A 144,179-nucleotide genomic window follows, 5' to 3' on the forward strand; every position below is an offset into this window, starting at 1 on the left:
CTATCTGTCTGGTAAAAACGTGTACATGTTATTTCTCCGACACCTAATCTCAGATAAAGCTGAATTTTGCACAATTATTTCTTTTATCTGACAAAACAAGAATCAATTTTTAAAAATGTCAATTAAATAATTAAATATGGGTAATTTTTTGTTTGTTTGACATCTCGAACAAAGGAAAGAAACTGTAGATGACAGAAGCTGAATTAGTCCCCTTTATAAGTCGCCGCTCTAAATTGAAACAAACAATATATAAGCATACATTCTCTTGTCATAAGTACTTAACTAGCAGAATCATTAGTACGAAGGCCCGAGCAGGCGGTTGCCACGAGTTCAAGTTCAGGTCGTAACCCCCCCCCCCCAGACACACACACACACAAACGTTTTTTTTTTGTTTGTTTTTTAAGCGCTTTCAAAATTCAAATTCTTTATCGTTTAAAAAAAGAAAAAAAACGGACTTGAAATTGGAGGACAATTTTGAAAACGGTTCAAGCTATAGAATAAGAATAAGACGCCAACTTTAATCTTACGCATTCAGAACAATTTAAAACCTAGACTTTTAGCTCAATATTAGCGTAGTCCTAAAATCACTTTAGAATCCTAAAACATTTGTAATGTTATAAAATCCTTTTCTTTCCAGGCTGTCAAGTTGATGTGTACACACCTGGCTGTAACGGTTGTTCGCCCAACTGCCTTAATCAATGTAGCCCTACGGATTTAATCTGTGAATGCAGTCCTTGATATACAGGACGTAATTGTGAACTGGGTATGAAAGTAGTCAAGCGATGAGAGGTGGGGAGCGATGATAGGTGGGGAGCGATGGTAGGTGGGGACGGGACATGGGCGTATCGCTAAAAGGTGTCTATCTAACGCAGGATAAAAAGATCACAATAAATGCATACATCTCAATCTCAATCTTAGATGTGCATTGGGCGCTCGGTATCCTATAACTATCAAAGATTGCTAAAAACAACATTTCTAAATGCAAATCGTAATATATTTATTGAATTCTAATGATGCTGATGTAAGTGTTTGAAATATTTCTACAGATGTGCATAGAAAGACTGGGTGGGGTTCTGATTCATTAAGTATTCATTTAGCCCTGCAGGGTTTCCTCCGTCAGTGTGAAGACTTTTTCATAAATACGGTAATTTTTTTTTATTAAAACAAGATTAAAAAGAGTTTGTGTTATCACACAAACTCAAAGGCGGCCCTAATGAAAATTCACCAAAGTTTTGATCGTTTAAAGAAATTGGCGTTATTTTTCACATAAAAGCAAACAGTGCAACACGTCGTTTTTAATAAGACTCTTCTAACTCTTCTGGAATAAGCAGAGTAGCGCTAAGTGATCACCTAAGATCAGCATGGAAACCTCCCGATACAGCGTGAGCTGATTACCTACTTTTACTGATTTTCACTCAAATGTAAAATCCCAATGTTAATTACATTTATTCAATTGTTATTGCACATTTTACAATAATACTTAATTAAAATTATAAACAGACTTAACATCTTATGAACAGGTTTATTTTGTTATATTTTTAATGACATAACGTTTTGCTGTGTCATTTACACTTAAACTACCATCTAGATGTGTCAAGGCATATTAGGGCATATATCTTGAGATTTTATTATTATATTTTCCCATGTGTCTGCTTTTACCAAGTTATAGTTTTTCCAACTTGGTTGTCACCCCCAAAATTGTGTCGACTGGTGCGGGCAGCACCCCTTACACCCCTCCCCTAGTGACGCCACTGCACCAAGATATATCACGAGATTTTATTATCTTTTTCAATGTGTCTGTATTTGTTAAGTTATACTTTTCAAACTTGGTTGTCACCCCCAAAATGGTGTAGACCGCACCCTTGCACCCCCAATGACGCCACTGCTCCAAGATACCTACTTCTTCCCAACAATGTCGATGAATATATTGGAGTAGACGCAGTAGGACCTGCACAACTTAACAGGTTTCCATGCGAACAGTATAGGCTAATATACTATTAACCACTAGTTGGCCTACTAATCCTGATCATAATCGCTCTAGACTAGTGGTCTTCAACATTTTTTTGGCCTACCGCACCTTTTTCGTATTTTTTTCTTTTAAAATATCCGCCAGCACCCCTCTCTGAGAAAAACATTGATAAAGAAGGTTGAAAAAGCAAAGTTGAACCAAATATCAACTATTTATTATTTTTTATGCTGTCAATAACGCTTATCCCGCATAGGAAACGACCTTATGCCAAAGTCGATCTTCTTTGGCCAGCTTAGAGTAGGACGGAGTTACAGAGGTGCCCCCCGTAAGCGCTATAAAGATCCACTAAGGTGTCATTTCGCCCTCACTGGCATACAGGAAAGTACCTGGCAACAAATTGCCCCTGATAGAGACAATTGGAGAGCTCTCACAAAAGCTACGGGACAAAGATTTGAGACTCAAAGAAAAGCCATTATTGAAGACAGGCGCAAAAGACAAAAAGAAAACTTAAATAGACAACCAGCAGACAATGGCTTTGTCTGCATAAATTTCGGGAAAATATGCAGGTCGCAACTGGGTTTGCTTAGTTATGTGAAACACTGCACTCAGCCGTAATCTTCGGAATCGAAGGCAAAAAAACAGCCAATATTATTATTATACTAACATTATGTCAAATAATTTACAGGGATTACACAAAAAAATTAATCTCATTCTTTCAAATCCTAAGAATAGTCCCCTTTTAAATAATTGATTATTAGGGCCTACTATTTTTAGGTTTTAATTGTAAATTTAGTTTTATTTTTTAATATAAACATTATTATTTCTGAATTCACTACAAAAAGAAATTAAGCTAATGGGAACCTTGTGCCTCCTGCAGTCTGACAATATTAGAAATTTCAAGCTTTAAATTAGCCAAAGCAAGGCGAAGGTCTCCTCTAGTGGCTACATCCAGTCTACTTCTTTGCTTATTTGTTAAGTTTGTTACGCACTAAATCTAGGTTAACCATGTATGTTGATGGAAACGCTAAAATATAATTCCATTTTCGACCACAGTTTTGGAATTTTACTGAAACATTTTTTTCAGCCACATCTCTGTTGTGCCTTCAGGGGCGCAGCTAGGAATTTTGATCGTTTGGGGGCCATTGGGACTTGACCTCTTTGGGGGCCCCTGCATTTTGCGTAATTTAATTAAAATTGTAAATAATTCAAATTCTCCCCCTCCCCCTAGCTACGCCACTGTGTGCCTCCTATGTTTACATTCTTTTTTAGCGAAGACATAATTTTGTATTTTTTTTTAATAGTTGTTCTTAATATATATACAGAGATTTTCAGTTTACAACAATAGTCTAACATCTTTTTCATCATTTCTTTCACAAAACTGTTGAAAGATGAGATTATTTTCGCATGGGTTTGTATTTTATTTACAATTTTAATTAAATTCAAATAGAAATGAAATTGCGAGCTAAGCTTTTCTTCATAACTCACAAAAAGATTAGTGGATAGATCTGTTCTTTATTCCATATTACTTATGAAGCCATTGTAGCGTCCAACCACTGATGGTTCCCTATATGTTGTCATAAACTACATAAGAAGACACTTTTGAAGTAATATTTGATCACTAACACACAAAAAAAAGTCTTTTTGTATTACATATGTTGTTATTTTTTTTTTATTTTAGTTTTAATCAATTTTCAAACAATATTATAAGACTAGGGGCCACTAAAACATATCCTGCTTTGCCGTTTTCTGTTTTTAATATTCTTTCAATAGTAGATTTGTATAATTGTTCTTGAATATTCCTAAATTATTTTTGGATATTGCTATATGTTCCTGAAGCCGACTTGGTTTCATAATCTCATCTGAAAATGCTGTCATTCAAAGTAGAACATACTTTTTATCTAGTGGCAATTCACTAAAACTCTTAGTAATATCCCGTTACATACCAGTGAGTTTTCGTATCAACACTTTATCAAAGTTTTTTTGTTTAAAAAAATATATATTCTTATCTTATCTTATATGATACAGACGTTACTTCAAAAAAGAAGATGATTAAGTCCTACGCGTCATGCATTTAGTCATGCATATTAACCAATGACCTAAACTCCGCCAAGTCACTGGTTTTCCTGGCTAGCTCAGGCAACCCATTCCATGCTCTAATAGTGCTGGGGAAGAAGGAGCTTTTGTACAAATTTGTCCTAGCATATTTGAATGTTAGCTGTGACTTTTTTTTTCAAGTAACATTTACATATAATATATTAACATATGTAGATAAAGAAAACTATGACCTACTTTGTTTATCAAATCTTAAACGTTCATGCTCGCAAGATCTAAGGACACTAAATACTCTCCGATTACAGCAAACGAATAAGAATCTAAAAATAGAAAATGGGATTCCCGAACTCAATTTCTATCACTGTTTCTGTTCTTAAATTAGAAGCAAGGTAACTATAATTTGTCTACATTTAGTTTGCCAGCTTTAATTTTGAAGAACTTCTAGATTTGTTTTGTCCCAGTGCAACTTTAGTTTCTTCATTCCCCCTTTATACCCAGCGCTCCCTTACCGCCCCCTTTTGTGTCCAGCACCCCCTTACCGCCCCCTTATGTGTCCAGCACCCCCTACCACCCATTTGGCTCCCAGCGCCAAACAGTGGGCGATAGCGCCCCCTTTGAAGACCACTGCTCTAGACTCTTTTTACTTAATAGGTCTAGACTACATCCAGAATATAGAATATATATAGAACTAGTTTTAGATATGATATAGATCAAGTTTAGATCTGGATCTAGACTCTTGAAGATGTAGATCTATCTAGATCTTTTGACCCCGGACCATCGATAAATCCAAACGACAGTTCATGGCGCAAACCGCGCAACCATTCTAGACTAGGTCTAGACTAAATATACTCTTGATAAAGATCCAGAACTAAATCTTTAGCGTAATCTAGACTAGAATATCGACTAGATCTATAAATCTATACATAGAATCTAGATCTAGGTCAATTCTATGATCAGGATTAGCAGGCCTACTACTGGGTTACAGATTCACTTCTTGATGTGATACTACTGCTTACATAATAAATAAATCTGCACCCCTAAGCTGTTAGAAGATAAACTAGTTTCTTAATTGATTATAAATGTAAGTTTTGTTCAAACTGTTTAATAAATTAAATCTAAATCTATGCCTGGCCTCCATTTATTGTAGTTTAGATTTTTGTCAATTGTATAGCCTAATAACGATGTGTGAAAACTAAGCGGTATAAAAGTAGTTCGTTTTTTTTTTAAACTTACAATTGAAATGACGTTCGTATTAAAATTCGTTTTCAAAAACAACATTTGAATCAGTATTCTATTTCATGAGTTAGTTAATAAATAGAAAATCTATTTTAAAATGATCCATTGATACTTTTTGAATAGTGACCTTTGATGCAATTTTTTTGTACCAATGCGCGAATCTATGAATGAAGCTTGATTTATTAATAAAGAAGCTTGTGAACTTTTTAAAAAGAGTTACTTCCCCGAAGTTTTTAATTGAAAAGTGGTGTATTTTTTTAAAATATCTGCTTGCATATATAATTTAAAAAAATAGATGGTTTACTTTCGGAAAAGAAAAAAGTAGCCGTTGCATCAGAACTTCGAATGATCTAAAATATCACGATGTCCGATTTTTATTTTCTCTTCTAGTTTCTGAGACCTAAACGGGACGGACAGACAGGCCACACAAAACTAATAGCGTCTTTTCCCCTTTTCGGGGGCCGCAAAAAAATGATGTTAACCGTATTAGTATCTGACTGACTATACTGTTAAAATTAGACCTTAAGAACAATGTAACATATGTCTGCAGGGTTTAGATACCAACTAACTAACTTTTTTTACAGAGTGCACATCAGGAACCTACGGCAAAAATCTTATTGTGCTAACGTATGCAACTATGTGGACGGTAGTTGTGCGTGTATGTCTGGCTTTACTGGACCTAGGTGTAAGAGAAATAACTACACTTTTTGTTTAATAATATTTACATAATGGTTAATAAGACAATAAGAAAAATATCTGTATGTAATGATTTCTTTTAGGCTAGCTTCTTTTTTCTAGGCTACCTATAGTAGCCACGACGCTACAAAGAACGCATACATCTTTAAGTCCTTGTTTAGGCAATACATTTGCATGTCAGTGCATTATATTAAGAAATTAAAATGTAAAAAAAAATATTGATGACACTAAAACACAAAAACTGTTCGATAATTTTAACAACATTCTTTTTTTTTTAGTTCCACAAACAAACCAAGAATGTCCACAGGGATATTATGGCTCAAATTGCGACATGGAATGTTCCAGTCATTGTACTTCAACGTGTGACGATGTTGATGGACACTGTACATGTCAAGCTGGTTACGCTGGAAGTAACTGCGATCACAGTAAAATACCAAACTTTAATCTACACATTCTTTGTTCCAATTGTTTTGATCTACTAGTTTTTTATTGACATATTTGTAATGTCCCCTTAAAATAGTGTTTATTTATAATAATAATAATATTAATATTAATAATAATAATAATAATCTGTAAGAGTGCTCTTACGATTATTCTAGAAATTATACAGTTTATGCTTATTATTGAAAAAAAGAATTGCCCACACTGGAAAAACCCTTGTTAGATCTTTATGGATCTTCACAATATCATCTTGAAAAATTTAATTTCGTCTTAAAGTCTATCTTTATCTTGAAAAAGCCAGTAACATTTTGCGCATCGTCTTCCAGGTCTGAATCTGTAAGTGTATATTCAATATAGAATCTAGACCAAACATATATATTTAGTATTTTAGTCTAGACTTTTGTCTTTAAAGTTGTCTGGATCTATAACATTTATTATGAGTAAATTCATACATGCGATTAACCAAGGTTTTTGTTTTGTTTATTATTAAGAGAAAAATGATCGCATTATAATAGTAAACAGCTTCATAACCAGTGAATGGTCCTTTTAAAAAGTATTTTTTTTATTATACTTGTTTCTTTTAAATTCTCTCCCCATTTTAACTCTTTATTTTTTTTTCACATTCAGACGGAATTCTTCATTTGGCTCATTAATTAATATTTCACTACCATATTATGATTAAGCTTCAATAGCTTTGTCTCGTTGTGATCAGAAAATGTTTTATTTGGTACAGGATTAAAGGGGAATGCATGCTCCTTCTATAGAACATAAAGACATTTTTTAAATTAAATATACATTTAATTTAATGAGGTCAAATCAACGATGGTTTCGTCGATTAGGAAAGAAAGAGTTAATAAATAGACTAAGCCCATTTTAGAAGTACCGAAAATTAACTACAAATTTTAAAAGAAAGCTTCGCCAATATGTGTTCTTACTCGAAGTAAATCAAAACCGTTTCTTAGCTAGCTTCTAAGGGGTAAAAGGAAACTTCACAAAATACAAAATGTTAAGATAATCCGTATGGCGATTCGAGAGAAAACTTGATAGTTCAATCAGTGAGTAGTAATTGGCGGCATAAGACAAGATGTTAACAAATAATATGATGTAATTACACCTTATCTTATAACATACAGACGTCCTATGCGTGTCCCTAGGTCAATATAGTCATGCAAATCAACCAATGAATTAAACTCTACCAAGTCATTGGATTTCCATGCTAACTAAGGCAAGCTAATCCACGCTCTGGTATTAGGGAAGAAGGAGTATCTGTACAAATATGTCCTAGCATATGGAACAAAGAATGGCCCTTTATATTTATGTGTTTCTGAGTATTTTATTAGATTTTGTTTTTTGTATTTGTAGATTATGGTTCATTGTTTGTGTATAATTGCTACTTTACTTTTGAGTATTCTACTCTGAAGGGTCTCTAAATTTAATGATTTTACTAAAGGTTTTACTCTAATCAAATATGAATATTTGATCAACTATGAATCTCAATGTCCTAGTTTCTCAATGATTTCTTGAGTTGTGGGGGTCCCAAATAGATGATGCATATTCTACTATTGGCCTAACCAAGGTTAAATAACATTTTAGTTTTATGTTCTTTTTTGATTTGTAAAAATTTCTTTTAATAAACCCTAATGCTTTGTTTGATTTTTTAATTCATAGATATGGGGTTTCTATGATAGTATAATCTTTTTTTAACACCAGATATTTTGACTTTCTAGTCAGTGTAACTGGTTTACCATGAATTAAGTGATATTTTTTTTTACTCTTTACAAATTGACATTTTTCTGGGTAAAAATCCATGCTTCAATTTAATTTCCATTTCTGTAATTTATCTTTTCTCTTTGTAAAATGTTTGTATCTTGTTTTGTTTTTATTATTCTATATATTATGCAATAGTCTGCAAATAATCTGACGTTTGTTCCTGAACTAATGTAATTTGGTAAATCATTTATGTAAATAGGAAATAGAAGTGGACCTAAGACTGTTTCTTGAGGTATAACTAAGTTTACTGGTGTTGATTCAGAGCCATTCAATATTTTAGTTTATTCTCTCCCTATCAGAAAATCATAAATTCATTGATGTTATAAACTAGCAATGGCAAACTGTGGTGATATTTTTTGTCAAATGCCCTTGAAAAAAATCTAATGAAATAGCATCTATTTGCTCATTATTATCTACACCTTTAGAAAAATCATAATTAGTCCTATTAGTTGTGTTTAACATGATCTAAATTTCCTAATGCCATGTTGGTATGGAGTAATGACTTAAAATTGTCTAAGTGGTTTATGAATTACTTGCTAAGTAAACAATTTAAAATTGCTCCGTTACTTTGTTTCATAGTGTGTCAAGCGGGATCATACGGAAACTATTGCAACACTCAGTGCTCAGTACACTGTAATAACACGTGTAGTTTTAAAGACGGAAGTTGTCTTTGTAAACCTGGCTACAGAGGAACCTTGTGCAACGATGTTGAGAACAAAATATGTAGAAAATGTATATTTGATGTCATTAGAAATGTATTATTTTCTCTTATATTCGTACGTCTTATTAAGTTACTGTTTTAAAGAAAAATTACATTTTAAATAGTTATACTTTAGAAAATATCTTGGCAAAAAAAAATTAGCTGCTTGGTAATGTGGTACCCACTCTGGACTGTCGTCTCAAGGGACCTTGGTTCAAACCCTGCCCATCGCCATCCTCATCCTTTGAGAGCTTTGAGAATGGATGTAATAATCTTCTGTTTATAAAGGACATTTGAAACATGTTAAGCAAAATCTACGATTGGACTCAGTTCAGACTTCGTTATTACACTGGATTAATACAGTAACATTGTATGTATTTATTTACATAAATAAATTAAAGAATGTGCTTAAGGCTATTATGGATTGAATTGTTCTACCGAATGTTCCAGCCATTGTAATACAACATGTGACAAAGTAGACGGACTCTGTTCTTGTCAACCTGGCTACACTGGAAGTAAATGTGATCAAAGTAATACTTAAAATTACACATTTTTATTGTAACAATTCCAATTTTATACTTATATTCGTATTTTTTTTCTTTCTGTTTGATGATGGGTTTCGGGAAACATCGTAGAAACAGTTTTATAGTTTAAATTATTATAATGCAATCTGTGATGGTCAAAGGGGTTCTTATAGAAAGGGTTCTATAGAGAAAAGTGTACCGTAACTTGCGTGTTCCGACAAAAGATCATTGTAACAAAATGTACTTATTTTCTAATTTGAGCTAAATAGTTAACGCAAACACACTTCTGCAAACATTTTTAACACACACTCACACGTAACATTGCATACTTGTATAAATACCTACAAAATAAAAAAATGAACGCACATAGTGGGAAGCGTGATCGAGAGGCTAAATAAACTTGTCTTGGCTACCTATGAAGGGGACTCGAGGTTCGACACTATACTCGAGCAGAGCTCTATGGTCCAATCTCATATGTGGACCAGCGGGAAAGGGAGAAGGTTTTCCGTGCAGCGTTTAGGCGTTCAGTAAACACAACTCTGCTCGAGCTGGATGTCGAACATCAAGCCCTCTTAATAGGTAGCCAAGCCAAGCCTAATTCAAGCGTACTTGACCTCTCGACCACGCTTCCCACAACTAGTACTCTTCGTTCCAAATAAATAAAATTATTTACATACACTCGCACATCCATGACAACCTATAATTATTATATAGATATAGATATAGAAGCCGTGAGAGCGACTCAAAGCTATAAGAGGGACTATAAAAGAATATGTATAGTAAGACCTGCTGTTTCGTGAAAGCTTCATGCTTTTAGCATGGTCGATACGCTGTGGTCAATCGCTTTTGTTAAAAATAATGTGGGGTGGGATGTGGGGGCAGAAGGTTCAGGTATCTGAGAGAAGATTTCCGTGATGACCTTTTAAAAGCTATTGAAAATCAACTTGTTTTACTTGCACTGGAGTGTTCAAGTCTTTTCAAGCCAACAAACTATCCACTCAGCCAGCTAAGCGCTTTTGAAATAGAAGTTTTTATAGTGATCTAAATTGTTAGTTTCAAATTTTTCATTCTCTACACACGTGTAGTGTAATTAGTGTATAGATATAGATCTAGAAGCCGTGAGAGTGACTCATAACTATAAGAGGGACTATAAAAGAATATGTATCGTAAGACCTGCTGTTTAGTGAAACTATTTTGATTTGCTAAATAGTTTTAGAAATGAAGTGATAGGCTACTAAGTAGTAGAAACATTGGCAATAGAGTCGTGAGAACCATGTAATAGATATGTGGAAACAGTGATATTGTTATGACTTTGCCATGCGCACCGCCATCCAAGATAGTGCAGAAAGAAGGTGCGCACTATCAGTGACCAGACAAGTCGGATGTTGACATAAGAGACTAACGATTTCCGCCCAAGTCTAGAGCCAATATGGAGATGCTGTGCTCAAGGCAGATGCCCTTTGTGTTTGTCATGTCTCCATGTAAATAAACGTCTATGTCCTCGTTGAGTTGCCTCACTTAAGTTATTACATTGATCTCAGAAGTGGGATTATAGGCGACTCAACGAGAGGAGGTAGGATTCTAGCACAATGGCATCTTCGAAACAACTAGACCAACTCTTAGTTAAAGAGCTAAGGCAGGAACTTCGTTACAGACGCCTGAAGCTTGGTGGTAGCAAGGAGTTGCTTACAGCTCGTCTCCGGCAAGCCCTAATTGATGAAGACGAAGATCCGGAAACCTACCTATTTGAAATTGAACCGGAGATTTATGAGCTAGGTTATTGGCAAGATAAATGAAGGTATTGATGCAATGTGTGAACAAATGAACAGTATGGGGAACAAGGTAGATAAAATGGTGTCTCAGCTGAAAGAAGGAGTAGACTCGTTGGTAAAGGAGCAGTTGCATGTAGACTCGTTGGTAAAGAAGTTGCGTGCTCAAGACTGTGGTTGCACAAACAGTGGTGACGGAGACGCTGGTGATTTGAGCGCCATCTGTGTCTGTGTTATAGGCAAGTCTTGTGGTTGTGACTTTCAAGATGAGAAACGTGACAACGATTGCTGTGATGATCTCAACGAGATGTACCGAATCGAACGGAAAGAGACAAATGAAGAAACTAAAGACTGTTACGTGCCTGAAGCGTTTGTTCCTGTTGTACCTGTTACCAGTACCTTAACTGAAGTCTGTTATGTGCCTGAAGCGTTTGTTCCTGTTGTACCTTTTACCAGTACCTCAATGAGCCGGACGGAGCAAGACAACGTTGGGTCTGCGTTCAAGCCTGTTGCTATGGACCTTAAAGACCTCTGCCTATCTGTCGGTGCTCACGAGGGAAATTCGAAGCTTGACAACTGTATCCAGAGGTTTAGCTTGAAATGTACGTGCGGCGCATCAGACAAAGAATTTAAATGCCAAGAAAACCACCAACAGGGCATATGTACTTCTACCATCATCATCGACATTGGCAAAGATGAATGTCAATCAAACCACTCTAAATATGAGCTGTCAAGAGGAAGACATTTTTCACTTGAACCTGAAGAGACCTATATTCTGGACGTAAGACTGTTATCTAAGGATGACTGCGGTGCATTGGACTTTGTTTGCAACGTGGCTGCATGTGAACCTGCAGCTCCCTTGAGAGGCGTCTGTCGGAAAGGTCTGCTGAGACAGCGTGTCCGATCAACGGCCGTGCTGAAGAAAACAGTGCTCGACACTATCTCTTTGTGTGTAAAAGGGCCACGTCATCGTCGCAACAACAGCCTGGTCAACTGGAGAAAGAGAAAGCGGCACTGGAGGAAAACAATGCGGATGGCTTCGTGGGGAACACGCTCTCTGCCGCCTGTGGCTCCCACTGATCGACCTCCACCTGAACTGTCAAACCTCAGCTGCAGTGTTTCTTTTTGGGACGAAAAGTGCTAAGACGGAGCAATGTTATGACTTTGCCGAGCGCACCGCCATCCAAGATAGTGCAGAAAGAAGTTGCGCACTATCTGTGACTAAACAATTCGGATGTTGACATTAGGAGAGAAACGGATTTCCACCCAAGTAGAGAGCCAATATGGAGTTGCTGTGCTCAAGGCAGATGCCCTTTGTGTTTGTCATGTCTCAGTGTAAATAAACGACCATGTCTCGTTGAGTTGCCTCACTTCAGTTATTACAATATAATGATTTTCGGCCTATTTTTATAGTTCTATTTTTTTTTTTTGTTTACATTTTCAATTCGTCTTCGTAGAATGTCCTACTGGAAGTTGGGGAGCTGGTTGTCTAGAAAAGTGTAGTCCACATTGTCTTATAGATGAATGTGATACTCAAACTGGTATATGCATCCATGGATGAAGGTTTCTCAACATCCGACTGTACCATGTGCCTCGGGTATGACACAGTCAACATTGAACATATCAAAACTGACATTCATAACTATGAAAAGGTATCTTGTGAACAGAACATATACACTGGCCAATAGGAAACTATTACAGTGGTTATGTCAAAGGGATAACCTTAAATTTGTGTTAATAAAAATTAGTTTTTCTTCAATGTTCTTTATGAAATGTACATGTGTGTATAATTTCTATAAACAATTAACATATATATTTTCGAGAAATGTGGGAAGCGGTGTCTGAGTGTTTAAGCGCTTGACTTTCGAACCTGTGGTCCTTGTTCGAATCGCAGTGATGACTAGGATTTGAATTTCGGGAGTCCACCCAACTTTATTGGGTTCCTGACTTGAGTTGGGGAAAGTAAAGGTCGTTAGTTGTTCTACTGGCCTGTCAGGACTTTAATTATGTATTATTAAGATATTTTAAATGTTTAGGTAGAAAAACCACAGCTCACCTCGTGTCGTTTTACATTACATCTTTTGCGTAAACTATTGGCCTATTATTAGATAGTAATAAAGTCTTTGCAGTATAACTTCTCAAAAGCTTACGCTCAGAAATTTAATATTGAAATTGGCATATTCATTAAAGATTTAGTACGAAACATCAAGTGATGCAAAGTCTCGGGTATCTGGGATATATGCCTTTTGTAACACAGTCAGATGGCTCATTTTTAGCGGCTCCCGTAAGGGGAAAAAGCCGCTATTAGGTTTGTGCAAAATGTCCGTCTGTCCGTCTGTCACACTCAGATCTCGAAAACTAGAAGAGATATGAAAAATATTATTTCACCATTAAATCCGGCTTGAAAGGTTTAGGTGCAACAACTACTTTTGGTTTTCTAAAAGCAAACCGTTTAATTTATAAAATTAATTATGCAAGCGATTTTTTCATAAAAATACACCAATTATAAAACAATTACGTAAATGTAAGGTAGGCAATGTTACAATATGCTAACAACGATAGCTAATACTTGTGTATTTTCAGTATCACTAAGTCAAATATATTTATAAAATGTAAAAGTAATGTTTACAACAAATATAAATACTAGTTAAAGGTGTTTTTTCTGGTGAACTAGCTGCTAAAATTAAAAGAAAACATTTCTGTTTGTTTATAAAGGCTAATAATGCACTTAGTATGTAAATATCATGCACATTTTTTAAAATGGACTTTTTATGCAGCGGCTTTCGTGCAGTAGCGTAACGTCGTAAAATATCGAAGTGCTCAACCAATTTCTTAAACTTTAAAAAAAAAAAAACAGATTTTATTTATTTTTTGATAGCTGCCGCCATCCAAAAAAAAGAAGCTTATTTTTTTGCGTTTTGTCTGTTGGTCGGTCTGTCCGTCACGATTAGATTAACAAATAACACTAAAGGCTATTGTAAATCTGATTTAACCTTTAGTTTTTCATTCAGGAATTTGCAATAGTTTTAAGTATCTATAATAGATGGTTCCGGATGTTTTGTGAAAAACAAATCAATGTCAACGAATATTTGTTTGCTCTTCCAACTTATATTAGATTTTATTTCCATGTTTAAACGTTGCAATAAACACATGATCTTTAATACATTGTTCCGGTTTTCTAATGTGAATAGCATATAAATGCTAAATAAAAATATCTATACTGATTTATATTTCATTAACTATAAAGTTGTTCCGGATATTGTTTTATAAAAATAAATTATTTCAAATGATTATTTGAAATCGGATAGTTGACTAATATTACACTTACATTCTTTAACACTACGTCACTATAGTTTATTTATCAATATCAATTTTTCCTAATTTTTAACTTAAAACAAATTTATGTCAAATGACTTTATTTTTTTCATAAATATCGACCATAGGTTGTTCAGGATTTTAAAATAAGAAAGTAATTTACTAGAAAAGATTATTGAAAATCACTTTTTAGACATACTTTACAAGTAATTTTTTTGCCGAAACATAATAAAAGTTGTTTAATCGGTAAAGAATGTGCCGGATTTTGTTTCCAAAAAGAATCGACCTATATTACCTTAATTTTCTATTAAATCGTTGCCAAAAATGATCCGAATTTTATATGAAAAATCTAATAACGCTAATAAATGTTTGAAATCCCTCTTCTAATAAATAAAACAAATAATTTTCTCATTTACGAAAATTGGTTGTTCCGGATTTTTTAATGAAAAATATTTTAACTCTATTTATGTAAAATCGCACTTCACTCTTACACTACATTTAACTTTCTAGCTAACACGTTAGAAAATCTAATTATCGCTAATATTATGTTCCGATTTTTAAGGAAAACAACTACCTAACACCAAAGTATGGTTTGAAAATCTCTCCTTAAGGCTATGGTACATCTAATTTTCATAACAGACCATCCCACGAATTTATTTAACGGTATTATATTTATCTGGAATTCTTATTTTCTCTCACTATAAATATATGGCCTATAAACATCGGAACAATCTATTATAAAAATAATAACTAATGACGGACAGACAGACTGACAGACATAACAAAATAAAATCGTCTTTAATTCTTTTATATATATACATATACTTAAATATACATATTTAGTCTAACTAGACCATCAAATGAAATGCTAAAAGAACTCACTTGGTGCACCAATGTCTATGAACCCTCGAGAATCTGCTCGTAGTCTAACTAGGACGTGTGACGTAATGGATTTTTTTTCCTTTCACGTCATATGGAGTTAATTCTTTAAATGAAAATGCTTAAAGATCTCACTCGGTGCACCAATGTCTATGAACACTCGATAAGCTGCTCGTATAGATGATATTTTGTAGTTTAATTAGGACGTGTGACGTAGTGGATTTTTTTCCTTTGACGTCATATGGAATAAATTCTTTAAATGAAATGCTAAAACAACTCTATATAGTAATATTTATTCAACCTCGTAATGTGACTCGCATTTTAAAAAGACATAATAGCTAGATTTAGATCTAATCTAAATTTTTTACACTAGACCTAGAATTTTTTTTTTACACTAGAGCAAGATTTTTACAGTAGATCTAGATTTTTTTTTACACTAGAGCTAGATTTTTAAAACTAGATTTAGATTTAAGTTCTAATTAAAATCATTGTAGAATCTAGATCTAGAATTTCTTGGTCTAGTCTAGAATGTTTGTTGTTTTACATGTTTCGGATGTTCCTTCAGAGTTGTAATCCAAACATCCCGCAGGACGACGGGGGATGGGAGCGGGCAGGGTTTGAACCTCGGATCAAACGACAGTCCAGCGCGCAAACCGCAATACCAGACAGCTATGATTTAGACTAGATCAAGATCTAGACGTAAAGTGTAGATTTTTATTTCTAAAGTCTAAATTGTCAGTTTGTCAATATTGCAATGTTATAAAATACTAAAACTAATCTACTATTTTAAAATTTAATATTGCAATTAGTCTATTAATTGATTATCTAGTGTTGTTGTTTTTTTACATAAATCTTATCTAAATTACATCTACATTATCCCAAGTATATATTTTAGATCTAGATCTAGTAGATATAGATATTGAGAGTGCTAAATTAGTAGTTTAATTTAGGTAGATCTAAAATCGCTCTTCTGACATATTGTACATATTCGGTAGTTGTCATTCCGTGTAGGCATATTATCAAAAGTAGGCTATTAGTTTGTAACCAGTTTGTCGTTAGATTAAGAGCAATGCCTGGTCGTGCGGTTAGCGCGCTGGACTGATTATCTCTACTGTCTCGGTTTCATACCCTGCTCGATGCCATCCTCTGTCGACCAGCGAATATGCGGATCCGACAGGGATCCTTCTCCGACGGGGGCCGCCTCTGTAATCTTGCTTACACTAGGATTAATAAATACAACGAAAGTAAAACAATTTTTTCTCCGACCCATTCATTTGTTGGTGGTCGGTGGTTGGCTAGTAACTCTAAATAGCTAGTACAACTGAACCGATGTAGGCGTTTTATATTTTTAATTAGTGAACGTTTCAAAACTTGAACAAAATTCACTACTTAAAAAAAAACAACCTCTTATGTACGAATATCATATCATTCTTTTTTAAACTTTTCAAAGATTAATGGATTTTTATTAAACAACAAAAAAAAAATAAAAAAGGTAACCTTGGAAATTTGGAATTATGATTTGTCCGCCCCCTACATTCGGCCGCATGTTAGCAATGCACACATTGCACAATAGCTAGCGACGGCCCTGTATATATATGATTTATTTATATAAACATGTAAAAAAAAAAGATTATGAATATTTGATGAATACATATTTCGATCTATAATACGTCAAATTTATACCTAATATCAAGATTATGAAACGCTCTACTCTTTCCTTATATATTATAGCCGAATTGTGCAAACGCACATGATAACATCCATAAGCTCTTATTACTATTGTTAACATTAATATCTAGTTGGGGATATCATAAACGTAAATCAATCATTATTTGTGCTGACAAAAATTTCCACCAAGTCCAAATTCTCTAACATTTTGATCTTTCTTCTACCCGTACTTGAGGTGATAAATAACTAGTATTAACAATTCATACTTTCACGCTTTGTTTTTTGTTTTAAATTAACCTATATAAAACAAGGTACACTAAGTTTAACATTTTACATGTGACACCCTTTTACTTTTTAATTGTGTAATATGATTAAATACTTAATCTTTTAACCAAAGTCATTCTTCTTTTATAATTGTATCTGTATGTCATCTGTGTGACTGTTTTCCAACCTTGATTGTGGGCTATTCAATGGTCGCATTAGAAACCCATACACCTAATAGCGTCATTACTAATTTTGTAACTAAATAATTGAATTTAATTCAGCGTGACTATTTCAAAAATTCATCAAATAGAAAATATATTGTATATGACGTCACTAGCATATATTCCGGACTACCAATACGAAAGCTCCAGTCTATCAGACCTGTGTGATGTGAAAAAAAATTATCCTAAACTTGGCAGGGAAAAAAGCTGAACATCCACCAATTTCAATGATTACGGGAATTTTTAAAATAAGCTAGCAAGATTAAATAACCAACAATGAAGTGCAGAGTGGCTGGACATCCGCGCTGTTGTCTGTAGTAAACGATTCGGATGGCATTTACATGTTCACAGAAGGCTACAAGGTCGAATCACAAAGACATTCTGGTGATCTAACAGAAAGCAGGAGATACGCAGGACGCCAACTTAGGGTATACTGATGTATGCAAGCGTGACATGAAGCTCTTCAAAATCTACACTAACAGAAGAAAGAGGAACTAGATAGATAGATAGATAGATAGATAGATAGATAGATAGATAGATAGATAGATAGATAGATAGATAGATAGATAGATAGATAGATAGATAGATAGATAGATAGATAGATAGGCCTAGAGATAAAGATAAATTAAGATATAGTTGTAATGATATCTTAAATGGTATTTTAAAAACAGAAAATGTAGCGTCACAACTATTGAGAAGACTTTATTTAACTTTTTAGGGCTAGACAGACAAATGTCCCAAATAAATAGAGAACAATATCATGTTGATTTTTTAAAATATTAATCTTATCCCAGAAAAAAAAGTAAGAAAAAGAAATACACGCAATAAGTATCGAAAATTTAACCTTTATCATAATGATGTGATCAACTATTGGCAGCAACAAGAATGACAAAAAATGAGGTGACAAAGAGAATTTAAAAATTATGTAGCAATGGCCAAATTATCTTATCGTGTTAGAAAAAATACTAAATTGATAAAGGCTTCTAAAATGCCTGCATTATGAGCATTCTACTTCATGGTAGTGAAAATCAGTCGACAAACATGATTCAAGAGCATGGATTAAACAGTCTTCAGTTGCCCTGCATAAAACGCATAATGTGTATACCAGAGCAGCGGTTCTATATCTCCTTATCTCGGCGACCCCAATACGATTCTCCACTAGGCGGCGACCCCCAATACGATTCTCCACTAGGCGGCGACCCCCAACCATAAAATTTATATTGGCCTTAGGCCTAAGTAGGTCCCAAATGTGATTTTGCTAACGTTATCAAATCATAATCAAAATTTTAATTTATGATATATTTAAGCTTTATATCATTGTACAAAAAAGTGTGCTTAAAGTACTAAAAATATTATTGTTTCATTTATTTACTTTGGTATTGCAATGTTTATTATATCCATGCTGCATAATTAGGTGACTATTTGAAATGTATAACTAAGCATAGAAAACGCTTACAGTCTTTGATATAGTAAACAATATTGCTACAAAAATATTGTTGCAACAGTATTTTAAAACAAGAAAAAGTCATAACGAATGATGAGAGTGTTTTTGTTTCATCAGTTCAGGAATTCTAGAGACAGACTTTGCAAAATCACAACGAATCTTCAGCATAAAGTATTTTTCTGGATTAAATCTATAACGTGCTGTAGAGATTGTTTCAATAGGTTTGTAAAATAGAAACATCTTGAAAATCACGTAATTGGTAACAATTTGCAAAGTCTGTGAATTCACCAAGCTGGATTGTAAATATTGGAAGTGGAGAAGATATCATTTCCTGATCGATAATATCAGCAGAACCCATCTTAATGGAAAATTGTCATTAGATAAGAAAATCGTACACAATTTAGTAACGAATTTGGCTCCATTCCTAACTGGCAATTTTAAATCCTCGGAAATGGTGTGAGATTTCATAGATCTGTCAATTCTAAGAGCATCCAAATAGGAAGCGGCTGCTGTGTTGATTTTAAATTAAGATTTTAAATTAAGAGCTCTGGATGTCCTTAGACGTTTCTGCTTGCTCTGACTTCATAAAGCCATGCCTCAAATAATCGTCAATATATTTACTTTTCTAACATTCTTTTGTTCAACATCCATGTTCATGGAATGTTTCGTAATAAATTTATTACCTTAATAACATGGACTAGAAAACGATTACGTATTAATAGTTTCCATTTATAGTTTTAAGACTAGCTAAACTTTTCATCATTAAAATCTTTATATTTAGACATTTTTATTAGGATGAATAGTCCATTCTGAAAGAAAACACTTTAATATTAGCCTTTTAAAAAATCTTCTCTTCTTACTAAGAGAAAAAGGCCAGAATACGCTTAGCGCCGAGTCCAACCAGGATTCAAACCCCTTGCCGACTTGAGCGAGAACCTGCTGCATTTTCAATTCTATCTCCAGGAAAAAACTTTTACAACGCTCAAAATTTATAAAGACAGCACTATTTCGGGAAAAAAACTGTCCATAGAACTATATAAGTTGGTCTGTGAATCATTTTAGTGAAACTTCAATACGTAAATTTGGATTCCATACAGAGTCTTAAAAATATAAATGAAACAAAACTTGTGTTCTATTTAAGACTAAAAAGTTTCTTTTCTTTTTTATTAAATTCTTTTTAAAAAAACGCAAATTTAAATTTAAAGTAAAACAGGGCATGGAGATACGGCAACGATGCGAATATGAAAGGGAAAAAGGAATGGAACAAAAATGGATTTAAATCGAAGAGCGTTTTAGGTACAGTGTTCAGCTCAGTCTTAATGCATTATTTTTCTCGAAAAAAACAAAACAAAAGGGGGGAGGCCGTATTTTTTAAAATTTCGCATGCAGGAGGCCACAACCCTCGCGGCGGCCCTGGTCCTAATATGAGTAATATCGTACTGTGGCAAACTTTGTCGCTCAAGAAACGTATTGTTTAGCAACGACAGGGTCTCAAGGAATCAATAAAAAAATACACTGATTCAAATGCTCACATTCACTGTCTTCTGTGACATAAAGAGATAAGTCACTTGAGGGTTTATATTTTAAAACATTTTAGCCCCAACTTAATTAACAACACTCATCTGACTACAATGCATAGCTGATTGTATCGTAGGTCACAACATAAGAATGTTCTTACTCCTACTTGTACTATATTGATAGACGTCTGGATATAAATTCTTACAGAGACCTTTACCATTACTTTGTTTATAGAACTTACATCTTCAAACATAATACTCCTAACAGTTCTACATTTTCTCCCCTTTAATTCATTAAAATTACTGCGAGACAGAAGACGTAGAATTTTCGCTGTTTTGTTTGGTTATGCATCTCGTTTGCTTTAATTGTTGACAGTGTCTTTTGTCATCTTAAACCGCTTGTTCGGTGGAAAAAATCTTTTGAATCCAGTACCTTTATAAAAAAAAAATTGTCATCTTTTAATCCAATGTAATTTGTTTTTTTCATATTTTTTTTTTAAATTTTAAAAATTGTGTATGGCAAGCTGATCGGTTTTTCATTTTAAAATGAAATGCAAGTTACAGTTATGGCAGGGGCATAATAAATGTTTTTATTGTACAGAAAAAAAACATTAGTTATCTTTCTTCCAATAAAGTCACTTGTCACCATTAAAGGAAAAAAAAAATGAAATGTAGTGTATGTTCGTTGCGTAAGCTGAATAGATTCTGATAAAATCAATAGGTAATCTCTTGTCTTACTTTAAATTATTAAATGCTGTAGAAGGTGGCCAATTTGATATACTACGATAAGAAACTAATCACAAACATTTATATTAACCCTAACCCTAATCGTAACCCTAACCCTAACCCTATACGCTAATACATATATATATATATATGTGGGAAGTGTGGTCGAGAGGCTAAGTGGCTTGTCTTGGCTACCTACTAGGGGGCTCGAGCGCCTAAAGGCAGCACAGAAAACCAACTCCTAGATACCCCCTCCCCCCACTGGTCCACAAATGAGATTGGACCAAAGCGCTCTGAGCATGCTATAAGCATGAAAGTAGCTCTATATAAAAGCTATAATAATAATTGTATATAGTATAGTCATCTGATGTTACCACATTCGGCACAATGTTTTAACATAGACCCTGCTATTATTTGTTTGCGCACTGTCTCGCTACTCTTAGGGCATTGTTTCTTGTAGATCTGAACGCTTGTAAGTCGTATGTGTGTTTGTGTGTGTGACTGTGAGTCAAGGAGAGAGAAAATCAGGCAATACTGTTTCTTCCTCCAATGGCAAAAAAAAAGAAGGACTAAGTTGTTCAGAAAGACAATACAATAGTATTGTCAAAAGAAAACATTGATGTATTGAGACCCCAATTTTTTTAAGATATTGAAAGTAATTAACTCATATGTAAGGGTCTTGCTAAGACTTAACCATACTAATAATAATTTTACTTCCTAACCATTCAGAGTAATACTGACAACTATTGAACGATCGCAAAAAATATTAATAATCTACATGCATAATATAATATCTATTATATCATTTGGGTTGTATGGAGTATCTAGGATGGGTAGCACCTCTTGAGGACAAGCAGTAGTACCTCAAGTTATGGCTCACTTTTGGTACGATTTCGATACCTGTTTTTTTTTTCAATTACAAAACAATGCCAAAAGATTTTCTAAAATTTCTCTTCTGACATTTTGTACATTTACTGTAGTTATCAGACTGAAAAGTCTAAAAATCTTTTTATCAATAATATGTTATTAGTTTGTTATTAAGGTATTAGCAACGTCCAATGAATCTTTTAAATTTTATTACTTTGGACAATCAAAACAAATGTCTTAAATATTCTTTGCAAATAGGTGGATCCGCCTCTGTGTTAATGACATAAAATCTTTTGTAATACTTTTTTAAAAAATTAGTGTTGTTTTTCTTTTCATATATATGGGATGATCGAGCACAAAAAGAGCAAATTTATTACTATTTCTACAAGTAAAATAATTGTTTCCATAAAGCGTAGCTCTTTACTATTGAAACATAAATTTAATATGTATTGAATGTGAATTTTTAAAAGAACTTTATGCACTTCATGTTAATAAAAATAATGTAAGATAACTACATAGAAATTCGAAAAAGTTTATAATAATGCTTTATCAACTTTTGCCAGTCTCAGTAGCTTTCAGACTTCCAACTTACGAAACTATATGCCATTATTTTTTGCCTTCTAAATCTTTTTTTTTTTAGTCAGTTATACAGATTAGGTCTCACACAAGAAAATCAAGGTTGTGAAAAGTGTCGCATAAGGTTTGCGGGACATGTTCTCCGACAAAATGAACTACGCATACCAAGAGTTGTGATGACATCGAAGCCATTAAGAGGAAAGCGCTAACAGGACGTCCTCGTATACCTTGGCGCCACACTTTCGCGCAGAGCCGTGGACACCAGTTGGGAGGCTTCAGACAGTGCCAGTTCCAATTTTTGAGGAGACAGACACGGGAGGATCTAAGTCCTAAGTAAGTAAAAAAAAGCAGATTAGGTTTTCGAACAAAAAGTTTTTTTAATTGCAGGACAATGCAATGCCTACAGTTGTTTTTTTTTACTCCAGAAACAGCCTTTTCTAGGGTACAATAAAGAATGAAGGGTCAAAAGGGACACACACAAACAACACACACACACATATATATATATATATATATATATATATATATATATATATATATTGTTATAACCTTGCCGTGCACACAACCATCCAAGATAGTGCAGAAAGAAGGTGCGCACTATCAGTGACTAGACAGGAAGGGTGTTGACATTATGAGAGAACGGAAGGATTTCCTCCTAAGTTGATCCTAGATAAAGATGTGAACAAGACATGTTGTTCTACATGTATTTGTGATGTGCTGTAAATAAACATCGATGTGCTTCGTTGCCTCACTTAAGTTATTACAATATATATATATATATATATATATATATATATATATATATATTGTTATAAACCTGGTAATGGCACAGATGGGGGTAGTGGTGTGTGTGTAGTCAGCCGGCGCAAATCGCCCCAGGCCAGCGCTAGACGAGCGGTCAACCGTGACGAGTTACGACCATTAGCCGCGACGATCAACATGAAGGTTCGAGTAGGATCGGCGTCGTGAACAGAGCTCAGGAGCATCACAAGGGATGTAGACATCTGACCACCTAGAAACGTCGAGCAGCGTTCTGTCCGGTTCGAGAAGGCCAGTTGTGACAAGTCAAAAGTTCGCTGTCTGAGTCACTCAAATTTACCAGAGCATTAATTATTATTATTCATTATTTTATTATTTTATTTTAGTTATTTCCCCATCCTACCCCCAAATTCTTCACCCGCACCACCTTTTCCTCTCCAGGCTAGACTTATTTGAACACATTGGAGATAGCTAGTTTGCGTCTTTCGATTTATCTTCCCTTGACCGGGACAAAGATATACACAGTCTCTTTGATCTTACCGGCCGGATGTCTGACGGGCGCAGTTGAAGTCACCCCCCCTTTTCCTACGTCTCTCTTTGATCTAGGAGATCACGCGGACCAAAACGCCGATTGACCTTTCCAAGTGCAACTCCCATCACGAGTCTAATTCACCCACGTGTAAGACAATTCTTAGCCTAGGACATTTCCTGTTTCCGCCCACATTTCCAGGCCTATATATAAGGTAAATTAAAACAAGCCAGACTCTCTCATTTCTCTATCGCTGTCAATCGAGTATGGACTATATAATTTTTTCTTACTCCTAGAGGAATACCTGGTGGTAAGCCGAACTTAATCACAAGTTCTATCTTAGTTACTTTGTGCATATTTCTCACTGGAGACTATTATGTGTATTTTATTATTCCATTTACATTTAATTAGTGCATTGTGTATTTCTCACTGGCGTAAGTAGAAAACATAAACATGTCCTATGTATATATTTAAGTATTGCATTAATCTATTAATGCTGCGTTGCTCAATTGATCGTTGATGCAACCATGTATATATTTGTACATCTTAATTTATTTCCTTTATCTCGGCTGTCCGCCTTGATAATTTTACTAGCGCACAGAAACTGCGTTCAGAAGAGAAGATATATGAATTATCTCTCCTTTACTCATTTTACTCTGACGAGAGTTGCGCCCCTTGAACGGACACCCTCTCCATTCAAGCGCGCTCCATTGTTCTCGGCCGACGGTCGTATGTAAACAAACCGTCATGGTCGCTAACCACCGCCCATTCCCCCCCCCCTTTCTCTCTTATAACTTGTGTTGATTATTTGAGATTATTATTTCCCTTATATGTACATTTTTATATTATTATTTCCCTTATATGTGCATTTTTATATTATTATTTCCCCTTTTATGTACATTTTATATTGCTACTAGCAGCCATATGTTTTCCAAATCCCATTTGTCATCATCTCCTCATTGTACTCAAAAGCAATGTTACAAATCTGACGAATGCACCTCAGTCGAGGGCATCGATAAGATGCATGAGAGACATGTCCTAACTTGTCTTTATTTATCCGCAGCCTCCCTCGGGTGTCTGTCTATTTGCTGTTTAGTGTCTATCTTATCTTATATAATACAGACGTTACTTCAAAAAAGAAGATGATTACGTCCTACGCGTCATGCATTTAGTCATGCATATTAACCAATGACTTAAATTCTGTCAAGTCACTGGTTTTCCTGGCTAGCTCAGGCAACCCATTCCATGCTCTAATAGCACTAGGGAAGAAGGAGTATTTGTACAAATTTGTCCTAGCATATGGGACGTAGAATGTGCCTTTATCTTTGTGTCTTTCAGAGTATTTTATTAAATTTTGTTTTTGTAATTGAAGATTATGGTTTAGTGTTTTATGTATTATTGCTACTTTACTTTTGAGTCTTCTGTCCTTAAGGCTTTCTAAATTTAGTGATTTTACTAAAGGTGTTACTCTAGTCAAATCTGAATATTTATTTGTTATGAATGACTCGACGCTACTCAACTATTTGCTATCGAGAATCACCTACTGCCTATGTGCTTAGTGCTATACAGCACTGCACTTGCCTATTTATCGGATCACTTGCCCACTTGCTATTGAGTATCCTCTACTGCCTACGTGGATCTACTCAACTCTACTACTTGGCGCTATCGGCCTTGCCCGCCTATTCGTCAGCCCACCAGTCAACTTATTAGGTGCGACGTCCCTATAGACCCAGATCTGTGTGAGACGTCATAGCTACGCCAACCCTCTGCAAATCACTGGACATATCCTGCTCATTACGCTGCCCACGGCAGATCAGCTCTGCCCGCAGTAACCTTGTGCCCACGGTAGCCGGCTACCCGCCCTACTTTGCCCACTACAGATATCAGAACTTTGGATTGAGACTCCACAAGAACTGAATCACCGGCGTCCCTCTATCCGCTAGAGCGCCACCTCCAGCAGCAGAACCTCAAGCCAGGACACAGCCAGCTGCGACATCAACAGGACAACCAGCTAAGTCAGAGGACAAAGTGACATACTCTCTTATAACGTGCAAGAGTGATGATTAAATCCATTATTGCTTAGAGATAGATGCAAACCCTCCCCTTTTATTCTTTTATGTAAATATTTATGTAAATAAATATTCTTCATTTTTAACTTTTGTATCTATCTTTCATTGCTTGTCTCGTTGCGTGCCTGCTCCCGATTTATATGCTGACGGGTTGTTGTGTGATAGCTTTAAAAATAATCATCCCCTAGACATTAAACGCGCCAAACACACGTAATATTCCCCAACCTGTCACACCAGTAGGGACCCTATATAAGAGCGGAGGTGTCGCAGTCAAGACGGTGGAGAAAGGGGGCTCAATATAGCACGGTTCACGACAGAAGGTTCACGACAGGGGTTCAGAACACGGTCGACTACAGCACAGTTCAACGGTGTGGTTCTGTATGGAGCATTACGACGGTTCAGTGCGGAGTACTGTCAAGTACAGTTGATACGACTGGCGTCTTGATCTCGGTCTGCGATCGAGTCCGACACAACGAGCCTAGTGTGTGAAGTCAGTCCTGAACTGTTGAACCCAGTGCAAGCCCGGAACGAGACGGAGAGGTCAGTGCAAGAGTTGATACGGCGGTACGGTGTTATCGGAGAGATATTTGTACAGTGTACGTGTTGCCAATTGTACAGTATTGGCTGCTATTTATTCAACTATTAAAGTGTTACGTAACTATGGAGCCCTGAGTTGTCAAGTTCTGGTGTATGGTGCAGTTTTCAGAGCCTGTATTGTGAGATTCGTAACGATATATATATATATATATATATTCATTTATTTATTTTTTTATATATGACGCCGTGGAAGGGGGGGGGGAGATAAAAAATTCCCCCTCTGAAAAAATTCCTAGCTACGCCAATGTTAGCAGTCATATAATATACAATTAATGTCACAGCTGTGAATGCAATTAACGTCCGCTTAGGCTATGTAACAAATGACTGACTAAAAAATAGTAACTCGATTTGTTTCCGTGTACCAGTTTGCGTGAATGACATATTGTCTGGGTGAATCAATGTGTAGTGTGTTTTATTTCTTATGGATATTGAGTTCACTTTAACACAATAAGACATTAGTAATTAGTTTTTGGTGGGCCTATACTTCATTTTATTTACTTTCTTGTTAAAACTATAAAATTTAAAATAAAATGAAATACTACATTTTAAGTATATTTGATGTATTGAATGATATTTTTTTTGATTACTAAGAAATGGAATATTCACGTAGTTTCTTTAGTTTTCAAAGAAGACTATATATAAATGGAATAAGACAGACACAGTCACACAGAGAGATAAACAACACTCGGAGAGACATCAAGCAGAAACACGCACACACAAACACACACACACACATATATATATATATATATGTGTGTGTGTGTGTGTTTTATATTTTTACCGGCTAAGTGCAAAAAGTTTTTAGGTAATGAACGAAATGATTTTGAATTTCCTACTCAGTCTAGGAATTCTATTGAATAAATTTTTCTTAGTGAGGCAAAGAGAAATTATTTTATTGCAAAAGCAATTTATAAATAAAAAATAAAATCATAGTAAGCATCACTCAATATCAGAGACGGTCCCTTCGGATCCGACAATAAGCAAGGAATATTCACTTAATGATTTTTTTAAAATATTATTTTCAAAATTTAAAGATTTCAAAAAATCATTTCCCGTTACGTTTAGTTTGAAAACAAAATAAATAACCTATAATCTATAAAGAGACTTCAATACCTTCTTTGTTTAGAAAAGTAAAATGTAATTTATCAGAACAGCAATTTTAGATTATCTTTTGGTATTGTGATATTAATAATTATTATTATAGCTTTTATATAGCGCTACTTTTAATAATTATTATTATAGCTTTTATATAGCGCTACTTTCATGCTCGTATGGACGCCACGGGTTGTCTCTGACGGTGGGAGAGGTCTTCGCGCCTCACTGATCAGCTACCGCCCGCCTCAACCTGGGCAGCCCCCAGTCAGTTAGGTGCTGATCCGCCACAGCCTGCCTGCTCTAATGGGTGCTTAGAGCTTAGTTTAAAACGACAAGTAGGCTGGAAACTTGCACCAAGCAACAAAAGAAGAAAAATTAAACTGAAAAAGAAAATCCCTGTCATGCGACTGGCCACTTGGAATGTCAGGACAATGTGTCCTGGTCTCACTGATGATCTAAGGCAGATCGACGATGCTAGGAAGACGGCAGTTATAAACAACGAGCTAAAAAGGCTACATATCGACATTGCAGCCCTGCAAGAAACCCGACTGGCCGAAAACGGCATGCTCCGCGAGACTGACTACACTTTCTTTTGGAAAGGGAAAGCACAGGATGAGACTCGAATACATGATGTGGGCTTTGCTGTCAAGAACAGTCTTCTTCCCATGATAGTCCCTCCAGTTGGTGGCTCGGAACGGCTACTAAGCATAAGTATGATGACAGCATCTGGAAAAGTCACTCTAATTAGTGCCTATGCCCCCACACTAAGCTCGCTTCAGGAGGACAAAGACAAGTTCTATGAAGACCTCAAAGAAGCCATTGCAAACATTCCTCAAAAAGAACATATGATCCTTCTAGGTGACTTCAATGCCAGAGTAGGATCAGATCACACTACCTGGCCAGACTGTCTTGGGCTTTTTGGAATCGGAAAGATGAATGAGAACGGACAAAGACTGCTTGAATTCTGCACATACCATAAGCTCTGCATTACCAACACATACTTCAGAACAAAACCACAGCACTGTGTCTCATGGAGGCACCCTAGGTCTGGGCACTGGCACCAGCTGGATATGATACTGACACGAAAAAAGGACATTGGAAATATACTGCTGACACGTAGCTACCAAAGCGCGGATTGTGATACTGATCATACTTTAATGTCCTGCCAGACAAGAATGCTGCCAACTAAGATCCACACATCACAGGGAAAAAGAAAATCACGCCTGAATACTACTAGCACAAAAAATCCTGATCTTTGCACTGAATTTGAGAACAAATTAGAGGAAGCTTTTAAAAACTTCTCTGTGACTGAGGTAGAAAAAAGCTGGACGTTTATGCGTGATACAATCTACCAAACATCATCACTGGTCTTTGGAAACAAAACCAAGAAAAGCGAAGACTGGTTTGAAGCTAGACTACCAGAAATGGAAACTGCCACTACGAACAAGAGAGCAGCCATGCTAATCTACAAGAAGGATCCCACCCCAAGCAACTTAAAAAGGCTCAGAGCTGCACGTAACAATGCCCAAAGAGTAGCGAGACAATGTGCTAACAAATACTGGCAGGAGCTATGCGAAGATATTCAATCTTGTGCCGACTGTGGTAACATAAGAGGACTATATGAGGGCATGAGAAAAGCCTTTGGACCTCACACCAGCAAGTGTGCTCCTCTCAAGTCAAAAGATGGCTCAATCATCAGCGATCGTGAGCTGCAAATGGAACGATGGGTTGAACACTATGCAGAACTCTACCAGATTGAAAACGCCATCTCACCAAATGCTGTTTCCAACTTTCCATCACTTCCAGTTTTGACGGAATTAGACGAAACGCCCTCAGTAAAGGAGCTGAGCATTGCCATTGACATGCTTGCACATGGGAAAACACCCGGAGGAGATGGCATTTCTGTTGAAGTAATTCAGGCTGGAAAACATGCCCTAATCAAACCACTCCATGAACTGCTAAGCTTGTGCTGGGAACAAGGAATGGTCCCCCAGGAATTGAAAGACTCCAACATTGTTACAATTTATAAAAATAAAGGCGACCTCTCTGATTGTAACAATTACAGAGGCATCTCACTGCTTAGCATAGTCGGAAAGGCTTTTGCTAGAGTATTACTAAAGCGATTACAGATCCTGGCAGATCGTGTTTATCCAGAGTCGCAGTGTGGCTTTAGGGCAGGTAGATCTACAACAGATATGATTTTCTCTCTGCGGCAGCTACAGGAGAAGAGCAGAGAACAAAAGCAGCCCCTCTTCATAGCATTTATTGATTTGACCAAGGCCTTTGACCTTATTAGCAGAAGCGGTCTGTTTGCTGTACTAGAGAGAATCGGCTGCCCAAATAAGTTAAGAAAACTAGTGTCAGCTTTTCACGAAAATATGCAGGGCACCATTCAGTTTGAAAGTTCTTCATCCAGGCCATTCTCCATTAAGAGCGGTGTCAAACAAGGATGTGTACTGGCCCCTACACTATTTGGCATCTTCTTCTCAGTCGTACTATCCAGTGCTTTTAAATCCCTGGAAGACGGAATATACATCCATAGCAGATCCGATGGAAGGTTCTTTAACCTGGCACGTCTTAAAGCCAAAACGAAAAGGCGTCGTATCTTGATAAGGGAGCTGCTGTTTGCCGATGACGCGGCACTCGTATCTCACTCACAAGGAGGTCTACAGAAGCTAGTGAACGCCTTAGCAGCTGCTTGTCAAGAGTTTAGCTTTACTATAAGTCTCTCCAAGACCGAAATCCTGGCACAAGACGTCGCAAAAATACCTATAATACAAATTGGGAACCACACCCTTTCAGTGGTGCAGGAATTTACCTACTTGGGTTCAACAATTGTCAGTAACCTAGACTTAGACATCGAGCTGACAAAAAGGATAGGAAAAGCTACCACAGCATTGGCAAAACTCTCCAAGCGCGTCTGGGAAAATGGTAAATTGACCACAGCGACCAAAATCCTAGTCTACAACGCCTGTGTTGTGAGCACTCTCCTTTATGGCAGTGAGAGCTGGTCAACATACATGTACCAAGAGCACAGATTGAATAGTTTCCACTTGCGCTGCCTGAGACGCATATTGGGCATCTCTTGGAGGGACCATGTCTCCAATCAGGAAGTTTTAAGATTGGCCAATATGAACAGCATGTATGCTCTCCTGACACAAAGAAGATTACGCTGGCTCGGACATGTCACCCGCATGCCAGATGGCAGAATCCCGAAAGATATCTTATAAGCTGAGCTTGTGGAAGGAGTCAGACCCAAGGGCCGCCCAAGACTAACATATAGAGATGTCTGCAAGCGAGACATGAGAGCCTCAGGCATCAGCGAAAGTATGTGGGAAAACATAGCCAAAGACCGGAGTGCATGGAGACAGACTGTGCGTGCTGGGACAACCCTTGCTGAGAACAAAAGAATTGAAGTGGTTTTAATCAAGAGGGATAAAAAGAAAGCTGCCCTGTCTGCTAGCCCTAAATCAGAGGCATACACATGTACGAATTGTGGCAAAGTCTGCCGTTCTAGAATTGGCTTGATTAGCCACACCAGATTCTGCCCCGTCTCAAGATTAAGCCAAAACCAGTGACTCATTTGGGCGCATCCATTGCCTTTCGAGACAAAAGGAGCCATATATACTTTCATGCTTATAGCATACTCAGAGCTATAGTCCAGTCTCATTTGTTGACCAGTGGAGGGAGGGGGTATCTCGGAGAAGGTTTTCCGTGCTGCCTTTAGGCGCTTAGTAAATACAGCTGTGCTCGAGTCGGGTATCAAACCTCTAGGCCCCTTCATAGGTAGCCAAGCCAAGTTCAAGCCTACTTAAACATGCTTCCCACTATGGTTGCAGCAATTTAAAAAATGACCAGCCTATTATCATTTATGAGATTTCTGCTTAGAATATATTTTTATTTATTTGCTAATTTAAAGGAGAAATCAGCTTTTCAATGACATTATATATTGTGCTTTATCTGTTTGGTACAGATGAAATATAGAAAGACAAATCTAATAGAGACCTTATATCACAAGGGCCGTTAAAAAAAGGATTTCTAAAGTACGCCACTGCAACAAACTACTTTACAATACATTTGAGAAAATAATCCCTTTCCGTGATGCTTTACAAAAAAAAAAAAAAAAGAATTAGGCTCAAAGAGTTTGGACACTACGTAATGTAAAGATTGCTCTTTTATTTCTGCAAGTCGGACGGATTAGAGTTACCTCACGTAATTTTAGAGGAAGAAAAAAAAGAGGGGGGGAAAGAACAACTAGCATTCATACGTCACTAAATAGCAGGTCCTGACTTAACCATTGTGACATAGAAGTCATGGAAAGAGAACAAGTAATCTACTCTGTATTCCCTCATTCTGTTATGTCTGGTTCTTATGTGAAAATTAGACGTTAATGAAATCGGGATTGTTTATAATAGGCGTCGTTCTTCTTGTAATTTGAATGAGAGTCCATTTCTAATTTTTTAAATTCACTATTAGTTTCTTTATTTCTATTTGTTCTTTCACACTTGGTGAATATATTGGCCTTCTCATTTTCTTCTAGTTCAATATGTTTTGGTAGCCTTTGGAGAACAGTTTTCTTGCTGTTGTGGTTGAGCTTTACAAGTACTGTCCTGAGTCGTTTCACATTGGAGGAATTAGAGTTTTGTTCTGTTTTTTAATTTGGTCTTTTTTGGCCTCGGTCATGAAGACATTTTATTTGGCGTACTTGGGTGATTGCTGGCGTGATAGCTGTTACTTCCGGCTCTTCTTTTTCGGCTCTGTGGCTGACGCTCTATCACAATTTACTAAGGGGTCGACTCCCACTTCAGCATAGGATTTCTTTAATTTAGACCCGATGTCTATAACTGACTCCTAAAATCTGTCTTAGCCATTTTGTTGAGCCACATTTAGTGTTTTTCTATTTCGGCAGATGACTATTCACTGCACTTTATTAATAAAGCCCGACACTGGTAGAAATGTGTAACCTATCTTGAATACGCTCTTGGAATTAAGTGACTGTAGTTTGCTTTAGATTTTATATTGAAAAGGGAAGTTTTATCGTGAAACTCATCTGTTTGAGGTTTTAAACTAAAAAATCTCTAGAGTTTTTTTTTTTTTAAATTCAAAACCTCATTTAGCTACGGTAATAGAATTTAGTAACTGTAGTTTGCTTTAGAATAATATTGAAGATAGAGGTTTTCCACCTCAAAACACTCTGTATGGGAATTTTAAACTCAAAACCATCTGGAGGGGTTTTAAATTTTAAAAAGCCATCTGTAGGAGAGGGGTTTAAACCTAAGAACCCCAATAGGATTGGCTACGCTCAAATAATTTTAGTGTGTAATTTGCTTTTTTATATTGAAGAGGTATTTTTTAGCTTCAAACTCCACTAAAGGTGAGTTTAACCTCAAAACCCCTTTGAATACACTCATAACAATTTGAGTGTATAATTTGCTTAGTTTTTTTAATTAAAGAGGTATGTTTCAGCTTCAAACCCCGCTGAAGGGGGGTTGAAACTCAAAACTGAGTCAAAACCCATTTAGCTACGCTCATAACATTTTGAGTGCGTAATTAGATTTTTTTATATTGAAGCGGTATTTTTAGCTCCCAAACCCTACTGAAGAGAGGGGGGTAAACTCAAAACCCTTTTGGCTACGCTCATAGAACTTTGAGTGTGTACTTTGCTTTTCCATATTGAAGAGGGGGTTTATCGTAAATTTTGAAGGGGGTTAATTTTTACATTAAAATCTTTCTTAACTGTGCTCTTGGAATTTGAATATTGTCGTATGCATTTTTTTGTTTTGTTTTTTAGAAGAGTGGGAATTTCACTGCAAAAAACCCTGGTAAGGGGTTTTAAACTAAACCCTTCCCTGGTAGGGGGTTTTAAATTCAAAACACCCAGGTAGGGGGTTTTAAACTCAAAACCCCCTTGGTCGTGCTGGGGCAAGTGATTGTTTAGTATTAAAATCTCACCTAAAAGTAACATCATCAAAGCAAAAAATCAGTCACTAAATTCCGATTACCCCCGTACGGGGGGGGGAGGAGGGGAATTTCATTGCGGGGGTGGTTGGGTTGAATCCCACCAACTCCCCCTCCCTTGGCTGCGCCCATTATATATATATATATATATATATATATATATATATATATATATATATATCATGGGTGTAGCCAGGGGGTTGGGGTTTAACCTTCCCCCCCCCCCCGGAAATGAAATCCCCCTCCCTCAGAGGGGGGAGGGATCGGAATTTAGTGACTGATATTTTGCTTTGATTTTATATATATGTTTGTGTGTCTCTGTGTGTGTTGTGTGTGTGTGTGATGTTTATTCTTAGGGTTTGGGTTTATATGGGTTATAGTTAGATTTTAAAAACAAAACCACACCCCTACTCAAAAGTTTTGTATCTGGATCCTGTAGTAAATAGAAGTATAAATAAAACTTTTAAAAAGTCCAATGAACTACCACTATGACAAAGTGGGAAATTAATATTTGACTAGGATATTTGTAAAAGGAAGAAAATTAGTCTTTTTTTTTATTTAGTCAGCTTCGTCCTTTAGACTTTATAATTGTATGTGATATATAAGGTGCCTTTATACTTGTAAAATTGTATGTGCTTATCAATAATACATTTATTTTATTTAAAAAATTGCAATACTATTTTTTTAAATTAAATTTAAGTTTGTTTCATTCTCTGATATCTTGGATATAATTTGTTAAGATTCGATTCAAGGAAATATTAAAAACTGAAACATACACAAAATAGAGCAGTGAGATTCATAACTAAAGAATATTTACATTTGATTAGAGTAACACCTTTAATATAATACTATACTAATATACTAATTTAATACTAAATTAGAAAACCTTTAAGAGAGAAAAGCAAAGTAGCAATTATATATTGATATATGTACCATAAAATACAAATACAAAAGCAGAAAATAATAAAATACTCAGAAAGACACAAAGATAAAGGCACATTTCTCGTTCTATATGCATGGAAAATTTAGTAGAAATGCTTCTTCTTCCCTGGTGCTAATAGAGCATGGAATGGGTTGCCTGATCTAGGCCAGAAAAACCAGTGACTAGGCAGAATTCAAGTCATTGGTTGACATGCATGACTAGATGCATGATGCGTAGAACATAATCATCTTTTTTTTGTATTTTTTTTTTGAAGTAACTCTGTATATATAGGCTTAGATAATAACATAAGATAGGAGTCTCTTATCTTAAGCTTATTCCATGCATGCAAGCACGTCATATTCAGTATGTATACCTATAGCAGGTACATCACAATTCTGGATTCCTTACGTAATTTAGTACTGTAATAAACGACAAGTGACTGTGTAATCGTAGACTAATATTGCCTCCACTGTGCAATATATATTTTTGTGTAAATAGTAGGTTTATTTCATTCAATAGTGATTATATACAGGCCTATATGGTTTTGAATATTCCCATTTCTGAAAAAAAAAGACAATTAGGCTTTTCCTCTTTTATCATTTAAATCATTTAACATGTTAACATTAATGATAACTAGCTTTTTTTTTAAGACAAGACATAATAATAATTTATTTCTAATCTGTTAAAATCAAATTTTTGTGAATTTCTTTTTGTTTTTGTTTATAGGTAAAATAAAAATGATACAATGAAGTCGTCGAAAGAATATTAACAAAATGGTGTCTATTTTGATATTTTTTCTACTACAACAAGCAAGTCAAGGTAATAAATTTTAGTTTTTAAGGTTTAACAGCTTATTTTTACTTTCTTATAATGTGTTATGCATTCAAAACTAATTTACATTTTAGAGCAAGCTTAGATTCGTATATTATTTCAATTTATTTTTCTTTTGTATTTCTTTTAGTAATTTCAAAGCAAGTAGCTTTAACTATTGACTACTATTATGGAAGTGTCTCTAGTGAACTCAACCAGTACCCAGATATGTGTCCATCTCTAGGATTTTTAGTTGAAACAGTTTCATTTCAAAATGCAAGTAAAAAATAAAAAAAGTTTTATAATTTTTTACTTTAATTGATAACTATTGCACAATATTATACAGTACAATTCAAACAAGTAAAATAAAAAAACAAGGTTACAAAAACAGTTTGTATGGAAACACAAACTCAAAATCGGCCCCAAAAGTGGTCCACACATACAGGAAAAACGACAGGTTTCAATATTTTCAGAAGAATATTGGTATTAAATTCTATCAGAAATGGTCCACCCAGGCAGGTAAAAAAAACAACAGGTATCAATATTTTTAGAATAAATATCATAATGAAATTCTATCAAAAGCAAATGACAGAGAAGAATGGAGAAAGAATGTTTGCAGATCCTATGTGGAGCCCCAAAGGTCCAGCAGACCAAGGGATAGGTGAAAGTGAATGTGAAGTTAGATGTGAACCTGACCTAACTGATGTCTTACGATGAGTATCTAATTGATCTTATTGTTTTGTAAATGGTCAGTCTCTTATTCAAAGCCTCAAGAAAAAAACATTTCCATAAAAAAGAATAGAAGCGACGATGGTCGGTGTTATGTTCCGTGGCACCAGGTTCAGTTCACTTATTAATTGTTGTTCTAAAGTATGTTCAACTTATTTGCATAGTAAATAGATTTTTTCTCTTTAAAATAAAAAGTTAAAATATATTTTGTAAATGTAGTATTTAGAATGATAGAACTTATATAACTTTGCAATACAATTTTAAAAAATATTTTTTTTAGCAAAAATCTAAAACCATTTAAAAATGTTAAAAATGTTAGATGTATACCTTCTTACTTAAAATCCTTCAATGTTTGTCACTATTAATAGAAAAAATTAGCCGTTGCATAAGAACTTTGAATGATCTAAAATATAACGATGCTCGATTTGTATTTTCTCTTCCAGTTTCTGAGATCTAAACTGGACGGACAGACAGACGGATAGACAGGCCACATACAACTAATAGCGTCTTTTCCCCTTTCGGGGCCCGCTAAAAACAAGATAAACTTTAAAAATACTTTTAAAAAAAGACAATACATTCATTATACATCTCATAAACCAATTGTTTCTCTCTTAATGATTAATGATTGTTAGATTTTTAAAAGTTTTTTCCTAGAAATATAATGTGTATCGCTTAGAAAAGATCAACCAGCTTGTTGGCCATACAGTAGAAACTCAAATTTGACTGTTATAATTTTTCAGGTAAAAATTTACGAATGAAATGCATTACTGGTTCAATAGTTTAATAACTTAATGTTAGAAACATTTTGCGAATTGTCTTCTTAGTCTATATGTAGAGGCCTATGATTGGAATATTATTACATTCGCTTAACCAAGATTCTTTCTTGAACGGATGGAGTGAGCCTCGTGAAAGAGAATGAGGTGGGCTAAAGAATGTTCGATTTTTTTTTAACATTCATTTGGTGAGTAAACTCCAGCTGTCTCGTTCTGATGCCGCATGCAACCAGGTGTTCGGTGTAATGCACAAATTGTAAGACAAATTTCCTTACGGAAAATAAAGATTATTATTATTATTATTATATTATATTATTACCTATTAAGAGAAAAGCAATCGCTCTATAGTTTATATAAAGGAGGTATTTTTTCGGAAAAGAAAAAAAGTAGCCGTTGCATCAGAATTTTGAAAGATCTAAAATATCATAACGTCCGATTTTCATTTTCTCTTCTAGTTTCTGAGACCTAAGCGGGACGGACGGACAGATAGACGAACGGACGGACGAACAGGCCGCACAAAACAAATAGCGTCTTTTCCACACTCGGGAACCGATAAAAATGGCTTTAACAAAGTTTAATTGTTTTTTATCTAGCATTCACAATTTATTAAGAGAAAAACGATTGCTCTATATAGGTGGAATTTTTTTTTATTTGTCTTGTTTTCGGATTGCTTGTAATACGCTCACATGCTTCATTTATCTAAGATTTTTATTATACTCGAATACTCGAAAATTTGCTTTATGCTATGCAGATTATCATCTGTAGTTAATATACAATTTATATTGTAACAGAACAAGCAAAAGCAAAAAGTATATATGTAATATGTATATATATATATATAATAAGGCTTGTCTTCGAGGCCGAAGATTAGTGAGGAATGCAGTATTTTCCGTAGATGAGCAACCCCAGCTAAGACCTACATATTTTCCCACCTCCACGGTAAGCATAACCATTGTCCGCTGGTGGTCGATTTAGAAATTCTTTTCTGCGTTTGTCCTCGGCAGCGGATTTTCTTTTGGTCTCAAATGTGTATCCCGCGGCCTTTGTGAGTTAACTCCAGCTGTCTCGTTCTGATGCCGCATGCAATCAGGTGCTCTTTCTATGTTGACGCCTAAGCGGATCTTTGAAGCGTTTCCATGGGGTGCCTCTGTTACGTCGACCACCTTTTAGCTTACCAAAAAAGACTGCCTTTGGCATACGTTCGTCTCCCATATGGGATACGTGCCCTACCCAACGTAACTGTCGGACCATAAGAAGTCACTCTATACTGTCTTTTGTACAGGCATAATGGAAGGATTTTGATGTTGCTGGTATAATTAATATGTACTTTGTTAGGATTTTTTTGTTTCTTAGTAAATATTATTGAGAAGTTAGAATTTTAAATTGTTAACTATCATGGTTGAAAAATGGGCTGATAAACGTTCGATATACATCGAACTTTTCGAACAAGGGGGTGCTACGTGCGCAGCGTAGTGTGAATGTGGAATGGTGCAAATGCGTGTTGAAAGAAAAAGTGGGGGAGAGGCATTATAAATGCAGTAATGTAAACGAAGATCTAATTGGCATATTATTATTGGTTGTAACAAGATTAAAGTCCTCACTATATACTAATTATATATATATATATATATATATATATATATATATATATATATATATATATATATATATATATATATATATATATATATATATATATATATACGAGTCTGGTATATGATTAAGAGTTTCATCTGCTCGTAACATATATATATATATATACAAGGGCGTAGCAAGGGATTTGGGGGTCTGGGAGAATGGACTTTTTTGGAGGCCCTTTGCATTTTGGCATTAGACATCATGACATGAGATAATATACTTAATAAATATATAAGCCTACATTCAAATTGGTACAGTATCTTAGTAAAATTAACAATAAATAATCATTAAGAATTATTTAATGAATAATATCGTTGTTTATTGGCTAAATGATGCATAAAACGTGCTTTCTGTGCAGTAAAGGCATCTATAACATCATCTAAATCGATACAGCCTAGTATCCATGCTAAAACCATGCTAAGCCTTTCTTGCGTTATTGGATGATTGTGCTCCTGAAATAGTTTGTTTTTATTAACTTGAGCTTTGAGAGGATCTCTCATAAGACTCAATGGAAGTGGCCTGTGTAAGCATTATTCGGATGTAGGTTGCTAGGTTTGAGCACACGTCATTACCATATGAAACCAGCTTCCTTAATATGTCTATTATTGATTGTGGCACTGGTTTGTTGATGAAAAGTGCTCTTGCATCAATGACATTGAATAAGAGATTTGCCTGTATTTCATCAAACAAGAAAAGTAACACAGTTTTTCATCAGCGTGTCATCATCCATAGATTGCAAGAGGTGTCTTGGATCAAGAAGAAACCCAAAGGTAACCACAAGGTTTTCCAGCCTTTGGAATCTGTCCTTCATCTCCATATTAAGTTTGTCCAGCAATTCCGTCGCTACACGTTTGAATTGCAGTCCTACACCAGAACATGAAGTTGTTTCTTTCTTCTGGTTATTTTGATTACAGAAACTCCATAGCATTCACTACCTTCTTTTTCAATGGATTGAATGATCAGTTTCGTCCGTTTCTCATCATTTTGCAGAAAGCATGAAAGGGTTTTAATTTCAGCAGCTTCCTTATATGCAGTCCAGACCTTTCTGAACAATATTAATTGGGCGCAGGAGATTTGACCAGAATTCCAGATAAGCATAAAATTCACAATTTTCCAATGCAAGAAGAAGATTCTGTGCACTGCTTCTAGTGTCCATTCTTTCAGTTGTTGATTCAGAAAGTTTAGCCAACAGCTTGATGAATTGGTCGAGATGCAAGGAAACTGCCGACGTAGCTTATTCTCATTCGGATCACCTTGTATTACTCTCATTTTTTAAACTCCCGGCTTCAGCTTCTTTCTGTTGGGCCCATCTCTGAGGTGAATTGGAAAAAAAGCTGAACGATTCATGTACAGTTAAAAAAAGATGACAATTGCTGGATCTATGTCAGTATAATGAAGAGCTGCTAGTTTCATAGATTGATAGTGACAATTCAGAAATGTTGCCTTTGGATTTATGTCTAATGTTTCTGCAGGTCAGACAGATGGCCCCTAATTGTGGCTGCTTTTTCATAGGCTTGACGTCTGCACAGATCAAAGTCCAAACCAATGTCTAATAAACCGGTACGTGACGTTTTGGCGCCGCCGTTTTAGCGCCGCCGTTTTGGCGACGGGACGTTTTGGCGCGAGCCGTTCAGCGAATTTTTTTTTTTTAATTATAAAGGTTTTGCTTATTTCATGAATATAGGCCTATAATAAGTCAGATTTCTGAATGGTAATGACATGCTATATGTGAGCTCTGCTAATCGCACTGGATTACATTTTTGGATTTCTTTCCAAAATATTTTTTTTATTAGACATTAGTGTAATATACGAACTAGCTAAGTGTCACACTTTAATATAACAAAAACCATGTTAGCATCTAAAGCTCTATTACGCTGAATGACGACAATAACTCTACACATAGTAAAGATCAAGACAAGGAATGTGGTCAGTACGAACTCTAACGTGAATCCAGAAATATAAACAAACACTATGGGCGACAATAGAGAGAAACAAATTAACGACACTAAGATACTTTGAAAAGATATATTTTGAGAACTTGGGTAGGGGTGATTTGGGTGACACATCTCGAATTGACGCAGGTAGAGTTAAACAAATAAAGACAAGACCATCACCGAGCACTGGTCGTAGGCGTCATGCGTCTGGCGATCATCTCCTTGGGAATGGTCATTACATGTGACACCTATCCCGCCCCCAATCTTCTGCTCACATTTCACTCCTTGTATATACTCTTTCCTCCACCCCTCCCCTCTCTCACGCGATTTTTGTTTTTAATTTTAAAGTAATATCTTTAAAAACCTTTTTTGAAAATAAAAGTGTGCCTCTAAATAAGCACACATACACAAGCCAAAATGTTTAAGAAAATGATGTGAAAAACAGACACACATTTACATTTAGTACGTGAAAAATATGTCTTAACACAAACACTCATGCAAAACATAGATATGAATAATTCTTTTAAAAGAAATACCTCAATAAACGTACATAATGTATTTCGCGCCAAAACGTCCCGTCGCCAAAAACGGCTCGCGCCAAAACGACCTTCACGCCAAAACGGCGGGGCCAAAACGGCGTCGCCAAAACGGCGGCGCCAAAACGTCCTCTCCAATACTTACGATTTTTCAAAATCTGCGTATGAAACGTATGTGACAGTCCATATGGCTCTGCCTTTAGCGTTGCGTCTTCTAACTTCCTCTTCAAAAGAGCTTGTCTGTGGTAGACTTCTTTTTCAAGTTCTTTCAGCCTCTCAGGTTTCTCCCATTTGGTGAATCAAACTCCAGGTAGCCTCAGAAAACAGTACACATGCAAAAGAAAACAGACATCCCAAGTGTGGAGAGAAGAAGAGCCAAGATCAATTGCACATTTTTCCTGTTGGAAGCTCTCGAATGAATCATGATGTCAAACTTTGTGACTTATTTTGGATAAACCCTACTGGAAACAAATACCGTTCATCTTTGTTTTGGACAAATAAGCTATCCTTTAACACAATCTTTGCTCGCAGTTCCTCAGATAAAATTCCAGGCTGGATATTTCCGAAGTCTTTATACTTAAATAAGCTTCTTCCACTTCTGGAGAAGGTAATTTTGGATGACCATCACTTGACTCATCATCACTTACTTCAGATGTTTTCTCTGATTCCCCTGGAGTCTCTTTATCACTACTTCTCTCATCAAGAGATATTTTCACTTCTTCGACTGCTGTATCTTTGTATGAATCATCTGAATAGTGAAACTTTTTTTTGACACGTTCAATGTCTCCTTTGTTTTCAGTGCTCTTATCAGGTTTCTTCTTAAAGATAAGGATGATGAAATAACCTACCCTATATACCAAGTTACTTTTCTGAGAATAACAGGGCTCTAGTCAGCGCTACTCCTTGAAATTGAGAGTAACCCCACACGGGAAGTGTGGAATACAAACAACTTATAATAACGTGGGTTAGGGTTAGGGTTTTTATTAAATGAAAGCTTGCAATGCCATTTTTTATTTATTGGCTCCCAAAATGACACTCTTGTCTAATTTTCGGAAGATTTAAATAATTTCTGTAGATTTTTAGGATTTTTTTCTTATATTTTGCCTTTTCAGGAGATTTCCTGGGGGTCCAGGAAAATCAGGAGGTCGCAGAAACCCTGCTATTATATAAAAGTTATTATGGTTTAAATAAATGAAAGCGCGGGGTCCACTTCGACCGCATAGGTTGCAGTGGGCTAAGGCCGGCCCTGTATATATATATATATATATATATATATATATATATATATATATATATATATATATATATATATATATTATGTTTCACAAATGCATTAATAAAATAAATATGTACATTAAAATGAGTGTAAATTGTTATGTACATTAATGTAAGCAAAGCAAAAGAAATACATAAACTAGCCATATATTATCCACGCCCCGCATATGATTGATTTTGTCACTGCAATTGTGTAATCAAAACAATTGAACAAAATCATAATATTATAAGTAAAGCGAATGCGTGAATGTAAAAATAGTATGAATGGAGCTATTAAATGCATTTTTAAATAAAAACATTTTCTTGTAGACCTATATATATTTAGATAGAGATCTAGAGTCTAGATACTATTTTGATAGATTTAGATCAACTTTAACAAAAGTAAATTAGAGTTGTTATATTATAGATAAATTGCATGAAATGCTTTCAAAATTATCAAATTCACCAGTCCTAAAAGAAGAATGCCATAAAACAAAATATTTGAGATATAGAAGAAATTGCTGAAGCAGCAAAGAGATAACACATTTTTACGACCTACCCTTTTTATATAAGGCTTCCTCACGTAAATTATTATGCCACCGTGACACAATAGAACTGACAGTTCGAGGGGGAAGTGGTTTGATAATATAAAATAAGAAAAAAGAGTAGTTTAAATTGCTCCATGGTATGACACAGTTTGGGTAAATATTAATGTTTAGTAAAGGACAAATAGTCTCGCAATTATGACGGAGGCTGTAATGAAATCATAGGTGTTGTGTTGTTTACGAAAGCAAGAAATTTAAGATAGGTCATGTGAATAAAGATCGATTTTTTTTGGTTCAAGCGATTTTGTTACATAACTATAATGAAGACTCACATGCTGACCAGTAATAAGTGAATAAGTGAATGATTCTGTAAGTCAGCTACTTTCTAAGGTGCTAATCGTATATAATTAATTTTCTTTTTTTTTTTTCTTTATCTAATTTCAACTGTATATTTTCAGAAAAACTGTACCAAAAATATGCAGAGAGAATTAAACAGCACTGATCTAAATGCTGACGAAAAACTTTTAGCACAAATGATTTTAAACAAAAGTAATGGTAGATCTAATTTTAGTCTTGAAGAAACATTGAAGATCAGACCTAAAATGACTTGTAATGGCTCTCCAATTCCTGCTGACAAAATCGTCATAAAAGGACAATGTTTAGAAACAAGTAAGTATATATTTTACCAATTAATTAGTGAATCTATATTAAGAAATTTATATCTAACTATGTTTACAATTTGTTACCAGTTAACAATTGTGAAAAACGATAACTCTGATTGTAAGTTTATTACATACTTAGTTAACGGGTTTTAATCATAATGACTTTATTTATACATACATACATACATACGCCTTACTTTCTACTTTATAAAGTAGATAACATATTTATATACAAATCGCGTTTTTGAGAATGTACTAGGGCGAAGCAAGAACTTTTCACATTAAGTGCCTCCCTAACCGTGTCCTGCTTTCTCTTATCTTTTAATGGAATGGGTTGTCTAAGTCAGTCAGGAAAAGCAATGATTTAGCATATGTAGGTCACGTATCAACATGCATGATTAGATTGACACATGAAATGCGTAGGACGTAACTATCTTATTTTCTGAAGAAACGTCTGTAATCTGTAAGTAATACCAAAAAGCGTCACACTTATTAGGCTGCTATTGTATTGTTTATAGTTTTCAGACTAGTTTTCGATGCGTTATCAAGCTTTATATATTTTGTAGAGAATGAGGCTTACACCTATAATATGACTCATGGGCTTAGCCGGGAGGGGAAGGGTTCAAACCATCACTTTCCTCAGACCTTATTGCCTGATTGGGAAACTTTACTTACTGCCCCAGAGTAGCTAACGTAAGCAAACAACAGTCACCAAATTTTATGAGCGTAGCCAAAGTGGTTTTGTGGTAACCCTCCCCCTTCAATACAAAAACTAAAACATTTTACCATTTTCTACCAGTCGCTGGACTCCAGTGAATAGCAGCTTTGGTTTTTGATTTTTTTAGCGAAAGAAAAGCAGGCTAATTGCACTGTAGATATCTCAGAATATGCATTTTTTAAAGCTTAAAATAACGAAAACAATGCTTGGGGGAGCTCACAGCGCTACCCTAAACTCCCTTGCTTTCCCTTGGCGGAGTGTACTGTTTTTCCATTAATTATAGGAAGAGAGTATTCTAGGCTAGAAAAAAAACTTTTGAAAGAATGAAAGGTCAGAATGTAAAGAAGATTAATTACATATACACACACACACACACACACACATATATATATATATATATATATTGCGGAGGGGTAACAATCCCTCCGCACCGAAAATATATGCCATTTGTGGGCCGGTTTATATGGTAATGCCCGGGCCGATTTTGATACCCAGTCCGCCCCTGCCTATAGCTACATTTCATCGGAACAGTGAATCTGTGACACACATGTGGCATTACTCAGTTGAAAAAACAGAACCGGAGAGCAGACGCATCGACAGGACAAGAACGCAAACGTGAAATTTGTCGTAGAAAAAGTCTCAGAACCTGATCATAGGTGAAATAGCAGAGATAAGTACAGTTCATTTCTCTTTTTATTAGAAAGTTTAGGTTTAGATTATCCCTTAGTAATAGGTTTTATTATAGTGGAACGGTAGCCTAATGTACATTTAGGTGATGCTCCTTAAAGAGGAAAGACGTAAATCAGATAAAAGAACCAGATGTGTAAGTTTAGGGTTGTAACGGTTATGTCCATGTAAATAGTATTTTTTTTTCTTTTTCCTGATCTTGTATTATTGCATTGTACCACCGTCTTATGTTCTGTATTATAACGAAAGGAAAATAAGAATCAAATCTAGATCTTTATGCCAGATTGGCCTAGGTCCCATCATTAGAAGTTAGTCTCATTTAGTATAAGTTCATTTATTTTTAATTTTATTATTCTTTATTGTTTATAATTTAACTTAGATATGTTATTTTAACTTATCGCTATACCTCGGGTAAGTTATGTTTGTGTGAACTGGATTAGGTTAAATAAATCTAATCTAGTCGGATAAATTTATCTATTTATCCATGAGAACTGTATAGCCACATTTAACTTTTGGACTATAGCCTCAAACTAGATCTAATAAGTTTATGTTTTCTGAAACACATTAGATCTATATCTATATAGTGTACAAATTTTCACAAATTTTGCTAGAATACAAGTACGCAGCAAAAGAAGAATATTGAACTCAGCTAATGGTAATAATTGTTTGATTATTTAAGGGCATTAAATTGATTGAATTGATTAATTATTGAACTTGTTAATAACCTTATACTAGAACTAGATACAAGTAGATCTAGAAATAGATAAACAACAAGGCCGATATACAAAACACACAGGCTTTATTCCACCATATTAGATAACGAACAGCAACAAGCACTTCCTAATCCGCTAAGGGAACTAACTCTCACACAACATTACATCATATATCAACATCCTTCTTTCTCTACAAAAATAACATTATACACCTGATCACATATTCTATAAAAATAAAACTACATATCTTCCCTTTTTTCAAACAATAACATTACATGTATTAGTCTTAAAGAAAAAAAAATATGACAGAAAAAAAATCCAAAATAAATATCATAGTATCTGTGTCAATATAATCAGCAGAGCCATCCATCTGAATGGTTAGTTAGATAATAGTTCACAGTGTTTCATTGACACACCTTTGGGCCTATCACCAAGGCATCCCTCAGACTCCTGGGTTTCTGAAATGTTTCCTTTCCATTCCTTGTCATCTTGAGGCGGTACTTTCCTGAGATCTGTTTCTGAACCATCTTCATTTCTACCAGAGTTCTGTCGCAATCTTTCCATATTCTTCACAGCAACATGTTCACTTTGTTTATAAAACTCCTACACTGGGACGAAAAATGATTCAGTCTCTGGCACGTGTAGCATTCTTTACCCGGGCTTGATAAACAGTGCTTTTATGGACGTGATACTTGCCACAGCATCTAGATTCTGGAAGGTTACTGTCCTTAGTTAGTTCTCTGAATCGTTTGAGCGATGATGTACAACTACTAGTGATAGAGTTGATAGAAGTGTCTTGATTAGACGTAGACGACTTCTTCCTATGGTTACTCTTCTGTGACTTGCATTTCACTGCAAAGTGGTTAATAATTTGACAGTTGAAACAAGTTTTCCCCCAAGCTGGGTATGTCTTTCTGCTGAATTCATGTCGGCCTCCACAAAATCTGCAATCTTTGGTAAATTTTCTTTGTGGAGCTTTGTGGTTATCTGCTTTTTCAATCTTCAGAACATAATCGGTTTGACTAGACTCTTTATTCATTTCCTTGAGACTATTGGAAGTGTGTTCATAGACCTGGCAGATTTCTATAGCCTTTTCTAGTGTCAAATCTGAACACATTAGTAGCTTCTCTTGTAAACGTTGATTAGCAGAAAAGACGAGTTTATCTCTTATCATTCGGTCTTTGTCTTTAAAACTGCACTTCTCAGCCTGTGTTCTCAAACTAGTAATAAACAAATCATATGAAGAGACACGATTCATGTTCCAGAACCTATAAGCTTCAATTACTTTGTTCTTCCTTGGATGACAGTATTCGTGTAGCTTTTTTAACAATATGTCTGGATCATTGTTATCTTCATGGTCTTCATAAATAAAATGATCACATACTTCTTGAAAATGTGCACAATGAAGGATTATGGCCTTTCTTTGACATTTCCGTTTCTTGTCGGCGTCTGACGCTAGGAGGTAAATCTGCATCTGTCTTCACCATTGCCGAAAATTTTCACTAACATTTCCTTCTATTATGTTTAATTCTGTTGGTGGTTTAAGTTTAACTTCTGTCATTTTCAATGAAAACTTTACTATAGTTAGTATAGTATATTTACTATCTGAACTAGACTTAACTAAATCTAGAATACCATAACTCGGCGTAACTGAATAACCTTGAACCTTTTTACTCTAGACTGGAATCTACTACATCTACACTTTAGATCTATTTTTTCTAAACTTAATTTAACTAGATTTATAGTACTGATATATAAATGTAACTATAGCTCTTGTTACCGCTGCCACCATGTTAATAAGCTCATAGATACAAGTAGAAATAGATAAACAACAAGGCGATATACAAAACACAACACAGGCTTTATTCCACCATATTAGATAACGAACAGCAACAAACACTTCCTAATCCCCTAAGGGAACTAACTCTCACACAGCATTACATCATATATCAACAGAACTAGTTGTTAGAACTATTTGAACTAGATAGTAGATTTGACCTGAACTTATTTGACACTGGTACTGAGATTGTCAAGTCATTGTTCAATGCTTCAATTTATCTAGACTAAACTCAACTAGATCTAGTAGCTTGACTAGTTAAGTTCTAAAGTTGTCACTTAAGAAAACTTGAAATCTAGATCCATAAGCCTTATAAGGATAGTAAAATCTAGACAAGTATAGACTAGATCTACTATAAACTAAAATAAACAAAATCTATAATTCATTGATTTGAATTTGGTTATATCTAAATCTTGACTTTGCTTGATCTAATAATCTAATACTAATACCACTAAGAATAGATTGGTATTTTAGATACAAAAGTGATAATATTATCATAATACTAATAAAAGGACAAAGTTAGAAGTGATCTAATAAAGAAATAGATCTAATTCAAATTAAAATACATACACTATTACTAATAACTCAACACTTGTAATTGAATTACAATTAATCTGTGAGTAGTGTAAAATTAAATTTCAAGCACATTAAATAAAATGGCAACATCCGCATATGTGTAGGCCTATCTTAAGGAGCTAAAAGAAACAGCTATGCAGGATGGAAAGGCCATGGACTTAAAGGGAAAAGACTTAGTAGCTTATGTGCAGCAAGTTATAAAAGAAGAAACTGAAAGACAAAGGCAAGGAAAAAAAAAGAAGAAATTGAAAGACAAGACAGGCTTAGAAGAGAAGAAACTGAGAGACAAGAAAGAGAGGCAGAAAGAAAATACAAAGTTGATATGGAGAAAGCAAAGGCTGAAGCTCAAATGGCACAAAAGCAAATGCAGCGCAAGCAGCCACAACACAAACCACTCAACAAAATATTGATAACAATGCCAATAATACAAATAACACATGTAATAATTCAAATCCTCAATTTTGACTCAAACGCAAACTGCAAAGTTTTGATGAAGGCAAAGATGATATTTGGGACTTTCTAAAAAGGTTTGAAATTAAACTATCTACCTTCAATGTACCAGAGGAGGAATGGTCAGAAATACTACTGGATTTTGTACATGGACAAGCTTTGACTATATGTCAAAATCATGATCACAGAATAGAAGATAGCTATCAAATACTAAAAAGGGAACTTCTTAATGCTTATGGACATAATGCAGCTACATTTAGAAAAAAATATTTTGAAAACAGTCCATCAACACAAATTAAACCCCAAACTACTAATAATTTAGAAAAAGATTTCTTTAATAAATAGCTAAAACTAGAGAAAGTAGGAAATTCACATGAAGCATTGAAAAACTTTATTTTAATTGACAACTTCTTAAATAAATGTGACCCACAATTGCAATCTTTTATTAGGGAAAGAAACCCAAAATCAATTGATGAAATAACAGAAATAATGAGAATTTACAAGAATGCATACCCACATAATCCATTCTCTCATAAAGATAAACAAATTGACTTGTAGGATATACCAATGATAAATACTCTAAACACACTGAAGATTTGAAAACAGACATAGAGATAGTTCTAAATCTAGAGATACTCATTTTGATGAAATAATTTGTTTTAACTGTCAAAAGAAAGGACACATAGCTTCACATTGCAAGAAACCCACATATTATAGATCAAATGATAGGATCTCATATAATAGAGATAGGAATCAAAACAGAAGAAGCAGTAGTAAAAATAGGGATAGAAAGCAAACATGCAGAGTTTACTATACAAATGATAATCATGATAGGGATTACAGTGATGATGATAGTGAAGTTGAAGAAGTAAATTATTGTAGAATCAGAGGTAGAGGATAGAAGAAATAGTTTTAATTTTTTCCCAGGTTTGGTAAATGGAAAACTTTGACTTTTATTAGTGATACAGCTTGTACAACAGTTGCCATCAAATCTAAATTTGTAGATCCTTGGTGTTATTTAGAATATTGTGACAGGTGGTGAAATGTGACGTGTGTTTGGCGCGTTTTATGTCTAGGGGATGATTATTTTTAAAGCTATCACACACCAACCTATCAGCATATGAATCGGGAGCAGACACGCAACGAGACAAAGCAATGAAAGATAGATACAAAAGTTAAAAATGAAGAATATTTATTTACATAAATATACATATAAGAATAAAAAGGGGGAGGGTTTGCTTCTATCTCTAAATAATACTAGCTTTAATCATCACTCTTGCATTTAATAAGAGAGTATGTCACTTTGTCCTCTGACTTAGCTGGTTGTCCTGTTGATGTCGCAGCTGGCTGTGTCCTGGCTTGAGGTTCTGCAGCTGGAGGTGGCGCTCTAGCGGATAGAGGGACGCCGGTGATATAGTTCTTGTGGAGTCTCAATCCCCAAAATCTAATATCTGTAGTGGGCACAGTAGGGCGGGTGGCTGGCTACCGTGGGCACACGTGTACTGCGGGCAGAGCGGATCTGCCTGGGCAGCGTAGTGAACAGGATATGTCCAGTGAGTTGCAGAGGGTTGGCGTAGCTATGACGTCTCGCACAGATCTGAATCTATAGGGACGTCGCACCTAATAGCTCGGCAGGTGGGCTGTCGAATAGGCGGGCAATGCCGATAGCGCCAAGTAATAGAGTTGAGTAGATCTCAGTAGGCAAAGGCAGTGCTGAATAGCACTAAGGACAAAGATAGTAGGTGATTCTTGATATCATACAAATAGGCAGACACCTGAGGGAGGCTGCGGATAAAGACAAGTTAGGACATGTCTCTTATGCATCTTATCGATGCCCTCGACTGAGGTGCATTCGTCAGTGTGGTGAAATAGTTACTATTTGTTTATGTTTGTGTAACATCGTGAGAATGTGTTCACAACATTGATCTAGTGTGCTACTGTCCAAGTCTCTTTCGTCAGTTCATGTGTCGTTCTAGTTTAATAAATTGTAATAAGAAATAAAGGAACACTGAAGAGTAACCTAAAACAAGGCTTTATTAAACTAGAACGACACATGAACTGACGAAAGAGACTTGGACAGTAGCACACTAGATCAATGTTGTGAACACATTCTCACGGCTTTCCGCCAGCCTCTATGTGCCTCACGTATCTTTTTGGATTTTCGTTAAACACTATTCTCAGTCTGTAAGTAAAAGTAATTATACAAATGGAACGGCTATTTAGGCCAAAAGAGCTAGACATAGAGCCTAGCTCGCCGTCGGCTGCCGAGAAGTGGCTGCACTGGCTTAGAACATTTGAGAATTTCATCTCCTCAGTCTCTCACTGTGAGATTGACAAAAAGAAATTACTGGAAAACTACGTTTCTTCGAGCGTATTTCAGTACATAAGTGAGTGTACCACGTTCGAAGAATCAATCAAAGTTCTACAAAATGTCTACGTGAAGCCTAAAAGCGAAATTTTTGCACGGCACATGATAACTCTTTGTCGACAAGAGAACGGACAAACCGTTGACTCCTTCCTACTTAAGCTTAAAAGTATGACCAAAGACTGTGACTTCAAAGCTGTCACCGCTGAAGAACACAGAGATATCTTCGTAAGAGACGCCTTCATTACTGGACTGGCTTCAAACAGCATAAGGCTGCGACTCTTAGAGAAATCTACTTTAACTCTACAGTGCGCCTATGAAGAGGCAAGACAACTTGAATATGCCCATAACCATGCCATGGCGTATAACATCTGCTCTGAAACTCCCTGTGGAGCTAGCGCCGACGAGGAGAGCCTTTCTCCAACGACAAAAGTAGAACACGAGGTGAGTGCGGCGACTAGTAAAAGATGTTTCTTTTGTGGAAACAGCCCACATCAACGCTTTAGATGTCCGGCCCGCGACGCTACATGCAACTTGTGCGGTAAGAGGGGCCATTTCCAGAAAGTCTGTAGATCGACCAGACAGACACTCAAATCTATAACCTCAGCCATAGTGAAAGCAGATGATGAGACGTCTCGGACTACAACCGTTGGATCCTCCTGGGCATCGACACCAGCGTCCGGTCTTACTAAATCTACTATTTCAATACTCGTCAATGGAGTACCATTGAAGGCTCTCGTAGATACGGGGAGCAGTGAAAGCTATATATCTTCTTCAATTGCTAAAAGGTACAGATGGAAATTAGAAACGTCCAGAAACAGAATCTACATGGCCTCTACACATCTTTCTCGCACTACTCACGGCCATATTTTCGCAAAAATAAAGTACAAAGATGAACAATACGAAAGTGTTAAGCTCTCACTACTAGATGGACTAGTATCTGATGTAATCTTAGGGCTAGATTTCATCAGCCAGCATGAAAAACTGATGATCCCATTTGAGGGAAAACGGAGCACTCTCCAGGTCTGTACGCTGAAAGCTGCACGAGTTGAAGCCCCTCGCCTCTTCGCTAATCTTGCTCCTAACTGCCACCCCATAGCCACTAAATCTAGAAAATATTCTTTGCCTGACTCCAAATTCATTCAAAATGAAATCAAGAGACTCCTATCTGACAAAATTATTGAGCCTTCCACGTCCCCGTGGCGAGCCCAGATAATTGTAACAACTAATGAAAGGCACAAAAAGAGAATGGTTATCGACTATAGCCAAACCATCAATCGATTCACTTACCTCGACGCGTACCCCGTGCCAAAAGTTGATGAACTGGTGCAGGAAATATCTAAATACTCAATGTACAGTACATTTGACCTCAAAAGCGCTTACCACCAGATACCTATCAGGGATGATGAAAAGCAGTACACGGCGTTCGAGGCTGGCGGAAAGCTTTATCAGTTTTGCCGCATTCCTTTTGGAGTGACAAACGGAGTCGCTGCATTTCAAAGGACGATCAACACAATAATTGAGGAGGCAGGGCTACAGGACACGTTCGCTTACGTGGATAACGTTACCATCTGCGGACTTGACCCCAGTAGCCACGACCAGAATCTACAGAGATTTCTCAATGCCGCTAAAAAGTACGGTATCACCTTCAACAATGATAAAAGTGCTATTGCGACTAATAAAGTATGCCTCCTAGGCTACGAAATCTCACAAGGGCAATTAAGACCAGACCCCGAAAGATTTCAAGCATTGAGAAACCTACCTCCACCACAAGACATGAAATCACAAAAGCGGGTGATTGGACTACTGTCCTATTATTCTCAATGGATCCCAAATTTCTCCAACAAGATCCATTTATTGGTAAACAACAAAGCCTTTCCTCCCCCTGAACAAGTTCAAGAAGCTTTTAAACAGCTAAAACACGAACTTGAAAACGCTGCTGTGTCGACGATAGATTACAATCGACCTCTAACAGTCGAAACAGATGCCTCTGACATCGCGATTGCCGCCACTCTTAATCAAGAAGGCAGTCCTGTCGCCTTCTTTTCAAGAACACTCACGAATAGTGAACGCAGACACTCAGCAGTAGAAAAGGAAGCATACGCTATCGTAGAAGCCCTGAGAAAATGGCAACATTACCTTATCAGTAGACCCTTCACATTGGTTACAGATCAACGCTCAGTGTCTTTTATGGTTGACCAGCAGAACAAGGGCAAGATCAAAAACGAAAAGATACAAAGATGGCGACTGGAGCTTAGTTGTTTCCAATATGACGTCGTATATCGACCCGGGAAACAAAACGCTGCGGCGGATACCTTTTCAAGAAACCACTTTGCGTCAGCAATGACTGGAGAAGACCTCAAACTGTTACACAACAACCTCTGTCACCCAGGGGTCACGAGACTCCTCCATTTCGTTCGGACTAAGAACTTACCTTTTTCCTGCGAGGACGTCCGCAAAGTGGTAAACCAATGTAAAACTTGCGCTGAACTGAAGCCTAGATTCTTCAAACAGTTTTCAGGCACCCTCATCAAGGCTACCCAACCATTTCAGAGAGTAAGCATCGATTTTAAGGGGCCACTCCCATCTGCTACTCACAACAAATACCTATTAACAATGGTGGATGAGTACTCACGCTTCCCATTTGCCTACCCATGTCCCGATATGTCCTCATCTACTGTCATAAAGTGTTTAAATCAGCTGTTTTCCTTAGTTGGGATGCCAGAGTACGTCCATTCTGACAGAGGTACGGCCTTTATGTCGAGGGAGGTGCAATCCTTTCTGCACGAGAGGGGAATAGCTACAAGTAGAACAACCGCTTTTAATCCTTCATGCAACGGACAAATTGAACGACTAAACAAAACTCTATGGAACGCTGTTACTTTAGCACTGAAAGACCTCGATCTCCCGAACTCGAGATGGGAGCTTGTCTTGAACCAGGCCCTATACTCGATTAGATCATTACTATCTACGGCAACAAACGAAACTCCACACGAGAGAGTTTTCCGGTTCAACCGGAAATCCTCCTTCGGGATATCTATCCCCACTTGGCTATCTAGCCCAGGTCGAGTGTTGCTGAGAAGAGAGAACCGATCTTCAAAGTATGATCCTCTCACGGAGGAAGTCGACCTGCTGATGTGTAACCCCCAATATGCCGTCGTACGGTTGCCCAGCGGTAAAGAGGAGACGGTCTCTCTAAGACGCTTGGCTCCCACCCCCTCCCCATCCACAACAACAAGTGAACCTTCGTTCTTCCCTCAGGGTGAGGATAATGAATATCCTCCAGAAACTCAAAACACGGAAGTACCAGTAAACACCCCTACGGTGATACAAGAAAGGAAAGAACCCCTGGTAGGCTCTGAGGACCTCCGAGCGCTTCCTCTTGAAAATACCCCAATTGACGCTCAGGAACTCGCTAGTGACTCCCAAACTGTAGAACAGGATAGTCAACCCCGTTACAACTTAAGAGAGAGAAGAACCAGACCGAACTATAGAGTCTAGAGTTGTTCCTCTATTGCACTACTTATGTTCTACATAAACTGGCATTGTTTATCTCTTGCTACTGATACTAGAGTTTACTTTTTACTTACTTACGTACATGTTTACTTACTACACTATTTGTTAATACTTAAACAGAAACTATTAATTGTTTATAAGTCATACAACAGATACTGGTTTTTAGGTTTCTTTGTATCACCATTCACTATTGTTTACTAGAGAAATTAATATTTCGACACTATTTATTGATCTATTGATAATCTATTGTATTACAGGCACTGGCATTCTCTCTTCATTTATGCTATTGGCCTACTATATTATTATACTTGCTATTTTAATTCTAGGCGGGGTGAATGTGGTGAAATAGTTACTATTTGTTTATGTTTGTGTAACGTCGTGAGAATGTGTTCACAACATTGATCTAGTGTGCTACTGTCCAAGTCTCTTTCGTCAGTTCATGTGTCGTTCTAGTTTAATAAAGCCTTGTTTTAGGTTACTCTTCAGTGTTCCTTTATTTCTTATTACAGTCAGATTGGTAAAATTGCTTTTGAGCACAAAAGGGGAGATGATGACAAATGGGATTTGGAATAATAGATGGCTCATAGTAGCAATATAAAAATGTACATAAAAGGAGAAATAATAATATAAAAATGTACATAGAAGGGGAAATAATAATCTCGAATAAACAACACAAGTTGGAAGAGAAAAGAGGGGGGTGTTGGGCGGTGGTCAGCGACCAAGACGGTTTGTTTACATATGACCGTAGGTCGAGACAATGGAGCGCGCTTGAATGGAGAGGGTGTCCGTTCAAGGGGCGCAACTCTCGTTAGAGTAAAATGACTACAGGGGAGATAATTCAATACAGGGGAGATAACTCACATCTCCTTTCTAAGCGCAGTATTAGTGCGATAGTAAAATTATCAAGGCGGCCAACATAGATAAAGGAAATAAAATAAGATGTACAAATATATACATGGTTGCATCAACGATCAATAGAGCAACGTAGCATTAATAGATTAATGCAATACATAAATAAATACATAGGACATGTTTATGTTTTCTACTTACGCCAGTGAGAAATACACTATGCACTAATTAAATATAAGTGAAATAAGGAAAATACACATGATAATATCCAATGGAAATAGCACAGAAGTAATTAAGATGGAACTTGTGATTAAGTTCGGCTTACCACCAGGTATTCCTCTAGGAGGGAGAATAAATGATATAGTCCAGACTCGATAGCTCAGCTTGAATGAGAAAGGAGAGAGAGTCTGACTTGATTTAATTTACCTTATATACCAAGGCCTGGAAAATGTGGGCGGACACAGGAAATGTCCTAGGCTTAGAATTATCTCACACGTGGGTGAAGTCCGACAAGGGATGGGATTCGCACATTGGGAGGTCAATGGGCGTGTTTGTCCTCGTGGTCTCCTAGATCAAAGAGAGACATAGGAGAGAAGGAGGGAGGGGTGACTTGCATTCCATACAAGGTGGTGTCCACTGCGGCTGTCAGACATCCTGCCGATAAGATCAAAGTCTGTGCGTATCTTTGCCCCGGTCAAGGGAAGATAGCTCGAAAGACGTGGCCTTGCTATCTCCAATGTGGTCAACTAAGTCTAGCCTGGAGCGGAAAAGGTGGTGCGGGTGAAGAATTTAGGGGTAGGATGGGGAAATAATTAAAATAAAATAAATAAATAAGGAAAAATACTAACTAATGCTGTGATAATTTTGAGTGACTCTGACAGCGAGTTTTTGACTTGTCACAGATATATGAAAAGTGTCAGATTGTTTAATGTTACTATTAAAAAGTATAAAGCTTGTAGAATTTTTGTCAAGACACCTTTCTTTACTGGCTATTGTAATGGAGTAGCCATACCCACTTTAGCACAAGACATGTTATTGGGAAATGTTAGGGGTATTAGATCATGTACCATGAGAGATATATAGAGAGGTGGCAAAACAAATACAGTTATTTGTTACAAATAAATGGGGAACATAGAAATACCAGACAACACAATAGACACATGAATAGATTCACATAGAAGAAACATGACTTGCTATAATTGTAACAAGCAAGGACATTTAGCCAGAGACTGCTGGAATAGGTCATATAAAAAAATCAAAAGATTTTGAGCTCATTATTATAAAAGTGGTAAAAGAATAAACCAAAGCAGAAATAAATACAGTGACTATGAAGTTAACAAGTATAGAAATCAGAGTAACCAAAATAATGACACAACAAGATATGATGTAAACTAATAACTAGTATTTTGAATATAGAACTATATCAAGTTAAACTAATTTATTGAAGATAGTAAAGAGATGATATGTGTATTTTAAAAGTTGAGAAATATGGAACAAGTTAACCATAAAATGGAATATAATGGTGGTTAAAGAGTATAAATTTGAAGTAGAAAGCTATTAATAACTCTTTGATTTATTGTCTAGAATGGCATTGACATAATTGAAAAGTTGTATTGATATATACATTGAGGATATTCTACGAGGTAAAATTCAATAGAATAGTGTTATGCCTTAAACTATACAAAGTGAAAATATTATGAGAGTATTTTTTTGTACTATGTTGACAATACTATATTGAGCTATGATGGTAACTGGTTTGTATATGAAAATGATATGAGAAACTACTATGTAAATATTGCTGGTTTGGATTTTATTACTATTATTTGTGTGATATTATTGACAAAGTAAGCAGATGGCAGTGATTATATATGTTTTGTTATATATCATCATTCGTCATTGACAAAGTTAGGACAAAGGAAAATGGTGAGTGAAAGAGAAATGAACTAGAGGGTGGATAGGATGACAGAATATATTGTTGTTAAAAGTATTGAGAGTCACTATAATGAAAATGTAATGTTTATTTCATCAGGAACACTTGTCCTGGAGATGTGGATGTGTATGAACTCTATGCTTTCGTGTCTTCATGATGAACTATAATGAACTCTACGCTTTCATGTCTTCATGATGAACTATAATGAAATATATGCTTTCGTGTCTTCACGAAAAAATATGATGAACTATATACTATCATGATATGATCTTTGTGCCAAGAAGATGAAAAGAACTTTGTGCCATGAAGATGATAGGAACTTTGTGCCATGAAGATGAAAGGAACTTTGTGCCATGAAGATGAAAGGAACTTTGTGCCATGAAGACGAAACGAACTTTGTGCCAGGAAGATGAACTATGGACAGTGAATTATTTTTATATTTGTGTTCTTTCCCCTTTGATGCTCATTGTCCATTGTATAGACTTAGACCGTTCTAGAAAAAATATTGTTATATTTTTTTAAGAAAAAGGGGGGAGGAACTGTTAGATAGCTAGTTTAGTTAGTTGGGTGACGCACTTTAATGTACTGACATTGAACGGATATTTTAGAATGACGACATAGACTTTGGGTGTTAGAGGTTAAGATTGACGTATAGAAATCAGTTACTGCTAAACTCTTGAGGGGATAACATCGTTATTAGTGACAGGCTAGACTGTGGCCCATTCTGTATTAAACGTTTGTTTGAGGTTCCTCTTGAGTCAACTTGGTCATTGAGTCTGTGTTCCTTTTAGTACCTGTTCAATCTTGTAACGTGATGTTCATGTTTCGAACTTGCAGTCGTAATACACTCAACAAGGTACGCACGTACTTATTATGATTTAACATCGTTAGAAATACTTCAACTACATCTGACTTAAACATGCATCCGTTACAGAACGCAACTCTTACAAAGACTTTAAAGAAGCCTTACTACGCTAGTACAGTGCAACTCAAGATATTTACAGAAAAAAAAGTTTTACAGCGAAAGACCAAAACAAGAATATGATCCACAAATATTTGTGTAAAACTTGACAATGTGGTTCGACAGGTGGACATCTCTCTCAAAAATAGACAATACTTATTAAGCATTAAGAGAACATTTAATAATTCACTGCACTAATCATGCTTATGCTAAAGACATCCAGTCATATATCATAGAGAGAAATCCTAAGGATATTCAAACTCTGACAAAGATAATAAGACAATACAAAGCTGCCTACTAAAACAAGGAGTCAAGCCAGCTGCAGAAGAAAATTGTGTCTGTTTTTCAAAAGATAACAGAACTCCACATTATGCCAAGACGGAAAAAATAATTTGTCACAGATGCAAGAAGAAAGGTCACCATGCTTCACAATGCCGAACCAAAATTATTGATGCAGATATTGTCACTTGAGAGTTCACCACGCCCATGAATGAAGACAGAAACAATTCAATGCCCAAGATCAATTCTTCCAAAATCCTACTTCAAGACTCATAGATCCACTGAAAAACCTTATTACAGAAGCCATTCACAAGAATCAAGACAACCAGTATATGCAAAGCAGAAAAACATTTTTAACAGAAACAATAAAAATGAACATTCAACTATGACTGTTGTAGCCAAGACAAAAGGTCTCAAATTTTATCCAGGTCATGTGGGTAGTCACAGAGTTCAAGTATTAAGAGAATCAGGAAGTACATCCATAGTAATACATGAAAATTGTGTCACTTCAAATCAGCTCACAAGCAACTATCGAAGCCACAATATTTAATGGTACTGTTAGCAGACTGCCTGAAGCTCTGATACACATCATAACGCCATTTCTTAGTGGTCAAACAGTAGCTTTAATTGCTCGCAACTTGCCGGTAGATCTCTTCATTGGTAACATTAAAACTGCACTCCACAAGATCTCATTGACTAGGTTAACACTATTGAAATAAGTCGAGAATGCTATGCTGTCGTTTACAGGTCAATGAGGAGACCACAATAAATCCACAGAAAATGCAAATGTCCAGAGCATACATAATGAAGCAGAAATAGTTACCAATGAATCAATTGACAATATCAATGTACTGTAAGAGTTCAAAAATGATGAAATCAAGATTGAACAAAAATTAAACACTGAAAAGAATGTACCCGAAGTCTTCATCGAATAGGATCTCAGAACTAAGCAATGAATATGTGCCTTAATACTCAGACAAGCATGCAAGGACATCGCTATCTACTACACGTCCATCCCTACATACCGCATGTCCATTCCTACCTCCCTCATGTTCATTCGTAACAACTGGCAATAAAGACTTTTTATCTCAGGTCTTAAACATAAATACAAGTACAACACTACCCACTACCTCTGCGATATACAGGGACAATTTATACTAAATTCAAGATCGTCAGTGTAACAATGCAAGACTCAGACAATTTAAACCAGGAGATAAAGTTCGTTTCAACAAGTTGTTTATCAAATGACAAGGACAATTTCATATAATCAGAAAAATTACAGATGTTGATTATGAAATTGACAATTATAATAAGAAGAAAGTATACCACATCAACATGTTACAAAAATACAATGATGATACAGATGACACCAGAATCTAGAACCAACAGAGAAATTCAAGTCATGTCTAGTGGTTATTCCTGAAGAAGATGAAAATGACATGTCAGACATCAATGATTATATATTAATAGCTACACCTATAAAGCTGACTGAATCTTGGCGAGATATTACAATTGCTAAGCTATCACCTCAAAGAAAAGAAGAATTAATTAACAAACATTCAAATATTCTAAAATAATATTTAGAATTCACTGATATTTCAGGCAAGACTACAATTATTGATCACGAAATAATATTAACAGTCTGCAAAATGATGATCATTCCCTTTACCAATACACTACAGAGATTTTTTTCAACAAAAATTAACCAACTTCTTGACCAAGGCATCAACAAACATTTCAATTCGTCATATGCAGCACCTATTGTACTCGTTAAACGACAACAAACTTGAACTTCAAGAATGTTTATCGATTTTAGACAGTTAAACAAAATTACATACCTTGATTCCTACCCCATGCCCAGCTCAGAAGATATCATGTCAAACATCTCTGAAGCAAAGTTCTTTACCAAGTTAGATTTATCCAGAGGGTACTACCAGATACCAATGAAAGATGAATCTAAACCTTTTACTGCCTCCACAACAGCATTTGGAATTTTCCAATTCAACTACATGCCATTTGGACTAGTCAATGGCAGCAGCACTTTCAACAGATCTATCCACAGAATATTTGAATTGAAATAAAGCTTTTATATAGCGCTACTTTCATGCTTATAACATGCTCAGAGCGCTATGGTCCAATATCATTTTTAAAAATTTGAAACAAAATGCTAAAGAGACCTTGGGGTATTATGTCACGTATCAATTTAAATAAAAAAAAGTCTGGTTTAAATAACTTTACATATCTATGCCTGTACCGCACGTGCTAAATGTCCAAATTCCCCATGGCGTATTCTGACACGCGTCAATCATTAGCATAACATCAGACAGAAAATAACTTGATTAATTGAAGGAAATAATTTGATTGGTTCAAACTAAACGTCTAAAATGAGGCTAGAAAACGCGCGATCTAGAATCTTCACTCGTGATGTAATTTCAATAGAGATAAGACATATTTTAGTTTTGAGTTAAAACTTGCAGTGACATGTCTTGTATTTTCTTAGATCTAGTATTATTCTGAATATATTTCATTATCGAGCTTTAAAAGAAGATATTCATTTGTTACAGTCTATATTTTACATTTTGTACATACAGTAAATGAATTAAAGTTCTGTATTTGAATTAAAAAGATCTTTGTTTATTGAATCTCTAAAATAGCATTTAGATCTAGAGATATACATTTACAGAATTCTCGGCATATTACAGTTACAACATTTTAACACCCCTGAAGAATTTTGGCAAAGATCAACAACGAATTCAACTAACAAGAGAGAAACTTACAAACTCTGAAATCTGGCTCTTTGGCTGTGATACATAATATATAGAACAATTTAAAAAAAACACAAGATACAGACATTTTACAATAAGAATTATATGAACTACAGAAATGAGAATCAAATTGAAGCATGTCTTTCCAGCCAGAAAAATGTCCGTTATTAGGCGTAACAAAAACATTTTTAAAAAATCCACTTATCCTATTCATGGTAAACCTGAAACACAGACTAAAAACGCAAAATTCCTAGGTGTTATAATAAATGAAAAACTGTCATGGAATGTCCATATTGATGATATATTGATGATACTATCAATAGAAAAATTTATTAAAAGAAATTTCTATAAAAAAATAAGAACAAAACTAAAATGTCATTGAACCTTGGTTAGGCCAATAATTGAATATGTATCTTCTTTTTGGGAACCCTCAACTCAAAAGAAAACATTAAAAAACTGGAACATACACAAAATAGAGCAGTTTGATTCATAACAAACGAATAATCACATTTGACTAGAGTAACACCTTTAATAAAATCACTAAATTTAGAAAGCCTTCAGGATAGTAAACTCAAAAGTAAAGTAGCAATTATATATAAAGCACTGAACCATAATCTTCAAATACAAAACAAAATGTAATAAAATACTCAAAAAGACACAAAGATAAAGACACTTTCTTCTTTCCTTAAGCTAGGGCAAATTTGTACAAATACTCCTTCTTCCCTATTGCTATGGGAACATGGAATGGTTTAGCTGTGCAAGCAAGGAAATCCAGTGACTTAGCAGAATTTAGGTCATAAGTTAATATGTATATTATAATTTATATATATATTAATGAAATATATGTTAATTATATAACTGAAATTTCGTAAACATGTTCCTTTTACCACCTAGACTTAGACTTTAATTAAGGCTTTAGATCTACTAATCATCTACTAATACTACTAATAATAACTAATAGTAATATTCTATGTAGTTAGTTATACACGTAAATATATTGATCTAGAATTAGATCTAGAATCTAGATCTAGTCTAGGTCCACATTTTGAATTTAATAAACCATTTGATTTGATTTAATTGTCATTGTAAACTAGCTTTCACTTTAGATTTAGACTTAACTTAGGCATTGTAAACCTTAAACTAGATTTAGACTAGACTCCTTTAAAAACTAAAATCAAGAACAGTCATCATGAAATTGCTCTGGCTATTTATCCTAATAATCACCAAATGCACACTAGCTGAACACAGAACTAGATCTACCTTTGTCAACACTAAACTTAAAAAGGAAACAACAGTCATAATCAATCATCACACTTTAGAACAATGCAACTTCAAAAATAACCTAACATACACATCTATAACATTAAAGAAGATTACCCATCACAAATGGAAGTTCTCAATCAGACACAGCAGAAATAAATACCTATCACTGTTAATATTAATGGCAGGAGATGTAGAGTCAAATCCAGGGCCTAGATCTAAAGATAGATGCAACATCTGCAAAAAAATATGCACCCTGAAACAGAAAGCCATTCAATGTGACACCTGCGATGAATGGTACCATGCATCATGTCTCCATATGAATACACCTGTGTATTATGCCTTAGGCAACAAAGACGCATCATGGCACTGTGTACCATGTGGGTTACCTCAGTTTACATCAGGACTGTTTGATTCCTTTGATGCGGACACTTCTAACCCATACAACATCCTAAACACCATCCCGAACCAACTCACCAACCACTAGCCAGATCCACTCCTGTTAAACCTAAATCTACTAAAATTAATACAACAGCCTCACTAAACAAACCTACTAAAGAAGTAATACCAAAATACCTTAAAACCTTAGTTATAAATTTTCAAAGCATTAGGAACAAAACAGCAGACTTAGAAATTTTATTAGAATGTGAGAAACCAGACATAATTGCAGGAACAGAAACTTGGCTGCATCCTGAAATTTATAATGCAGAAATTTTCAATAGTAATTATGAAATTTTTAGAAAAGATAGGGCTGATAATCATGGAGGAGTTCTTTTAGCAATAAAAAACACTCTTATAGCAGAAGAAATTACCTTACCTAACTCAAAAAATGTAGAATCAACATTTTGTAAAATTAAAACCACCTCAACATCCCTAATAATAGGCAGCATTTACAGACCACCAAATTCTAGTTTAGAATACATGCAGGAACTATGTAATCAGATTACTACACTTAAAGAGACAAATAAAAATGCAGTTTTTTGGATTATGGGTGATTTCAACCTACCTGATATAAATTGGAAAACACTAACCATAGATAAACACCAAAACCTTAAGGACATAAATGAGCTTTTCATAGAAACTTTACACAACCTAAGTTTAGATCAAATCATTAAAAAGCCAACTAGATTAAACAACACATTACATCTCTTCTTAACCAACAGACCTGGATTAGTAGTTGATTATGAAATTATCCCTGGTCTATCAGACCATGAGATCATAAAAATACACAGTCAGATAAAAGCAGTAGCCAATACAAAACCCAAAAGAAAAATCTTACTCTGGAATAAATGTAACCTAACACAACTACACCAAGCTGCACTAAACTTTCAACAAACATTCTTATTAGAAAAAGACATTAACCAACCAGTCGATGACCTCTGGAATTTCATTAAAAACCATCTTAAAAGCATAATAGAAAATCATATACCAACTAAATACACATCAAACAAAATAAATAAATGCTGGTTTAATAATAGACCAAAGAAGCTTTGTAAACAGAAGGAAAACCTCTATAGAAAATTTAAAGAAACTAATGCAGAAAGAGTTTACAAAAAGTATATAAAAATTAAACACTTAACCCAAAAAGTAAGCAGACAGCTGCAGAGTGAATACATAAACAATGTAATATCTAAAGATAACAACAAAAACCTATGGTCATACATTAAGTCTAAGAAAATGGAAACAACAGGCGTAGCGCCATTAAAAGATGAACATAACATAATACATAATGATAATGAAACTAAAGCAAACATTCTAAACAAATACTTTGCATCAGCATTCTCAGCCCCAGGAGACAAAGACATATTACTGAATTTGAACCAAGTAGACAACATAGAAGATATAGTAGTACAAGAAAATGGAATTCAAAAACTATTAGCCAACACCAAACCAAATAAAGCTTCTGGACCTGATGGTATTCCAGCTAGATTACTCAAAGAACTAAGTAATGAGCTAGCCCCAGTGTTCAAAATACTCTTTCAGGCTTCACTTAACCAGGGCAGAGTACCAAAGGACTGAAAAGAAGCTAATGTCACCCCTCTATTTAAAAAAGGAGAAAAATCTGACCCAGGGAACTATAGACCAGTATCACTTACCAGCATCACATGTAAAATCCTAGAACACATAATATGTAGCAACATCATAAACCACTTAGACAAACATAATGTCCTCACACCATACCAACATGGCTTTAGGAAATATAGATCATGTGAAACACAACTAATAGGACTAATTGATGATTTTTCAAAAGGTTTAGATAATAGTGAACAAATAGATGCTATCTTACTAGATTTTTCTAAGGCTTTTGACAAAGTTCACCACCATAGTTTGCTTAAAAAATTAAAATATTTCGGCATTAATGGTCCACTGCATCAGTGGATTAAAGACTTTCTGATAGGGAGAGAACAAACTGCAATAATAACTGGCTCTAAATCAACACCGATAACAGTAAACTCAGGTGTACCTCAAGGTACAGTCTTGGGTCCACTACTATTTTTAAGTTACATAAATGATTTACCAAATTGCATTAGTTCAGGAACAAAAGTCAGATTATTTGCAGACGATTGCATAATATATAGAACAATAAAAACAACACAAGACACAGATATTTTACAAAGAGAATTAGATGAATTACAGAAATGGGAATCAAATTGGAGCATGTCTTTCCACCCAGAAAAATGTCAGTTGTTAAGAGTAACAAAAAAACTAAAACAAATTAATTCCACTTATCTTATTCATGGCAAACCAGTATCACAGACTAAAAACGCAAAATACCTAGGTGTTATAATAAATGAAAAACTATCATGGAATCCACATATTGATGAAACTACAAAAAAATCAAACAAAGCATTAGGATTTATTAAAAGAAATTTCTATAAATCAAATAAGAACATAAAACTAAAATGTTACTTAACCTTGGTTAGGCCAATAATAGAATATGCATCCTCCGTTTGGGACCCCTCAACTCAAGAAAACATTAAGAAACTGGAACAGACACAAAATAGAGCAGTGAGATTCATAACAAACGAATATTCACATTTGACTAGAGTAACACCTTTAGTAAAATCACTAAATTTAGAAAGCCTTCAGGACAGAAGGCTCAAAAGTAAAGTAGCAATCATACATAAAACACTGAACCATAATCTTCAAATACAAAAACAAAATTTAATAAAATACTCTGAAAGACACAAAGATAAAGGCACATTCCTCGTCCCATATGCTAGGACAAATTTGTACAAATACTCCTTCTTCCCTAGTGCTATTAGAGCATGGAATGGGTTGCCTGAGCTAGCCAGGAAAACCAGTGACTTGGCAGAATTTAAGTCATTGGTTAATATGCATGACTAAATGCATGACGCGTAGGACGTAATCATCTTCTTTTTTGAAGTAACGTCTGTATTATATAAGATAAGATAAGATGCTAACTAAGAACCGGATATGACACATTCGCAACCTGCCTAAGCTAATAGCAAAATACTGCAATCTTTCTATCAATTCTTTGTATTTAAATTTAAATTTCGTAATTTTAAAGAACATTTTTTCTTTTTCCCAAAGACTACTTGTTTTTAATATATATCTTACGTCATTTCCGCTTCCTTTTAGACGTGATCTAAATAAAAGACAAAACCAATACTTTTAGCCAAGCTTTAATAAGATAGATCTAAATTATTTTTATTTTTTTTCGAGAGAGAGAAAGAGAGAGACTTGTATTTGGAACACTGTCAACAAAATCCAAATAGCGTTAGAAAGATAAAACTAGATCTATTTTCAATTTGCTACATTAACTAGTGGAGAGATAATCGATTACAATAAATAAAAACCAAATTGATATTCTTTTTAGTTAGAGAACACAATACCAATATAAATGTAGAAAATGGAACGGGAATGTGGCATTCACCTGGAGTGTTCGGAATATGCATTTTTTTTCAAGGCCTAAAACTCATAGTATGAAAATAAGTATTTTGTGTCAAATACCGAACATTGCTTGCATTAAGATTAAAGGTTGCAAAGCAGCTAAGTAATAGTGCTACTAATTTAAAGGGCCCAAAATATGAGTGCGTGTATGTTATGGCGTCGAATTATGAAGTAACATAACTTAGTGGAAAGATTTTTACACAATCTTTTGGTGTTAAGAAGTTGTTTTCCGTAAAAATCCGAAACAAAATATTAACGGTAAATCGATTTTTGTGAATTTTGTGTGTGTGTGTATATATATATATAGATATAATTAAGCTTGAATGATAATGTTGTTCCCTTTCAGATGTTAATTACGGAACAGTGTTTCATTTTCTGCATATAGAAGAATTACCATCTCTAAAGGAAGTTTTTATTATATCACCAAATCAGAAACTTAACAAAGCTTGTCAATTGACTGGAAATGGCAGCACAATTGTTATAACATTACTTCATCTAGATTTTAATAATACAACACAATTAGAAAAGGAAACTGACTTTCTTTCCATTATTGACACTGACAGAGATATCTATCTATATTATAATTCGACCAAGTAAGTTAGTTAATATCTTTTTTAAAATGTCAGATAATCATATTTTTTCTCAATCTCTGAATTTTTTTATGAAATATAAAACTATTCTTAATGTGTTCATTAATTGCTTAGATGGCTAAGATTGTATAGTTATATATCGTTTTTTCAAACTTACTTTGAAAAGGGGATTTATGAAGGTGATTAATTCAGTATACACAACCACTTCAGTTAAGTACATTTACTTTCTCTTGTTCGACAGTTTAAACAAAAATAATTGATCGCGAATAGTTAATTAATTAATTGGTTATTTTTTATTGTTTTGTCATTTAATACATATATTTTTGCAAAATTTTAGCTTAATCCGAGATTGGGTGTTGAAGAAATAACATGTACAAACGTTTTACTAGACAGAAAAATTTGATAGAAGCTTTGAAAATGGTTCCATAATGGAAAACGATTATAACAAAAATAGTTTAATTTTATCGAAACAAAGATATTAAATAACGTAAAAAAAATGTACCTTCATTATTTGTAAAAGTTATTTATATAAAGAATGCGGTTTCTTGCAGCAATTAACTTTTATAGACTGATAGTGGTGGCTTAGTAATAGGAGGCTTAGATGTTAAAATGGAGTAGGCTTGCTGAAAAATTTAGATATCGTCCTGTTATCTTGTTCTTGACTTTCATTTGTATAGCATTACAATATCCGCCAATCTTGATTTATTGCCAAACATTTAGTGTAACAGTTTCATCACTTTGCTTTGCAATTGTATACACAATAGTGTTGATCTTCAAATCCTTTTATTTTTGTTGTTTTTTATAGTATAGAGAGGTGAGACAGGTCCCTCAACCTTATAGTTTACAACAATCGAAATGTGCGAATTACAAAACTGGCATACGTAGCGTTACACAAAAGTTTTTTCATATATCAATGAGTATATCAAAATATTACCTGTAGGAATGTGGCTCTTACCTTTTCGCAATAAGTTCTATAAAAATACAAATAGATGCTTTATTTTATCTTCTGATAAATTAAGGACTTTCCTCCGTGTTCTGTTATTACAGATTAATAATAAATTACTGTAGACGTTACTAATTAATAATGATAATAACGAGACTTGTCTTTATCAAGGTAGAAATACATAACTAACTTTTAATTTCCGTCCGATTCTTTGTTTTCGCATAAAACATAAACAACAAACAATGACGTAATATCTTCTAATATTAGCACACTCCGCGAGGTGTTGATTCTTTGAAATATAACTAGTGTAGATCTAAGTCTGACTGGAAGTAACACTGAACTCAAACTACTTCAGTAACACCGGCGAAAGGCCGAAACAATCAAAATATGTAGTCGACGCTGATGTTGGTCTACAAATATATTCAATAATCACGAAGGGAATCGTCCGATGTCAACTATGTCCGTAAACTACTTCTTATTCTTTCTAGGATAGGAAAACGTCTTGTCTCTATCAAATCCTAGAGCGTTCTTGTTTTTCAAAGATCTGTCACGTCACTTGTTGCTAAGTACAACTTTCCCCTTATTCCCGAAACAAATAATCAATTCTAATCATGTCATAACAACTCCTCTACCCTTCGCTAAAAAAAAATGCCTGTCAATTTTGTATCTACTGTCTTAGTCTTACTATGGCTTTCTAAGTTGGCGCTATTGTTGCTGTTCCCTTCGGTGGACACACTTACACCAGCCTCTATCCTCATCTGTTCTACTTGAATTCTTACTTTTCTGTCCGCCTCTTCTTTTTTCTCCCTCTCGATGCTTTCCGCTTCTCTGACTTTCTCCCGTTCTACACGGTCTGCCTCTTCTCTTTCTTTTTCTATGGCCTTTTCCGCTTCTCTAACCTTCTCTCTCTCCAAGCGCTCTGATTCTCTACTCCTCTCCTTCTCTAAGCGTTCTGTTTCTGCCGCCACCATCTGCTGCACATAGGCGGCCAGTTCTTTGCCGAGTAGTTCTAGTTCTGTCTTGGCCTCTTGGATTAACTTTTTTTCTAAACTCTTCTTGGTCGTAACCTGGAGAAGTTGCCATATTACTTATTTGTTACTTTATCTTACGGATTTTCTAAATTAGGGTACCTCTTGTACCAACGAACAAAACCCTTTCTTTACTATGTTCTATAACAAGAACTTTTGGACTCCAGCTCGCTCCGAGGCTTCCTAATATGTCTTAATTTTTGTTTTGTTTGTTTTGTTTTCTTAATTATTGTATTGTTACGAATCTCACTATCCAGGCTCTCTGCAAACTGCACCATACACCACCAACTTAAAGAACTTGACAAGTCAGGGCTCCAAAATAACGTAAAGGTTTAATGTCCATAAATAACAGCCAATACTGTAAAATTTGCAGCACGTAGAACAGTACAAATAGCTCTGCGATAACAAATATCTCTCCGATAACACCGTTCCGCCGTATCAAGTCTTGCACTGGCCTCTACGTCTCGTTCCGGGCTTGCACTGGATTCAACAGTTCGGGACTGACTTCACACATTTGGGCTCGTTGTGTCGGACTCGATCACAGACCAAGATCAAGACGCCGTTCGTCTCAACTGTACTTGACAGTACTCCGCACTGAACCGTCGTAATGCTCCGTACAGAACCACACCGTTGAACTGTTCTGAACTCCTGTCATGAACCCGCTTTCCGAACCCTCTGTCGTGAACCTCGCTGTATTGAGCCCCTTTTCTCGACCGTCTTGACTGCGACACCTCCGCTGTTATATAGGGTCCCTACTGGCCTTCTCGAACCGGACAGAACGCCGCTCGACGTTTCTAGGTGGTCAGATGACTACAACTCTCGTGACGCTGCGATCTTTCCCGAACTGTCCTGTTGACACTCGACTCGGCTGACAGTCGTAACTCGTCACGGTTGACCGCTCGTCTAGCGCTGGCCTGGGACGATTGGCGTCGGCTGACTACACACACACCACTACCCCTATCTGTGCCACCACCAGGTTTATAACACTGCCCCCTCCTTAGATCTGTCCGTCCCTGGCAGATCCAGCTTCACCATAGTACGGGTGGAGTCGATTGATGTGGACGACCTTCCGCTTGGACCGGTGGCTTCCTTGTATCCGGCAAACGTCATCTGTGATCTTTTTAACTACATGGTAAGGGCCTTCCCAATCTCTTTGATGCTTATAGGACCTTCCGTTTCTTCTCCGGGGGTTGTATAGCCAGACCAAGTCATTCTTACGGAACCTCGAGGCGTTGACCCTATTGTCATTCCTTGACTTCGTTTGGTCACTGCTGCTGTTGATGTTTTTGCGGGCTAAATTATGACCTTCCTTCATTCGGAAAATGGGGGCTACATTTTCATCCTTTCGCTGAGCATCTTGGCTTTTCTCGTCTGACCGCGGCTCGGGAGCTTGCACCTGAAGACGACGACAATCGATGATCACCCCCGTTTCTTCAGCCTTCCAGCAGGGTCTGTATACTTTCTCAGATCTGTGTTGGTTCACTTCTTGTCGAAAAGACCTTTTCGCACAGTTTTGTTGTAAGTGGCCAAACCCTCCACAGTTCCAGCATCGTTTTCTCACTCCATGTTGACCTTGTGGTATCTGGATGGTTCTACATTTCTCTAGGGCCTCGTTCGTTTTTCTCAGTTCCTTGCGACCTTTATCTTTCACCTCCAGCCTCTGGTCCTTGTAAATGTTCTCGAACTCGTCTTTAGCAGCTTGGTATAAGAGAGCGTACACAAGGGCTTCACTGGCTTTGTGCTTGCCACTAACTCTGATGGCCTTCTTCAGTTCGGGGTCTTGAAGTGCATCGGCGAACGCATCAGTAATGATTATTTCCAGGAGGTCTTGCGTGGCTGTTGGGTAAGCCAAATGGGCGAGGCGTGCAATGTCGGCCTCCAACTCCCGTAGGGTTTCATTTGATTGCTGTCGGCGGGTCTTCAATTTGACTCGATACAATTCTGGCAGATACTCGTCACCGTAACGGAGCTCCATCGTCTTGACGAGAGCAGCGTAGTCTTGTGGGTTTGGGATGGACTGCAGCAGTTCGGAGGCCTTTCCTCTTAGGGACAATATAAGGGCTGTTGCTTTCTCCTTATCGCTGTTCCATTGGTTGACTTTGGCCGCGGCGTCAAATTGTAGCTTGTAGACGGACCAGGACACGGATCCATCAAACACAGGAGGCTTTACCTTCATGAAAGCTTCGGGTACGATTGACATAACATTTGCTTTCTGCATCTTGGTAAAATCCCTGTAAACTTGCGTCTTTATTTCTTCGATCTTTTTCTCAACAGCGTAGACCCTCTGGTTCATCTGTTCTTCTATGGTGGTGTATTTCTCCTCCACAGCATGTATGCGTTGGTTCATTGCCAATAACTCCGTTTTGATTCCCGAGTCCATTTTGTCTATCTTGTAATTGGTGTTTTCTTGCCCCGAGTTCATCTGTTCTCGCATAGCTGCCATCTGCTCCTGTATGCTACTGGCAATCTGTCCCTGCATAGCTGCCATCTGTTCCTGCAAGTCCGGTTTGACTTCAAAAAGATATGTGTCCGGATCTTCTTTTTCCTTCACCAGTTCTTCCCGAAGGCGTGCTTGTAAGTTTTCTTTGTTTCCGCTCGTCTTCAGATCTCGATTACGGAGCTCTCGCCTCAGTTCCTTTAAAAGGAGTTGGTCAAGCGTTTTCGTAGTAGCCATTGCAGATCCCACTTCTGACACCAGTTGTTACGAATCTCACTATCCAGGCTCTCTGCAAACTTCACCATACACCACCAACTTAAAGAACTTGACAAGTCAGGGCTCCAAAATAACGTAAAGGTTTAATGTCCATAAATAACAGCCAATACTGTAAAATTGGCAGCACGTAGAACAGTACAAATAGCTCTGCGATAACAAATATCTCTCCGATAACACCGTTCCGCCGTATCAAGTCTTGCACTGGCCTCTCCGTCTCGTTCCGGGCTTGCACTGGGTTCAACAGTTCGGGACTGACTTCACACACTTGGGCTCGTTGTGTCGGACTCGATCACAGACCAAGATCAAGACCAAGATCAAGACGCCGTTCGTCTCAACTGTACTTGACAGTACTCCGCACTGAACCGCCGTAATGCTCCGTACAGAACCACACCGTTGAACTGTTCTGAACTCCTGTCATGAACCCGCTTTCCGAACCCTCTGTCGTGAACCTCGCTGTATTGAGCCCCTTTTCTCGACCGTTTTGACTGCGACACCTCCGCTGTTATATAGGGTCCCTACTGGCCTTCTCGAACCGGACAGAACGCCGCTCGACGTTTCTAGGTGGTCAGATGACTACAACTCTCGTGACGCTGCGATCCTTCCCGAACTGTCCTGTTGACACTCGACTCGGCTGACAGTCGTAACTCGTCACGGTTGACCGCTCGTCTAGCGCTGGCCTGGGACGATTTGCGTCGGCTGACTACACACACATCACTACCCCCATCTGTGCCACCACCAGGTTTATAACAGTATTTATTTTACTATTTATTTCAACAGCCTCTGGATTAGACAGCTTTTACAAAATAAAATCAATACACAAAAATAGCATTAGAGACATAAATATTTTATTATTTTGGACACTTTGTTTTCTTTTTTATTATTTAGTTACAGCGAAATAACCTTCAAAAATATATCTGTGGAAAATGCGACACTTCAAGTTCACATGATTAATGGCTTTTTGTGGATGAAAATAAAAGGTAGGATTTTTCTGTTGTTCTTTAATTGAGTCATTTTGTACGACAGTCTGTATTCCTTTTAACGTTTTCTTTTTGTTTCAAAACCGTTAGATTTTTCAAAGTTTTTTTTAACACTTTCCAGCCTTTTTTAATAGGAACAGGTTAATTTACTTTGTAAAAAAAAAAATTTCAAACTATTCATTCGTTAAAAAACAGCAGATCTAAAACTGTTAATGTTGTTTATGTATTTTATAACAATTCGTAAAACCTTTAAAGTATGTCTTAATTTCGTTCAGGCTGCGGGTGTCCCCGTTGAACAATAAGTAACCATATAGCAAATGAAACCACGGTCAAATCTATAAATACTGAAAAACAATATACGTATCGCACGCGGCCATATTTGGTCCGTGACGATGTTCTAATGACTACAGTAAATAATGAATCAGCAGATTGTCAGTTCCTTTGGACAATACTAATATAGAACATTTTGTAATTTTGTAATCTTGTAAATAAGAAGAATAGTTATAGCATAAAATTTATGAAATAAATTTTGTTTAGCTGTTAATTTTATGTCCTTTTTTGACAGCTAATAATGAAGCAACATTCAACGTGACCTGTATAGAAAGAGGCAACGGTAAACTAATGCTTCATTTATTTCATTACTTTTTTATTGGAATTTTTTAAAGCTTCTATTCTCTCTCTCTCTCTCTCTCAGTATATATATATTAAGAATCATCCAGGCAAGAGCTTAGCGGAATAAATTGCTCCTCCAGCTTATTAAAATCAGTGTCTATCAAGCAACTATTCTATATGTATCTGAGACATGGGTAGGCCTACTATATAGAAAGCAACTAAAAGTCCTTGCACGCTTTCACCAATGATGCTTTCTCCCCATCACATACATACGGTGAGAAGACCGCACTACAAACTGCGATGTCTATGCAAACACCGGTGTGGACGCTATAGAGCGACTTCTTATGGTTTGACAGTAAAGGACACGTAACCCTTATGAGGGACGAACGTGTGCCAAAGGCAATCAAGACCAGCTTAAGCGCTAACTTGCTTGAACTGACATACAAGGCGGCTTCGGGTGTAGACATCCAGAAATCAATTTAAATGTCCACGGGATACAGATTTGAGGCCCAAAGAAAATTTACTACCGAGAACAAGGATAAAAAATTTAAATTGACCACCGGCGAAGTTGCTGAGGGTGCATAGCCACTCGTAATACTGCATTGCTCATTAATCTTCGGGCTGGAAGACAAGCCTAATTGTATTTGTAATGCCGATGAATGTCGTAGCAGATGCACTCAAGTGCATTTAAAATTATATGGCTATAAGTTTGCAATAATAACTAGGTATTACTCACTTATAACACAGCTGTATATATTTATACTAGCCAAATAATGCTCGAGGGTTTTATTTTGCTTATCACAGATATAGTCAGTGAAATAGTGTATTAGAAACAATAAAGCAAATTAATACTGTTATAAGTAAAGCGAATGCGTGAATGTAAAAATATGATAAATGGAGGTATTAAAAAAAAACTAATAGATCTAAATGCAATTTTTTTAAAAAATCACAACTTTTGCTTTCATATATATTTGGATTTTGAACTAGAATCTATAAACTATTATAATAGATGTATATCTAAATATACATTTATGTCTAATCATGATCTCTTAATTACATTATAAATGCCTATTACTTACTCCATAGATCTAGAGCTACTATAAAAAGTAGATGGATTACATAGCATAGAATGATTTTGTTTAGATCTAGATCGATACTTTAGATCTAAAATCAATAAGTTAATTATTGTTTAAACTATGTAAACTATGTATTATTAAACTAATAGTCCATAGCCACTGAAGTAAAAATGTTTTCTGAAGAACAGTTCAGATCTATAATAGATCTAGATCTAGTTGTCTTGTATTTCTTAAGTAAACTATAGCAGCCACTCACGAGTGAAACTGAAGTTATCTTTAGAAAGTAAGAGTTCTAGCCTCAAATCAAAACAAAATGTTTATTACATTAATATGTATATCTATCAACGAAATGAAAGTAGGTTATAGATCTATTTGTAAATGTGTTTTTTTAATGCGTACGATGGTCCAGTGGTCGGCAAACGTTTTACCTAAAAGAGCCAAGTGTAAGAAAAAGAATTAAGCTTATCCAAAGAGCTAGATACATTTAAGGAAAAAAATATGATTAAAATTAAAAAAAAACAAAAAACAAAAAAACAACTCTAGCTCACCCTAGCAAAATATGTTTTAATTTAAATAAAACTCAGTATCATAATTTCATATTTTGTAATATTACAAGTTATATACATACATACATAGATACATACATACATACATGCGCCTTACATTCAATTATATATATGTTACCGGCATATTAAGGCAGAAACAGATGACATTTACGTCATCTGCCCTATAGACCACAAGGTCTGAAAGGGGAACTTTACTTTTTTTTTACCGATATAGTAAGAAATGATTCCCCATTTTCTACTTTGCCTAAGCATTCTATAGAATAACTAGTTCAAAGTCGGGCAAAGTAGAAAATGTCTTTTTTAAAAAGATATATTTATAAATTAAATAAAAGTAAATTAAAAAACAACAACACAAATGAACATTTGGATTTCGTGGGTTAACACTAAAAATAATTTTGTAGGCTTAGTTCTTTACTTTATGCTTGATGGAATTTCAAGTTTCAATCAATTAAATAATTCCTTAAATTAAACATCAATTCTTTTTTTAAATAGCCCACTGAGTTGATAATAAAGGTCAATTTTGAGACAAGTTTTAGTACATTCAAGTACAATCACGTTTTTGCAATGGCAAAAGATGTGTCAATATTTAAGACAAGAAGAAAAACATAAAAAAATACATTTTTTAAAAATACTACCCTTATACAGCTTAAAATATAAAAACATTAAAAATATTATTTAAACAATTATATATTTTTTTTCATTTATTACTTTAACTCTTGAATCAATAATGCCTTACATTATGAAATTCCCGAATGCGATAATCCTTTCAAGAACTCGATCGTCCTTTCAGAGCTGACGTTGGCTTTAAAGTCTGCATCGAAGTCTGATTTTCAAGCCAAATTTACATTAATTTGTTTTTTAGTTTTAATAATTATGACGGTCCATGGGCCAACGAGCCCGGATTTTTTTTTTTTACTCAACGATATATATCATATTATTTTCCAAGTACCGACAGAATTGTTCATTTTCATATTTGTACATTCTACCCTGTAATTATTAAACTTTAATAACATTTTGTTTATAATCTTTTTATATAACACAAATACACGTTTATAAAGCCAAAAATTAATTATATTTTTTTTTAATGGGGTCAAATCAACATTAGTATCGTTAATTAGGAAAGAAACATTCAAAGTCGTTTTTTATATTAGAGTGCATGCAGGTTCCAGCTTTTTGGTTCTAGGTTTCACTAAGTTCTGACTTCAATAGAAGTATTGTAAAAAAAGTTATTGTTCTGAAGCCTTGATTAATATTGTTATAACTCTGGTGATGGTGCGGATAGGCGTAGTAGTGTGTGTGTGGTCTGACAACAAAAATCGAGACGAGTAACGTTCTTTGGAGGCCACCGGGGACAATAATTAGACAGCGAAGGTGTCGCCGTCAAGTCAGTTCACTACAACACAATTCTGTAAAGCACAATTCAGTGCGGTTATGAGATGTGGTTCTATACGGTGCATTACGAAAGCTCGGTGCGGAGTAGTGTCAAGACACATTGCGAGTCTTGGCCTTAATCTAGACGATCAAGTTTGATACGATAAGCCCAGTGTGTGAAGTCAGTTCGGACCAGTTGGACTCAGTGCAAGTCTAAGAGGACTCGGAGAGGCCAGTGGAGTTTGGCACAGCAGTAGAAGAGTTGATACGGCGGTACGGTTGTTTATGGTTAAACATTTGTACAGTAAGAGTTACGTGTTGCCAATTGTACAGTATTGGCTGTGATTTCCAGAGAGCCTGGATAGTGAGAATCGATACAAAATGATACATTAACTTGTGTTTTCCACGATCATCACACCAAAAAGTTTAATCATATTGTAAATCAATATCTAGTCAAGTGGTTCCTACTTAGTATTATAATGTATCATGGGCGTAGCCAGGGTGGGGGTTCTTGGGGTTCAACCCCCCCACCCGAAATGAAATCCCCCCCCCCACAGGGGGGGACGGAATTAAGTGACTGATTTTTTATTTCAGTTTGTTTATTTTAGTTGAGATTTTAATACTAAATCATCACTTAACACAGCACAGCCGACGGGGTTTTGAGTTAAAAAACCCTCTTCCAGGGGGTTTTGAGATTTAAAAAACACCTATCAGGGGGTTTTAAGATACAAATCCCTCTACCAGGGGGCTTTGAGTTTAAAACCTTTTGAATTTTAATTTTGCAGTTGAATCCCCCTCTTCTATAAAACAAAACAAAAAAAATGCAAACAACAATCCCCAAATTCCAACAGCACAGTTAAGGAAGATTTGGATTTTAAAACCCCCTCCAAAATTTACGATAATCCCCCTCTTCAATATAAAAAAAAGCAAATTACACACTCAAAATTCTATGAGCTTAGCCAAAGGGGTTTTGAGTTTAAATCCCAGTCCTCCAGATGGCTTTTTCTTTAAAGTTTAAAACCCCTCCAGATGGTTTTGAGTTTAAAATTCCCTTACAGAGCGTTTAGAGTTGAAAACCTCTCTCTTCAATATTATTTTAAAGCAAACTACAGTCACCAAATTCTATGATCGTAGCTAAATGGGGTTTTGAATTAAAAAAAAAAAAAACTCGAGATTTTTTAGTTTAAAACCCCTCAACAGATGATTTGACGAAAAAAATTTCCTTTTCGATATAAAATCTAAAGCGAAATACTAGCATGTAATTCCAAGAGCGTAGTCAAGAAAGCTTACAAATTTCTACCAGTGGCTTGGGCTCCATTAATAAAGTGTGAATAGTCTTCTGCCGAAATTGAAAAACATTAAATGTGGCTCAACAAAGATGGCTAAGACAGATTTTAGGAGTCAGTCATAGAGATCGGGTCTAAATCAAAGAAATCATATGTCGAACTGGGAGTCGAATCCTTAGTAAGGTTGTGACAGAGCGTCACATGAGGTTTTGCGGGACATGTTCTCCGACAAACTGAATTACGCAAAATAAGAGTTGCGGAAACAGCTTGCCGGAAAATGCGCCGAGCGGCGCGAGAGGGTCTAAGTCAGTAAGAATAGCACATTAGGTTTTTGAAATAAAACTTTTTAATAGCAAGATAATGCACCGTAGATACCTCAGAATATGCATTTTGTTGGCTTTCAATACCAGAAATAGTGCACGGCGGCGGAGCTTCGCCCCGCGCTGGGGGAGCGCTGCGAACTCACGCAGACCCCCTTGCTAGCAAGGGCGGAGAGTCTACAATAAACAATAGACGTCTTCCTAAAGGGTCAGAATGTAATAAAGATTAATTATGTACACACACACACACACATATGTATATATATATAATTTTTTTCCTCTGTGGGATCCCCCCCAACCCCCCTTCCCGAAAAAAAATCAAATCCTGGCTACGCCCATGTAATGTATTATATATGATAAGATAGTAATTTGCATTGATAACATTATATTTTTACAATACCTCTTTTCAAGTCAGAACTTCATAAAACCTTCAGGAACCAGCCTGTGATCTCCAAAACGGCTGTAAAGTTTTTCCTAGAAATTTAACAATTCCACTTGATTATTATTTTAATAAGTTTTCAAGTAAAAATATAATATTTCGAATCTTATGCCCAAACTACGACTCTATGTCCTTATCTGGTCCACGACGCTCTACTATCCGGTACTTCGAAGCTACTGAACTCAGTGCAGCTTGTTGGATTCATTTGACATGATGAGTTAGTTTGCGTTGAAGGCAATCAACTCGGCGGAATAGTTTGGGCAATACTGATGAAATCCTAAAGTAAATGATGATTTTAGCTGAACAAAAGAGTATTTCTTAGAATCAATTTTTGTAACAGTTGACTTGGTGTCTTTCTTCCAGTTGTAAACGGAGAAAACACAACATATAACGAAACATTCAAAAGTAAGCCAATGTTTTTATTATCTCCTTTATATATATATATATTGTTTTTTCACGCTCGAGTTTTTAGGCAAATATATCATTTGAGAATTTAACGACTAACTAAACAATTATCTTATATACTACAGACGTTAATTCCCCCATAGGATCCGTCAATATTCAAGAAATATTCAAGCCACTGTTTTTTGATTATCTAAAGTAATATAATTTTAAACAAGCAATTGACGTTATCTTTACCTTGAAAATAAACTGATTATGGTGCCATTTGAGATAATATGGTTCTGTTTAAACTAGTCTTTGTAAACATACATTGCACATATAACATTAAAACCATATTCCACTGCTCGCCAAGTTGCAACAAAATAGAAGAGGCGAATCGGCTAGCAATCCTATACTCTTAAGCGAGCAGTTCTTGTATGTATGTAAAACGGCTCTAACGATTTTCTTTAAAATTTCACGGTATGTGCATAATAGTGAGAAAAAAATTCTCAACTCATTGGCCACATTGGGAAAACTCGAGATCGACCGTTATATCGGTTTGAAAATGCCTCATTATCGAAAAATTAATTTTGGCTAGAATGTTTTATGAATGAAAATTTTCCATTACGTAAACGGGAAAAACGCTGCTTACGTCACTAGGCTTACCGCAGTACACTAAAATATTTCTTTGCAAACATGAACGAGTTTTAAAGAATCAATAGACCTAATTAAACATTTGCGCACTATCTTACTGTAGATTGATTTATTATAGAACTATGAAAAAAAAGTAATGAAATTAAATGTGCCGATGTATGATTAGTTATTGTGTTTTAAGTGCTTAATAAGTTGTTTACATTTTAATTGTGTAGAGCGGTGTATATACCTTTTTACTTTGTTGTTTATTTTGCTGGTGACCTCCAGCTGTCTCGTTCTGAGGCCGCATGCAACCATGTGCTCTCTTCTATGTCAGCTAAGTCAAGTTTGCGCCATAAGCTGGTGTTTTAAGCGTTTCGGTGTTACGTCGACCACTTTTTAGCTCACCAAAAAAAGACTGCCTTTGGCATGCGTTCGTCTGAGATTCGTCTCCCATACAGGATACTGCTCTGTGCAGCGTAACTTTCGGACTTAAAAAATTCCCTCTATACAAAGGCCGAGGATACACATTTGAGACCAAAAGAAAATTTGCTGCCGAGGACAGACGCAGACGCTAAAAGAAAATCTTAATCGAGCACCGCGGACAATGGTTATGCTTGCCTTGGATGTGGCAAGATATGTAGGTCACAGCTGCAATCCTCATTAATTTTCGGACTCTAAGACAAGCCTTATTATTATTATTATTTTGCTGGTGAATTTTTACCATGTGTTCATGCTTCGGTGTCTACTGTCCTGTACCAAAACAAAGGAAATGGTCATAACAAAGCTTCTCTACGCCTTACTTGCTCACACTAAACATGATATCCATCTAGCGGTCAACGAGTTTACGTACGCTGCAGCCTCTTTTGATTTAACTATAAACCTCGGTAAAAAGCTTGGAGTTAGGGCGTGTTGACGGAAAGCCCAGGAGAGATCTGAATGGAGGGATGTGTAAAAGCAGGTCATAGCCCACTGGGATGGATGGATGGCAAAAGCCGGTATGAACTTCTTATAGTCCGACAGTCAGGCTGGGCAGGGCACGTATCCCGTATGGGTAACGAGCATATTATTCGGCGTAACAGAGGTGCCCTACGGAAACGTTTCTTTAGAAAACTAATGTAATGATTTAAGTCTAATAAGAAAAAATGAGCCATTTTACTTTGTCACTAAGTGCATGTTTTACCCTATAACGTAGAGAAGTTACACTGCAAAGACTTTCTTCCAAGCCAATAATAGTAAGCCTACAATAGTTTTACGCAAAAGATGGATTGCAAAACTTTAAGACGGACTTGAGCTGTAGTTTGTCTAGACTGTAGGAAGACTTAAAAGACTTTAAATTTAATCGACATGTACAATTACATTTAGAACTAACAGAACACTAAAACAACTCTTCAGATTAGTAGTCTTTATCCGATCGTTCATTTTCGTAATTACAAGAATATTCCCAAAATGACTTCGGGTATATAACCTTCCGAAATTATTTAACAGAGCGAGGATTGGCCACCAGGTACAAAAATATTCTCAAAATGACTTCGGGTATATATCCTTCCATAACAAATTATTAATCCGAGCGAGGCTCGGTCACCTGATATTATTCTTTAAACTACATTGGAATTTGTTATCGCCAAAATCAATCATGTGTTTAAGTAATGAAAATCTTACCACAGACAAAGAAGTTGGAAGAATCATGATATGTATCTAATTAAATTTCTTTCTCATTGTGTTTTTTTATCAGTCTCTTTTTCTTTAATTAATCATAATTTAGTTACAATTAATATGAGCGCGTTAACTTTAACATGTAGATCTATACTATAAAGTAGAATGTGAGATGTATGTATGTGATTTATAGACATCAAAACCGCTTGACCAATCTTGATAAAACTTGGCAGGAATGTTTCTTGGGTACCAACTTAGACCTTAGTGTATGTATTGTAGCCCTAAAAAAAACTTAAGACCCTAAAAAAAAAAATAAAGTTGTCCGACTCTATTAAAGCTATAGTATTTTATGGATCTAGGTCATGTCTACAATGTTGACATGAGAAAAGATCGAAAGGATTTAGACCTAGATCTAATTTTAAGAAATACACTTTGCGCAGATATTTTTTACTTTGACACATGAACATACAAAAGAAGATCCTTTGATTTCATTATATAATAAAATTAACCTTCAATTTTTTTGTTTCAAAAGCATTTTTTACATTAATTAGTTCCTTATATATGTAACTACAGATTTTCTGACGAACATTCTTTCATTAGACAATACCGTAATGAATCGCGCACTAAAAATTAATTCGTTTAATTGTTTACTTTATAATCCCATCCCTAGATCTAAAACTCTAATTCAACTCTAAGATGATAAAACTTCTCTTCGCACAGATAGTTTTATACTTTAACACATAATTATAGTCCATTAATTTCATATTTTTATCAAATAAACATTCAAATTTGGTTTTCTAAAGCATTATTTTTAAGAGACTACATTCGTTTACGAAAGCTGCGAAGCCGAGTTGAGATAGGCCTTGATCTTTATTCATTCATGAATCGCGTACTAAAAATTATTTCGTTTAATTGTTCACTTTATAATCCCATTCATTTAACAAAACTATCGCTCTTTTCGTTTTTAATAGATAAGAATGTATTGACTTCGGGTAAACCCATTTCGCAAAACTAATTTTATTTTCGTAGCGAAAGAGAAATAACGTGAAAGGATCATTAGCTAAGTTTAACATACATCTAAATCCAATCCACTAGATTAGTAAACACAAACTTAGACCCGCAGGCCGCGGGTAATGCCAGGCTAGTAACTTATAAATATCTAATCTAAATGACTTTGGAGATTCCCTAATGCTGATTCAAATTACCTTTGTTTTTTGTTTTTAACACCCATTTAAACAATAAAGTAGTATAGAGCCATCATTCTTGCGTATTTCTATCTATAACTCTGCATATATATATATATATATATATATATATATATATATATATATATATATATATATATCATGTACTCACCGGCTTCGCCCGTTGATAAGTTCCAAGGCTATATATCGTTCACTTCATGGGCGTAGCCAGAATTATTTTACGTGGGAGAGTACTTTTTTTCTTTATATACATATATGTGTATATATATATATGTGTGTGTGTGTCTGCGTGTGTGTTTTTGTATGTGTATGTTATTCCGAACCTTCATTCTTTCAGAAGACTTTTATTTAACCATAGAAAAGGTTCTTCCTAGTGGACTTTAGACTGTATAAATCTTTGGAGGTTTTTATTTAAACTAACTCAAAACCTCCTTAATTACGCTCATAGAATTTGGTGACTGTAGTTTGCTTTAATTTTATATAGAAGAGAGGTTTTTAGCTCCAAACCCTCTGGAGGTGGTTTTAACTTAAATCCCTCTGGAGGGATTTAACTCCGAACCCCTCTTGGATATACTCATAGAATCAGGTGACTATTGTATGCTTTAGTCTTATATTGAAGAGTGGGTTTTATCTTTATAAAAATTGGAGGGGCTTCTAAACTCAAAATCTTCCTTGACTAAGCTCATGGAATTTTGTAAATGTCTGTTGCATTATTTTTTTCTGTTTTATAGGAGAGTTGTGTTTTAGCCTCAAAACCCCTAGAGGGTGTTTTAAACTTAAACCCACCTTGGCCGCGCTGGGGCAAGTAGCAATTAAAAAATCTCACATAAAATAAATAAAAATTAAAGCAAAATATCACATAAAATGTCCACCCTTCCCTGCGTGGGGGAATGATTTCATTATGTGGGGTGGAACCCCAGAACACCGCCCTGGCTACGCTTATATTTTACTTTGCAAAGGATACCTCCAGTTTTTTTTCTTATAACAATACTACACCTGTTGATTTTTCTCAGACTTAATATTACTCTTTTTTTTTCCAGAATACCCCCTTTTTTATTTTAATAAAAGGGACACATTTTAACTATTAACATAACATATTATTTCAGCCAGTGAATTAGTGTATCTGTTACAATGAAATTTACGGCTCGCTCTATCTATCCTTCTCTCTTGTTCAGTCTCTGGAACTCCAATTTTTTTTTACCTTCGCATCGTAATTTCTCTTACATAGACTTTTAAAACTTGATTTGGAAAGACCGTCTTTATAATGCGACTCCGGCACATGCACGCACTCATGTTTTAGGCTCTTTAATTCTTATATCACTTTTACTTATACATTTCCCCCCCCCCAACAAAAAGTTAATCCCTTGTACAATCTATTTCTTTTCTTCGGTTTCTCAATTCAAACTATATTATTTTTGGACAGTGGCCTCAAACACACGCAGTGACACACACACACACACAGTGACACACACACAGAGATAAAGATATAGATAAAGATATAGATATAAACATATATTATTCTATAGATAGAGATAGATATATAGATAGATAAATATATATATATATATATATATATATAAATATAGATATAGATAGATAGATAGATTGATAGATAGATAGATAGATAGATAGATAGATAGATAGATAGATAGATAGATAGATAGATAGATAGATAGATAGATAGATAGATAGATAGATAGATAGATAGATGTAGATATCATGGGCGTAATCAGGATTTATTTCGGGGGGGGGGGAGGTTGGGAAATGTTTATCTCCCCCCTCCATATATATATATATATATTGTTATCTCACTATCCAGGCTCTCTGCAAACTGCACCATACACCACCAACTTAAAGAACTTGACAAGTCAGGGCTCCAAAATAACGTAAAGGTTTAATGTCCATAAATAACCGCCAATACTGTACAATTGACAGCACGTAGAACAGTACAAATAGCTCTGCGATAACAAATATCTCTCCGATAACACCGTTCCGCCGTATCAAGTCTTGCACTGGCCTCTCCGTCTCGTTCCGGGCTTGCACTGGGTTCAACAGTTCGGGACTGACTTCACACACTTGGGCTCGTTGTGTCGGACTCGATCACAGACCACGATCAAGACGCCGTTCGTCTCAACTGTACTTGACAGTACTCCGCACTGAACCGTCGTATTGCTCAGTACAGAATCACACCGTTGAACTGTGCTGTAGTCGACCGTGTTCTGAACTCCTGTCGTGAACCCGCTTTCTGAACCGTCTTGACACCTCCGCTGTTATATAGGGTCCCTACTGGCCTTCTCGAACCGGACAGAACGCCGCTCGACGTTTCTAGGTGGTCAGATGACTACAACTCTCGTGACGCTCCTGAGCTCTGTTCACGACGGCGATCCTTCCCGAACTGTCCTGTTGACCCTCGACTCGGCTGACCGTCGTAGCTCGTCACGGTTGACCGCTCGTCTAGCGCTGGCCTGGGGTGATTTGCGTCGGCTGACTACACACACACTACTACCCCTCTCTGTGCCACCACCAAGTTTATAACAATATATATATATATATATTTGTGTGTGTGTGTGTGTGTACATAATTAATCTTTATAACATTCTGATCCTACATTCTTTCGGAAGATGTTTATTTATTGTACCCTAGAAAATGTTTTTCATGGAGTTAGTGGAAACATTGTAGACACCCAGCCCTTGCCAGCAAGGTGGTCTGAGGAAGCGCTGAGAGCTACTTTAGCGAGGTTCGGGGCTGTGCCCTGCTGCCAAGCAATATTTCCGGTATTTAAAGCCCAAAAAATGCATATTCTAAGGTATCTATAGTGCATTATCCTGCTATTAAAAGTTTTAGTTCGAAAACCTAATCGGCTATTCATATTTACTTAGGACTTAGATCATCCCGCGCCGTTCGGCGCATTGGGTGGAGAGCTGCCCCCCAAAAAATTTGTCACTGGCAATGTCTTAAGCCACTTTCCATCTGGTGTCCACTGCTCTAAGGAACTCAATGAAAGTGTGGCGCCAAGTTGTACTTGGAAATCCCTGTTTGCGCTTACCTCGTAATGACCTCCATGTCATCGCAACTCTTAGTATGCGTTATTTATTTTGTCGGAGAACATGTCCCGCAAACCTCATGCGACGCTCTGTCAAAACTTTACTAAGGGGTCGACTTCCAGTTCAGCATAGGATTTCCTTGATTGAGACCCTATCTCTACAACTGACTCTTATCTTATCTTATATAATACAGACGTTACTTCAAAAAAGAAGATGATTACGTCCTACGCGTCATGCATTTAGTCATGCATATTAACCAATGACTTAAATTCTGCCAAGTCACTGGTTTTCCTGGCTAGCTCAGGCAACCCATTCCGTGCTCTAATAGCACTAGGGAAGAAGGAGTATTTGTACAAATTTGTCCTAGCATATGGGACGAGGAATGTGCCTTTATCTTTGTGTCTTTCAGAGTATTTTATTAAATTTTGTTTTTGTATTTGAAGATTATGGTTCAGTGTTTTATGTATGATTGCTACTTTACTTTTGAGCCTTCTGTCCTGAAGGCTTTCTAAATTTAGTGATTTTACTAAAGGTGTTACTCTAGTCAAATGTGAATATTCGTTTGTTATGAATCTCACTGCTCTATTTTGTGTCTGTTCCAGTTTCTTAATGTTTTCTTGAGTTGAGGGGTCCCAAACGGAGGATGCATATTCTATTATTGGCCTAACCAAGGTTAAGTAACATTTTAGTTTTATGTTCTTATTTGATTTATAGAAATTTCTTTTAATAAATCCTAATGCTTTGTTTGATTTTTTTGTAGTTTCATCAATATGTGGATTCCATGATAGTTTTTCATTTATTATAACACCTAGGTATTTTGCGTTTTTAGTCTGTGATACTGGTTTGCCATGAATAAGATAAGTGGAATTAATTTGTTTTAGTTTTTTTGTTACTCTTAACAACTGACATTTTTCTGGGTGGAAAGACATGCTCCAATTTGATTCCCATTTCTGTAATTCATCTAATTCTCTTTGTAAAATATCTGTGTCTTGTGTTGTTTTTATTGTTCTATATATTATGCAATCGTCTGCAAATAATCTGACTTTTGTTCCTGAACTAATGCAATTTGGTAAATCATTTATGTAAATTAAAAATAGTAGTGGACCCAAGACTGTACCTTGAGGTACACCTGAGTTTACTGTTATCGGTGTTGATTTAGAGCCATTTATTATTACAGTTTGTTCTCTCCCTATCAGAAAGTCTTTAATCCACTGATGCAGTGGACCATTAATGCCGAAATATTTTAATTTTTTAAGCAAACTATGGTGGTGAACTTTGTCAAAAGCCTTAGAAAAATCTAGTAAGATAGCATCTATTTGTTCACTATTATCTAAACCTTTTGAAAAATCATCAATTAGTCCTATTAGTTGTGTTTCACATGATCTATATTTCCTAAAGCCATGTTGGTATGGTGTGAGGACATTATGTTTGTCTAAGTGGTTTATGATGTTGCTACATATTATGTGTTCTAGGATTTTACATGTGATGCCCATGATTTTACATGTGACTCCTAAAATTTGTCTTAGCCATCTTTGTTGAGCCACATTTAGTCTTATTTTCAATTTCGGCATATGAATATTCACTGCACTCGATTAATGGAGCCCAGCGTCTAATAGAAATGTGTAATTTCTCTCGTCTACGCTCTTGGAATTTTTTTTTGCTTTAGATTTTGTATAGAAATGGGAATTTTTTTTTTGTCAAAATCATGTTTGGGGGGGGGGGGGGTTAAACTAAAAAATCTCTGGAAGTTTTTTTTTTTTTTTACAAATTCAAAAACCAAAAATTTGGTGACTGTAGTTTGCTTTAGAATAATATTGCAGAGAGGGATTTTCAACCTTAAAACTATCTGTAGTGGAATTTTAAACTTAAAACCATTTGGAGGATTTTAAACTTAAAGCCCTCTGGAGGAGGGTGGTTTTAAACTCAAAACGCCCCTTTGCTACGCTCATATAATTTTAAATGCGTAATTTGCTTAATTTTTATTTTTAAGAGGCAGTTTATAGCTTAAACCCTGCTAGAGGGAGGGTTAAACTCAAAACCCCCTTTGGCTACGATCAGAGATTTTTGAGTGTGTAATTTGCTTTTTTTTTATTTTGAAGAGGTGGTGTTTGCTTTAAACCCCTCTGGAGAGGTTTTAAAGTCAAAAACATCTGGAGGGGTTTTAAATTTAAAGCTCTCTGGAGGAGGGGTTTTAACTCTAAACCGCTCTTGGCTACGCTCATAGAATTTTGAATGTGTAATGGTTTTTTTTTATTAAAGATGTGGCTCTTAGCTTTAAACCCCGCTGGAAGTGGTTTTAAACTTAAAACCATCTAGAGTGGTTTTAAATTTAAAGCCCTCTGGATAAGGGGGATTTAAACTCAAAACCCCCCTTGGCTACACTCATATAATTTTGAATGTGTATTTTTTTTTTATATTGAAGAGTTAGTTTTTATCTTCAAACCCCGCAAAGCTCCTCTTGGATATGCTCATAGAATCTGGTGACGGATGTATGCTTTAGTCTTATATTGAAGATGGGTTTTATCGTAAAAAATAAATTTCGAATGGGGTTTTAAAATCAAATCTTCCTTAGCTATGCTCTTGGAATTCGGGGATTGTCGTTTGCATTATTATTTTTTGTTTTTGTTTTATAGAAAACCCACCTTGGCTGCGCTTGGAAAGTGATGGTTTAATATTCAAATCTCACGTTAAAAAATTAAAATTAAAGCAAAAAATCAGTCAAAATTTCACTCATTTCGAGAGAGGGGTTTGAACCCCCCAGCTCTCCCTGGCTGCGCCCATGATATGTATATACATTATATATATATATATATATATATATATATATATATATATATATATATATATATATATATATATATATATATATATATATATATATATATATATATATATATATATATATATATATATATATATATATATATATATATATACATAGATAGATAGATAGATAGATATAAATATAGATAGATAGATAGATAGATAGATAGATAGATAGATAGATAGATAGATAGATAGATAGATAGATAGATAGATAGATAGATAGATAGATAGATAGATAGATAGATAGATAGATAGAAAGAAAGATATAGATATATAAATAGATATAGATATAGATAGATAGATAGATAGATAGATAGATAGATAGATAGATAGATAGATAGATAGATAGATAGATAGATAGATAGATAGATAGATAGATAGATAGATAGATAGATAGATAGATAGATAGATAGATGACATATGACATCTAAAGATGTTTATGCATAATATGATCTTTATTTTTTTATGTAGACATTTCAACAATTGGAAGAGTGACAATAAACACTTTTGAATTGAAAGCTATAACTATTGCTATAGGGTTGATTGTTGTGTTGGCTGCAGCTATAATAATAATACAAGTTGTTTTACGGTACAAGTAAGTTCGGTTTTTAATTCTTGGAAAGCTTCTATCAACTCTGTTTTTCTGTCTAGGTGGAATCTTGTTACATAGTATTTCTCCCACTTCTCATTCTTGGATAAAATTGAAACTTAATACAATTATTTATTGTCGTTGACAGTAATAAGTACCAGGTGACAGAGCCTTGCTCAGTTGAATGATTTGTTAAGGAAAGATATTTACTCGAACTCATTTTAGAAACTTTTTTTTCGTAATAACGAAAATGAAGGATCTGATAAAGTTGGTTTTGTGTTTTTTAGTTCTAAATGATTTAGTACATGGCGATAAGCATAGAAAGTCTCTTAAGTGCCCGAACAGACTAGAAAGACTGCAGCTCACGTCCAGTTGTCTTAAATTGCATCTTTTACGTTACATTTTTGACCTATTTAAGGCTTCCAGGAAAATCTGTGCAGTGTAGCTTCTCAAAGGATTACGTTTAGACTTTTAATATTGCAATTAGCAAATTTGATATAGCTTTAGTTCGAAACATCAAGCGATACAAAATCTCTAGGTTATAGGGTGAAACATGCACTTTGTAACAACAAAATTGTGCATTGTTTTTCATAAGAGACGCCAGTATTCTAAAGAATCGGTTCCGTCTCTGCTACGCCGACCACCTTTCAGCTGACGAATAAGATAGCCTTTGGCATATGTTTGTCTCCCATTCGGGATACGTGCTCTTTCCAGCGTAAATGTCGTACTATAAGAAATTCTCTATACTTTCCATACCGCTATTCCATAACAACATCGCTGAAGTCTTGCCACCTTATGTCCATGGAGTGCAAACATCTTTGGTGAAAGCGTTAAAGAAGTGCTAGATGCGTTCTGTATAGTACTCATGCCTCAGATTCTGGAGCTGGAGATATTGTTCAGTGTGCGCAAGTAAGGCGTAGAGAACCTGTGTTATGATAATTTCCTTTATTTTGGTATTAGTAAACTTCGAAGATTGAGCGCATTGTAATAATATTACCCTGCATAGTAGGACTATGTTAACTATTCTAAGCTATCTAAACTGGGAATAGTTAGCCATTTGCTTAGAAAAGAATACTTGATCTATCAGAATTATAAATGCCATCTATTTGCTTACCTAGCCACAATAAATGTTAACAATGGGTCAAATTAAATACTTAATGGAAACTTTTATCTACTGCATTGGGAGGTTCGTAGATAAAGGTGAAGGGATTGGATCACCAATTATCACATTTAAAAACTTAACTTTGAAACATAAGAATATAACTTGTGACTGTAGGTATAGTTTTTTAGTTCCAAGGTTTACTTTTGTCCAATATTAAACGACTTGAAAGAAAAGACTATTATGTAATATTTTAAGTATCATTCAAGCAAAGTATCTAGGCTCTTTCGATACAGAGTAAAATAAGTTGGCTAAGACATTGTTTCCTAAGGATATCTTCTATGCTGAGAGAAAAGCCACCAAAAACATATATATATATATAGTCTGAAAGTGAGACATGATAACTACAGAAATCATTAAGCGTATGTGTGAAAAAATAGCACTGCATTTTACAGAATGGACGCAGACTGTAAGTGCAGGTATAAATCTCTCCAAGATCTATAGAAACGAAGCGGCCCTAGAAAGATAAAGAAAGCTTCCCTATTAATCAGGTCTAAAACAGGTGCATTCACATGCAAGAAATGTTGCAAACTTTATCAATCCAAAATCGGTTACAGTAGTCACACCAAATTCTTCTCCGACTTAAAAAGAAACTAACACCATTGATTCGTATGGTCGCATCCGTTGTCTGTTGATACAGTATTAACCATACAATCATATTCTTTTTTCCATAAGAAGAGATAATTTATATATATATATATATATATATGTGTGTGTGTGTGTGTGTGTGTGTGTGTATATATATGTATATATTCAAAATAGATAAATAGATAGATAGATAAATAGATAGATACATAGATAAATAGATAGATAGATAGATAGATAGATAGATAGATAGATAGATAGATAGATAGATAGATAGATAGATAGATAGATAGATAGATAGATAGATAGATAGATAGATAGATAGATAGATAGATAGATAGATAGATAGAATGCCTTTTGAAGTCAAAGATTCTGTGAATGAGAGGGCAGTCTGACATGGGGCGTTGTCATGATGAAGCTTTCATTTGTCTACAATGTGTTGTCTCACGCTAGCTCTCTTCGACCAAAAGTAAGCTCAAATGAGAAAATCAAATATTAAATCGATGTAGATTTTTTTGTCAGATAAGGGAATCGTCCAGGAGAAACTGTTAACCAAGGGTGTTTTATTTTTTTTTATTGTAAAGATGTCATTGTAATGTTAAGAAAAAGGGTCATTCTATTCAGCCCATTGACATTGCTGACAAACGAATGCTCCATTATGACAACGCCCCATGTCACGTTAGAGAACTAATGGCTTTATGTTGTTCTCCTGGCAACATGAAACCTATGTTAACCGTCAGCCATAGAAACAGATAAATTTTACATCTTACATAGATCACTTGATTTTGTTATATACTATATTTATCCATTTCATAATGACATGAAACTAAAGAAAGATTTGTTCTTTTGATGTAGAAAACGAAATGCTAATTCGTTGAAACCAGGACAAGTCGCTCAAGTAAGACAGACTAATATTTAACTCTTACATAAACAATATAAAACTTTATTATTTTATTAACTAAATCTTTGTTATGCTCCTTGTGCCAAAAATTAAATCATAGTTGTAGCTTAAATATTTTGATACTTCTTTCATTGTTTTGTTTTTCTACCGACATATGACTTTTGTTTATACTAAATTACTCCAATGACAATAGTATGGAGCTCGTAACAAAATAGTGAACGACAAAATAGCGCAGTCAAAAAAATACCACATATGACAAAATAGTGCTAATAGACATAATCTTTTTTTTTTTATTCATTTTTAAGCAATTATTTGATATATTTAAAATATAAATTCATACTCTTAATAATAATAATAAGGCTTGTCTTCGAGTCCAAAATTAATGAGAAATGTACTATTTCCCGTGGCCACACAATCCTAGCTGTGACCTGCATATTTAGTTACATCCAGGGCAAGAATAACCATTGTCGCCGGTAGTCGATTAAGATTGTCTCAACTGTTCTTGGCAGCGGATTTTCTTTTGTTCTCAAATGTGTATCCCGCGGAATTTGTAAATGTCATCCTGCTGTCTTGTTCTCAAGCCGTATGCATTCAGGTGCTCTCTTCTATGTCAGCTAAGGCAAGTTGGCGCCTAAGCTTGTAGTTCTAGCTTTTCCGTGGGACATCTCTGTTATGTCGACCACTATTTTAGCTCACCAAATAAAAAAAAAAAAGCCTGCTTTTGGCATACGTTCGTCCACGTTACGGGATACAAGCACTGCCCATAAACTTTAGAAAATAAAATTCACAAAATGCAAAGGAAAAAAATTCATTAATGTAAAATGTTACATTATCTTAGTTTCTTAAAATTGACGTGTAAGCACAATAACACATTTTAATAGTGCCATGCTATGGATTCTTTTTTTTTTATTATTTAAAAAATGGATTGCCAGACAAAAAATATATATGTATATATGTACTGCCACATAGAAACTCCATCCTCTACTTGCTATAATAAGCTGGAAACATTGATGCTAGACGTCTTTTAAGTTTAGTGAACTTTGGAAATCATTGTGCCTTTCCTCCGATGAAGTTTTTGTTCGTGGCAAACAGTCCTGTGTTTAATCTCAAATGTTCCAAACTGGAAATATTTGAGTCAATTTGCGATATTATCACCGACAGACCAATATAATTATCCTACTAGTGTTCCCTTTAACATTTGGGTGAGTATTATTCATTTTTCTGAAGACATGTGAAACAAGTGAACGAGCATACTAAAGGAACTGGATAGAATGTAAAGGTCAGCTTAACTTAGATCAAAGAAAGCTGAAACCAAATTATCTAGATTTTACATCTAGACCTAACTATGTTATAACACACATTTCTAACATGTCTTTGATGTCATTCTATAATTTATATGGTTACACATTTCTGTAGCGTTTCAAGTTCAGAATATTACGTGACCAACTTGAACTATTTACTCCACGTTATTTGACACAGGCAGATTCTAGAAACAACGTGATCTCAGTCACATGACTCGTAGGGGTCATATGCGGTGATCTCTACCTGTGCAGCTAGTTCATTTATTATAACACTACCATATATAGAAAAAAAAATAAAGTTCCCTTTTCAGACCTTGCGATCTATAGGGCAGATGATGTGAAGGTTATCTGTTTCTGTGGTCCAGGGCCAACGAGGGTGTCATGTGGCAAGCACAACGATTAACCGCCTTACTTTTCCCCAACTAATGTCTGGTACCATTTAGAGCTGGATGGACTTAGAGGCGCTCAGTTTTCACCAGGATTTAAACCTGGCACAACCTGTTTAGAAGCCAAGCGTTTTACCGCTCAGCCATCACGCCTCATATATATTCATTAGGCTTACACATATAATTTTAAAAAAAATATTAACCTTTTCCATATATTCTTATTTAGCAAAATGTTACATGTAATAAAGAGAAACTAAAATAAAATTAAATTAAGATACATAGAGTTTGCGCTATATGGTTTCGCGCTATTTTAACTGGAAATTTCCAGCTCTTTCTTTGACCCTATTTTGTCGGCCCAATTTTGTCGCTTTCTTTATTGTTGGGTATTCTATGTGAGATTTGAATATTTAATTACTCGTTTAAAAATTGTAATCAGGTTATAACTTGGAACGACTAAAATCGAGTTTGTTAAATTTGTTTCATAGGCTGAACACTGTCAACAAACAGAAAATAGTATGAAAAGACATTACTTCCAACTTGAGAGAAACCCTGAAACGCAGCGATTCAATTTATCAGACGTTGAAAAAAGGTTTTACATTTTCTTAAACAAATGTTTTCTTGTCAGAGCTTTCTGTCTTGAAACGATAAATTGTGTACAATGTATTTTTAGCTCCCTCCAAAAGGGAAAAAACCGCTACTACTTTTGTCTGCTCTATCCAATAATATGCCTGTTACACTTTGAACTCAAAAACTGAAATTGTATTGAAAAACCAAATATCATTCATTTTAAAGCTTTTTAAAAAAAGGTGTAACGGATGCATCTTTAGAAAGAAAACGTTTTAATTTTAAGCTTTTTTTTTTACAAAATAAAAAAGCACCAAATTACAAATATTTTATTTTCAATAGTAAAACAAAACAACAAATATTTTTAGTAACATTCATATGTTATTGAAATTTCCAAATAAAGTTCCAAATAACGTTTTTTTGTTTGTTTGTTTCTGAAGTTGGTGGGTTGGGGGTGATACCTGGGCACGGATCTAAAAAACGGCTCTAACGATTTGTCTAGAAACTTTCACAGTAGGTATTCGTTGTAAAGAAAAGATAAATAGCTCGTTAGCTACGTATTCAAAACTCTTGTTTGAACGTTATAGTTTTTCAAAGTAAAAAACAAACACTTTAAAATTTGGCTATAAATCATTGCGTAGTCAGCATCAGTGTACGTTAAACTCAGTTGTTTAAGATAGATAAAATAATATAATTTTATTGGTCCAATGAAATGGAAATTCAGTTTGACTACTATTGACCTTCTATCAAATTTAAAGTTGATTTCAGTTTATTTTGTAGATTATCTAAGCTTTGCAGGTATAACTAACTAACTAATTAACTAACTACATGAAACAGCAAATCAGGATCAAAGTAATTCATAAAAAGTTTTAAAAAGCTCCGCTTATTTTAACATACTTTTGTTAGTTAATTCTTTATAATCATTTTAAAATCAATAAAATAATGTTTCAATCAATTGACTTAAATTATAAAATGAAATTGTACTAAAATAAATATTCAACAAAAGCAAAAGAAAGTCATATCTTCCACATGTTCTGCTTGTGGTCGTTCTTTAATATATTTTTTTCAACTTTTTCTTAATCTTTTCTACTTATAAATTAATTTATGTTTAAAAAAAAGCACTGAGACCCATTGAGGTTTATCGAAAACCATCAAAACCCATAGGAGGTCAATACAAGTGACTAAGTCTTACAAAGGAGAAAAAAAAATTAAAACAAGACAAAGTGAACGTTAAGAATAGTCTTAAAAATTATTTAATGATAAAGATTAATAAATCATTGCCTGAAAAAAAAAAATATTATATTTATCATTAGTTTCCCAGAGAAATCGACTTTTTAGATATGTTTACCATTCGAACAAAATATATGCAGCTCCGACATTTTCTTTGTGTAGTTTTTGGGGAAAAAATCTTTTCACTAGGTACAGTTATTCTATTTGTTTTTAATTTTTACCTGGAAGTCAATTTTGTCAACCCAATAGAAATAATTTAAATGAGAAATTAATGATAATATTTTAAACATGCTTTTTATTTTATTTTTAAAATATCCCACTCAGGTGCTTATTTCAGCTCAAATTTTAGCAATCGGGTTGAAGCAATTTTTTTTCAATTGTGAAATAGCTTTGAAGCCTTGGTTAATATGATAAATTATTTGTGTTTTCAAAGATTATCACAACAAAAATTTTCATCAGCTTTTAAATCAGTATATACTCTTTCCTAGTACTCAATTGGCCTTTGATTACATTTTAGACATATTTTTTTCACCATTATTACAACACAATATGAAACATCTTTTGTATCAACTTTTACATAGTAGAACAGACACAAAATAGAGCAGTGAGATTCATAACAAACGAATATTCACATTTGACTAGAGTAACACCTTTAGTAAAATCACTAAATTTAGAAAGCCTTCAGGACAGAAGGCTCAAAAGTAAAGTAGCAATTATACATAAAACACTGAACCATAATCTTCAAATACAAAAACAAAATTTAATAAAATACTCTGAAAGACACAAAGATAAAGGCACATTCCTCTTCCCATATGCTAGGACAAATTTGTATAAATACTCCTTCTTCCATACTGCTATTAGAGCATGGAATGGGTTGCCTGAGCTAGCCAGGAAAACCAGTGGCTTGGCAGAATTAAAGTCATTGGTTAATATGCATGACTAAATGCATGACGCGTAGGTCGTAACGTCTGTATTATATGAGATAAGAAGAATGTCATTGTACAAAGGGTTTACACTTAGTAGTAAAACACTTTCAAAAACAGGGCTGAATTGTGTTCTGTGGCATTTTACGTCTCGTGAGACGATCTTTTCCCTTTGCAACTTCTTGTGTGACTAAAGAGGCCAATCCTTGATACACAGCTGCGATCACAGGTTGGGCATATAAAATCACCAGGCGCCATTGCATTTTCACCCTTCTTTCTGCTTCTGTTGTGTATGACATCTGCAATCTGTGACCCTTCCTTTATGCTCTCTCTCCATGTGGATCTGTCCAGTGCCACCTCTTCCCAGTTGCCAGTGTCGATTTTGAAGAGCTTCATGTCGCGTTTGCATACATCCGTATAACGTAAAAGTGGGCGACCAGCGGCTCTCCTGCCTTCAATTAGATCGCCATACAGGATGTTCTGTGGAAGTCGACCTACTGGCATTCTACGAACGTGGCCAAGCCAGCCAAGGCGTCTGCTGCTGATAACAGAGCGGATGTCCTGGCATCCTGCTCTATGTAGCACTTCCTCATTTGTTATCTTATCTTGCCACCTTATTTTAAAGATCCGCCTTAGGCATCGGAGGTGGAAGACATTCAGCTTTTTTTCCTGCCATGAGTAGGTTGACCATGTTTCACTTCCGTACAGCAAGGTGCTCAACACACAGGTCCGGTAGACTAGGGCTTTAGTACTGCTAGTCAGCAATATGTTGTCCCAGACTCTTTTCTGCAACCGTGACATGGTGGCCATTGCCTTGGCTATCCTGTTGTTTATGTCTTTATCCAGTAGAGTGTTGTTGGATATGATGGAGCCAAGGTAACAAAAGTGATCAACAATTTCTAGTGGTTGGCCATTAATGCTTACTTGAGGTGCAGTGTTTGTGTTTTGGACAAGTATCTTAGTCTTGCTTTGACTAATGTTTAAGCCGAACTTCTGGCAAGCAGCAGATAGTTTGTCAACCATGGACTGTAGCTGAATATCAGAATCAGCCACAATAGCTGCATCATCAGCATACAGGAGTTCCCTGACGAGTAGCTTCCTAACCTTGGTTTTTGTTGAATTGTGTAGCGTTTTGGTAACTAGAAATATTATTCCAAGAAATGTATATTATTATTATTAAAGGAATTAAAATCAACACTTCAAACAGCGCCTAAAGCTTTTCTTTTCAATCTATAGAACGTTAAGCTTTCTATAAAATTTTGTCTATACAATTTTAGGAAAAGTTGAAAATTAAAAAATCATGACTTCATCTCATACTCTGCTTGACGTTTTAGGCATTCTTTAGAATGTCGAATTTTGCACTTTTCGTAATATATATATATATATATATATATATATATATATATATATATATATATATATATATATATATATATATTGTTACGAATCTCCCTATCCAGGCTCTCTGCAAACTGCACCATACACCACCAACTTAAAGAACTTGACAAGTCAGGGCTCCAAAATAACGTAAAGGTTTAATGTCCATAATTAACAGCCAATACTGTACAATTGGCAGCACGTAGAACAGTACAAATAGCTCTGTGATAACAAATATCTCTCCGATAACACCGTTCCGCCGTATCAAGTCTTGCACTGGCCTCTCCGTCTCGTTCCGGACTTGCACTGGGTTCAACAGTTCGGGACTGACTTCACACACTTGGGCTCGTTGTGTCGGACTCGATCACAGACCAAGATCAAGACGCCGTTCGTCTCAACTGTACTTGACAGTACTCCGCACTGAACCGTCGTAATGCTCCGTACAGAACCACACCGTTGAACTGTGCTGTAGTTGACCGTGTTCTGAACTCCTGTCGTGAACCCGCTTTCTGAACCGTCTTGACTGCGTCGCCTCCGCTCTTATATAGGGTCCCTACTGGCCTTCTCGAACCGGACAGAAAGCCGCTCGACGTTTCTAGGTCAGATGACTACAACTCTCGTGACGCTCCTGAGCTCTTGTTCACGACGGCGATCTTTCCCTAACTGTCCTGTTGACACTTGACTCGGCTAACCGTTGTAGCTCGTCACGGTTGACCGCTCGTCTAGCGCTGGCCTGGGGCGATTTGCGTCGGCTGACTACACACACACCACTACCCCTCTCTGTGCTACCACCAAGTTTATAACAATATATATATATATATATATATATATATATATATATATATATATATATATATATATATATATATATATATATATATATATATATATATATATATTGCTACGAATCTCACTATCCAGGCTCTCTGCAAACTGCACCATACACCACCAACTTAAAGAACTTGACAACTCAGGGCTCCAAAGTAACGTGACACTTTAATAGTTGGTAAATAACAGCCAATACTGTACAATTGGCAACACGTACACTGTACAAATATCTCTCCAATAACACCGTTCCGCCGTATCAATTCTTGCACTGGCCTCTCCGTCTCGTTCCGGGCTTGCACTGGGTTCAACAGTTCCGGACTGACTTCACACACTAGGGTCGTTGTGTCGGACTTGATCGCAGACCAAGATCAAGACGCCGTTCGTCTCAACTGTACTTGATAGTACTCCGCACTGAACCGTCGTAATGCTCCGTACAGAACCACACCGCTGAACTGTGCTGTAGTCGACCGTGTTTTGAACTCTTGTCGTGAACCTCCTTTCTGAACCTTGCTGTATTGAGCCCCTTTTCTCGACTGTCTTGACTGCGACACCTCCGCTCTTTATATAGGGTCCCTACTGGCCTTCTCGAACCGGACAGAACGCTGCTCGACGTTTCTAGGTGGTCAGATGACTACAACTCTCGTGACGCTCATGAGCTCTGTTCACGACGGCGATCCTTCCCGAACCGTCCTGTTGATACTCGAGTCGGTTGACCATCGTAGCTCGTCACGGTTGACCGCTCGTCTAGCGCTGGCCTGGGGCGAATTGCGTCGGCTGACTACACTCACACCACTACCCCCATCTGTGCCACCACCAAGTTTATAACACTGCCTCCTCCTTAGATCTGTCCGTCCCGGACAGGATCAACATCATGACATTGGCTGTAAAGTTTCATCGCTGCAGGCGGGGGTCGATCAGTGGCAGTTGGCTTGCCTCTTGAGCTTGAGGGAGCCATCCATGTTGCAGTCAGCAATGGTCGCTTCCTTCTTCTCCTCCTATCGGCCTTCACCTGGTTGCATGGACGTCGGGCTTTCATCGCCATCCACGTTGAATTCAGAAAACGTTTTCTTCTTCTCCTCCAGTTAGCCTTCATCTGGTTGCATCGATGTCGTTGCCGCATCGTCATCCATGTTGCACTCAACAAAAGTAGCCTTCTTCTTCTTCTCCGCCAGTTGGTCTTCATGTGGCTGCAGTTATTTCTTGGTAGGATCACCATGCACTTTGGACTACGCAAACGCCGCCTTCTTCTTTTCCTCCAGTTGATCGTCCTCTTGTTGCAGTGACGTTGTGGTTGCATCGCTCTCTTGTCGGTCGGTACTGAGGACAGCCACTTGACACATGGAGAGGTATAGGATGTAAGGGCAGGGATTACCAAGATTGTTGACCAAAGAGGTGGCTTCATAGGGCTTTGCGAAGAAGGACTGGGATGGGCTTCAAATTCACAGGACAGGGAATTGTGGGACAGGTCATCATCGTCAGCCTTGTCTGGAGGGCATGCTTGTGGGGCAGGTTGGTAACACTCCTCGTGCAAAGGTCCCTCGTCTTCGGCTTCAGGCTCCATTCGGCTTTCTTCACCACCATCAGGGCCTCTCTCTCTCGTCTCAGTATCGGGCCAATCGCCTGTTGGTTTCAGACCCGGTCGATGACTTTCATCGTGCGAATTTCCATCAACTTCAACGTCAAGCTTCCTTGGATTCTCTTCACCACCATCAGGACTTTCATCTTCATTCTTGGCAGCTGGACCAACGTCTGTTAGGTCCGGACCTGGCTGGTATCTCTCGACTTGCATATGTCTCTCAACGGCTTCGTCAGGTTTCAATGGGTCCTCATGATCTCCACCAAGGCTCCTCTCTCTGGTATTAACATCTGAACGAACGTCTGAGTTGATGATTCTCTCCTCCACAGCAGGTATGCGTTGGTTCATGTCGGCTATCTTGGTATTCATGGCATCTATTTTGTAATTGGTGTTTTCCAGCCCCGAGTTCATAGCTGCCATCTGTTCCCGCATGATACTGGTGATCTGTTGCTGCATGATACTGGTGATCTGTTCCAGCAAGTTAGGTTCGACTTCAAAAAGATATGTGTCCGGATCTTCTTTTTCTTCCAACATGTCTTCTCGGAGGCGTGCTTGTAAAGTTTCCTTGTTACCATATACCTTCAGCCTTCGTCCACGGAGTTCTTCCTTCAGTTCTCTAAATTCAAGTTCGTACAGCAGTTTCAGACGAGCCATAGTAGATCCGATCCAATCCGATTCCGATCCTATCCCACTTCTGACACCAGTGTTACGAATCTCACTATCCAGGCTCTCTGCAAACTGCACCATACACCACCAACTTAAAGAACTTGACAACTCAGGGCTCCAAAGTAACGTAACACTTTAATAGTTGGTAAATAACAGCCAATACTGTACAATTGGCAACACGTACACTGTACAAATATCTCTCCAATAACACCGTTCCGCCGTATCAACTCTTGCACTGGCCTCTCCGTCTCGTTCCGGGCTTGCACTGGGTTCAACAGTTCCGGACTGACTTCACACACTAGGGTCGTTGTGTCGGACTTGATCGCAGACCAAGATCAAGACGCCGTTCGTCTCAACTGTACTTGATAGTACTCCGCACTGAACCGTCGTAATGCTCCGTACAGAACCACACCGCTGAACTGTGCTGTAGTCGACCGTGTTTTGAACTCTTGTCTTGAACCTCCTTTCTGAACCTTGCTGTATTGAGCCCCTTTTCTCGACTGTCTTGACTGCGACACCTCCGCTCTTTATATAGGGTCCCTACTGGCCTTCTCGAACCGGACAGAACGCCGCTCGACGTTTCTAGGTGGTCATATGACTACAACTCTCGTGACGCTCATGAGCTCTGTTCACGACGGCGATCCTTCCCGAACCGTCCTGTTGATACTCGACTCGGTTGACCATCGTAGCTTGTCACGGTTGACCGCTCGTCTAGCGCTGGCCTAGGGCGAATTGCGTCGGCTGACTACACTCACACCACTACCCCCATCTGTGCCACCACCAAGTTTATAACAATATATATATCTTTTTTTTTCAGCTCATCTTGTGATAATATGAAAAAGAATGTGACCATGGAATCAGGACAAGAATTAGAGTATTCTCATTTGCACAGCACTTCATTTCAAAAGCCTACGCTGACTGAACATATTTACAATGAATAAAGTTTACAGTCGGAAATTGGGAGAAGTGTAACACGACGACAGATATTGTGGGTTACTCTGATAGTATAAAAAGAACTATAAATAAGTGTGCATTTGAGAAAAAAACGTATTAAGATAATAATAGTATAGTTTTACATAAATTTTCACTAGTCACAAAAATGGATGTCTGTTACAGAGGTCCCATATTTATTTATTTAATTTTATTTATATTTATTAACATTTTATTTTTTTGAGCACTTATATAATAATAATAATAATAATTATTATTATTATTATTATTTTCTTAACAAAAAAAAGAAGAGGAACAATTATAAAGATATTTTCCTTGATTACATTTTAATAAATTGTTACACCAAACTTACCACAATCAGCTTTGCAATGTACAATAAAACTTTTTTTATCTTTCTTTCTTACTTGAGCTTCGAAGGCTCCATTACATATGTTTATATATGCAATCATTGTTATTTAAATATTGTCCAAATACATAGACATTGCACTGTCATCAGGATAATGTTGAACTCGAACCCTGCAAGCTGTCATCTTCTGTCGTTCTGCAAGAGGTTTGATCTCTAACGTAATAATGTTTTTCTGAAAATTTATAATCAAATGAAATCTGAGCTATTTGAACGATTATTATGAAAATATTTTTAATTATTAAAATATAAATTGTATTAGAAACAAAATAATTTATATTTATACAAATATATAATACTCATTTTCATAACTAGATTGTACTTTTTTTTACCAAGGTATAATAAGAAGTCCTCCGTATTATACAATAGTTTGCTAGTAATTTTAGTAACTTCTCCATAAACAAAAGCATGTGGGGAATTTAAAATACCTTATCATTCCCTTAGTTAATCAACTTTGTACTGGTAAGGGTCATTTAGGCATTAATATGTATACCTCTCAAGGTTCAAAACACTGAAATGTCGATAGATAGCAAATTTAGAAATGCATGTCTCAGTAGAATTTCAAACGATCAACCTGCAACTAGAAAGCCTAGTGTATTACGCCGCATAATCACTCGTCCTGCAAACTGATGAGCAATTATTTGGAACTGATAAGGACTTTAACTTTAAATGTTGTAATAATTCTTTAGAAGCGCGTAGCAGTCAATCAGATAAGTCCATAATCATGGCTTAATTTGTTTGCTATAATGAGATTAGGTTTGAAATGAATACGCATTATTTTTGCTGTTAGTAGACATATATATCTATATTTATATAAATAAGTTAATATATATTGCGGTAAACTACAAATTCCGACCTTCTATAATCTAGCAGAACGACTAACCATGCTTCAGGCAAAGTGTGAATTATTTTATTATTAATACAAACTTCACGTGTATAGATTTATTGCCAATACAATTTTGTCGTGTTTTTTTATAAAGCTTAAATTAACTAGTTCTGTTTAGGTAGAATCCTTGACACGTTATTTTTCCCTCTTCTTACTGTGGACTAAAAAAATTCACACGCATTCATTGTTAAAGACAACAGTAGAATCAATACAAAAAGTTACCGATTCGTTACAATTAGTCGTAATTAAATAATTTATGTTGTTTTATTAAGAAAATGTATTGCTACAGGGAGATAAACATTGTGTAGAGAATAGCGCTTCCTGGGAGCACCTTGTTACGACTTCTGTTAAATTCGCGAAAAAAAAAGATGTTTAAAAAGCCTTTAGGAAACGGTCATATTATTTATCCCACAAAATGAGTGTCCGATTCGCCTGTAGAACAATGCATGCGAGACATGGAGGTCATTTTCCAAAATGTAGAAAAGACTAAATGTGGCTCTACAAAGATAGTTAAGACGGATTTTAGGAGTCAGTTATAGAGATTGGGTCTCAAAAAAGGAAATCATATGCCGAACTGGGAGTCGACAACTTAACAATGTTAAAACGGAGCATGAGGTTTGCGGGACATTCAACGACATGGAGGCCAAATACGAGGAAAGCGCAAACAGAGACGCCTTTGTATAACTTAGCGCTACACACTTTCATGGTGGACCTCAGAGCAGTGGACACCAGGTGGGAAGAGGCATCGAAAATTGCCAGTGACAGATCATTGTTGAGACAGCTTGGCACTCAATATGGTAAAAGACCGCTGGAGGATCTGAGTAAAAGTCTAAAACTAGTGCCAGCAAATGCAGATTATGAATGAAGGGAACCTATACTGAAAGGTTTCGGGGAGCCTTAGATGTCACATATATAATGCCCAGGTCTAAGAGTCATACAAAAGTGTGATTAGAACCACTACTTTATAGGCATTGGTGGGCAAAAAGACCTATTCTGTCATTCTCTCATTTAGAGGTGGCTTAAAGCTTTTGTCCTAAGCCAGACACTTGTCTATCAAAAAAGATACAAAGTCAGCTGGAAACATGCGCTCTTTCCTTGACTCGCTGTTCTCATGCCCAACATACCAGATTATTGCGCCTCTTAGAACTACCTGATATCTCGTCATGTTAACCAAAAAGGTTGATATACTGAAATAAAACGATGAACAGAGCAATATTTTCCTTTTTAGCGTTAAAAAGTTCTTTGAAGTGTTTTCTTTCGCATTCAATACAAAAAATGCCTAGGCTAAATATATTTTTTTTCTTCTTTGAATGAAAACGCAAGGCGTACTTGAGAATATATTTATTGTAATAGCTTCAGGGAGAAAACTCAACGAGGCAACGATGTTTATTTACAGGGACCTCCCAAGTACATGAAACATGTTTTTAGCACAGTCTTTTCATATCGGTTCTAGACTTTGTCATAAGTTGTACTCTTCTTCATAATGTTGACATCCTTCTCAGTCTAGTCTATAACTGTGAGCACCTTTTGCACTAGTTTGGATGTTGGTGCGTGACGCGGTTAATCTTCTAAAAAATAGGTGCGTTCCGTTACAAAAAAAAAGCTCTGTATATACGCAAGAAACTGCCTAAATTAGAAAAAAAAAACTAAAGTGAAATGTAGGCTATATGCTGCTATATATGAATTTTCTATTCTTCTTTGCAATTAGTCTTTGCAAAATGTCCGTCTATCCGTCTGCCACACTCAGCTTTCATAAACTAGAAAAGAAATGTAAAATCTTATTTCACCATCGGTATATCTTGCAAATTTTAGGTGCAACGGCTACTTTTGTTTTCTAAAAGCAATAATGTATGCAAGCAAATTTTTCAGAAAAATACACCATTTCTAAAACAACACATTAATGTGATTGAATTTTTGTTTAAATTATGTTAACAAATCAAGATAATTTTTTTTGTGTACTTTTAGTATCACTTAGTCCAATATATTTATTTATTTATTCATATATCTAATTCGTTAATGAAATGCTATAAGAACCCGATGCACAAATATTTTGGAACTCTCGTCAACTCTCTCATGTTGTGGATTTTTTTTTTGGAATGAATGCTATACTAGCTAAGTACATTAATGTTTATTAAACCTCGTCATTTTTCTTATATTAAAAAAATACATTTTTAGCGGCTCCCAGAAAAAGAAAAGACCCGTTTTATTTTGTGTAATATGTTAGTCATTCTATTCGTCACATTTAATTTTCCTTCCTAGCTACGTAAGATAAATTAAATTATAGATCTTGATCAAGTAATAGAATTCTAGACTAGACCTAAAAATTATGGTCAGATCTAGTCTTAAAAATCTAGATTAGATTTAAATCAAATAGTAGATCTAGTATGATGGCTGCCTGGCCGTTAGGTATGCGCGCTGGACTAATGTTCGGACTGGGTTTATAACCTGTTCGCTGCCATCCCCTGTCATCAAGCGGGAGGTTTGGAATATGAAGTAGGTTATCTTTAACTTTGAAGGTACATCCGAAACATGTAAAACATTTAACAAACAAACATATTTTACAAAGCCAAATTAATCTTTAAAATATTACTTTAACTTTAGACAATCAAAACAAAATTATTTTCAGGGGAGTCATTGCAAATAGGATGATCCGATAAGAGTCCGACGGGGACCATTTCTAAGTTTGTGTTAAAACACAAACTCTCTTTGTTTATGCTTAATTCTTTTATGTCATTTATAAATGTGTATGCAAAAATTTCATTTATTTTAATCTGATATCTGGGCTCTTAATAGTGTTTATTATTAATTTTCGATGAAAGTTTTGTGTGTCTTTTTTTTATTATCATTGCAATTTATGTCATGTTTAATGTTTCATTCTAATTCAATGACTTCCTTTTGCATGGATATTGTATTCACAATCTAATTTTTTAAAGTAACAATTATTTTTTTTGTTGAAAATTTTCTTCTTGCATGCATTTACTAGAAAATTTACAACTATATTTATTTAATAACATTTTATATATAAAAGCAATAATGTAAAGTGTTCTTGTTCTCTTATAAAAAGTTCGTGTCACATGAAGACTGTGTAGTCTAATTGGCTAGGAGCACGCATTTCAAGTGTAGTAGAAAGCTCTTAAATGTGATAAACATTGAGTTGTTGACCCTTGCCCAAGTACTGTCTCATTTTATCCTATTTTTGTTCCTGTCTCGGGGTTATTTGTCATATTCTTTTTTTAATGAATAAAACATGAGTCGTAAAATATTTTTTCAAAGTACATGGCTCCTCATGGGTGTAGCCAGGATTTTTATTCGGGGGGGGGGGTTCCTGATTGTCATAATGGACGGATTTCTCGCTATGCAAGTTTAATATATACATCTAGATGTATATTAATTATATTATATTTTTGTTTGTACTAATGTATATTACGTCATGTGCTTACCAAGAAAGTGGAAATTTTTAAGGGCGAAAAAATCCATGTTTTATTTTTTTGTATGCTACATTTAAGTAGCCTATTAAGTAAAAAAAACAAAAACATTATTAGTAATGTTTTCAGAAATTGCATTGTTAAATTTTCCTCTCAAAACACTAGCACCAAAGTCGAATTTTTTGCCTTTTTTATAAAAATAAATCAATTGTCATAATGGACGGATTTCTCGCTTGTAAAGCACCATCAATTTGTTGACGTTATTTACTTAAATTGCAAAGACCCGCAGCAAGACGACTTGCTAAATAAGGATAGACTTAGGAAGATCTAGCCCACTACAAACGTATATGATCTATTGCATTAATTATCTCTCACACTTCAATATCGACCCATCCCACCTTTTTTTAATGTTATTTGACCCTTCCCGCTTGGAGGAGTTTTCAGTCTTTTAGACAACCATGCTGACTGACGTGGAGACGAACGTAACATTGTTGGTATGGTTGGGCGTTTCAACCAAAAGTTTAACAAACACTGGTATAATGTAAATCTGTTTCCCTAAGTTTTTAATAAATAAAACATATGAAATTGAGGCATACAACACCCACACAACATACTTGATGAAGAAGAAAAACAGACATTTGAGCAGGCTCGGGCGATTGTTAACGAATAGACGAGAGAAAAATGGCACCAAAATTGGGAAAACGGAATCACAGGCAGGGAAGTGTGGAACAATTTGGAAGGATCCACGAAATAGGACGAGTGGTGGCAGTGAAACACGGGAGAACAGGTTACAAATGCTATGTACAGAACGGGGCACTGTCCAGTCGGAGCATACTTTGCCAAGTTTAAGGCTAACTTTGATTAACGTTGTAGACACTGCCAGCAAGACGACGAAACGGTAAGCCACCTGCTCTACGAGTGCGTGATACTACACACCAAAAAATGGTCCTTTAGGTGAAAAAGAAACTAGTATGCATGGCTAGTTAGCTCTGTAAGGAGACAGAGAAACACTGCAACGAACTTTCCTTGTCCATGTTGTCAAAAAATAGTGTTCTTAACACGGTGCCTTAGTGCGATGAGACTAACACGGTAGGCCTACTATTTGTTTTTTTAGAAAAAAACAACAACTTAGAGACTCTTTTTTATGATAATCAATAATTGTTCCTTCACCGAGAAATGCGGATATATTTTTTTTCCTTCCTTCTCATAATCACGTTTTCGATCTAATTCAAATACGCCTTTCAAATATAAACATCGCGTTCAAGAGCTTTGTCAGTAACATGACACTAGTTTAACCTTCCTGTTGTTATAAATAAAATTAAAATGATATTTCAAAATATCTAATTATTGTGTGTCGCATTAACGTCTCTGTGTAAGAGGATGTTTTGACAAACTCAAAACCATCTGGAGGGGTTTTAAACTTTAAAAAAAGCCATCTGTAGAAGAGGGGTTTAAACTCAAAACCCCCGATTGGATTGGCTACGCTCAAATAATTTAAGTGTGTAAATTGCTTTTTTTTATTTATATTGAAGAGGTATTTTTAGCATCAAACCCCTCTGAATGGGGGTTTAAACTCAAAATCCCCTTTGGCAACGCTCATAGTATTTTGAGTGCGTAATTTGCTTTTTTTTCTTACACTGAAGATGTATTTTTTAGCCTCAATCCCCCCTGGCGGGGGGTTTAAACTCAAAACCCCTTTGGCTACGCTCATAGATTTTAGAGTGAGTAATCTGCTTTTATTAATATTGAAGAGGTACTTTTTAGCTTCAAGCTCCAGTGGATGGGAGTTTAAACTCAAAACCCCTTTGACTACACTCATAACATTTTAAGTGTATAATTTGCTTTGTTTTTATTATTAAAGAGGTATTTTTACCTTCAAACCCCGCTGAAGTGGGGTTTAAACTCAAAACTGAGTCAAAACCCATTTAGCTACGCTCATAACATTTTGAGTGCGTAATTAGCTTTTTTTTATATTGAAGAGGGAGTTTATCGTAAATTTTAGAGGGGGTTTTAAAATCAAAATCTTCCTTATGCTGTGCTCTTGGAATTAGGGGATTTTCGTTTGCATTTTTTTTTTGGTTTTGTTTTATAGAAGAGGGAGAGTTAACTGCAAAAAAACCCAGGTAGGGGGTTTAAAACTCAAAACCCCTGGTAGGGGTTTTTAAACTCGAACCCTTTGGTAGGGTTTTTTTAAACTCGAACCCAGCTGGTAAACTCAAAACCCCTTTGGTTGTGCTGGGGCAAGTGATGGTTTAGTATTAAAATCTCACCTAAAATAAACAAAATCAACGCAAAAAATTAGTCACTAAATTCATTTCGGGGCGCCAACAAAATAGCGCGAAACTTCCCCACAAAATTCTGCAAGACAAAATAGCGCGGACTTTCAAAGGATTTGTAAAATAAAAGTTCGGATTTAAGTAAATGAAGGTCCTGGGCAGCTTTTATTGTTGAGGTCTCTATCTTATTTAATATGAATAGATCTAAAAGTTTGTCATATTTTCAGAGAAAGAGAGCACTTTAGAGTTTTATTTCATTCTTCTTTTTCACCAATATTTAAATTGAATTGCAATTGCAATTGACCCCTTTCAAGGGATAGGTATATGATGATGTGTGTATGTTATAGTATAATCAGAAATCTTGATTATCTGGGGCATCTTTCTTTGATCAAACCAGGGCTTCTTTTGCCGCAACATTGGCAAACTTTCGTGTGTCTGGATTAGTTCAGCTTGCGATCACTTTTTTTAATCTCGCAAATGTTTGTTTAATCTCATTTATTCCACCTGTCGATGTAAATACTGCGTTTGAAGAACTAAATGAAGCTCGGCCAGATGTTGCAACATATTTGTATAACTATTGGAAGGACAACTATTTTGGTCGCCAGGCGAAACCGTAGAGCCTCCAAGATTTCCCATAGCACTATGGAATGTTTGAGATCGAGTACATGTCAATTTACTAGGAAGAAACAAATCGATGTAGGGAGGCACCATGCACTTAGAATGACTTAGGACTTAGACTCACTTAGACTTAATTCTAACTCTAGGTCTAGACTTTAGACTTAGAGACTGAGATCTATTTCTTTGATTTAGACTTAGAGACTAAGATCTATTTCTAGATCTAGGCTTAGACTCAGATCTTGAATCTATATTTAGATCTAAAACTAGGTCTTTACTAGCTAGATCTAGATCTATGTCTAGTTTGTATCAAACAGAAAGTATAAAGAAATATTTCAAATTGATTGTACATATAACCGTGTCTTCCGTAGTGTGGTGGTTATCACATTTGCCCAACTACAGAAGGTTCTGGTTTCGAAACCCTGATGATTTTTCTTTTTTTTGTAGTTAAATATTTCTACATTTTTTGTGAGTCGCATACTGTAAAATAGATATGCATTTTAGTGACCTCCGAAAGGGGAAAAGACTCTATTAGTTTTGTGTGAAATGTCTGTCCGTCTGTCCCGTTTAGATCTCGTAAACTAGAAAAGATAGTGAAAATCCGACATCACAATATTTTAGACCATTCAAAGTTTTGATGCAACGGCTATTTTTTATTTTTCGAAAAGCGAAAAATCTAATTTTTTAAATCACTTATGCAAGCAGTTTTTTTTTAAAGAAAAAGCTATTTAGTACCTAATTTAAAACGAATAGTAATCTTTCAAACTGCATTTTCTTAAAAAAAAATATAGCTCTACGCACGCTCTGCGGAAATATTTTTTTCTTTTTCAGGATTCGAATAAGAGATTGTACCTTTTCAAAACAATTACATCCATTATAAGACTTCAGTTGGGCCAGGGGAGGCGCGGTAGCTGAGCGGTAAAGCGCAGCTTCCGAACTGGGGTCCCTGGTTCGAATCCTAGTGAAGACTGGGATTATCAACTTCGGAATCCTTGGGCGCCTCTGAGTCCACCTAGCTCTAATGGGTACCTGACATTAGTTGGGAAAATTAAAGGCGGTTTGTCGTTGTGCTGGCTACATGACAAGACAAATGAGAGATAAGAATGGAGAAAGAAGGTTGACAGATCTTGTGTAGTGCCCCAACGGTCATGCACATCAAAGGATAGGTGCAAGTAAATGCAAAGTTTTTGTGGCCTGTTGTTAACGAGGGTGTCATGTGGCCAGCACAACGACCAAACGCCTTTAATTTTCCCCAACTAATGTCAGGTACCCATTAGAGCTATGCGGCCGAAATAAAAAAAAACAGTCTTCATCAGGATTCGAACGCCTCCTGCTGTTGCAAACCAGTGAATACAAACTACTTTCGAAAACGTTTAGAAATTTGATTTCAAACTCATAAAATGTGCACATATTTTATTTATTTTTGTTTTAAATATATTTTAAATACATAACTTATCAAAAGCTACTATACTCTTGGCATCGGATACACTAAATAGCTAGCCTTTTATAGATAAAAAAAATCTACAGTACTAACAGATACTTAATTATATTTCAGTGCTAAAACGTACATGTCCAATTTCATTACATTTATTTTTGCAGTATGTAGAAGAGCTCTCAAGAAGACAGAGAAACAAAATGTAAGACTGAAAGAAACGTCTTTGATGAATACAGGCGCAGAATAAAAAAAAAAGAAAACTTAAATAGACCGCCGTCGGTTAACGGTTTTCTTTGCATCAGATATTGAAAAATATGCAGGTCTCAATAGGGTTTGCGTAGTCATGTGAAACAGTGCACTCACCCTTAATCTTCAGAACCGAAAACAATGCCATTACCAATATAGCACAATGTAATATGTTTTGAAATGTCCATCTCTTGAACTATATAAATAATATACTTTAAAATTAAAAGTGTAATCTATACCTTGGGCGTCAGGTGGCTGCAAGAGTTTGCCATAGAGCAGGCGTACCCCCCACACACACCCACAGGGCTTCAAAACCGGATTTTCTGTTAGGGTTTACTCCCTTCGCCCTGGACCTTAAAGGGACAGACAAAAGGCAGTGCGGCTATTGACCTAAATCTAGGAGTTTGGTTTGTGGGCAGCAGGACATGTCCTCATGCCGACAGGCCATAAGGGCTTCACATCTTGGGTTCAAACCTCCATGGTGACCCTTACAGATTAGCCTTAGGCTTCAGAGCCTCAGTTTCCATCTGTCACCACGAGGAGGTACTGCATAGGACTTGATGTGGAGAGGCTATGTACTGGCAAGTGAGACTTACGAAATTGCTCCCCTTTCACATATGCTAGCCAGCCGGTGCCAACAAGATAAGGTACCACACTAGACGCTTCACACAACTTTTGGACGGACACAATATCAACTTAAATTAAATTACAATCAAAGGGAGATAACGTCAAATAAATTAAGTGTTTCTGTTTATTTCAGCAATAAAAGAGTTACCTGACCTTCCTTATGGTCAGAAAACGGATTTTTTTCTACATCCATTTTGGAGTTGGATTGAGTTTTTCCTGTTGGATACCATGGAATATGAAAACAAGTATTAGAGAAACGACATGGTCTTACTGGGGTTTTACATAAAACTATTTTTGAAAAATAAATACTTAATGCACATTGTACAATAACCCATGATGTAACCGTGCAGTCTTAACATTTAGTTTTCAAAGTTTCAAAGTTTTTAGTTTTTCAGCATATATTTATTTAAAACATTATTTGAAAAGCAATACATAATAGCTTGCATGGCCAGCCTATACGGTGTAGCGCACCATTTGCAACAGAACTAACGAACACAAAGAAGCTTTTTTTCCCTCTCAAACCAATAAGATATAATTAAGGAATCTAGTGGAGAGAACAAGTAACTGCCCGGAAACTGTCGTGTGGTCATGGAGCTATACCGAAACGTGCGTTGTTGTTTTGGGAAAAAAAAAGTTTAGACAGAAAGCTAAGGTTAATCTGATCATTCCGCGTGTGAATAAAAAAAATATATATTTGTTATCATTTATAAATAAACACTCATGATTTTTTCCCCTTTTACTTTCATTACTTTGTCTCCCTTAGTTATAAGAACATTATTTCCAAAGTGTTAACTGTCTGGTGTTTCTGCTAGATTATACTATACTGACTATACTGACTTTTTTACTGAAGTTTTATAAAATGCTATATTAGATAAATCGAAGATATTTAATATGCTTTTTATCATTTAAATATCTACGATCTATCAAATTAACTAGTGCTTAATAATCTCAAATTTTATAATGTGAATTTTAGGGGATTAGTCTTAAAGAAACAAAAAGAACAATTTAAGTAATTATGTATTAACATTGCACTTTAAAAATGTTTTGAAAAATTAAAAAAGAACTCAAATCACTTGACAAACAATTGAAACAATTGTTTTATATCTGAAGACTTACAAGCATTGAAAATCAAGATTTTAAAATCAAGATTTTAAAAAGTAGAAAGTCAGTTCGAGTAAAATTGTTTTATGAGCACTTCAACAATGCAAAAAGACAGGTCTATATTTAGAAACAAAGAAGAATTAAATCTTGAGTAAAGCCAAGTTAAACATATGTAATAACGGAAGGAGTGATTTTTCTCACTTGTTTCGACCAGTTTATATTTTTAAACAAGACAGTTTGTGTGGTCCACCCAGGTAGGTAAAAAGGCAGGTTTCAATATTTTCAGAAAGAATATTAGAATGAAATTATATCGAAGACAAATGACAGAGAAGAAGGAGAAAGAAGGTTGACAGACCTTGTGTGGTGCCCCAGCGGTCCAGCAGACCAAATGATAGGTGAAATGATAGGTGAAAGTGAATGTTAACTTAGATGAAAACCTTCCCTAATTGAGTATCTAATTGATCTAATTGTTTTGTAAAGGGTCTATCTCTTTTTCAAATCCTCAAGAAAAAATATTTTCGGAAAACAAACAGTTTTTCATAGCTAATGGTTAGCGTGGCAGTTAACGCGATAATATGAAAAATTACTTAATAATTGTTGTTTTAAATTATTTTTCTCTTTAAAAAAATAAACATTTGTTTACATTTACATGTGTAAATGAAGTAGTTAGAATGACAGAACTTACTTAACTAAGCAATACAAATGTTAAAAAAAAAATAAGGTTACAAAGACAGTTTCTGTGAAACACAAACTCAAAATCGGCCTAAGTTGTCCACCTAGAGTCTTCACCAGGATTTGATCATAGGAAAAACAAACCAAAAAAAGCAAAGGACTCTGATCCAACTTACTGACGAACTAGCCCTAAAACACCACCTACCCAATAACAGAGAAAAAATTACCAGGTTTTCAAACATTACACCCGGACTAAACTACAAACAACCAACCATTAAAACACATTTACTTAATAACACCTTAACAAAAGAATCAAATCCACTGGAGCTCAAAGTAGGCACGCTTGAAACAATCGAAAGCTATCAAAAAACAGTTATCCATAGTTATACAGACGGATCAGCTTTCAAAGCTACCATCAATGCTGGTCTTGGTGCCTTCCTGGTCTTCCCTAAAAATAAACACTTTGAGATAAGCGCACCTTGTGGTGATTACTGCTCAAACTTCCAAGCCGAAATTGAGGCAATTACCATAGCACTCCAGACAGTGGAAAACAAATTATATGAAGGAGTGCAACCACCATCAGATATTGTTGTCTTTACAGACTCCCAATCTACTCTGCAAGCACTTAACAGCAGCACCTCAAACAGCCCAAGAGAGTTGACAACATTCATTGTGATAATTGTGACAGGTGGGGAAATGTGACGTGTGTTTGGCGCTTTTATGTCTAGGGGATGATTATTTTTAAAGCTATCACACACCAACCTATCAGCATATGAATCGGAAGCAGACACGCAACGAGACAAGCAATGAAAGATAGATACAAAAGTTAAAAATGAAGAATATTTATTTACATAAATATACATATAAGAATAAAAAGGGGGAGGGTTTGCATCTATCCCTAAATAATACTAGATTTAATCATCACTCTTGCATTTAATGTATGTCACTTTGTCCTCTGACTTAGCTGGTTGTCCTGTTGATGTCGCAGCTGGCTGTGTCCTGGCTTGAGGTTCTGCAGCTGGAGGTGGCGCTCTAGCGGATAGAGGGACGCCGGTGATATAGTTCTTGTGGAGTCTCAATCCCAAGTTCTAATATCTGTAGTGGGCACAGTAGGGCGGGTGGCCGGCTACCGTGGGCACAAGGTTACTGCGGGCAGAGCTGATCTGCCGTGGGCAGCGTAGTTGACAGGATATGTCCAGTGAGTTGCAGAGGGTTGGCGTAGCTATGACGTCTCGCACAGACCTGAGTCCATAGGGACGTCGCACCTAATAAGATGACAGGTGGGCTGTCGAATAGGCGGGCAATGCCGATAGCTCCAAGTAGTAGAGTTGAGTAGTGTCGTGTAGACACTGAACAGCAAATGGCAAATAGTTGAGTAGTGTCGAGTAGGCACTAAACGCATAAATAGGCAGGTAAGTAATCCGATAAATAGGCAATAGGTGATTCTCGATAGCAAATAAATAGGCAGACACCTGAGGGAGGCACCAGGTATTCCTCTAGGAGAAAGAATGTATGAAGTAGTCCAGACTCGATAGCTCAACGACCATGAGAAATAAGAGGGTCTGATTTGATTTGGAGCTACTTTATATAGGCCTGGAAAAGGCGGGCGGAAACAGGAAATGTCCTAGGCTAAGAATTATCTTACACGTGGGTGAAGTCCGACAAGAGTCGCACCTTGGAGTATCACGCGGTGTGTTGACCCGAGTAATCTCTTAGATCAAAGAGAGTCGTGGGAGAGAGGGGGAAGAAAGAAAGACTGACTCGCATTCCACTCAAGGTGGTGTCCACTGCGGCTGTCAGACATCCTGCCGATAAGATCAAAGAGTCTGTGTGTATCTTTGCCCCGGTCAAGGGAAGATAAATCGAAAGACGTGGCCTAGCTATCCCCTATGTGGTCAACTAAGTCTAGCCTGGAGCGGAAAAGGTGGTGCGGGTGAAGAATTTGGGGGTAGGATGGGGAAATAATTAAAATAAAATAAATAAATAATGAAAAATAATAATTAATGCTGTGATAAATTTGATTGACTCTAACAGCGAGTTTTTGACTTGTCACAATAATCCACCAGATGATATCAAAATTAAATATCAATATTACAGTACAGTGGGTCCCTGGACACATTGGCATCATGGGAAATGAAAAGGCAGATAAGCTATCAAAGGCAGGTTCATCTATGGAACAACCAGATAGACCTGTTAACTACCTCACCCTAAGGTCAATGTTAGTCAACAATCACAAAGAGGAGTGGCTCAACCAATGGGCATCAAGAAACACAGGCAGAGCCATGTACAGAGAAATGACTATGCCTAACAAACTGGACAGTATTAACTTCCTCCCCTGCAAAGAACAATCTACAATCTTCCAACTAAGAACAGGACACACACCACTAATAAATTACCACCTGAACAAAATAAACTCCACACAACTACCCCTTTGCAGACATTGCGCCCACCCCTTTGAAACCGTAAACCATATCCTCTTTGAATGCCCCTCCCTAATCCACCTTAGGCAGACCCTACTTCCACTACAGCCCAACATAACCAACACCCTGTACGGCAGTGCTGAACAACTGAAGAAAACAGCACACTTTTTTTCCTTGGCACAGTCTGCAAAAGAGCTCACAGCTCAGCAGCAATAAAACTGGCTAGAAGAAGAAGAATAATCATGGGACTTCCAGTTTCAAATGCTTTACCCCATATATTCATTTAGCGTACACTTATATTTAAAAAAAAATAATAATTATTAACCTTATCCATACATTCAAAATTAATTACAAGGTACAATCATAGACATAAATAAATATAGACTGGAAAAAGGTAAAGAAAAGTCATGTAACTTGAAAACATGTACATCTTTTGTTGTCGGATTTCCAAATTCTGAAAAGTTGCATGATCTTCAGTCTTAGAGATTAAAAAAAAACACTAGTGAAAATATTGTAATACTTATATAGGTTATGGCTGAAATAGATATGAATTAACTTTTATATTGCTCATAAATGCTGTAATAATAAAGTACACAAAATTGCAAGTCACAAATTTTCGTTTCATAAAACATTTTTATCGACCAGTCTATATTTATTTGTCTATAGTTACAATGTAATAAAGAGAAACTAAAAAAGATTTATACTTCTAACAAAATCAGATAAATTGGCAACACGAAAAAAAAATTCTTGAACATCTTTAAGCTACAATTGTGTACAGATGACAAATGACAAGACTTTCACTCGCAAATAAAAATTAATATCACCATTGTCATTTGTCATATAAACTAGACATTGTTCTAGCTAGATCTAGACCTAGTTTTAGATATAAACCTAGATTCAAGATCTCAGTCGAAGCCTAGATCTAGAAATAGATCTCAGTCTCTATGTCTAGATCTAGGGTTAGATTAAAGTTTATATCTAAAAAAAATAATTCTAAGTCTAGATATAGAATCTTGATATAGAATCTACTATATCTAGACTAGAACTCTAAATATAGATCTATGTAGATCTGGCCTCTATTTATTGTAACTTAGATTGTTGTCAAGTGTATAGCCTAATGAGGATGTGTGAAAACTCCGCGGTATAAAGTAGTTGTTGTTTTTTTTACTTACAATTGAAACGAAGTTCTATTAAAATTCTTTTTAAAAACAACATTTCAATCAGTATTCTATTCCGTGAAATAGTTGATAAATGGAAAATCTATTTTATAATGATCCATCGATACTTTTTCAATCTTGACTTAATATACATTTTTTAAACAATGCGCGAATCTATCAATGAACCTTGATTTATTAATGAACAAGCTTGTGAACATTTTAATTAGACTTACTTCCCCTGAAGTTTTTTTCATTTAAAAGTGGTGTAATTTTTTGAAAAATCTGCTTTCACATATAATTTTTAAAATTAGATGGTTCACTTTCGGAAAAGTAAACAGTAGCAGTTGCATTAGAACTTTGAATGATATAAAATATCATAATGTCCGATTTTCTTTTTCTCTTCTAGTTTCTGAGATCTAAACGGGACGGACGGACAGACAGACGGACAGACAGGCCACACAAAACTAATAGCATCTTTTCCCTTTTCGGGGGCCGCTAAAAATCGAAAACCGTTTGCATAAATGTGTTTAAAATATGGAAAATGGCTTTCTCACCTACTAAAGAGCCTCCCGTGTTTGTTACTATTAATAGTGAATAGTTGTAAAAGCCGTGAATTTTTATGAAAAAAAACCTGCGTGCATGAGTGATGAAAAAAAAATAGATTTCTCGCTTTCAGAAAAGAAAAAGGTAGCCGTTGCATCAGAACTTTGAATGGTCTAAAATATTATGATGTCGGATTTTCACTATCTTTTCTAGTTTACGAGATCTAAACGGGATGGATGGACGGACAGACATTCCACACAAAACTATAGCGTCTTTTTCCCTTTCGGGGGCTAAAAATGCTTAGTGAACCAATGAACGGGAACGGTTGACTTAAGATATTGTAAATTTTTTTGTTTGGGGGGGGGGGCTTTATATGTATATTAATTCGACCTCTTTATGGGGAGCTTGTGCGTTAAAGCACTCACTTAATAAAATAGTTACAAGGACACTCTTCAGAACTCTTTCAAGAAGTGAGATATAGATGTTCAAGGATAGGAAACAGTAGCTCTATATCGCTCTTCATGACTAAAAGCCGTGAGTGTCTGAGTCTCAAGATACGATGCCAGAAGTGTGGCCAGCAAGAAAGAAAGAGCTTACAAAAGGAGAAGAAAAATGTTTATCTGCAGTAGACTCAACTTACCCATGCCATATTTGACGTATGCTGCGAGGATTTAACTTTTTAACCATCTTCGAGTTCATAGAAAACAAGATTCATCTTCGACAAAGAAAAAGGATATATATATATATATATATATATATATATATATATATATATATATATATATATATATATATATATATATATATATATATATATATATATTCTTTTTTGTTTTTTCATTCTTTTTCTTTCTTTCTCTCTCTCTTCTGATCACTTCTAATCTTGGTTTCTCTTTGTTTTCTGTCTTTTATAGTTTATCAATTTCTTTCAGTATCTCACTTTCTCGCTCAGTCTCTGTTCATATAGCGCATTCTTTTTCTGTTTCTCTTTCTTATACAAACTCACACAATGCAATAAGTTATGTTCATGTAAAGAAATTAATAATTTGTATTTCTCTTTCAGTCTATCATACTTGTTCACATGTGGATGTGAATGTCATCTTTTATTTTAATTACAAAGTTTATCGCTAAACGTTAAAGATTTTAAATCAATCGTCTTCGGTCTTTTTGACTTAAAAAAACATGTCAGTAAGTCGTGTATGCTCGTCCTGTATCTCGTGCTCATTTTGTAATAGATCACAATGTTGACACTACAATTAATGGCTTGCATCGGCAGCGTGAAACAAGTGATGAAAGTACCGATCTTTTGAATGCTGCTGCCGAAGTACAGCTCCATGTGACCACCTAGAACTGAAAGAACTAAACACTGTGGTAAAAGAAGAGCTAAGCAAACAAGGGAGACTATCATTAAAAGTTTAGTCATTTTTCTCTCTTTATGTCCGTCATACTTGTTCACGTCTGACTATGTAATGGATTTCCTCCAGTGGGAGCGAGTCCTCATTCTTATGAAAATGGTTGTTGAGCAGATGGTCAGAGTTGAAAAGTTTAAGTAAGGCAGAAACATGTTTGAAATGAATTGTTGCGTGGTAACAACGCTGTAACTGGCGTTTGTAAAAACCAAAGTTAAAAATGTTTTGTTCATTTCCGGTAAAAACATCCAATCAATGTTCACGGTTTGAATTGTGGGATACACAAATATAAGAGGGCACAGCAATATTGACACGTTTGTAATGACTATGACCCTTCTCGTGAAGATTAATTTGACACTTAAGGGCATGGTCACTGACACGCATCTCTCGAGAGACGCCAAAGCGGTGATCATGGCGCTGGTTTTGATAAAGTATTGGTGCACAGATAAAGCGAAGAAACCGAACAAAGTTTTTCTATATAACAGATTTTTCAGCTCAATCAACGGGTTGTAATTAATAATGTATGCCTGGAAGGCCATGAGAGCGCCAATGTCGCTGACAGCAAGAACTGTTAACGTGATATTGACCCCATCTTGAAAACCTTGTCTGACAAACACTAGAATATTCACGATGTTCGATGTAATGCCGAATACGCAAACAGGCTGTGAAAACACAATAAGATTGGCCAAAATTGCATACTGTGTTAATCTTGTTAGGTATTCTAAAAATAAATTTGACTTAGCCGTGAAATTAATATCTAGAGTTAAATTTGTTTGTGACATTCTTCAATCACTTCAAAGTAAATCTGTTTGCGCTCTCATGTTTATTAAAATACTATTCATAATTTTGTATCTTATGCTTACTTTTATGAATACTGCATCATTGAACTCTGCAGGTATTCACGTGACTATTTAACTCTTTTCATTGATCCGTTTAATAGTAGCTTACGTTACGACTCGGTGACCAGAACATGTTATTAAATTTATAGTAAGTTTCTTACGCAAAAAAAAAATAACAGAAAGGTTTTATAAAGAGAGTTTTGTTATTATCAACAATCATATGTAATTATCATTCTACGCAAACCTATTGTTTTTCTAGACGCTAAATGTTTTGAGTTAAATTTGTATCTCCTTCTGTACGTTAATAGACGTCAGCTTAAGATAATTATAGAAATGCAGACTTTCCAAAAACCAATAGTTATGTTTTTTATATGAGTCTCCTCTAAGATCTCTAATTTTACATAATTATTAGATGATAAAAAAATGCAACACGTATTATTATAGTAAGCATTACAAATGAGGGAATTAATTGCATTGCTTGTCAAGTAATTGTATCAAATATATAATTATTTAGTAAAAAATTGTTTATTAGTGAGCCAAAGTTTTAATTCTTTATTTTAATTTTTTTTTTATTCCTTTAACGTTGACATTATTATTTTTTGAAAGGAAAGTTTTAAAGTCTAGTTTTATCTCTTATCAACATAAACAACCAAACGACGTTCGATATTCACAACGTGAGTCTCACAATGACCCAACACATTTTTATTATCAATGTTTCTTTCAGTGTTCTAGTGGGGTCTGGATTTCATCTCATTGTAGTGAAGGTTATAACATACTTCAACTGACAGATCTCCGTGATTCAATACAAGATGTGTGGCTCTGTGTGCATTTATATTGTCCAGTAATTCAGACCATGTGATCTTCAGGGCGGATGATGGTGTAATATGGTAAATAAAACGACCACCCGTGTTTACTTTACCAAACTAACTTCAGAGCTGGGATGACACAAAAGTACCCTAAGGATCCCGAAATTAAACCCCCAAGTTTTCATCAGGAGTCGGGATCCTTCGTTTCGTAAGCTAATCGATTTACCACTCAGCCAGCTCATATTTTTGGAACTTCCATAGTATTTAAACTAACAAGTGGTTACAATGGTTGCAACCACAGTTCCAATGGGTACCTGACATTAGTTGGGGGAAAAAAAGCAGTTGGTCGTTGTGCTGGTCACTTGACACCCTCGTTAACCGCGGGCCAAAGAAACAGATGACCTTTACATCATCTGCCCTATAGACCACAAAGTCTGAAAGGGGAACTTCCTTTTTTACAGATCACATGATGTCAACTATAAATTATAAATGGATACTCTGATGATAAAAGCTGAATTAACATAGTATACTTCACCAGAAAACAATTAAAACTGACACTATTTATGTAAGCCTCCTTGCGACCAGTACCTGTACCAGTCCCTTTTTTCTGCAGCCGGTTTATTTGTTTTGCAATATATCTGTCTTACCACGTTTCGATGCTTTAAATGACATAATACAAAAGATTAACTCTTATATTGAGTAGGCTCTACACGATGGTCGCCGCAATATGCCGTTGAGTGTGATGTCAATAAGTAAAGACATTTTCGTTTTCAAGTTCCATTTTGGAGAAGACTCTTGTGGCTACCTGAACTAAAAAAAAGCTACATTTTTTTAGTTTAAATATTTAAACAAATAATTAAGGTCAAAGCTGTTGAGTGGCATGTCTTGTTGTTTCTGATCATTTGTTATTGACAACTTTTATTAGAGATCAATGATGCAATCAACAACTATTTTGTAACACCATTTGAAGCGGATTGGTAAAGATGCTGGTGGACGATATGAAGACAATATCTGTACTTGAACGAATGGCTTAATGAACATTTTGCTGAACACTTTCGTCAAAATATTCTTTACCAGCAGTAGAAAAGCTTCTCAACAATGACAGGAATTATATATGTATCGAAACTTATTACATTGCTAGTAGCAGTTATTCTGGGTTTTATCATCTAGTGATATCTAGAGTGCCCATTAAAGGGCATTCATAGATGTTGAGTTACACTATATAATTTCAGACACTATATAGTGTCTTCAACTTTGCCATGCAGAAGATTTAACGTTATACACATTAGAAATAAAATAAAAAAGGTCAATCGCTAGCCTTTATTTTCAAAGAGTTTATCAACGTTTTTTATCGTGCAGAATGTAGTTACAAATAACGCCCTCGTTTTATTTATAAGTTTTAAAAATGGCTCATACAGGACCAGTATTTGTGGAGTCATTGACAGTTGCAACTCTAAATGGAAATAGAATTTTAATGGGATAAAAAATCTCCAACTTGTAAATCATTGTTTAGTGAGAATGACAAGATTGAAGATTCAAACTGATTGTTTGTTGATGACGGATAAACGGTGAAGAACTAGCTCTGCAGGGATGCTTCAGTGGCATGAGAAGATAAAACATATAAAAGAATGATAGATAAAGTTATGGCGAATATACAAGCTCATTGGAGTGCCGAAAGGCTTAAGTCTACAACAGAATGAAATGAAATGTAAATGAAATAGCAGGCGAATCGGTCATTAAGCATGCATGCACACATTGGTGTGAATGTAATGCTGTATAGAGCACAGTTAGAATCTTATCTTATCTTATATATTACAGACGTTACTTCAAAAGAGAAGATAATTACGTCCTACCCTTTTCATGTGTCAATCTAGTCAATCAAATACTTAAATTATGCTAAGTTGTTTGTTTTCCTAGCTGATTCCAGCAACCCATTCCATTCTCTAATGACTATAGGAAAGAAGGAGCAATTGTTCTAGCGTATGGAATAAGAAATGTGCCTCTATCTTCGTCAATTTTTTTGACTATTTCATGAAGTTTTGTTTTTCTATTTGTAAATTATGGTTCAATAAAACTTGATAGTTCATCGGCGAGCAGATACAAACCATTATAATCCTTTTATTTCATGCTGTAAATATCAGTTTCCAAGAAACATTTTGGACATGTAAGCATCGACTACAAAATATCGTTCATACTATTTCCAAATATCCAAAATTGCATTTCTTCCATGCCAAGACAAGACATAGCGTATGTGAAAGATGTTTAACAATAATTACAATAAGAAATTAGGAGCGCATATCAGTACAACTGAGCAGCTCATCACTTCCATGTTCAGTAGCAGGGGAAGAAATTGAGCATCTTTGATACTCACGAGTTGCATATGCAGAATGACTGAACATTATTGATCCAATTTTTGTTACATTTTTTAATGCAAACAATATCCTGACATTGCAGTCAATGACATTTAGGACGTTTTGTTATATCTGTGCAAATCATATGTAACATTTCCTTATTTCCACATTTTCGGCATTAGTCGACAACATTGAGTTTTAGGATATGCTTAATTTTTTGTTCTAATTACTCTGTCCTATATTGCTGTATTATTCTTATTCTTATTACAATTATAACAGGAAAGATCATTTGCACCAATCCTACTTAACATTCTGAACAGTTACTAAAGCTGATAAAGTGCTCTCTGAAAGCCAGTGAGGTTCTAAAGCTGACAAAGTGCTCTCTGAAAGCCAGTGAGTTACTAAAGCTGACAAAGTGCTCTCTGAAAGCCAGTGAGTTACTAAAGCTGACAAAGTGCTCTCTGAAAGCCAGTGAGTTACTAAAGCTGACAAAGTGCTCTCTGAAAGCCAGTGAGTTTCTAAAGCAGACAAAGTGCTCTCTGAAAGCCAGTGAGGTTCTAAAGCTGACAAAGTGCTCTCTGAAAGCCAGTGAGTTACTAAAGCTGACAAAGTGCTCTCTGAAAGCCAGTAAGGTTCTAGAGATGTAAGAGGTACAGCGAACATCATACATTTTGTGTGCGATATATGCAAGAAAAATGAGGAGAAGAGGACTCTATTCTTTTTAGTAATCTTAACTTTATAAGATAATCACTGGGTTGCGAAGATATGGTGTAAAAATGACTGTGTATTTTTTATAAATAATAATAAAATTAATAAAGCTTATTACATTTTTAAGAGTGAATGATAAAATATTTAATGAATGAACTGGGCAAAAAAAATCTTTTTAAAAAAAAAACGATTCCTCTTTTCTGACGCTAATTAAATTTGTAAGAGTGAGAGAGTGAGATTTTTGCTATTAATAATAAAATAAAGGATACTTTAAAAAAAAAACACAAAAAAAAACAACATTTTTTACATATATATATTAAAGGGACAGAAAAAATAATTACTGCCATCTATCTAGGAATATCAGGGATTATCTCCCTTTCTGCTATTTTACACCAAATTAAGTTATTGTTACTAATAGATTAACTCATTGATTAATTTTTGGATTGATTAGTATACTGTCATCAACTATGAATAATTATGCAAAATATCAACTACATTCCCTTATTTCATTATTAAACAAAATAATTAATGACCAATAATTACTTAACTAATTAGTGTAACAAATTATTGATTCCTGTCTAGTCAGGTTCAATGAATAACTTGATTCGAGAAAGGAAAACGAGAGAAAAAAATTATGTTCACACTTTATATCAGACAGTCAGAGTGAGTTGATATAAGCTTTGTCATACTGGATCTAGAGCTCTGGGGAGCCTAAACAAGATTGTAGTTTGATGATAGCAGACATGCCTATCAATCAAGACATAGAAACATATAAAAAAAACATGAAGTCTAGAGAGATTTAACGTTTATTTATTAATTTAACACCTTAATGAATTCATTAAAGAATACCCGATTGTGTTTGTATTACGGATCGTCTAGACCTCCTTACCAGAATGAATTTTAAGATTATTATAACGGCCGATTTAGAGTTTCCATTATATGAATATATACGTAAACTGTCAGATTTTTAGAAAATCGCAAAAGTCGTTATTTTTAGATCAGTGTCCAGGCTTCAGGTTCCATAAAGACTTTGGAGGCTGATTAGAGGAATTATAAAAAGCATAAAAGCGAACAATAACATTAGCCGGGGGGAAGGGGAGAATTATAGCTCAGAGAAAGACATTATAGATATGCATATACGTTTTCAATCAAAACATCATTAAAAGACTGATAATAATTAAGATAGTAAAGTTTCTCTTGCAGACCATGCGATCTGTGGAGCAGATAAGATCTAAAAATTTCGAAATTCAAAATCTCAGTTTTCACCAAGATACGGTCTTAGGATCCCAGGTCTGGAAGCTAGGCGCTTAACCACTCTGACATTGCACCCCCCCCTCCATTAATTAAAAAACGAGTGCTCTACTGCGTGTTTACTTTGCTTAGGCTAATACTGAACGACAGCATGGCAGCGCTTTTGTTGTGTATGTTTACTCCAGAAAAAAACAGAATTTACACAAATATGCAGTTATAAAAACAATAATAGGGAGTAGTTTTTCCCACTAATTTAAGCCCTTTTACAATTCCTCTATTCAGGTCGCTCATTCATGGGCAAAACAGATGGATGGACACTGTTGTCGAAAACGGCTCTTACGATTTTAGTACCAATTTGACAGTTGATGTATATCGTTGCGAAAAGAATTACTAGATCATTTGCCACACTGATTAAGCTCTACATTGACCGTTACTATTATTCAAAGTAAAAATTAAAATATTTCAATTCGGCTAAATGCGTCGCAACACTGCTGCGGAATGAACAGTTTCTATCGTACGATCTAATCATGTCATTTATAACACAGCATCGTATTAGAGCCCATGCTCTTGGAGGAAATCAATTCATGATGGAACAACTCATGAACGCGGACGAAAGAACGTTGAAAAAAGAAAACAAAATGACAATTTTTTACGTTTATGATTTTTACTTCAATAGTTTAAGCAGGAATTGAAAAGACCTGATGCAAAATTTGTTCTCTCTTTGTATGAAGCCAAACAATCGTCTGAGATTTGCCAATAAGGACATCCAGTATTGTCAGGACTGAGTTCTGGTCAGCCTGGGTCTCCTGTTTACTGTAGAGGAGAAGGGGGGCAATTCAGGCTGTTGATTTCAAAACTGTTATTGTTTTGGGTTGTTTTTATTTGGTGAGATGTTTTGTTGAACAATGTAACTCATGATAAGGCAGTGTGTTTTTGTTCCTAGTCCAGTACAGTTGGATTTTTTGGATATATATAGTCTAAGTGTAGACTCTAACTATTTTTTCTGTATTATAGTGAAAATAATGTAATTAAACATGTTATATGTCGGTATAGTGGCATTCTGAATCTTATTTTATCGTTGTATGTGTCATTGTGGTATTGTCCAGGACTTGGGTACATTTAGCATGAAAATGAGTCTTGACATTTTGGGGGCCTGTCCAAAACAACTACATGCGATGGATGCATCAATCTCCAGTGAAGTATCTGCTGTATCCAGACAGCATATATCTCTGAGTACAGTAACCTGAAGTATCTGCTGCACCCAGACAGCGCATATCTGAGTACAGTAACCTGAAGTATCTGCTGCACCCAGACAACGCATATCTGAGTACAGTAACCTGAAGTATCTGCTGCACCCAGACAACGCATATCTCCAAGTGTGTACTAATGAAAGAGTTCAAGTCCATAAGGAGCGGAAACTCGTCGTCTGTATTTTAGACTGTTACTATCTAATAATAATGATTTAACATGCCGAATGTGTTCACTATTAGCAAGTAATAGTAGCACCCCCTCGTACGTCTAAACATAAGTGTATTTGCATGGCCAATTTCGTTCCTCATAATTGGATTACCAATACGCTCATTCCTTGGATTATACTGAAGAAGCTGCTGCTGGATCTCATACTTATATGAATTTAACTTTTGTGGTACATTCTATTTGGATTATACTGAAGAAGCTACTGCTGGATATAATACTTATATGAATTTAACTTTTGTGATACATTCCAAGTACCGGTACCGCGCGTTGGTATAAAGCCATGTTGGGATTACCTGTTGGATTATCTACCTGAAATAGACTAAGAGAAATCACATTATTTGATAACCTTGGACAATTGTCTTTAACCTGTTGGAGTACCAGTTGAACAACATAAGTAGGAACAGAGGTATTAGTGTTATTTTAATTTTACTTTAATTGTTTTTGTATGTATATCATTTTGTGAGGTCATATTGTAATAAAGGACACTGCTGTAGGAAAATGTCAGAGTTTATACCTCGTCCATTTGAGGAGATAGTAGCCCAGGTTCAGATGTTGGGGTTTAAGGGCAAAACGTTAAAGAAATTTATAGAGGCCCAACAGAAAATTGACTTAGATAGACTGACAAGGGGAGCGGAGGAGAGAAGACATATAAGAGAGATGGAGGACAAACAACTAGCAAGACAACATGAAATGGATAAGAAAGACATGACAGTTAACGACAACCCCCAACAGAGTGAACAGTTAGACAAAAACCTAAAATGCATGACAGACAACGAGGACTTGTTATTCTACTTAGAACTGTTCGAAACGACTGCTACTGCTAACGACATACCCAAGACAAGATGGCTACTTGTCCTCACTCACAAGTTAAATGAAAAACTAAAATTGTTTATGATACAAACAAAACTGATACATAATACTGACTATGATTTTGTTAAGGGGGAGCTCCTAAAACAAGCCCAACTCACAGAAGAAGCCTGCCGAACACTGTGACATGAACTTTCCCCAAAGACGGACGATATGAAAGATTTTAATGTCCATTTGAAAAGGACATTTGACAACTGGCTTAAAACATCACAAACCCCAATGACAGTAGACGGTATAATTGACCTTATAATGAGAGACAGACTTTATAGTGTGCTATCTTCTGAGGCCCTGAAAGATATTTTGCTACGAAAGCCTACTTCAGCCCAAGAGGTCTTAGACTGTATTGATCAATTTAGAGATGCCACGAAAGGCTCCACACATATTGTAAAGGGAAGTAACAAAGTAACTAGTAACGGTATCCCATATGTAGCTTTTGGTGCCACTGGTCAATCTAACAGTTGTCGCCCGAATAATATAAACACAGAGGGTACACAAGTGATATGCTATAGATGTGGAAAGGGCGGGCACATTGCTCGATGGTGTCGGGTAAAGATAAATGAGAATAGAGGTCCAACACAGCAATGACTAAGAGTATTACCAGAAAGGGGGCAACAAGTGGGATTGTTTGCATGTCACACTGATACATTTAAATTCTTAGATTATAAAGATAAATCAGTTGGTGGATTGAAAATAGTTGAGGGATTTTTAGGAGATCGAACGGTATCTGTCCTACGAGATACAGGGGCGAGCATAATTGGGGTCCGAGAAAGTTTGATAGAAGAAAGTCAGAAGATAGATGGGTTTTTCACTTTAAAATTAATAGATGGACAAACTTTTCAGTATCCACTTGCTTGGATAGACATTGATACTCCATTTTTAAAAGGAGTCATTGTAGCGGCCATGTTCAAGGACCCAATAGCAGATATTATTATTGGAAATGTTAATCAGGCTAAAGCATTTTTATATGGGAATGCTGTTACTAGGGCAATGGCGAAAGCAGAAGACAATAGGGTCAAATCGGAAGATAATGACAGGATTGGTTTAAGTAAGTGGATGGAATTGGACAGTGATTTTAGAGAGGATCAAAGAAATGATAGTTCGTTAGTTAGATTATGGGAAAAGGCGAAAGCAGGAACGGTCGAAGATAAGAAAAAGGGATTGGTATCATTTATAGTGGAAGAAGGTCTACTGTACAAAGAATTTGAGAGAAAAGATACCCCTGGGGTAATAGAACGACAACTTGTAATCCCTACGAATAGACGTGAACTAATATTAGAAATAGCACACTCTACACCTTTAGCTGGACATATGTCTATAAATAGAACCAGGTATCGGGTATATTCGCATTTCTTTTGGCCTGGGGTAGATAAAGATATAAAAACATACATTAAATGTTGTGACCTTTGTCAAAGAGGTAGACACCCAGGAAAAGCTGGAAAGGTAAAACTAGGGCGCATGAATATTATTTCCACTCCATTTGCTAAAGTTGCTATTGATATCATAGGACCACTCCAGATGACAGATCGGAAGAATAGATTCATTTTAACGTTGGTTGATTTGGCAACAAGATGGCCGGAAGCTATACCACTACCTAATACAACAACACCAGTAGTAATAGAAGCTCTAAGTGCTATTTTTACTAGAATAGGATTCCCGGAACAGATACTCTCTGATAATGGATCTCAGTTCAGATCCGAATTATACAAAGAAATATGTCAGTTTTTTTAAATAAAGATTGTTAAATCAACACCATTTCACGCCATGTCAAATGGGGGCGTAAAACGCTTTAACGGGACTTTGAAGTGCATGCTGAGAAAGACGGCCGAAGCAGAACCTAAGAATTGGGATAGAGTTATAAATGCACTTCTGTTTGCGTACAGAGAGGTACCAAATGAGTCTACTAACATTTCCCCTTATGAAATGTTGTATGGAAGGAAAGTCAGGGGGCCTATGTCAATTCTAAAAGATCTTTTTACTAATCAACAGGTAGAACCAGAAATAAAGAATGTGTTTGACTATTTATTAGACCTAAAAAGTATGCTGGCTGTGGCTTGTCAAATAGCTCAGAATAATAGCTCAAAACGTAAGGAAAATTATAAAAGGTATTATGATAGAAATAGCAAAGAAAAAGATATTCAAACAGGTGATTCTGTGCTTTTACTGAAACCACAGAGACAGAATAAGTTAGCCTTGCACTGGGAGGGGCCTTATAAAGTAGAAAAAAGAATTAATAAGTTTAATGTAAAAATAAAGAAAGGCAATCGAGTAAAAATTCTTCATGTTAACAGATTAGTAAAATATCATGGAAAAAACAACACGGAATGTACGGGTAAGGAAAATAGTGATCTACAACTCTCGGGAAGTGCGTCTCATGTATTGTATGGGGGTCAAGGGGAAGAATCATTACATGCGTGCATAGCGTCCCTTGTAACCGACCAGGAAGATGATAACCAAGAGGATGAAGTTACTGAGTTACCTACTCTTGAGAGTACAAATTCCAGGGAACATATTAGTATCAATACTGAATTAACCGAATCCCAAAGAGAACAGATTCAGACGCTAGTTGAGAAGTATAAAGATATAATTACTGATATACCGGGTAAAGCGAAGGTTAAATCATTCAACATTGAGCTCACAACAGAAAAGCCTATTACACTGAGGCCATATGCAGTTCCAATTCATATGAGAGATGTCTTAGACAAGGAGATAGAGAACATGATTCAAATGGACATTATTGAAGAGTCTCTATCGCCCTATGCATTTCCTGTCGTTTTGGTTAAGAAAAAAGATTCAACAGTACGTACTTGCATAGATTTTCGGAAATTAAACGCGGTTACCAAATTTGACGCGGAGGCTATTCCAGACCAAGAAGATCTTTTCTTACAACTTAATAGTGCCAATTTTTTTACAAAGATAGATCTAACAAAAGGCTTCTGGCAAATACCAATAGAAGAGAATAGTAGGAAGTACACTGCATTCAGGGTACCAAGTGGTCACTTTCAATTTAAATATCTACCGTTTGGTCTGCTTAATTCTCCTAGTTTTTTTAATCGGACTATTAGGACCATTCTTAAAGGACTGGAAAATGTTGTGTTTTATTTTGATGACATTTGTGTATTCGGGCATGACTGGTCATCACACTTAATAGCACTAGAGAAAGTGTTGTCCAGGCTAAAAGAATATGGGTTTACTATCAAGCCAAGCAAACTTGAAATCGCGTATCCTAAAATAACTTTCTTGGGTAATATTGTAGGTGAAGGAAACATATACCCAGAACCCAATAACAGAGACAAGGTATTAAATATAAAAGCACCAAAAACGAAAAAAGAGGTTCGATGTTTGCTAGGTATTGCTAATTTTTATAGCAGATTTATTCCAGCGTTCGCGGAAATAGTATTTCCAATTACTGGATTGTTAAAAAAAGGGACACCGACGAGGGTCAATTGGACTCCAGAATGTGACCGGGCATTAAGAAAAATTCAAATGTGCATGACACGGGATCCTATACTAAAATTACCAGACGTTAATAGACCATTTATTGTGCAAACAGACGCGTCGGACATAGCCATATCATGTTGCCTTTTGCAGGAAGTAAAAGGAATATTCCATCCTGTTAAGTTCTTGAGCAGAAAACTGTTGCCCAGAGAACAACGGTATTCTGTAATAGAGAGAGAATGCCTTGCCATTGTTTGGGGGGTGCAACGCTTGTCCAGATATTTATATGGCGCTAAATTCACAATTCAGTGTGCCCATAGACCACTGGCCTTCTTGAAGAGCGCAACATATGGGAATAATAGAATTTGTCGTTGGGCTCTATTATTACAATCATTTAACTTTAATGTAGAACATCTAAAGGGCAAACTAAATGTAATTGCTGACTTTCTATCTAGACTAACAGAAAAGACCAACATGACATTGATTACAGATAACTGACATTTAATATTTAGTCATTTCAAAGTTATTTGTTTGCTAGGATTGGGGATATGTAATTAACCGCCTTTTACAAAAGGTAGAATATATGTTTGCACACTATTTTTTGTTTACATGTTGATATGTATATATATATAAATATAATTATAATTGCTTAGTATGTTGTATATAACATTTACATTTCGGAAAATATGCTTGTTCACTGACTATTTTTTTTGTTTACATGTTGATATATATGTATATATATATATATATATACATATAATTATTATTGCCTAGCAGGTTGTGTATAGTATTGACATTTCATGTGGATACATCTTTTTTTTGTGGGTTTTTTTTTTTACAAATTGTAGGCTATGTTTTAGTACCAAGACTACTTTTGTTTGCATGTTGATATATGTACGTTTGGAAAATCTCTTTATTGGAAGTTTGTCTGTTTTAAATGAACCCAGAAACAGACAAAAATTAGAGGGGGGAGAAATGTCAGGACTGAGTTCTGGTCAGCCTGGGTCTCCTGTTTACTGTAGAGGAGAAGGGGTGCAATTCAGGTTGTTGATTTCAAAACTGTTATTGTTTTGGGTTGTTTTTATTTGGTGAGATGTTTTGTTGAACAATGTAACTCATGATAAGGCAGTGTGTTTTTGTTCCTAGTCCAGGACAGTTGGACTTTTTTGGATATATATAGTCTAAGTGTAGACTCTAACTATTTTTTCTGTATTATAGTGAAAATGATGTAATTAAACATGTTATATGTCGGTATAGTGGCATTCTGAATCTTATTTTATCGTTGTATGTGTCATTGTGGTATTGTCCAGGACTTGGGCACATTTAGCATGAAAATGAGTCTTGACAAGTATTTTAGTTTTGAAGGCTGATAGAGTCAAGAAATTCAGACTTGACTCAGGTGGCAAGTACCATAATAAAAACATAACAGCCCTTGAAGCGTCATATTTGGTGGCTCTCAGAATTACCAGAGCTTTGAAACCAGACACCATTTTCAAGAAACTATTGTCAGCGGTCAAGTACCTTTGCATGAGTTATGATTGGAGCCGAAATAGTTTGTAAATTTCGTAAAATTTCTACATGTAATGGAAATTGTCATTGTAGAATAGTTCACATGTCTTCTGATATTATCAATCAGGCGATTCAGGATTAGTTTCCTTGCAAACCTCTTGAAACGACTTTACAGATCATAATATACCAGTAATTGTCAAAGCTGTTTATTTTTTTTTAATTTAAAGTAAAAAAACCTCTTGGAAAAATATATGTGGTGTCTGCCCATATCGTGCTATTATAGGATTTCTCTTTAATACAAGCTAAACAATTATGGGTCAATTGTTTGCAGTCGTTCTTTTCAGTGTAAGATATTATTTCACGACTTCCTCTTCCATTTCCAACATCCCATGTCTTTGAGAAACATGTTTTTTTCTGACAGTTAGTTATTAAGTCTAAAGATGCATAGCATGTGAATTCCTAATCTAGTGAAATAGAAACAAGCTCTACCTTCGCCCTAACTTTGTCGTGTCTAAACAAAAACCGTTGCAACAATCTTGTAGCATTGTAGTTTACTGTGTCGAAGACTGTTTATTTTCCATGCTTATTATAGCCATATGCCTACTTTTAAATTGTCAATCATGTATGCCATGCATATTTGGAATGCGCAATACAAACGTAAATGAGTGGTGTTATTTTTGACACTAAATAATGATTTTGTCATATTCAGTTTCTAACAATGGAATTAAAATTATGGATATCAGATATATACATTTTGATAACTGATTTTATAATTACCTTTTTTTACCTTACCTATCCCTTAGTCTGTTGGACCGTTGGGGCACCAGGCAAGACTTGTCGACCGTCTTTCTCCATTCCTCCCTTTTTTTTTTTTTGCCTTGTTCAGAACCTCTCTCAATGGCAGGCCCGTCCATTCTTTAATGTTGTCCTCCCATCGCTTTTTTTTATAATAACACTCGCTAAATAACATTAGCCTAGGCCTATGAACGTAAAACTGTTTAATTGTTGGGGGTCGCCGCACACTGGGAAATAGTTTTAGGGGGGCGAGAAGCTAAAAAGGTTGAGAACTGCTGGCATAGAATAAAGACGTAATTGTTTACAGTTGACTTAGGCAACATTGATGGTGATGCCCAAAGTTTCAGCAAGTTTATTACGAAGCTTCTATCCACTCACTCTGTCAGTCTGGTAAAAAGTTTGTTCACGTTATTTTTCCAACACCCCTTCTTGGATCAAGCGGAAAGTTTGCACAATTTATTCTATTACTTGAGAACACAAGAATAGAAAATAAGAAATACCAATTAGTTAATTAACTTACTTAATTAATTGTTTTGTTTTGTATCTCAAACAAGGGAAAGAAACTTTACTAGACTAAAGTGGTGGTATAAGTTAAGTTAGACTTTTTTTTAGGTCGCCGCTCTAAATTGTAATGAATAATATGTAACTATACAATCTCATGTGATGAAAAGAGCCTCCCCTGCAGAGGGGTTAGCACATCTGCCCGATGAAGTGTGATAGACGAGTTCGAATTCAGATCGTTCCCCTTTTTTTATTTTTTTTAAAGGCTTTCAATCACATTTCTGCAAACGTTTTTAGATTTTTTGTCAAAAATATTTATTTTTTTACAATTTTATTGCTAAGTTAAAAAAAAGTACTGTCATATTTATAACTACATTTACAAAAAAAATGTTTACTTTTTTTATAAGAGAAAAATCTATTTAGTATGCATTTAAATGGAACAAAATTTAAAACAACAATTAATAACTGCACTTTACTAATATAGAGATGTAAGATTTATTTTCAATTTTATTTATATTTAAATATTTGTATGTTGTTGTTTTTTTCTTAAGCTTTGAATAAGAGATTGACCCTTTACAAAACAATCCGATCAATTAGATAATCATAATAAGACATTAGTTTACAGGTTTACACCTATTTTTACATAAACTTTCACCCATCTCTTGGTCTGCTGGACGGTTGAGGTACCACACAAGATCTGTCAACCTTCTTTCTCCATTCGTCTCTGTCATTAGCTTTTGATAGAATTTCTTTTCTGATATTCTTTCTGAAATTATTGAAACCTGCCTTTTTACCTGCCTGAGAGCACCACTTTAGGGACCGATTTTGAGTTTGTATTTCAACACAAACTGTCTTTGTTATCTTGTTTAAAGTATTTTTTTTTTGTATTTTTAGGACACGAATAGCAATTTGGCGCGAAAATCTATCGATTTCATTAAAAAAGGTAACTCTTTTTGGCTTAGCGACAAGGACGTGACAATGTCAAAAACAAGACTAGAATTTGAGGTGTGACGAAAGTAAATACAAAACTTTTGGCTGCTTAGTGACAGGAAGGTTTTAGTTCTCTGATATTAGCATATTTAGCTGAACAACATATGACAGCTCTCTTTGGTGGATATGAAACGTACCTTTTGACATTCGTTGAGTATTTTCTGAAAAGTCGCCTTTTTGCCTGTGTTATTTAGTTATTTGGCCTTGGACTTTCCTTACACAAGACAAAGTGCGGGGGTGCCTAACAGTATGTATATATTTATGTATTAATGCAGGTTAGAAACAAACAACAACGAAACAAAAACTATAGGTATGAGAAAAATGAAGTTAAATTTATTTTATAGCGTTTACTTCAGCAATCTTTTAAGATTGGAAATAAGCTTTAAGTTTCACTAATTTATTTTAGTTGAAACTAAGTCTCAGTTTAACTTTTTAAAATCCATCTTAGCTCCCTTCACTATGACGATAGTCATTAAAAGTCTTATTATAATGAACTAAAACAGACGTTGTCTTGCTGTTAACCTAGATAGTTCTGATCGCTGAAATTCTGTGCCAACGCTTCCAGCAAAAGCCCTATATCTTGCTTCCAAGATACTATTACTCAAATTTGTATCATATACTAGCTCTATACTCAATACAATGATTACATTTTCCCAAGGCTTCCAATGCTCATACATTTTTAATTTCGGCTTCTGTAACAATTTACTCAGGATGTTGGTTCTATTTAGTAAATTATGTTATATAACATCAGAAAAAAATACATTAAAAAATCATTATTACTAAAACCATTCGTCACTGCTCTAGTATTCACATTCATAATAAAGTCAGGACTTCTTGAAACCAATTTATATTACACTAGACGTGTATTACCCGGGGCCCGCGGGTCTCAATTTGCGTATTACTGTCGATATAGTCACTGGGAGTGTTTTGGAAACAATTAAATGAAATAATAATGTTATAAGAAAATCTGCTCCTGAGGACAAACACAGACGGCAAAAAGAAAATCTTAACCGACTACAGGCACAAAATGGTTATACTTGTCCTGAATGTGGCAAAATAAATAGGTCACAGCTGGGGCTGCGTAGACACGGAAATACTGCATTCCACATTTATCATTGGACTCGAATCACAAAGAAAGCAATAAAACAGTTGTAGTCTTAGCCTTAATATATAAGATAAGATAAGAACAAGATATTGTATTTGACATTATTCTTTTATTATAATATTGTTTTGATTGCAAAGCTTATTTTTTTTTTATGATAAACAGTTTTCTCACATATTTTAAAACGTATCAAAGGAAATGATTTGATGGTAAATGTATAGCAACATTTTTAGAGGCCCCAGATAAAGGAATAGGCGCTTTTATTTTTTTATGATTTGCCTTTGCCATAAATACCTAAGTCTGGTCAAATTTGATATATACTGCTATAAATGTATTAAATTATAGAACATCATATTTTTGTGTAAACTTAATATGCGTCGTAGTTGTGCGACATTTAAAGAAGTTAAAACAGCAAATAGGAAACTCAAAAGACATAGATGGCCAAGCGTTTTTACTTTTCCACAGCTCATGTCAGGTACCCGTTAGAGCAAGGTAGACTCAGAGGTACGCTAAAAATGTGTAATTGAAAATTTTAGTCTTCAGCAAGTTTCGAACCCAGGAACACAGATTCAGAAGCCTCGAACTTTGCCACTCTGCCACCGCAGCCATCCCCCGTCGTCCTGCAGGAGGTTTGGACTAGGAATTGCGGAAGGAACCTACGAAACATGTAAAACATTTTACAAAACCTCAATTTATTTCACTTTCTATAAAATAATCTAATTTTGATTTCGAACCCAATATAATGAGGTTAACTGGAATGTATTATAGGTCGAAGATACCTGGTAATGATCGTATCAAACTTGTCTTTATTCATTGTAAAAAAATAATATTTCTTTTTTTTTTTAGTGTTTTCGATCCGATTACCGAAAATTGTCTGTTTCGATGAAATTTTTTACTTTATTTTCTTTTAATCTAAGAGTGACCGTCAGATTCACAGATCAACAGTAATAGTTATTTCTTTTTCTTTTTGTAACTCTCTTTATATCTCTACATCACATTCTTTTGCCTCTTTCATTTGGTATTTAAACTTTTCTTTTTTGTCTCTCTCTTTCTTTATCCCTCTTTTTCTCTCTCTTTCTTTTTCTCTCCCCTGTCTCTCTCTCTTTCTCTCTCTCCTCCCTCCTCTTTCTCTTCCATTTCTCTATCTCTGTCTATGTATCTCTTTCTTTCTCTCTCCCTCTTTCTCTCTCTCCCTCTTTCTCTATTCTCTCTATTTTTCTCTCTCTATCTCTCTCTTTCTCTCTCTCCTCTATGTCTCTCTCGTTCTCTCTCACATCGCCCTCTCCCCCTCCCTCCCTCTATTTCTCTCACTCTCTTACTCTCTCTATATATATATTCTTTTTCCTCTCTCTCTTTCTCTCTTTCAATCTTTCTCTCTTCTCTCTCTTTTTATCTATCCTTCTCTCTCTCTAATTTATTTTTAAAAATATTTTTGATGCAAAACGTTTAATTCTTGAAATATATTAAATTTTGATCAGTTTTTGAAACATGCCAAGAGGTTATGAAAGCACTTCCTAAATTTGGTATTCATTTTGTAATAGATCACAATATTGACATTAGAGTTGATAACTTGCAGCGGGAGAGGGAAACAAGAGATGAACAAGCCGATTTTTTTAATGCTGGTTCCCTAGTTAAATACAACCATTAAAAAGAGCAACAGACAATTAGGTAAATGAAGAGCTAAGTAAACAAGGGAGATTATAATAAAAAGTTTGGTCATTTTTCTCTCTTTCAGTCAATTAAACTTGTTCACTTCTGCCTGTGAAATAGATTTCCTCCAATGAGAACGATTCATCATACATATGAAAATGATTGTTGAACAGATGGTGATAGTTTAGAAGTTAAAATAAGAATTTTACATTTCTGAAATGTAAAACTGCGTAAATGTTGCGCTGTAGCTGGAGTTTGTAAAAATCAAACTTATAAAGGTTTTATTCATTTCCGGTAAAAACGTCCAATGAAAATACACTGGTATGGCTGTGGGAATTACAACAAAAAAAAAACTGGGCAGATCAGTATAATCACATTATCGATGATGACAACCCTTCTGGTAAAAATTAACTTCACCAGTAATGGGAAGCTGACCGAGACACATTGCTCGAGACATACAATTGCTTTAATTATGTTACTAGATTTGATAAAGTGTTCATATATACAATTAGCTAGAAGTCCTAGCACATCTTTTCGGAAAGCCAGATTTTTCTCAAGTATAAAGGGATTATAATTAATAATGTATGTCTGAAAGGCTATCAGGGCGCCAATGTCACTAACTGCAAGAGCTGTTAATGTAATATTGACTCCATCTTAAAAAAACCTGTAAATAGACCTTGTTTTAAATAACTTTACTAAATAAAATTTAGCTATTGTGGTATGAAGGGAGAGTAACTTTTTAGGGATTACGGGCACGGCATGGCCTAAAGTGTGCCGATGTGCCTTAAAACTCAAACCCTCTCTCAATTCCTGAAACACATGAACTTTGATCTGTTTTTGAAACATGCCAACATGTTATGCAAGCACTTCCTAAATTTGGTGCTCAATTTGTAATAGATCACAATATTGACACTAGAGTTGATAACTTGCAGCGGGAGAGTAAAACATGATATGAAAGAGATTATTCTATGAACGCTGCTTCTGTAGTTAATTACAATAGACGGCACCAGTAAAGAGTACAAAAGGCAATTAGGTAAATGAAGAGATAAGTAAACAAGGGAGACCATGATTACAATTTTAGTCATTTTTCTTTCTTTCTGTCCATTAAACTTGTTCACGTCTGACTGTGTAATGGATTTCCTCCAAACAGAATGAGATCTCAATCTTATGAAAATGATTGCTGAACAGAAGATGATGGTTAAGAAGTTAAAGACAGGAAAAAATATTTCTGAAATGTAATATTGCAGAGACGCAACCATGTAACTGGTGTTTGTAAATATCAAACTTAAAAAGGTTTTATTCATTTCCGGTGAGAACATCCAATCAAAAGACACGTGTATGGCTGTGGGAATCACAACTAAAAAAACTGGGCAGATGAGCATAATCACATTAGCGATGACGACAACACTCCGAGTGAAAATTGACTTCACCATTAATGGGAAGCTGACTGAGACACATCGCTCGAGAGATACAAACGCTGTAATCATGTTACTGGATTTGATAAAATATTCTTGAGTACAATGAGTTATAAGCCCTAGCACATCTTTTCTGAAAGCCAGATTTTTCTCAAGTATAAAGGGATTATAATTAATGATGTATGCCTGAAAAGCTATCAGTGCGCCAATGTCACTAACTGCAAGAGATGTTAATGTAATATTGACTCCATCTTGAAAACCTTGTCTGAAAAACACAAGGATATTCACGATGTTCGATGCTATACCAACTATGCAAACGGGCTGTAAGAATATACACAGATTGACTATAGTCGCATACTCTGTTATCATACTCCAATAATTTAGAAGTGAATCAGAGTCAGAAGTAAACATTACAGTTAAATTTGTTAGTGACATTTTTAATACCTTAAAGTAAACTTGTTGGAATTGTATTCATTTTTATTTTACTCTTTCTTGCTCTTTATTTAATTTTATAAAATAAAAACACAATGTATTAGATTTATTTGTCTCTTGTTTATAGATTTTAAACTAAACGTCATACTAATCAATAATAAAAACGAAAGTCTTATAAAGTTATTTTTAAACAACATAATTATGGTATTATATTTAATGTTTATGTTGTCTAAAGCACTTCCACTATGGCTATTAGCTTTTTCAGAAAGCATAAGTATAGCTCATTTTGAAAAACGTTTTAAGATAAAGACGCAACGTGTTATTAAATCTTGTATTTATTTTTAACCACCTAGGTTGGAAACACAACTAAATGTTTTATAAAGACCTTATGGGTAACTTTTATTGATAGTTGCACATAATTATCATTCTTATCGTGGTTGTCTTGAAATGCTTCAAGATATTTTTTGTTAACATTGTAAATGTCAGAATATTTTTATAATAATAGGTACACAAATAAATCAAGTAGTTAAATTTGGTTAATTGATGTGTAATGGCAACTTATTTGATATAAATTACTATGTTTATATATTTGTATCTATTTATGTTTACTTATAGTCTTGATATCTTCGAATGTCTAATTTGATAAAAATATAAAGACTCCTTTGTTGATAATTAGAACTACATCTTAAAATGAATAAACAAGGATTTATTATAAACGTTTACTTAACGGTTATAGTAGTGGCGGAGTTATATCTTATCATAGTGAATGTCCAGATATTTAAAACCTAAACGTTGTACCACTGCACAAAATATAGACTTTTAGACTTTTAGTTTGTCTAGACTCTAGGATCGTCTCGACTTTGAGATGCTATAGTCATTTGTCTGTTTAAAGCTAAGTCTAAATTTTCGTATAGTTTAGACTTAAACAAGTCTATGAAGAATTTTAAATACAAATATTTATAGTGTTTAACATACAAAATGATATGAACAGAAATGTTTATTTTTGAAACGTCAATTTCGCTTAGTTTCAGGACACATAAGCAATATACTTTGTTTTTTTTTTTCGTACAGGTTGACTTTCGCTTAAAAAACAAAAACGGTTATCAACTTCCTTTAAAAGAGAGGCGTCATTTAATACTATACTTCCTAGATATGTGAAGTAGTCTACCACGTTAAGGGGCTGTCCAATTACAGTGATCTTTGGGACGTATCCCGTATGGGGGACAAACGTATGCCAAAAGCAGTCTTTTTTGGTGAACTTAAAGGTGGTCGACGTAACAAAAGTGCCCCACGGAAACGCTTTAAAGACTGGGTTTGGCGCCAACTTGCCTTAGCTGACATAGAAGAGAGCCCATGTTGGCAAGTGGCCTCAAAACGAGACAGCTAGAGGTGACTCACAAAGGCTGCACGATAAACATTTGAGAACAGACGCAGACAGCGAATAGAAAATCTTAACCGACCACCGGCAGACAATTGAGATGCTTGTCCTGGATGTGGCAAAATATATAGGTCACAGCTGGGGCGTCATCGCAACTGGAATTACTCCAATCCTGTATTAATTTCCTGATTCATATGATAACAAATTTACATAAAGATCAATAAAGCAGTCTCAGTATTAGTCTTAGTATTAATATATATGATAAGGTATGAAGAAGATATTGTATTTTAACAGTATTCTTTTATAAGATTGTTTTTATTGCAAAGCTTATTGTATTTTATGATAAACAGTTTTCTCACAATTTTAAAAATGTTTCAAAGGAATTGATTTGATGGTACATGTATAGTAACATTTTTATCGGCCCTAGATAGGGGAATAGACGCTATTAATTTTGGATGGTTTGTCTGTCTGTCCTTCCGTCTCGTTTAGATCTCGAAAACTAAAAAAAAAGATATTAAAATCAAACATCATGATAAGTTATATATGTTCTGCCATACTAACTATTACATTTACAAAAAAAATGTTAACCTATATTTTTCAAGGAAAAAAATCGATTTTGTATGCATATAAGTGCAACATAATTTAAATTATCAGGAGTACCCTATATAGAAATATATCATTAGGTTAATCACTTTTCAATTGTGTATGATTTAATACTTGTGAATTATTAGAACTTACAAATAAAAACCTATATTAAAAAGAAGAAAGCCCACAAAAAAAAGCAAGATGGCCCATAAAAGAGGCACATAAAGCCCAAAAAAAGAGGCCTAAGGCCCTAGGATTCATATGATGATAAAGCTAAAATTGAATTTGCGCAAATTCTGAGGTTTCCTTTTTTTAAAAAAAAAAATAAAATAAAGGAAGGGGAGAATTTTTTATTTTTTTTTACGGAAATCATTTAGGCCAGGTTCACATCAAACTTCTCCTTCACTTTCACCTATTTCATGATTGCTGGACCGTTGGTGCACCACACAAGATCTGTCAGCCTTCTTTCTCCATTCTTTTCTGTCATTCGCCTTTGATAGAATTTCATTCTGATATTCTTTCTGAAAACATTAAAACCTGACTTTTTACCTGCCTGACTGGACCATATTGAGTTGTGCATGACTGGACCATATTGAGTTGTGCATGACTGGACCATATTGAGTTGTGTTCCCAAATAAACTGTCTTCGTAACCTTTTTTTTTTTTAACAAATTGTAATATGGCACTGGAAAACAATTGTTACAAATTAAATCGTGTAAATGTAAAATATAATGATGTATCACACCCTTTAACAGGGGCGCGGTGCCTAAGTGGTTAAGCTGAGTGCTGTGTTCAAAAACTGGGATTTCGAATTACGGGATTTTAACTCTAATGGGTACCTGGCTCAAGTTATCGTTTCGTTGTTATTTTGACCACATCACACTTTGCTCGTTAATCGTTAGCCAAAGAAACAGATGATCTTAACATTAGCTGAACTATTGATTGCACGGTCTGAAAGGGGAACTTCAACTTTTGAACACCTGTCGAAGAGAAAACAAATATTCAAAGATTTGATGAAAGGAGATGAATTGGTATTGTCACAGATTAATAGGTTACTTTGTTCTTCTTTATAATATTTAATGTAAATATGTTGAACTAAGTGCGTTAGAGCATAAAGTCAACATGACTTATAAAAGGAAGAGGTATACAATGGTAAGAGTAAATGAGATTTTAGTCAGTCTTTTTAGGAAATGTAGTTGTTGAAGAGTACAGTCATGTTTGAGCTGTCACGTTAGCGCAGTCATGTATGAGCTGTCAGGTTAGAGCAGTCATGTAAGAAAGTATTTATATTAGAGCTGTCATATAGTCACGCTAGAGCAGTCATGTGAAAGCAGTCATGTAAGAGCAGTTACGCAGTTAGGTTACAACAGTCAATTTAGAGCAGTCGCATAAGACAACAGTCATGTAAGAGCAGTCATTTAAGTGTTCAGTCATGTTTAAACAGAAATGTAAGCATGTAAGAGAGCAGCCATGTAACAAAGTATCATCCTAGAAAGTCATGTAAGACAGCAGTCATGTTAGAACAGTCATGTAACAGAACAGTCATGTTAGAAAAGTCATGGAACAGAACATTCATTTTAGAATAGTCATAGAACAGAGAGGTCATATTATAACAGTCATGTAACAGAGCAGTCATGACGAGAGCAATCATGTTAGAACAGTCATGCAAGAGAGCGGTCATGGTAGATTAGTCATGTTAGAACAATACTGCAGCTTAAGAGTGTCGGGGGTTGTATAATGGCCAAGGCTCGTCTTTCCAGGCACCCCTGACAGTCTATAGTCTATCAATATATATTTTTTCAGTGACCAATCGATAGCAAGTAATGGCAGTGTGTTAACGTCTTCTAGTTAACAACGAGATTTTATATAACAAGAGTTTAATGAGTCAATGAGAGGATACGATATAAACGATGGTTATACATAATAATTAATACTAGATCTGTGCGTCTAAGTTACGTAGTTATACAACATAGTTGACATGCAAGCGCACGTTAGTCACAATGAAGCAAACACTCTGGTCTGGAAATGCCCACAACCCAAAGGATAATGGCCAAGTAGGGCTAACACTACTGCAGATCAGGCTTGACTTCACTTAGTTCAAATCCAGAGTCCCTAAACAAGAAAAATATGCGTTCCTTGTGACCGCCACCTACATGTTTATAATGACAACGAGTTTATATCGACGGAATAACGAAGTCATTATAATAACCTGTGTCGCCCTCAGCTACCTAGATCCTACCGAGTTAACGAAGAGTCAGTTATTTTGAAAGCTCCAATTATCGCTTCAGATTCTCATCTAATTTGAAGAATTTTCAACTTTGGCAAAGCATGAACTTGCAGAAAGCTCCAGCCACAAAATCTGCTACCCTAGCAAAACAATAAGAAGTAATAAAGCCAATAGAGCGCGTCCTTAGAAACAGCGCACAAACTATTGTGGTGCACTAAAGCGCACACCTAACAAAGAACCAACTCTATTAGCGCATTACAGTGAACAGTCATGTTAGAGCAGTCATGTTAGACTAGTCATGTAAAAGAGCAGTCACGTTAGAGCAGTCATACAATCACAATGGAAAATTATGTAAGAAAGCTTTCATGTAAGAGCAGTCACGCAGTTATTTTAGAGCAGTTATGCTTGAGAGTATTCATATTAAAGCAGTCATGTTAAAACAGTTAAGTAAGAAAGCTGTCATGTTAGAGCAGTCATGTAATTGTGTTATTGATGTTTTAAGTGTATTAAGTCATAAGTCATTGTCTTATTCAAGATATAGATAATGTTTATGCATCATGTGTATCTGTGGGATTATGTTCATGATAATTGGATTTATCGTTGGCACATCGATACTATTCCTTTTTCTGTATATTATTATCAATAAATATTGTATCTACTACTACAGAGTTTTGTGTGACACACTCGAAAGTTTGCAAGTAGCTAATGTCATTTTAGTTATCCAGTCTCTGGATGGCTGCCTGGTCGAGCGGTTTGCGCGCTGGACTGTCGTTCGGACTTATCGATGGTCTCGGGTTCAAACCCTGCCCGCTCCCATCCCCCATCGTCCTGCGGGAGGTTTGGACTAGGAAGTAATTATCTTCAACTCTGAAGGAACATCCGAAACATGTAAAACATTGTACAAATATTGTACACACTGCGCTACCGTTTTTGCGCAGGCCGTTTAGGCTACATGGGTTCTAAAAGTAAATGTATACAACACATTTTTTACAAAGCTTAAATCAACTCTGTCTGTCTGATCCACAGTTTGTAAACGTTATTTCTCCCACACTCGAACTCGGATCAAGCTGAGATTTTGCACAATTATTTCTTTTACTTGACAACACAAGAATCAATTTTAAAAATATTAACTATTAGTTAATTAACTATTGGTAGTTAAATATTCTTACTGTATCTCAGACCGAGTGTAGCGCATGTAATTGTCTGAGGTGTTGGAATAAGCTGAATTAGTCAACTTTATATGTCGTTTTCTGAGACTGAGTCTTAGTGAATATGATATGAAAATAGGACGAGATTATAGACACAATAGATAACTACACCGTCTTCCTTGTTCATAGACTATCCACTAGCAGAGTGGTTAACGTGTTGGCTTGAGAAGCCTGAGAGGGCTTGAGCTATAAGTTGGAATTCAGATTCAGCTCGTACCCCTTTTTTTTTTTAATAAATGTTTTTTTTTTGTTGTTGTTAGTTAGGTTTTTTTTTTTAGGATTACAATGCTGATCCAAACTAATTGATACAACTATGCTTAATATAAGTTTTTTTCGTAAGTTTTTTGCGTCCCCCGAAAGGGGAAAAGATGCTATTAAATTAGTGTGGCCTGTCTGTTCTTCTGTCCGTCCGTCCGTCCCGTTTAGATGCAACGGCTCCTTTTTTCTTTCTGAAAGCGAAAAATATAGTTTTT

At 35.6% G+C, this 144,179-nt stretch overlaps 2 protein-coding genes across 15 annotated transcripts; both read left to right on the forward strand.

The window, feature by feature from the left end:
- Positions 1–26,906: 26,906 nt before the first annotated feature.
- Positions 26,907–105,927, forward strand: LOC129926639 (uncharacterized). 14 transcript variants are annotated; one of them, XM_056031957.1, is made up of 12 exons: positions 26,907–26,926; positions 35,290–35,382; positions 35,525–35,649; positions 43,241–43,451; positions 66,612–66,858; positions 72,425–72,516; positions 73,082–73,129; positions 78,550–78,591; positions 88,403–88,526; positions 91,120–91,162; positions 93,338–93,441; positions 100,834–105,927. In XM_056031957.1, the coding sequence occupies exons 2-12, from the start codon at positions 35,337–35,339 to the stop codon at positions 100,955–100,957; spliced, it is 1,206 nt and encodes a 401-aa protein (XP_055887932.1). In that variant the 5' UTR covers positions 26,907–26,926; positions 35,290–35,336; the 3' UTR covers positions 100,958–105,927. The 14 variants fall into 14 exon arrangements, with proteins under 14 accessions (XP_055887932.1, XP_055887923.1, XP_055887930.1 ...); XM_056031948.1 differs by having other exon boundaries at positions 26,926–27,060; XM_056031955.1 differs by having other exon boundaries at positions 26,926–26,978.
- Positions 44,828–57,834, forward strand: LOC129926638 (uncharacterized). Its single transcript, XM_056031947.1, has 2 exons — positions 44,828–56,798; positions 57,185–57,834. The coding sequence occupies exon 1, from the start codon at positions 50,632–50,634 to the stop codon at positions 54,289–54,291; it is 3,660 nt and encodes a 1,219-aa protein (XP_055887922.1). The 5' UTR covers positions 44,828–50,631; the 3' UTR covers positions 54,292–56,798; positions 57,185–57,834.
- Positions 105,928–144,179: the final 38,252 nt, after the last annotated feature.

This window comes from Biomphalaria glabrata, chromosome 6 (assembly GCF_947242115.1).
Source record: "Biomphalaria glabrata chromosome 6, xgBioGlab47.1, whole genome shotgun sequence".
Taxonomy (NCBI): domain Eukaryota; kingdom Metazoa; phylum Mollusca; class Gastropoda; family Planorbidae; genus Biomphalaria; species Biomphalaria glabrata.

Excerpts from the sequence above, each read along its gene's own strand:
- LOC129926638 (XM_056031947.1), top strand. The coding sequence starts at position 50,632 with ATGGAACGGCTATTTAGGCCAAAAGAGCTAGACATAGAGCCTAGCTCG.
- LOC129926639 (XM_056031957.1), top strand. The coding sequence starts at position 35,337 with ATGGTGTCTATTTTGATATTTTTTCTACTACAACAAGCAAGTCAAG. Across the intron at positions 72,517-73,081 it reads TTTGTGGATGAAAATAAAAG|CTAATAATGAAGCAACATTC; the intron begins GTAGGATTTTTC and ends CTTTTTTGACAG. Across the intron at positions 78,592-88,402 it reads ATATAACGAAACATTCAAAA|ACATTTCAACAATTGGAAGA; the intron begins GTAAGCCAATGT and ends TTTTTTATGTAG.